Raw genomic sequence first — 111,302 nt, forward strand, 5'->3', positions numbered from 1 at the left:
AGTGCCAAAATGTCCCCATCACCTTTCTTAGTGCTGCTGTACCTGGTTTCTGTGTCCTTAACCTATTCTGTGAAAAGGCAATTGCATTGTTGCAAGCACTGCAACCTCCACAAAGGAGAACTTCTATGGTGTTCAAATCCTTGTTAGCCATCTTTATAGAACTACTGCTGTCTCAGTGTCTTCTTATGTTACTATAGCAGTTCAGCAGGAAAAATATATTTTGGAAGGAACCACAAATGTTTCTTTTGGACAGAAGGAGTCAGAGATCTGATCCTGTTTTACTGTCTTTTAGACTATATACAATATCAATTCAGGGCTATTTTTATCTCAGCTCAATTGATTCAGCTTTTCATCTGTTTTGTTTGGTTATATGCATTTAGATTTGTTTTACTTTAATGTGAACAGTTACTGCCTTAATCTTTGAGCAAATTTCAGCCTCTTCCTGAAAAAGCTCCACACTGATTTAATTAAAACACAACAGTGGTGTGTCAAGCCTGTGAATTGATATAAGGAAACTCCAGTGATAAAATCCTGAATATTTCTGGTGTAGAACTGTGGTTTTCCTAAAGAAGCAAAGGCAAATTACTCAGGTTGAGAAAAATTAAATTAATCAAACTTCAGCAATTCATTTTCATATCTCCAAGGATTCATATCTGAGCATGTCAGGGAACATCAGTCAGTGTTCTAAGGATGGGTCCATACAGCAATGTGTACTGAGCATGTTGATGAAACAAGAACAAAACATGCCAGTCAGCATGTTCATCCCTTGTTCTCTGAACAAATGTACCTTTCCTTTGCTACTACCAGTGAAGGACTGCCCCCAGAATAAGTCACTTAACAGTTTTTGGTGTTAACTGGTAGGCTAAGAACACCTTCAGTTACAAATGTTGATCATACCCAGGGTTACACTCCACAGCACATGCAGCCTGACATGTTTTTGGCCACTTCCAGGACTCTTTCATCTCTAGGACTTCATCAAAGCAGGACACTTCTTGCATTTAATCTGCTTTGAATTTCTCTAGGGCAGCAGTCAAAGGCATGGAAAATATGTTTTGGTTTTTTTGCCTTCACTGACTGTGTAAGGAGATCAGATGACAGCCTGCTCACTGATGCCTGACATTGGAGTAAAAACCTCAAAATGAGTAGAATTCTACAACTGACTTCACTACAATCATGGTCTCACCCTTTCTGTTTTCCAGTATAATTCCAGGAGTAGGATAACATATAATAAAATCTTCAGGAAAAATAGAATATTGCTATTTTTTTTCTTTCTAGTCTAAGCTATACCTTTTCTTCACCCTTTTTCAACAATTTCTCAATGCATAGGAAGATGGACAGAAAAATATTTACTTACTGTTTCTAGTCCTAATATTTATGTACTATGACAAATGTGAACTTCATGAAATAACATTTTATATCTCTCCTCTGAGAACTTACTACACTGGAATTTATTTTCCTTTTTTTTTTTTTTAATAATAAAATAATTATTTTGTACAAAATCTTTCTGTATTAACTTCTGTTTCAAAAATTCATTCTAGTTACATCCACCATGATAGATTTTGTAATATGAACTGTCTATTGATGGCACAACATTTAGTGCAACCTGAGGGAAAATTGTGCTCTTATTTTCCCTTTATCAATCCCAGTTTGTGCCTTGTACCTGTTTTATGACCAGAGTTACTGTGCTGATGTCAGTCAAGAGACTTACCATGCAACTACAACAAGAAGAGTTTAGTTGCAAATATCTAGTAAATTCTTTTAATATTAGTTTAAATCCCTGATGTTAAAATTTTTATTTCTACAAATGTGTAAAGTTAGAGCTAAGTCTGTTTCTTTATCATTAAACATGTTTAAAATCTTATGTTCTCCATGGACTGTGGAGGGAGCCCAGCAGATTGTCTGCCAGTGAGCTTGTTGGAGAATCAAACTCAGCCTCTCCACACAGGGCAACAGGTCTGAGTAGCCATTGCTGGTCAACTGACTTAATTGAATGATTTGTAGGTTAGCAAACAGGCAAAAAAAACACCCCTATTTATATCCCAAGACATAGATTTATTCTTCCTTGGACGTGCAAATGGTCACACTAAAATAATGAAGAAAAGTACCCCACTGACATAAAATTCCTCAGTGTTCATGGATATTAATTTGGTTGTTGTTATTCTCAATGTCATAAAAAAGTATTTCCCCCAAAGTTCTGTGGTAGAGTTCATACAGGGACACCTGGATCTCTGGTTTCATGTTGTCTCTCCTCTTCTGTAGCCTTTCCTACTGTCACCATGTGTTGAGACTGTTTTCCACCCTCTTCCATGTTTTTTTCCATGCTTTCTTTATCCTGTTCCTTATTATTCACTTCCACTGTGCCCTCAAGTGGTAAATCAATCATGTACATGCAATATCCCACTGCCAGAGGCCTTCCCTATGACCCATGCACCCATGCATGCTGCATCCCTTTCTCCATGAGACTTGCAGCCTTCAGGATACATGCTGTGTCTACTGAATTTGCTAGGAGCTAATTAGAGCTTTTATTTTTAAGCATGACAAATTTACTTTTTCTGCTGGTAAAAGATAAAGGATATTTAGAAGGATATAATAAATTATTTTCTTAAGAGAATAAAGTGTGTTTATTCTAATTATGTAAGAGAGATTTGTTCTCCTATGCCTCTGGGTCTGGATTAATTAAGACCTAGGCTCAGCACTTCATGTTTCTTGATTCACAGAAATTCAGAAAGAGTCTATTAGGCCAAACAGAGGCTTGAGGTTACACATACCCAGGATTGTGCTCTGATCATCAGAAGACTAAGTATGTTAGATCCTGTGGGAGGGTTGTTAGTTTGGGTTCTTTTGGCTTTTTTCGCTCTGTGTTTTTAATTAAAGAATTTCACTTTAATATTAAGTTAGGAGTTTGTGCAAAGAAGCAAATCACAGAAATCCTTGCATAGATTGAGGCAGAATTAAATTCTTTGAATGGCCTTTGTATACAAACATGATCATTGAAATGCTTGAAAGGTTGGACCCTCACCACTTTGCAAAAACTGCATTTTCAGACTGTAACACATTAGACTGCCTAGCACAGAAATAAAATGCACCTCTCTGGGGAAGAAAATCCAAACTTTAATATAATGAAAGTATTCTGCAGCAAGTATTTAGCATTCTGCAGCTTATGTTCTCACTCTGTGGGCTGTGAGTTTGCAATTGCTCATGAAACCCTGTCATTCCCATAACAGGACCATGCTACGGGCTGCCTTTGGCACAGCTGCTCTGCTTGGACGAGCCAGAATTGCAAGCAGTGTTTCACTTGCAGTCGCCAGTAAGAGCTGCTCCAGCGGCACGGCTCAATCCATGGCCAAGGGGGACACCTGGTGGCTGTGGCTCCTTGGGGCTGCTCAGGGAGGAAGAAGCTGGAATGCTGGATGCACCGGGCAGGAGGAGGCCAGCGATGTCCCCAGGGAAAACGCCATGGTTAGGGAGCCTGCAACAGCAGGGCGAGCCAGAAGCCTGTCAGGGGGGACTTTGTGATGCTTGTATATCCCCAATCGTCTGTTCTGTTGGTGCTGGATATTGAGCTGTGCAGTTTTAACGCGGGTTCCAGGAGGGAAGGGGAGAGAAGAGGTGCAGGGTTTGTTGTCAGAGACTGCACTTGCTCCCCTGGACCCTTCACACAGACCGTGCTGTCTGCAGTGGGCAGCACGAGAGAGCTCTCCTTTGCTTTTAGTTAGTTTCTGGCTAGATGAGGCAGAGAAGCTCCTTGCACTGTGTGTTTTTTTCCTTTTTCTTGGCACTGTTTGAACCTGCTCTGGACTGAAAATCCAGAGGAGCACTGGGAGCTCACACCTGTGTCCCACCAGGCCAAGCCTGGGCCATGGCATTTCCCAGTGGCAGAGGGACTGAGAACAGCCTGAGTGAGCTGAGACCCACAGAGGGGACTCTTCTGCATTTGTCATGTCTTCGGAGCGGCATCACGTTTTGCTCTTTAGTATTGTTCATTTGTATGCTGGGGAGTGCTTTGCCTGTTAAATAAACAGGTGTTTTTTCCACTTCTCTCTGAGGAAATATTTCCCGAAACCAGTTGGGAGAGGGACTGCTTGAATCTGTTTCCTGGAGGGACCCCATTCAGAGGTTTGCTCCAAAATTCACCCTAAACCAGGACAAAGCACAATTTTTAAATGCATCCAAATTTTTAAATGTATCTAAATTTTTCTTAGCATTTTGGCAGGGCCCAGCCTCCTCCAGGACCTTGTTTGTTTTGTGTGAATATACAATGCAGAAGAAAGTTTCTCGTCCCAGACTTTCCAGTTAAGTGGGAAAGGCACAAAGGATGAAGAGGAGGCTGTTTTCTCTAGTTAGCACACAAGGCACTGAGAGCTCAGAATATATGAGCAGCTTCCTCCCCACCACACACAATTTGTGGTAAACCCAGGAAATGAGCCATTTCTCTTAAGTCACCATCTACAACCTTAACCACAAAGCCTCTCCTCCTGCTCCTCCTCCTGCTCCTCTTAGCTTTACCCTTTTGGGTCCACTCTGCACTTCAGAGGATCATGTTGCAGAGGAAATGAAGCAAAATGCTTTATTTTCAGAAAAGAGGGAAGTTTCTCAGAAACCTCCTCATGGGAGGCTTCTGAGGCTCCACAAAAGAGAGGCCTGTAGAGAACAGAAGGACAATGAGCCCAGGGAAAATGAGGGTGTTGGGAATGGTGGTTATTTGTTCTACAGAGAAATTGCTCTCTGTGTATGTTGCAGATGTACTTAAGACAGTCCTACTTCATCTGATTGTTTTTGGTTACAGGGTACCTGGTGGAATATGGGTTTGCATCTCTTCCTTGGGATGCTTATGAAGGAAATAGCCATCCCTCACCTTCACTAAGCATTATTCAGGGTGGCTGCCAAAAACTCTTCCAAGCTGTAGTGAACATTTTAGTTTCCATATCAGAGTGAAAAAAAAACCACAAAGGGACCAGTATCTTCAGCCCATGCAAAATGACAGAACCCCAGCTCCATCAGGGGACAAGATCAGGAGCCCCAGGGCTTGGCTGTGAGGCACTTGGCACACACACACAAAAAAAAAAAAAAAAAAAAAAAAAAAAAGAGAAGTTTCTGCTGCAACCTTCAGGCCTGTCAGAAGTGGGAGAGGAGAGGGAAGGGCAAGGGAATTGTTTTGAGAAATAGGAAAAGCCTCAAGGCCACTGCAGCTGTTACACGAAGTTCTTTGAGGTTATCTGTGTTCTTCTATTTAAGCTTATTTGGGCTTTTGGTTCCTGGAAAGACGGATGTGTTCTTACTTTAATTAACATTTGTTCAGCATTTTAATGTCAACTAGAAAAGAAAAAAAATCTCACAAAATGCAAGTGCTGAACTTTACCCAGCTTTTTACCATTTCCATGAAAAGAGGTTTCCCAGAGGTTTTCCAGATTTACCACGAGGGGGAGGCAGCTGAAAAATTATGAGACATCTGTTCTTTGAACTCGATTTTTAAGAAAAAACACTGGGACATCCACAAAAATAGTGCAAGCAAAATTGTTTTCAGCCTTAAGGAAAATATTAACCTTTTATGTCTATTAGCAATTCATATACTTTTAAGTAAAGTTGTTTGGTTTTTTTAAATCTTATTAACTGAAGTTAGGCTAAAATTCAGTATTTCCCAGGGGAAGGATATGTACTAATGGAAATGATGCTTTTGCTTTTATGTAGAAAGTGAAATAATAGAAATTGCTTCTCCAGAACTTAAATGAACCCACAAACACATACTGCATGATTAAAAAATCTTTCTAAATTTCTCATCTTACACTTCACATTGAGTTACACAATTCATACTTGTGCTGAAAAAGCAGCTGTTTTCTCTTTCTAATATAATATTCTACACACTCCAAATCCTTCCCTTAAACTAATGAATTTCCTGTGTGTCTTAAAACAGGATTTTTAAGGACATATCTATCAAAACTTAAGAACATGAAAAGTCTTAGAGTGATAACTAAGGTCACCAAAAGCTTTCCACTGCCACAGCATGACCAGACAAGGCAGAGAAGAAAGCCAGATGAGGCAGAGAAAGGTCAGGTCTCCAGCAGATCAGTGGCAGATCCAAAATACAAGGGACTTGTAATGTGTCTTTTGGATGACTTTTCTTGCTGAAGTGATGAAAATGAAAGGAGGTTTCTCTCTCAGTTTCTCTGATGACTGTACTTCAACAGCCATGAAGAATTTGAAGTCCAAGGTCAAAGAGCTATGAAAAGCAGCTGGGGAACCCTTGGGGAGCACTAATTATGAGCCTGTGAGAAATGGGTCTTTTCCCCTGTGTGAGACATGAATCTGTCAAAGATTGGTATTCAATAGCAAGCCTTCAGAATAGGCCACCTTTGAAAGCTATAATGAATAACCTCGAAAGAAGCCCTTATAAAATCTTAAACATGCACAAGATACTAGCCAAGGGCTTAATAAAATACACAAGCCCCGATGCAAAAAAAACAGGCAAAACAAACAGAAAGCTATGGCAACTCCAAACATAACAAGATGGACCTCATAAGGAGGAATTAACAGCAAATCTCTCAATAACTTGCCTTTTGTGGCCAGAGGTCTGCTATCTCCCCAGGGTACAGAGCACAGAGAAACCAAATTAAACTGTGGTTATCTGATGTCTCTAGTGAGATTCACTTCGTCGCACGTCACTGTTCAGTGGGTAGATGAAGTCCAGGGCTGGGAGTCAGAAAGTCTGTGTTTGGTTCCCAGCTCTGCCACAGGCTTGCTGTGTAGCACTGCTCTACTTACTCAGCCTTTGTTTGCCTCAGTTTCCATGGCATAAAGAGCCAGGGATTGCAACAGTGCTGCTGCACAGGGCAGTGCTGCAAAGCCCAGAGCAGGGCTGCTGGCATACCACCACGTCAAGGGGGGTAACCACTGTCAAAATGCTAGTTTCTAGATGTGCAGCATCACATATTTTTGAGTTGCTAGGATTCCTGGCAAGGAGGGATGGCTTTCAGACCAGCTTCACTCCATGGACAGTGGATTAAGTGAGTGCTGGAAGATGTGGCATTTCCTAATTGCAGGAGGTTAGTGTGCCCAGATGTCGAGCAGCGTGGTGAGGGGAGACCACACAGCAGTGCCATGTCCCAGGAGCCTGAGGCCACATTGCACAGCACTAACAAGGCTGGAGAGGGGCTGTGGTCCCTCTGAACCCCACTGAGCTGCTGGACTCTGTTTTTCCAGATATTAGTGACCATGAGTTGCTCAAACTGTAGCTGTAGGAGCAGTCTGCTGAGTCCCAGAGAACTGGGACCATATCATACGGCAGTGATGATAGGGAACAACTGTACAACCTTTGTAAAATGTCAACACTAAAAAGGTGTCCTCATCCCCACGGTTACATGACCCCATCTGCAGCAGAGCCAACCCCAGACAATGCACATTTTTGACCTCCAGTGATCCCTGCTGTTTACAGATGGTGTGTCATGGCCTGGGGCAAACTCAGTTTCATAGAAAAGAAACCTTGGAAGGAATTCTGAGACCCTGGTGCAGATTTGTAGCTACACTTGGCAAGGTCTCATCCCATCATGTGCAGTCATTTCCCATACAAGAATTCTGCATCCTCTCTGGTTTGTGATGGAGGTGCACCTAACCACAGAGAGAGGAATTTGCAGGAAGCCTGTGGAGAAAGAGAGCCAAAGGCAATGGGAATGCAATTGGTATGTGGGAACATGGGATAGCAGTGAGACAGATCCTGGCACAACACTGGGATTTAGCTCAATGCATATGCACTACACATGGAAGAAAGTCAACAGAGCCTCTCCAATGCCAGGAGATCAGGCAAACAGTCTGCAAAAATGACTGCCACAAAAGGAAATACTTGAATTAAAACCTAAATCAATTTAGAAGAGAATAATTAACATTATTGCAAATTCAATCCTTCCCAGTCTAGAAATGTCACTAATAAAGCTGCCTGTGTGAGCTGTGATTCAAACAGGTTCCCTTATCTAACTCACTTTTTATCTGCTTTAAGAGTTGAATCATTATCATCATAAAAAGGTTTGTGTTAGAAGAGGCCTTAAAGATCATCTGGTTCCAACAACCTTCCATTAGAAGATATCTTGATGTAATGAATTATGAATTATATTATTGATTTTGCTGTTACAGTCCCCACAGAAGAAAGTAATCAGGACATCATATCTTACCTGGAATCTGTGTAACCCAAGAGCCCACCTCTGAAGAGGCTGGGTGTGCTGGTTATAGCAGCTGGAGGAGGCTCCATGATGGCAGACCACCCAAGGCAGTAGGAGCTGATTTCCCCTTGCAGACAGCCAGGGAACTAAAATGTAAGAGCCAAACGATCTGTGCTTACTCTGAAATAAGATTAAATAAGCCAGGCAGGAGTGGGATGGCTGTAGTGGAGATGTGCTTCTTGACTTCAGACCAAAAATGGAAAGGTCAGTGGATGCTACAGCCAGCTTGGAGCATCAAAGGAACACCAACCTGGTTCCTCTAGGCATTTCTCTCTGCCAAATCCATAGTTTGTACCTCCAACATATTGACTTCCTACTAACCCTTAGAGGAAAGATTAAAGGAAGTTAAAGTTCTCTTCATCATCCTCAACATAACATCCTTTTACACAGACCTTACCTGGTTGAAAGCACTTCTAGTTTCTACAGCTTTGAGACTTGTGTTCTCTCAAGGCTTGAATTTGTCCCTTTGGGAAAAAATGAATGAGTGAAGTAACTTCAGGCAGTTTTCTTGCATTTACATAGCCAAAATTACTTGCAATGATTAATAATCATTAAAATAGAAATGGTTATATGGACTGTAATCCATCACCTTGTGTCACAGGAACTGCTTTCTTTTTACTTCTAACATCAGCCACATCTTTACTTCTATGATACCTCAGATCCTCCTTTTACCTTTTTGTGTTTCTGGCATGAACTTTGCTTTCACAAAGTCATTTTTAGTTGTTTCTATATTTCAGATGAAAATGTCATTTACATTTCACTTCTAGGAATGCAACAAGTATAGGAGTACAGTAAGACAAGACAATACAATAAAACAAAAGGAATACAATAATACAAGATAAGGAGACTGGGAGGCCAGAAATGACAGAAATTTATTAATAAGTTATCTGGGTCATCACCCAGCAGAAAAGATCCCAAAGACCACGGGAATCTTCATAAATTGCTCTGTTTGCATAATGGAGCCCTGCAGAGGGGACAATTCTCATGAATGACTGCAGCTGAGATACAGGCAGTGAGGAGCAGTCCTCCAGCCTCCAGGGCTTTCTCTGCTGTGTGCCATTTGCAGGTCTCTTTTCCACTGTTTGATGTTTTTGAAGTTGTTTGAAATTTGCATCCAGAAAATAATTACAAGAGTCAATTGTATCAAGATGTGTTTTAATAGACTTTATTTTTCCAGGCAGTCCTTCTATCCACCTCCCAAGTCCCAGAATTGTACTGAATACATAAATAATGAACAGGGTTGTGAAATCACCTCCAGTGTGATGCAGCCCAGGCCAAGGCTCAAAAGACTGTGTTGTTCAGCCTGACCTACATCAGAAGGAAATGTAAAACCTGATTCCTGATGCCCTCACTGTGCTGTGGCAGTGATCCAGTCTGAGCACAGCCCTGTCACTGCATCTTACAATCTCTCTGCTGAGTGGTACTGCTTTTGATCTGATCCTGTAAGTCTTGAGAGCTCTGGATAAAAGCCAGTTTTACCAAATTTTTTTTTTTTTTTTAATGTAAAAAGCTCAGTATTTTAATTGTGGTAAATATAAAGACAACAGTATAAAAAAAAAAATCTGTGTACTCTTAAATTATACATGAAAATGCATAGCCAAAAAAAAGTTTCAGAGCATCTCACAGGCTGCAATAACATTTCCACCAGAAGAAAATTGTCCCTAACATGATCATGTTGCAGATGTCTCTGAAGTTTGAACAATTTTGGCTCTGATTTTTTCTGTTTCAGTTTTGAATTTTACTTTTTCAGATAAGCAAGAAGTATCAGATGACACACACACAAAGCAGGTGCTTACCTGAAACAGAAGTTGTAAGATTTAGAGTAAATGGTTGTGACTAAGAGAAAGGTTGAAATTTAAGCATAAACTTTCTCCAGGTATTTATAAAATACTTATATCACCACTTAAAAAGCAACCTAATTGCATGTGCCTAGCAGGATGGTGCTTGTACTTGCTCTGGTGCAATGTAGATCATGATGAAATATAAAAATAATAGATCCAATGTGGAATTAACCTCCACACAAACACATAGCTCTCACTTGTGCCTGACAAACAGCAGCTGAGATTGTCCAGCACCTGGGAGTTTGAAAGTTGCAAAGCCATTCAGATCCAGCAAGAAAACCAATGTGTTTGGGCCAACCAAAGAGCTTTCTGCTTTGGGGCAAATTAACACAAGATATTGGTCTCCATGGGGAGTCCATACAAAGTGGTTTTCACACAGCCTTGCTTTACTGTCCCAAAGTGCCAGGACATGCCCAGCACTGTGTTTCCTGCAGGAAGGTGCAGATGCTCAGTGAGCCTGGCCCTGGCTTGCTTAGCACTGGGAGAGCCTCAGACATACCAGTCCTGATCAGCCTGCAGAGAGAGCAAAGCAGTACCAAGGGAGACCTGGATTGCTGGGGCCTGGAGGAGCAGAAACAGGTATATGGTACATGATGCAAAACTATACACCTTGGGGATTAAGAGGATTTGTCAGAAACATGATACTGTGATTTGAAAACGACAGAAGAGGAGAATGGCTGACATGTATTAAGCTGTTACAGTGAGCCAGCCAGGCATGCACATGGCATACAGTAGGATAAACATTTCTGTGGGTACAAACTAAAACTGATATTCCAGGTTTTAGTCAGTAGAGGTAAAGGATTCTTGTTTGGTGGAACAGATTTTATATGCATTTTTTCTTACATATCCATTTTCACTGTGGTTGATTTTACAGCTAGAGGAGCTATGAAGGAAACAGGCAACAGGAATGCCTGCCTTACAGGACAATATTAGAAGCATCTGTCTTAGCCTGGAGCAAACACTCGTGGAGAAAAAACTGTGATTACTCTCTATAAACACAAAGTAGAAAAGCTCATTCAAGGGCACATGAGCACAGGCTGGCCATGAAGTTTAGGCCAGAGGTTTACAAAAGGGTTCCTAATGGAGAAAGCAGTATATTCCAGTAGGAAGGGGGAAAGCACCAAACCAAACTTGTTTCTAGGACAGTGCGTGTTAAAGATCTCTGAACCTTCTGTTTACTGCAGTGGCAAAGGACTTGAATTTAAAGTTGGATTACTTTACAGACCTAGGCTTGGAGAGTCTCGGCTGTGCACAGTCTTATCAAAGAAAGCAGCTGGAGATTTCACTGACACTTAAAATTAACTGGGATGCCAAAATTTGGATTTGCACCTTCTAAATTATTTCAGAGGTGCCAGTTTTGGTGGGGGGCTGCCAGACAGCAGATTCTGCCACCTCTGCACACACAGTAACAATTCTGCTTTCCTTCAGGTGACAAGGGCAGGAATGCTGCTCTCTCAGCAACAAAAACATTTCTCTGGGGAGCACAATATCAGCACCTGTTGGCACCTCACCCTGTTCCATGTCCAGTGGAGGGTAAGTAAAGCAAGAGGAGGTCAGAAGTCTCTGGGCAGACAGAACTGTCCCTGCTGTTCCTGCTCCTGTCCCTGCTCTGTAATGTTACCAGGCATTGGATAAAATAGGAGAGCAGCTCTGGGGGTAGAGATGAGAGTGAAGACCACTTCCTTCCCAGCTAGATGCTCTCTGCCCTGAACTAAAAGGTCATGTTTGTGTCCTTCCTCTCCTGCAAGGAATGCTGAATTTTTTCCTGCAGTTTTCCCAAGAATAATGCAGTTTGCACAGTCCAGAACACTCTAGAGCTGGTCCCTAAAAAGCTGCTGTTTGAGGGGAGCCATGGGTTTGAATGATGGATGCTGTTGTAATCACCATGGTGTGGGAGGAGAACCAGCTCTATACCCTACATCTGCCCAACTCCCACTTAACTGAACAAAACATGAAAAACATCCCTCTTCTCTTCCTCCCAAAATACTCCAGATTTTTGGACAAATACTTCTGATATGTGAATACAGTAGTGCATACGAAATGAAGAGCTAAATAAATCATAAACTGGGGAGACAAAAACACGAAGAAACACCTGTAAAACTTCATAACACTCTTATTTTTAAAACTGACAAGCAGAGCAGGCAACACACCTCCCAACACATGAAAGGAGGGGCCATGCTGTAACATTTAACTTCAAACAACATAACACGAATAGACTGTTGATCTGCATAATTGTTTAAGCCAGTGTTTTCAAACTTTTAGAGTAATGGGACCACCATTAATGCTAAGACCCTCTTGTGGACCACCATGTGCCCTGGATCATCAAACTCGTAATTGAAAACACAACTGAATGCTGTTCAGCTTGGTTCTGCAGCCCATCTGTGGACCACTTACCAGAAGACTGTGGACCACCAGTGGTCTGCAAACCACAATTTTGTAATTATCAGTCCAACTGACTCAAGACCAGGCATGTGCCAGAAAAAGCAATGGATGTAATGTCATTACAAAGATGTTGGGCACAACTGGGATAGAGAGCTCTTTATACCACCCACAGCTTTCCATGTGGGAACACTATTCCAGTTCCTGATTGTCTTCTGGCTAATGTCTCCCATACAGTGTACTTTTTGCTGCATATCCTGGGACTTGTTTATATGTATGAGCTTTGTGCCACAGCCAGTAGCTACAATTAAGGCATAATTATAAGTGGTAGGGAAGGGAGGAGAAGCTGGCTACCAGTAAATTTCACAATCAATGGTCCTCCTGCTGCTCATAAAAATGTTTAATTGGTCTCCTTCTTGTTTGCTACATTGTTTAACTAGTTTTGGGCCAGGCTGGTTTTAAAAGTCTCTGAGTCTTGTGAGTCTGTATTTGAAGTCCTGGTTCTCCTCCTCACTCACAGGAGGTGGAGCAGTGCAAACCAGAGATCTCTAGCCACTAATGACTACTTCTAGTCTTGCCCAAATACAGTTTTCTTATATGTTTTGGGCATCCTTGAATTCTTGGTTTATGTTTTTAGGTTCATCCAAACTCTAATTACATGCTGAATAGCAGATACTTGTTTAACCTGCTGTAATACAGGTAAACACACATACTCACATACACAGAGGGTTTATCTGCAGCACACAGTGAGGTGCTGTGCAGAAATGCCTTAACTATCTATAGATGACCTTGCAGAGGACTACACAGCACTGCACAGAGCCATGCTCAGAACCCAGTACACCTTAAAAACCAACATTTTCATTCAGCCTGTATGTGGATACCACAAGGTAGAGAAGCCCAAGTTGTCTCTAAACAAGTTTCCTCAGTTAGTACAAATAGTGTAGCCATGACCTCATGAAGCAGTGTAGGCACATTGTAAGGGACATATTCTTTAATACTAACACACTTGAGGTTTCCATGGTGCCTTTGCAAAGGAAAGCTCTCATTCTGTCCTTACTCTCTCATGGACAGGTAAATAAATGCCAGAAAAGTCCCCAAGGCAGCAACAGGCTTAGATCATGCAAAGACCAAAGAGACAAGAAAGTAGGATCCTAGCTGCCAGAAGGATAAGTGGGTCTCTTTGGGGCTTCTTGACCATCCCTAAGGTGGACCCTTGCAAATGCATTTAAAGCTCAGACGAAATTGTATGTGAAATTCATCTTTGGCACTTTCCAGTTTGGACTAGGTAAGGCTCTTTGGACAGCATTTGTAGCTGCTTGGAAGCAAACAGCACATTATCATTTGGATACAGAAAGGTTGGGCCAGTTGCTCTAAACTTTGCAGAAAAATCAGTGGCAGGGCCAAAAACCCAGGCAAGGAGTGATGATTACATGTTCTGTTCTCTTGACCCTACGCCTCCACCCCAGAGCTGCAGAAGGCAGCTCACTCTGGCAATTGCAGAGAGGGAGGGAGCAAGGAAGAGTAAGATTAAAAACTCTGGAAAAGAGATTGCAGAGGAGAAGATGTTACATACCACCCCTAAAAAACTAACACATGGAAACAGCAGCAGTACTCCCAGGCCAAGCCTGTGGAGACAAATTTATCTCTTGTGCAACATTAGTGAAGGAAAAAGACCAAGTTATTTCAAGAATGGATTTGAGCCAATAAACCAACACAAATTTGCTGTGTTGTAGCAGAAATTTTTCTTATTCTTCTTTATCTTTGACCTTTTATTGGGAAAAAAAATAGGGCTGAGCAAAGCTGTACTCTGGTAAGAAAAATGTATCAGTAGCACATAGCTTCATGAAATAGAGGAGCCATGGATGTTTTATTCATGTAGATATACTTGGTTTACACAAACACTAAGCTGATGCTAATGCTTGCCCATGGCTCCAAACAATGTGCTGTTCCTCTACTGCTGAGTCTCCGTGTCTGAGAAATGAATTTGACATCAAATTACACAATCCTAAATCCCTTCAGGGGAGAAGAAAAAAATTCTCTTCTTTTGCTTCCAGTGCTTCAAAGCCTGTGTGAAGCCAGGGATGCTCAGAGGCATCCACAGCCCCCTCCCATGCTGGGGCCAGCCTGCAGGAGGCTGCTGGTGCAGACACTGAGCTCTGTCACACACAGGGCAAGGCACAGGAGTGTCATCCCCAGCACTCCAGCCCCCAGAGCTGGGCTGGCACATCTCCTCTGGGGTGCTGAAGGCACAGCTCAGCTTCCAGGGAGGCAATGGCTCCGTGTCCTTCTGCAGCCTTGCAGCTCTCTGAGAGGAGAGAGCCAGCTCTTATGTTTTTGACAGGGCTGTGTGTGTGAACAAGCATTTTTACAGTTTGTAAAAATCTTTTTCACAGATTGTTTTTGGAATCTGGGGGCTTGTGGGTCTGAAATAGCACCAAGCCTGTTTTACTCATGATACTTCAGGTGCTGCATGGAGGAAGTACAGAAAGAAGACCAGATCTAATCTTATGTAATTTCATCTTGGAAGCTCCTTGAGGAATTCAGAAAGCCTGTGAAAACCCAAAAACAAACAGAGAAAGGAAAGAGAAAAACCTGCAAAGAAAGAAATCCATGTTTTTTGGGTTCCCCTGAACACATTTGTCAGCTGCACACCACTGCTCACTGATGATATTTCCTCAGGTATCTTATGACTCACTGAGCTGCATAAACTGTTTTCCAGTCTCTAGGACCCTAAGTGGCTCATATTTAGTGCACCTCTATCCCCTTGCATTCTTCTCCTTATTTATTCTTCCCACCTTCCTTCCATCTCTGACTATGCCCATCATGACCCCTCAGATAAACAGACTTACAAATTAGTTTTTGTGCTGTTTCAGGGCAGGTTTTGGGTGCATGTTTCTTTCTTCTAACTTGTCCCAGCAGCTGATTTGGTGTATGGTGAGATCTCCCCACACTTTCTCCTGCACAAACAGCTCTTTTGAGGCCTGCCATGAATTTTCACAGTAGAAGCAGTGGAATGGACTCCCAAGCTCCATTGAGTTTTCATTCCACCAGAGACCTTAAAAGGAACTCTTATTTTAAAGTCCCTCAGTGGGACTTACTGTCCACATCAGTGTGGACAGGATCTTCAGATACATCTCCTGTCCCTAACACTAGGAGTTTTAAACACTTTGCTGGTGTATTGCCATGCTTACACTGAGCTCCTCCTGTGCCTTAACTTGCATAAATATCCTTGAACCCATGTGTCCCAGAGGTGCTGGAGCTGAAGAACCACCTCAGGGAGCCAGCATCTCTTGGACTGAGCCCACCAAACAAAGCTGTGGGCATCAATCCACTCGTGCTTGTCCTCACCTCGAGTCTGTGCAGTCCAAGGCTGCAGGGAGGACCTTGACCCAGCACTCCATGTCATTCCCAGAAATAGCAGTGGTGGCCCCCCTCTCCATGCCAGGCAGAAAAGTTCAGCAGCCCCTGATGCTGCCAAGGTGGCTTGGTCATCAGGCAGGGACTCAAGAGTCACAATTCAACCCCTGCAGCTGCTGTGGTTAAACCATCTTCTTAATTACACAGGAAAATGTGCTTGAAATCATGAGTTTCACTGGTTCAGTTCACCCTGCCTGAAACCAGAGTGAACTGGGCAAAAGAAAATTATAGTTCAGAGCCAGTTTTGCCTATCTGCACCAGCCTTATGAGGATGTGGGCACATTTGGAGACTGGGATCCAAAGATTTTTCCTGAAACAGAGAATATCATAACTGAGACATTTCTTAAACCACACAGATATTTTTTCACACTTTGTTGTGGTTCATATTAGTTGTTGTTTTTTTACCCCACTCTCTAAGAAGCTATTGCCACTGATACCTGTGGTTAGCAGGCACTGAAGGTTTCTCTATCATATGCACAAATGATATTTTAAAAATTTGTCATAGGTAGCTACATCCAGGAATTTGGAACCAAGAACAAACTCCGAGACAATCAACTGGAAACTGTAACAATTGCTCTTGCTGGACAATGATGTTTAAACCATACAGAAAATCTTTGCAAATGTGGAATACTTTGCTTCAGCAGCTGTGCTTTTGAAGATACTGTAGACTCCTTGCTGCAAGAAGACTGAAAATTACTTTCATCATACTGTTTGGAAAAAATAGACAAACCACAGGGATTACTAATGATGTGTAAATAAGCCAAAGTGAGCATTCTGGGGAAGAAGTAAACAGCAGCAGTGCTTGGAATCCATCATGGTGACCAGGTAAAGACACTGATCAGTGCCTTCCCAGAGGAGGAGAAATTAGAGAGTGTATAACTAGAGACACCATACAGTTTAAAATTAATGCAGCCTTAAGCTAAACAGAAGGAAGAACCTCATAAGGCTGTAAAGGGACTTTTTGCTCACTCTGTACCATGCCTCCTTTCATTGTGCAAGGCTGTTATCAGCTTTCATTAGTGATTCTTTTGGCATAAAATTTTTCTCCCATGAAACATGAAGATTTTTATGGACCAAATTAAGATTATTAAATTAAAATCCTGGATGCTTGGCAATGAAATATGCTGAGGAAAGAAGTCTGAAAGCACACAATAAACAATCAAGTCACTTGACAAAAAGAATAAGCAAATAAATACTTTGTAGCTGGATAAATTTAATGTTGTGCTAGCATCAGGGGCATAAGCTCACAACAGACACAGGAGAGCAAATTTAAATTCTGACACAGAGGTAACCACATGGAGCTCTAGATTGGGGTCTCATATTTTCTTTCAAGAAATGTAAATTTATTTTACTAAAACAATCACTGCATCTGGAACCCAAGACAAGTAACCACAACTACTGAGCTGTCGGATGATAGTTGCTTCCTCTCACTGAAGGAGTCCTGCAGGATTCCTGCAGAGGGTACCAGCACCATCAGGAGCACAGGAGATATCCCAGACTGGTCTGCCCATACCATGAGAGCTGTTGTGTGTGCCTGGAGAGAGGCACAGACCTCCTCCAATGGAAGAGTGAGCTGAGTGTGGCTCTTATCACCAACAGTTGTCTCCACCACCAGTTCACAGGGACAGGCTCCCAGACTGGCCCCTTTCCTGCTCCTGTTGGGCCTGTCCTTCCAGAACACACTTCCTGTGTTCTTCTGTGTGATAGATGATCAAAAAGGGGTAGAAAGAAGATCAAACCAGGTTAAAGCATAATGCATTAAAGGAAAATTTTAATAATCACTTTGCTGAGTCTCATGGCAGGCCCTGCTCTCAAAAGGCTGTGCAAAGCTGGAACTCTCTTATGAAAAGCAGCAAGTCACAGTTTCACAATTTTTCTTCTACTTTGTCTATAATTGGGCAAGGAGAAACATTAATTTGGCTTTTAACACAGATCTTCCACTCTTCTCCCAGTACCTCTTACTAGTAATGGAAAAAAGGCCATTTGATTATGGTAGAGAGCATCAAGAAACACCTTCAGCTTGAGAAGCAAGGAAGGGAATCCCCACAGACAAGAAGGAAAATACAATATAAAGGTCTAGAGAGCACATAGTTCTTACAGGAACATATATGTAATAACACCTGCAGAAACTCTTACATAAGAAACACAGACCCAACTGGAGGCAGGACAGCACTGGGATTGTCTTGACACTTACAAAGGAAGGAATTGGAGAAGCTGGTTTTCTTTAATTGCATGCAGAGAATGAAATCCACAACAGCAGTTCTATGTGCTTAGTGCTTTCAAGAAGTCAAATTACACAAAGCTGAAAACAATTATGAACCAAATTATTGCAGAGAAAGAATTTAAACAGGAAAAATGTGAGTGATAATTGGGAACTATTTAAACACAATTTAGTAAGTACCCCAAAAGGCAAATTCTCACATTGCACCAAAGAGGTCAAGTGGAGTTAAAAACAAAAGCAAAGCAAAACAAAAGCACAAGCTGTCTTAGAGAGGAAATTAAATCAGCTTTTGCTAAAAAACTCCGCAAACAATCCCCCTTCACAATTCACCCAGCAACAAAATATTAAACAAACAAACCCCCACATATATCATCATTAATAAGGAAGGAACTGCTGATAACAGCTGAGTATCAGATATCAGCAGAGGCAGATGAAAGGAAACAATGGAATACAAAAGGGGGGGTTGGCCATTGAAATGATTGCAGGGAGGATCTTTTTTTCCCTAAGCATGTCAGACAAAAAAGCCTCCTAAGAGTTGTAATTGTTCACTGTTAGATGGTAAAAGTTAGAGAATCATAGAACCATAGTTCTAGGAATTTTTTGTTTTGATAAAAGTCATAATAGTTTCACTGTGTTCTTAAATCTCCGAAAGGAGGTTTTGATGGGGGAAAGTAGAAATGCAACAATAGAAATTCAGTTTGTTGCATGTTAAACGTGTTTAGAAATGCTGACCCAAAGGAGCAGTGCAGTGCCTCTGAGGCAGGCAGAGGGTCCAGGGGACAGTGCAGGTCAGGGAAGGGGTTAAACTGGACCTTTCCTGGTGCCCCACAGCCCTGTCCAAACCACACACCAGGCACACAGTGCTCCCAGGATCTCAGAGGATGCCTGTGGGGAGGAAAAGGCCACATTGTCAGCTGTGCCAGCTGGTGGAGATGCTCTGCAGGAGATGCCTCTCCCCTGGCACAGGTGTGCCAGCCTCTATGCACCATGCCCACGGCAGCACAGACTTAGCTACAAAGCACTTCTGGGCAACTCATGAGCCCAAAAATCAACACAAGCATGACCTAACCAAGGCCACATGTGCTGAACACTGAACCCAGGCCCCTGGACTGCCTGGAGGGCAGTGGGTCAGGCAGAGATGGACAGCATTCATGGGGCCAGCACAAAGTGGCTTTCACCCTTCATGTCTGCCTCCCCAGCTTGACAGGACCTTACACAGACACCCTTGGGTTTTGTAGGCTTTCTGCCAGTTCATTTAGCCTCTAATGCAGGCTGATATCCTACACCTGAAAGACTATTGCCATCAGTGCTGGTCCCTACAAGAGGTGTCTTTAAAGTGACTGCAAAGTCCAGACTCCTATGGTAACTTGATCCATGGCATTTATGATAATTTCCAAGAAGTCAGGCCATGAGAACAGTGGTTTTCAGTTGCTGTGACAGATGCTATGTGCTTGGCTCACAGCTGGTTGAATGTGAATATGTTACATCCTTTTCAAAGGATTTGGCTGAACAGCAGAGAGAAATGCTGCCAGTTTGCCTCATCCTGGTAAAAAAACCCAGCTGTGCTGTGGGTCAGGCAGAACCATTTGTGGGGAAGGCTGATGGCAAGGTGACATTTTCTCTGAAAATCCTGGGAAGGGGAGAAAACTGTAGGCAGGAGTATGTGATGAGCAAAGGGAATATCCTCCTTTGGCAAAGCAGGAGCCCTTCAACAGAGCAGCAGATGAAACATGCAGCAAGGTGCTTCTCCCAGCTGCCAAGAGGGGACTGGCAGGGCTGGATGCACCTGGAGAAGCTGGTACAACATGGCAGGAGTGAGCCTAGGCTTGGAGGAAAGGACCTATCCATAAGGACACAGGGAGCAGGAGTGAGATTTGTTCACAGACATTTTAAATTTAATCCCAAGTTTCCTTGAAGCTTTTCTTGTAATGATTTATCTTCCAGTAAAGTGTGGCCATGGAATTCACAAGCTCTTCTGGCATCTGGATGTACTCATTTTCAGAAAAAAGCATAGATCTTCCAAGAGCACTGCATATCACCCACCCTTCTGGCAGAAAACATCACCTCAAGACAAGGTTCAAAACCAGACCAAGGCCTTTTCACCCATTGCTGCAATTCCACCTGTTGTTGCAATTCCACCCTCTCCTGACAAGTTTTTTTGCATTGAATATTACTCATAGGTAAAGAAAAAAAGAAATTCCACCTATGAGAAGCCCTAAAAAAATTAACAACCAAAGGATATTAAGATATCTGCTGGCTAGAAAAGGAAGAAAAGCAACCATAGAAGCATTTCTGCAAAACAGAGTTTTGCTGCCTGTTTCTGCCACACTTAAAGGACAGCCCAGAGGGGAAATAGTGGGAAATGACCAATTATCTTGGACACAATGATCTTATAAGTCTTTTCCAACCTAAATTATTCTGTGATTGTATGACCCCATAAAGCAAAGCTGTGGTTGAGGCTCTATCTACTGAAGCCCTTGCCCTGGTTTTCTTCACTGTCCTTGGCCAACAGTGGGCTGGAACTGTGGATTTCATACAAGCTGGATGTGAGGTCCTTTTTTCCTTTTGTGTACAAGATGGCATTTCCAAATTTTGGTAAAGCATCTGTAGAGATAATTGACAAGCATGTACCCAAGCGTGGCTTGCTCCAGCTCCTCCCTGCCTTACTGTCCCACTGGTCTGGGATCTGCTGCTGCCACCCCAGTTCCTAGGGACCCTTGGAAGGCAGTCAGGTAAATTCTCAGAGGGGCCCTGCAAACAAGAGGATCTGGGTGTCCTTGGATACTGCTGGGAGCTAGGGAAAAAGCAATCTTGAAGCCTTGGTTGCTCTCAGGCTGCTCAAGGACAAGAATTATAACAATGATTAAACACCTCTGAAGATGTGAGAGACATGATGTTTTACAGAAAGCATATTTTCAAAGAGGTGTTGCCTCTTGGACCAATGAGTCTTTTCTACTTTATTCTGCACGCTCTATCTTATATAAATGTGATAGCTTTTCAATAAATGGCTGCTCCTTGCTGCTTTGAAGAAGTCGTGTGTATTTTTAACTTTTACCTCATTGAAAAGAGAGATTTTAATTCGACATTTAAAGACTATTTAAGAACTGTTTTAATTGTGAAGTGCTTACAAATTTTCCAAGGTTCAACATGTAAAGTTTCATTTATACCAAGAAATAAGTTGAGATGAAGCTACCACTTAAAACCATATGGTAAGACCATATTTTGTAAAGCACTTGCAAGTTAAGTGTGTGGGTTTAGAACAGAGAAAGAGGTTCCTTAACAGCTTTGAAACTTGTGAGTTAAACCAGCAAAAACCACTGCAGGGCAGTCAATGACCCATATGAAGATAGGAATTAAAATGCCAAAATCTATTTTGCCCTTTTCTCCCCTCCCTCCTGACTTTACAGAAACATTTTTCTCAACCTCTGGGACCTCAGACCTAAGCATTTTATCTAACCAAAATAAAAGTCAATTTTTATATTTTTTAATAATTTGCAATACCGAACATCCCATCAAGAGACAAAGATTGCTTGCTTTGTTAGTTTCTTGCTGAAAGCTCACTACCAAGTAGATCATGAACTACTAAGCTCTAAACATTAATCACTGCTACTCTGCAGGCACTCTTAGAGATACATCTTTGTTTTCTTGTTTCCTTCTATATGCTATTTTGGATAATCAGTGAATATAAGAATCTATTGCAGGTGAACATACTTAAAGAACAGAACAGATAAGAAACCCCCTAAACTCCTGCATTTTGAAATTAATTTAAGCTAATGAAGCAAAGAATTACTATTCCAGCAAACAGAAGTTATACAGAAATGCAATGAGCAAGTATCTTTATACATATAATTCATAGATGGCAGACATAATACTTAAACAAAGATCAAGGTTGTTTCCAACTATACATTACCATTCCTGGAAAATCAATCTACATTATTTTTAGCACATGTTGGGAACTGGAGTAATGATTAAGTGATTTGCCAAGGACATGGTTAGACAGACTTGGAAAATGGGAAACAGTGATTTCTTTCCAAAGGGAACACGTAGTTTATAGTCCCAGCTGGTATCAGCTATGTAGTAGAGTTCAGTCTTACAATCCATGGTGTAAGAGATCAAACACATTTTAATACAAAGCCTCCTATTACCAGAGTAACAGGAATAGTCCTAAACTTCAGTCAGGTCTGGGACCAACTCTGGGGCTGTGCTAGAACACAGCAGGCAACCCAAAATATATGAAAGGATTCACAGTTTGTAAATACTGCTTCCTACACCCCAATGTACTTCTCCCCCAAAGGAAATCCCAATGTTGAAAAAGACTTTGCAGCTTTAATGATCACATGATCAAGTGCCCTCAAAACTCAAAGGGATTTGAATATGGAGATGTGAGCTAAACACATATTTAAGTATTCTGTTGGATTACACAAATTTGATATGACTGATTGAACCCACATTCTGATTACTGGAATATGTTGAAACATATCTATTGTACAAGACCCCAGAATTTTGACAAGGAGTAGTTTGTGAAGGGTTATGTGTCTATAAAAGAGATTTAGGGAAGAGTAGAGATGATGAGAAGAGTTTTCTCCTTTTCTAGTGTCCAGCATTATCTAGAAAAATACTTTTAAATTCCACTATAATTTGAGCTACTTAAGGTCAAGTTTCCTCCTGATTTTCAGATGAGAAATTTATCCAGGCAGCTTCTATGCTACAGACTTGTTCCCTGCTGCCCTCAGTTCTGGCTTTCAGTGCTCTGGGGGCAGCTCAGATCCCAGCAGGTGGCAGGTGTGCTGTGCTCATCCCATGGCCTGGGATGTCCTGGGGTGCTGCAGGAATGGCTTTGGGGTGTTCAGAGCATCCAAGGGTCTCTGGGTGTGCCACAGCCAGTCTGTCTCTCACTGCACCCATCTTCTCAAATGCCAGGCTAATTCCAGGAGACTTTCCTGGAAATTAACAGTATCAGATGAATAGCATTACTAGGTTCTGCCTCTTGATTCAACCAGCCTTTGAGACTCCAGAGTTTTAAATAACTGGCCAAGCCAGAAGGAACAAACTGTTATTTAATATGATTCAATCTGCTTTTGCTGTCCCAGTCAGAGACCATCAATCCTTGCAAAAAAATTATACTGTGTGACATTAAATACTCATCTTTTCTAGAAAGGTCTGGAGCACTAAAATTCCTTTTGGTTTGAAAGGAACTTCTTGGGACTGTTTTACACTTATAAATGTACTAATTTTTACAGCTTGGGAAACCAGAACAATGCCAAGTTTAAACCACAAGTAGCACCCAGTGTAAAGATAATCCTTTCCCCTCAATAAATTTGTTCATAAATGGCTTGACAATGTTCAAATTAGATAGGAAAAACAAAAAACAATTTACTGTGGAAAGTCTTGTTCTAGAGATGATTCAGCGTAAAGCCAGCATAAAAGGCAGGAAGAGATTAAACACCTTTCAAAGGGAAATACTGTGTTTTACATTGCAAATAGAGGGCATCAAAGAAATTGAATCACAGATTAATCAGATAATAGCTGCAGCTTTTTCATTCAAATGTTAAAAACATTTTGAAGAAGATATCCTGCATACACTGACAGTTACAGTGAAGTGCTGCAAAAATGGCTTCTTCTGTTCTTTCAGTCTTGAAAATATACCCACTGAAAAGGAAAAAAAAAAGTGAACAGAAAAAATGGCATTTCCTTAAAATGGGCTTGTGAGGATTCAGGAAGAGGCTCTTCAGCTGGGAGCGAGGTGTGAAGCAGCAAAGAAAATGTTTGATGCAGAAAAAAGTTCCAAGAAGGAGGCCTTTGGGAAAGGGGAACAAACTGCCTGTGAAGTGGTTAAACCTGCTCTTGGGTCACTTCTAGTGAAGTGAGAACAGGGGACATTTGCAAAGGCAAGAATAAAGTCATCTAACCAGGGTTTTCCATTAATAGTGTCTGGTGTGATGGAAGATGCAGAAACTGCATTTCTAGCAGGCCCACATCTCCTCAAGGCTGGTTGCTTGCTATCACAAAAGTGGCACATACAGGACTTACAAAAGTTGTATAGATGTTAAAATATGCATCCACCATTTGCATCTTCTGCTTTCTCCTGACAAGCAGGTCTATTGATCCATCTGTGAAGGGCCCCTCCAAAAGAAAGCACTGGCAGACCATCACTTCTATTTATTGCACCTGTTAGGCCCAGACTTTTACTCAATGATTATATGAGTTGAAATAAGTCCATGGAGACAAAGGTTGTTGCAGGTAGGAGATCACACAAATGATGCAGTCACATCATTTGGTCAGAAATATGTGTCACTCCTGAGAAGAGTGTATTCTTCACATAGGGAGCATTCTCAGCAGCTGCATTAAACAAATACCTGGACTCAGGGAGCTGCTGAAATGCTTTGCTGGATAGAGCTGTGCAGTGTCAGAATGTTATTTTCAGGTCTATGACAAGTAGAGTCCAGAGAAACAATCAGCACCGTTAAAAGTCAAGTTGTGGCCAATTGAGTAATTAGGCATTCAGGCCACTGCCTTAAAGTGATTATTTCAACACATACAAAGTCCTCATGCTCTGGACCGAAGCTCTCTTAAGCAAGAGAGAGTTGAAAACATGGAATCATAGAATAATAAAATGCAATGAGCAGGAGCAGAGTTTGTTAGAGGAAAGCACACGAAACAGAAAGTGTCTTAGCTCTGGCCCACTGCAATGGTAACACATGTCTGTAGAGAAATCCTCTACAGACACCCTCATTTGTACTTTTCATGAGCAGGAGTAGAGGTTCACTGTGTTAACATTTGACAGCTGAGCCCCTAGTCCCTGCTTTTGGGAGCAGCCCAGGATGATGTGCCAGGGGATGGGCTGAGCTGAGAAGACACCGGTGCCTAGGTGGTAAAGATGTGCTTTGGGTGTCAATGCATTGTCTAACAGACTCAGCTGCCTCATAGCACTACAGGCAAGCCTGCACCAATAAGGGTAACTGCATTAGTTTAAAGCATTAGTAAAGGTGATCTAAAACCATCAGGCTTCTTAGTGACTTAGGCAGGTAAGGGCTGTGAAAGATCATCTCACCTAATTCCATCTGTCTCAAATGAAAATATCTAGTCCCCACTAGATCACAAGACCATATCCTTAGGCAAAAACTAACACTAAATTATGTGGGGATGGACTGAGTGGCTGCTGAAGAATTATTAACCTTGTTTAAGCTTTATTTGCTACTGTACATTTAATTATGACAGTGGAAAATACAGTCCTCTCTATGACCTCCATATTTTGAAACTAGAATTAAGCAAGGGTACCCAGGCCATAAATGTAAGCATGTGCTGTCATAAATCTAAATCTGGAAGATAAATACAAATATTAAATGAGCCTTTTCTTCAGGAAGCAGTTGCAAGATTCTTTTTTAATTCAGAAGATATGTGCTTTCAGATTAAACAACCAACCAACAACAACAACAACAAAAAAAAAAAACAAAACAAAACCACAAAACAAACAAATAAACAAAAAAAAAACTACAAAAAACCAAAACAACCTCCCTAAACAAAAAAAAACCAAAACAAAACAAAACAAAATAAAAACAAAAAAAAAAAAACCCACCAAACAAAAAAACAACCAACTAAAAAAATATTTTGGAAAGAAGTGGGTGGATTGTTTGAATACCAGTGTGGAAGGCTAGCTTGTTAGGATAAGAATGATGTTGACATAAAAGTGATAAGAAGGATAAGAAGATATAATCTAACCATGAACACATTAAGACTTGCCATTTTTTATCATTTCAGTTCTGGGTTTAGCTTTCACTTGGAGCACAGAGGCCAACAGCTTAACCCCAACTGCTTGTTGCAGTTCTTACTAGAGGTTTCCTAGACCAGCTGCCTACAGCATCCAGTTGGGATGAAGTGATCTCAAAAACTCAGTACTGAAAGTATTTGTACACTCTTTTGAGTGAAATTCAGCAATGCAACTTCTAATACTGTGGAGTTTGGGAGAGTTCTTTTTCTGACAGGTAATGCTTATGATAAAAACAAAGCTCAAAAAGCCCATCCCTTGTGAGAATTACACAGTGTACATTTGATCCTAAAATCTTGGTTGGAATTTTCCATTAACCTCAAATGTTGTAACAGTGGTGCAGCCCAGAAACTTCAAATCCTTTTCAAGCCCTTGTGGTATGTGCTGTATTAGCTTACAAATGACAAGCCTTGAAGTACTCACTTCATGAATACCCAACTGCCTTTACAAATTCAGGGGCAGAGGGAAGAGCTGAGGCTTTCAGACCTTCTCTGCCCTTCTCTGCCACTCTGTGTAGCAAATCCAGCATCTCCAATGGACCTCTCTGGGATCTTTGATGCAGCCACAAGCAGCCATGGTGAGGTAGCACAGCTGGGAGGGTGCTCTCCTCTTTAGTTATACAGCAGCAAATAAACACTCAGTGTTAGCCTCACTACAGGCAAAAGCAAAGGGGCTATTTCTCCTCTTGCCCTTCCTCATTATTACCTCACCCTTTCCTATCCCTCATAAATCTGCTCAAGATTGCTGACACTTTTGCTTCTCATGCACAATGAAACACTGTTGAAAAGGAACTAATTGCCCATGTGGAAACAGGGTTCTCCTGAGGGACTCTACAAAGGCCACAAAGTGAAGGGAATGTAAAATCTTTTCTACAGCTTCAGCACAACGTTAAAAATGAGCACACCAAAGCCTTCAGAATCACGTCTCCAGAGAGGAAGACAGTAAACTTGGAATTTGTGATGGTGACATTACTTAATGCACAGCCGGAGGGTTTCTGGGACAGACAGATGATGAGAGCCTGACTAGATCAGAGCAGAAAGGGAGAAGCCCACAAAGGACAGCAAACAGGGAGGAGGAACACGGAGGGAAGAAAGATAAAGTAATGGGCAATACTCCAGCCTTGGAAAAGAGATGTGGACAGCATCAGATAATGGCCAAGGGCAGTGAGATGTAATGAGACTGACCCATGCAAAAGCTTAGGAAACTATCTAAATTTTTTTCTTCCTTAACTGATTGAACTTTTCTCAATGAATGCTCCAAAGATAAAGTTTAAAATGGAATTTACTGCATCAGATTTTGGGTTACAACCAGAAGAATAGCTCATGATTTTGACCACAGGAGGGCTCCAAGGTTTCATGAATGCATATGGAAACTTTTGAGAAAGATTAGAATTAGATAATGAGTCACAGAAGGTGAAAGCCACTGAAGTGCTCTCTTAGTTCAATGTGGAGGTCTAAAAGCCCAGCTGAGCATGCTGCATATAATGGCTTTATTTTTTTTAAACAAAGAAGAGAAATAAAAGGAACTATTTTTCTGCAAACTTATTTTTTCTCTTCTACCTTAAAAATGATCATCATAAAATTATTGTTGTTAGATCCTCAAACAGCAGTATTTGCTCTGGTGGTGCCAGTAAGGAGAATCTTAGAATTTTATTTTTTTTATCATATGGGAAAAGACTGTCCCACATCTGCCCCAGGTGCAGCCATGCAGATTAGATACAGCCCAGGAGCAGCTAACACATCATGTGTGACCTGCTTCCTACTGTGTTTTTCTCTAGACTCTGCAGAGGTGTACAGTAAGTGTACTACAGTCCTGGGTCCAGCAAGGGGCCTGTGGCCATGGGGAAGCAGGGACAACAGTTCATGTAGCACTACAATGGAGGAAGAGGAAGATGTAGTTACTGTCAGCCCAAACACCATGTCCATGCACCCAAAACATATCCCAAACACCAACTAGAAATATGGGAAAGACTACAAGTACAAATGGCAGTGTGCATCCAGCAGAGAGCAGGTGAAACTACAGCCATCAGCAATGTCCTAGAGATGTTGTTAGGTGAAAATGGGCCAATGAGCAGAGGTGACTTGTGACAGTCAATGCTGAGATAGAACATGAACTCTGGCTCATCTGGATTGGGTCTGAACTTTCTAGTCCCCGAAAAAAAAATACTGATGTTATGAATAGCTAATTTTCTCTGTTGTTAGTAATGGTCTAGTCAGTCATGGTCTGTGTGAAGTTGTGGTTGATTCATCAGAGATTTGGCATTCTACCCTCAGTGGAATTAAATGCCTTCAGACAAAGACACATACCTGGGTAAAGGCTACCAGATTAAATACTCTGAAGAGGGGTTTTATCTGCACAACTGGCCCTGGGTTTTAACTGCACTGGAAAAGAAAATGGGGATATATCAGCATCTCCCACATCCTCTTCTCTCCAGAAGTGTCTAAGACCTGACAGAGCTGAGAGCTGGTAGGCTAACACTAAAGCTATTTGCAGATGATTAACAGATCAAAGCTGAAATAAAAAAGGAAGGTCAGCAGAAAAAAAATTGCTGTGCAAGGAGATAAGAGAAGTTTCCCACTTCAGGAGACAGAAGAGGTTGAACAGGTTGAAGGTCCAGGAGATGCTGCCAGAAGGGGACTGGGGCTGGAGATTTATTTGGCAGGTGTACAAAGTTCCTGTTCCCTCTTCATCCAGCCTCTTCTGACGTATCAGTCCTCCACACAGAAAAGAAGAAATAATTCTCTACTTGCTGCACACAACCAGAAAAAAAAAAAACAAAGGAAAAGATCCCGTGAAAATGATTTAATCCTTTTCTGTTGACTGTTTAAGATGTCAAATAATCCCACCTCTTTTCTAGTAAATTCCAGTTTGAGGGTCAATCAGTTACAGCTGTGCTAATCCACAGTTACTAACTTCTTTGCCCGCTGATGTCTCCATGGTGAAACCTGCAGATGAAACCTGGGTGACCTCCATCTGCCTTTCCCTGCCGTGTTTAGAAAACAACAGATAAGGGAACGCAGGTAAAGGCTCCACAGCAACTGTGCACATGCCGTGGATGCTGTAAGCAGGGCAGGGATTTTCCTTTGTGAGGACAGGTCTGGATAAGTTACATCCAAACCTTTTGACATGTAAAGGAAAAGAAACCTCTAGGTTTTTTTTACCACAGCTGACTGCAGCAATGCTGCTTTTTGTGTCAACATAGGTTTTTAGTAAATGTTAGTTTGTACTCTGTAGTGACAGGCTGTTTGCAGTAACCTTGGGAATACTGCTCTTATCTTGTATTTACACAACAAGTGCAAAGAAACGAGATTAGGTATTTTTCCACAATGTTTAAAAAAACCTTTTTTCTCCTCTCTTGAACAAGGCTGAACTTTAAACATTTCAAGCACATTTCCCTCATCTGGAAGATGTACTGTTCATGTGGTATTAATAATTTACTAGCAGGTCTATCCTGGTCAGGTTATACTTATATTTTCATGACTGTACCATGTCTCTTAGGTCAAGTGCAACAGTGGTCTGAGACTGCAGTAAGGGAAATTGAAGCTACTCAAAAAATGACCTGGACTAGGACCACAGACAGAATGGACAGACTGTGGCATCCCTCTGGGATACAAAAGGACTCTGGTAAGGAACCAGGCCTACCAAAAGCATTTTGATGCATGGGATTGATGGAAAACTAATTCAGCATTATTTATTGCCCCCGAAGGAAGTTTTGTTTCTCTTGCCCTGTATTTAAATTTTATATCAACTACATTATTCTGAAGCTTTTGCTTTATAAAACTTACCTTGTGCTGTCCTGTCAGTGATTAGCACTACCAAAATGTCACATATCAAGCCCCACAGGAACACTGTGACCAGCTTTAGAGGCCATACCATGTGCATGCCTTTAAACAGACTATCCAACCTTTCCATGCCACAGTTTAATCCATGCCTGTGGGTACAGCAGCCTCCCAGGTGTGTTGTGAAGTTTCATTTGCCTCTCTGTGCCAAGCCAGCAGAATAAACCTGGCTGCCCTAAGTGCCAAACTCATTGGAAGAGCACTGTACTGGAGCAGAGAGGAAGTGGCAGCTCTGCAACACCCAGACCCTCCCCTGCTCTGGGAAAGCAGTTATATCCCTCTCTCACAATGCAGAACAAGTGAATTTGCCCCTCTGTTGGTAGGGGCTTGCAGGTTGTTTTTTTTTTAATGTATAAAGGGGGAATTTTCTAATTGCACTGCAAGCGGTATCTCCTCTGTCTCCTGCAGAAAGGAGCCAAGGCAATCTGCACAGAAGTGTAATACAAATTTAAAGGTAATAAAAGATGTTTGATGTGGATGTGACACTGAAGGGAAGGATTGCTGGTGCCTGCTGCTAATTTTTTTTTTTTTTTTCTTTCAGGTCAGGTCCTGCACTCTCTCCTCACTGTCCAAGATGGGCACTGCCCAAGTTCCTGTTCTCTCCTGCAACTAGCAACACCTTCAGAGGGAACCTCCTTCAGCTTTCCTGGGAAGGTTTTTGCTTCCTGGCTGTATGCAGGAATTAGAGAGCTATTTCAACTATTGCACTTGACAGACTGATGTATAGAAGGAGCCAAATGCAAGGGAAACAGGGACTTCATAAACCTGCTGTGTGTGTATTTTAATTTGTAAAGTCTTAAAATATTCACACCTTATCTGTCCAGATGTTTGCATATGAAGCACTGAGAAGCAAGGGATCATAGAGCAGCCTCCACAGCAACACTGGCCAATTACACGTGGTTATTACTCACACTAAATCCATGTGAACTCTGGAAAAACCATCACAAGATGGCACAGACCTGACAATTAAATATTTTAATTTTCTTGTTCATCTGGAGATGAAATTGCTTTATATCACAATGGAAGCTGATCTGCTGTTACCAAAAACAGAACCAATATTCAAAAAGCACAGAAACTGTTGAATATTGTACTTAACCCCATGAAGAGGCTGAAGGCTGGACATGGAGAAGAGGGAAACAGCAAGTAGAAAGTCTCTGATTGAGCTGTTTGCTGACAGGACATGACATAATCATAAGTCATTAAGTACTCTGGTACTGTCAGAACAGGACTTTTGCTATAATTTCACCCTCACACCCATTCTGTTGGTCAGGTTACTTGATCTGCTCTCGGTGCTTATCTATTAAGGATATGTGACTGTGGAAAAGAGGTTTAAAAAAGTAAGTTTCCAGTAGCAAGGTTATTCCAGTTGCACAACTACATCCAAAGGATTTTTCCCAGAGCAAAAGGATTTTGCTAGGTGTGCAGGACACCACGATTTTTGTTGTTGTAGCAGTTGCTCAACTGAGGTGCCTCTAACCCATTGAACATGCCTCAAATTTGTATCACCAAGTGCAAACAGTAATTACCCAAATCCTCAAAAATAGTTTGCTTGACAGAAAAATTCAGGGCTTGTTCTCCTCAATGCACCTCTTGCTGAAGCCAGAGAAATATCAAGAAAAGGCAACATGCAACAGAAACAAGTGTTATTTCATCTTTTGAAAATAGTCTAACAGGACTGGAAGGCAGAAGGGTTCCTTCCCCCTGCCCTAAGCTAACATTCACCCTGAAGATTAATGAAGGCAAATTACAAGTTTCCTTTAAAATACCTGTTGTTCCTGCAGAGCTCATGCTGCTCAGAGGGATTTACAAGGCTTTAACTTTGCATTAGAGCTTTTGTGTTCATAGGGTGTCTTTCAATGGGAAAAGTACCCCATGCTATGCACAGAAGTCACCACAAATATTTCTCATCACAGTTATTTCTGCTAATACAGTAAAACAAAACACCAGTATCATGCAAGAGCATGGAACCAAAGGCTGAAGAGAAGTAGGTAGGACAGAAGTAAATTGCTAGAATTTACTGTCACAGTAAGAAACTCAGTCAAAAAATGTTTCCCTACACACTAATCACCAGTCTTTAGTGAAACCAAGAGTTAAACTGTCTCTCCCAGCCATTTCCAATCACTAATTACATTTCAGAAGCAAACTTCTCTGAACACAAGATTATTTTTCAGAGCTTAAATGTTCCTTTGGTATATATTTCATGTTATTTTGGGAGAAAATAAAAGAATTACATAATTTGTTCAATTTGATTAAAAACCCAAACAAACGGAGCAACAGATTAATGTCAAAGCAAAACAGCAGTGGTGGTCTTTAGTTTAGTTTATGAACCACCACATGAAATTATTGCTAAATTTCATGTTGAAGGAATTAGATGTTAAGAGAAAGCTCTTTTGTATCCAAAGGAAATACCCTTTGTAGTACATGTAAGAACATAAAGTTTATCATGGCAAGAAGCCCTGCTGAAAGCTTACAGGAAAATATTTCTGTGCTACCAGACAACCACAAGAGACAATTTTTAAGTTGCAAGAATAGGATGTTTCCCATAGCTTTGTGCAGTTTATTAGAATTTCCATCCTAAAATTTTAGAGATATTATAAGCTGTTCAAGTTTTGTCCTTTTCTAAATTAAACAGAATTTGGCACCTAGAATAATAAACTTTTGTCTGGTCACAAGAACTTTATTATCTATGTTAACACGATTAATTCCAGTCTCTTAGATGGATGCTACAGGGATGCAAGTTGCTGTTGTGTTACATTAATTTTACTTAGGAGATCCTGGCTACTTGTCTGTGTGCATGGCTCAGAAGCTTTCCAGCCCTTCCCTCTTTCCTTCAGCAGCTGCAATTCTTGAGGAGAAAATAGCCACAAATAACTTTTGCAGAGGGGGAAATCTGTGAGCCCAAATAAAGGCTTTACAAAAGTGTCATTAGTGTGTTCAGCCTCAAGGGCTTTCTAAACAATGATTTCTCTTTTACATTATCTAGGTATACTAACACAAATGCTCCATAACATGTCTTCTATAAAAGCTGTCCAAGTCAAATCAGGCCATTTTCCAGGTACCAGCACACAACAGTGTCTATTCTGCTGTCTCAGGACTGACTGCCCTCAGTGACAGTTGAAGGGGCTTGCCCAGATTATGAGACTGCACTGAAGTAGCAATCAGAGACTTGGCTCACTGGACCAAGTAGGTGATAGATCTAAATCACATGAACTGTATGGACTTACTGTGTCACAAGTTATATGTGTGCAATCAGATCTAGGGGTTTCCTTTGAGAATGAGGGCTGGCATTAAGCCTCAGACTTGGGGAGCATATCTCAGGCTCTGTCCATTAGTACAAGATGATAAAAATCAAATGTTCTCCTCCCAGCTAAAAGCCCACTGCTGCATGTTTAGCAATGTCACCTCCTTCAACATCTGTCTTATTTCAATTTTTCCCAAAGTAAAAGCAAAGGATCCCAGGAACCAGCCCAGAGCAGCTGTGGTAGAGAAGGGGAGTGACACAGCCCTACCAGTGGCTACAGATGTTATCACCTTGAATCCTTTCCACAGCTCTGGAGAAGGGCCAAGTGGCCTCAGGGATGGGGTACCCAAGCTAGCTCCTGAGAACAAGCATCCTTCCCTCCCAGCTCTGCCCCTCTAGCAAAACCTAACCAGTAACAGCTGCTGTGGGTGTTTATTTTTTTGTCTCATTGCTGAGTATCAGGGCAGGGCACCTGGGCCCCTGGAAGTCCTCTTACCAGCAAACCTGAGCTCTTGAGAAGGGCTCTACCCAGTAAGAGATCTGTCAGCACTCAGCTGCCTGCAAGCCCCTGTGAACATCCCTGTGAAAGGAAATCAAAACACATTAAAAAAACTGAATGTGTGGTTTATTATATTTAAGATGCTATTTGTCTATAGTGTTTAAATATGTCTGTCACACAGTTACCAGTAAATGAGTGTAATTTTACATGTTCAGTATTTTGATACACAGTACAGGACTACAAGTGTGGTAAAGGAGCATGAGAAATTAATATTTCCTTGATGCACGCATCAAACCTTGCAGCACCACTTAAAAGCTCAGAGTAAGCACTCAAAATGCAGTATTACAAGCACTACTAAATCAACCAAGAGACATACCTATATTAAACATTAGAGAAACAAAACAAATGACACAAAGGTTTAATGTTTAAGATTTGATACAGGATTAAAATACTAATATTTTTAATGTCCTGGCTTCAAATTAATAAATATAAAAACAATATAAAAATATACACCAGTTGATAAAAGGATGCACTGAGTAAGGTTAGAAAGCTAAATTTCACTTTCAAATGTATGCAGGTATGTCTTTAGGGAGAGGATTTCTGTGTAGCTGCGACTGGTCTTTCGGAAGAAATCCAAGCTAGTGAGCTGCTCGATGTCACGGACACGCGCAGTGTGCATCTTCAGAAGGTCTTCAACCCACTTTGATTCATCCTCTGAGCTCTGGGGAAAAAAAATAAAAAAAAGTTTTATGACAAGTCTTGTCAAAAGTCATCTCCAAAAGCAAATGCAACTTGGCTGCGCATTTGTTTGAGATTTGAAGAATCTCTGTGCCTTATTCAAAAATGAATAAGGTAAATGAGTTCCAAGAAAATGAATTTGACATTTAACGTGCCAGATGAATCCTACAGATTTATTTTAGTACCCATTTTATGATGAGATTGACACAAAGACCATAATCATCCAGAAAAATCTAGCATTGAGTTGCAGGTGTCTCAGAGGAAGTTTTTAGAGGATCCACTGGTCACTCCATGTTTTTTTATCCCACAGAAAGAACTCCACATTAATCAGTTTCGAATTACCAAAGCTGAAACTCTAGGCTGTCTGGCTTTAAATTCTACATCTACACATTATTCTCAATTGATCATCACATCATCTAATACAGTAATATTTTAATCTTTCCATTTTTCTTTTAGGAGACCTTTACAATTCATTACACAGTTGGGACAATGGTTCATATAGGTATCTAAAAACTCGTGATTGGAATATACAACTCTTGTGATAGAAAAAGGAATTTCACCAAGCATTTCCCAATACAAAGAAAAAAAAAATAATCAGGAAGGTTATGCTGCCAGAGTGATTTGGGTCAGGTTATATCCTCTTAGGGAGTAGCTGCTGCCTCATGCCTTGTGCCAGCACTAGCACGTTGGAGTCATCCACAAACTAAGGTAACTCGCAAACACATCAGAAAATCAGCCCTGCAAAGCACTGCAGTGAGTGGCTGTTTGTGTGCCTTAAACAGCAACATGTGCCACGAGCACAGCACCCAGGCCTGGGGATGGCATGGTGGGGAGCAGACGTGGGAAAAGGACAAAGCAAACAGGACTTTTCCCCCTTTGGCCCCTCTGGCTGGTGTCTCTACACCAATGGTAAGGAAGAAAGGAACTGTGGGCTGTATCTCGGGTATTTAGACTTCATGTGTGTGACTTGGACATTTTGCTGATAAAAATCTATTTCTGGGCCTGTTTTTGAAAATTAACCCTTTCCTGACTGTCTCAGCAACATCCTCCTACCAAATGATCCTCTCATGGATCAAGAATAAACTGCAGCCATGCCAGAGCCTATCCAGTGCAGTAGCTGAGCCACAGACCAGGCAGTGGGTCACTCAACAAAAGGCAGGAGGGCGAGCGTGATCGTTTGCACAGAGAGGACACAAAGTCCCAGACAGACCACAGCTGGCTGCTCTAAAGCAAACATCCATGACCCAGTCAGCACCTGTTTGGTTCAAAGCTCTCAGCTCCAAACCAGCTTCCCTGTCCATATCACCAACAACCTGAGGACCAAAACCAGGTCTGGAACAAGAAAAGAAAGATGCAAATTAAGAGTGAAGAGGAGGGAGTGTGTCCTGCTCACTCCCCTTGGGCTGCAGTGCCATGATCCAGGGATGCCACCTGGCAGCATGTGGCCATGGGAAACCCCTGCTCAGCCTTCAGCCTGGCAATCAGGAGTCTGCAAACATGCCTCAACAGGCTTGTTAGTTCAAATGCAGCCACACTGACATTTTTGCTTTCTTCAAGCCTTTCTTCTGAGCAGGAAATCTGCAGAGCTCAGAAGGAAGTTATGAGTGAGCTTCAAAGCTCACTTTTTTTTTCTTTTTTTTTTTCTTTTTTTTTTTTTTTTTTTTTTTGATACAAGCAGTTTGCAAAAGATCTGCAACATGAATAAATCACAGGATGAGGAGGCCTGTTTAACCTAATTTAGCAAGACAGCATTTGCATGACTCCAGAAAATCAATCAACTAATCTACAATGTTGTTTTTTTTATTTTTTTTCTAGTCCACAACTGGCCCATGAAGCCTCAGCCCAGCAGCAAGGATTTTAAATACAGAGATCAACTAACAGAGTATTATATTACCACATAACAACAAATGAAGTGTATACATTTTTTAAATGCCAATTTCCTTCAGCTTTATTGCTGAGTCTCACCTCAAATATAAGGAGAGTTTTAGAAGGTAAAAGTAACAATTGAAAACATGGAGATAAATAAGAATAGGTGATCAATTAGGAGGCTAACCCAAAATCCAGTGGAAAAAATACCAGATATTTGGCACAACAATCTCTCTGGCTATCAGTTGGAAAGCTGAACATGATGCATGTGGACAGGGGGATGAGGAACTCACTTATGATAATAAATTAAAATGTTTTGCTGAAGCAGAAAACAGTGGTCTGGAGAAATTTTCTAGTAGTTTCTAGGGTTTCTTCAACTTTGGTCTTAGAAAGGATTTTTGTAATGTTTTCACACTCACTTCTTGTGCCAAGGTCATTAGTTGCTAGCAAAAACCCCAACAGTTGGGAACTCCTGTCAATGCGGAGGAAGACTGGAATAGCACAGTGGAGGATGCAGACACAGGAGCTTCCAGGATAGCATGAAATTGGGTTATCCAAATAGACTGACAGAAGAGAAGGACCTGAGTGTACCAGTTGTGCATGGATTGAGACATCATTATAACACAGCCATGGAAGAAGCAAATTATAGGTAGTACCAGAGGAGCTGTGTCCAGTGGAAAGAAAACCATTTTCATTTTGAGATCTAAGCTATAGTACTTAATCTCATTCATGATCCAGGTGAAAAAAAAAGATTGAACTGGATGAGATGCATAGGAAGTCTACCAACGGTCCCAAGAGCAAAAAAGATCCTGGGTCTTCCATGAATACAGAGAAGTTATTTGCCGTGAGAATCATTATAAATCATCTCTGGGGTAAATCCCAGAGAAGGGCTATTTAAGACAGAAAATGTTGACACAAGAAAAAATGGCCATAACCTCACCATGAATAAACAGAGTTTAGAAAAGGAAAAAATTCAGAGGAGAGTAATGGTGCTCTTCAACAGCTGTGTGAAGAGAATGTGTGTGTAGCTAGAGTAGAGCAGAGGGAAAGCTAACATTTCTTCAAATCTTAAAAGAAAACGGAGGAGAGGTTAAGGTAAAATTCCCATATTATCCCATGCATTTCACCCATGAAGTATGGTGAGGTTTTACAATCACTTCTTTAAACAAATAACATGGAACATCAAAGTGAGGCCGATGATGGATTTCAATGGCAAAAATTTGCCTAGCTGTAATTTCATTCAAGAGCAATATTTAAATATTTTGGAGTGGTTCTTTGCTACATAAAAGGCATACACCAATAACTGCTAATGACCTTGCAGTAGCACTGAAGTTTCTCTCAAATTGTAAATACATATACTGTATGTATTTACAAGTAGCACGACCTACAGAGAAAAGAAGCCCGTTTTGAAAAATAAGAAATCAAAGCCTGAAAGAGACCATTATCGTAAAGAGCTCATAAAAAAAGATTTCGACAGTTTAAGAGAACTGTGGCACACAATATAAGGAGAAAAACTAAATTACTTTGTCATAAAATTACATATGGTCAGAGTTACAAGGGTAGAGACACTAATAACTGCCAAAATAGTAATTTCCAGATCACTAACTGGATCTTGATTCAGAGAAAAGCAGTCCAGAGAAAAGCAGTCCAGGGAAAAGCCACAATGCAATATATGTAGGTCTTTATGAGACTTCTATGTAAGACATCTCTGCCCAAAACAGTTGAGATCCGAAGAGGGGAATGCCAGACCTGCTCAAGAGAGAGGGATACTGCTCCAAAACCATGGGTTTAAAAAGCCCTGAAAGCAAGCAATGTTTGATGAATGATAAAGAAACAGTATTAAAGGTCAATTGTGCTCAGAATTGGAATGACTATTTCTGCCTGTAGCTGGAATAGGAGTCTCAACTTTTTTTGCCAATATAAAATTTATAACATTAATGTGTTCATTCAGGAAACAGTTGTTTGATGAGTGAGAAAGAAACAGTGTTCCAGGTGAATTGTGTACTGAGTTGGAATGACTATTTCTGCCTGTAGCTGGAATAGGAGTCTCAACTTTTTTGCCAATAAAAAATTCATAACATTAATGTGTTCATTCAGGAAACAGTCTCCTGGCAGCCCATAGTGAAGTGTCTGTGTGCAGGAATCCACACAGCTGTGTAATGGGAGAACAAGTTCAGCAGGAAGGACAAGTCTAAATACAGCTGCCTGGGAGCTCTGCTGTCCTCTCAAAGTGCCAGAGCCCCCAATGCCCTCCTGCCACACAATCAGCTGCCAGGTGTGCACTTTCTGCAGAGCTGACCAGACCAAAGCCTTCGCCATGATTCTTAGAGTAGAGAATCTTGCATCCTAATGGAAGGCAGAAAAGAAACCAGTAGGGTGTTTGGCCATCTCTGTAATAAGAAGCCAAACTTTCCCTTGAATCAAGGTGTTCTGGAAACTGCAAGAATTGGCATTCTTCCCTTGGCAGCTTATAGCATATACTTTTGATACTGTGTGGGTTGGATGTAATCATGCTGACAGATGAACCCAGACTGCCACAGCAGACAGATTGCATTGTACCTGCAAATGGAAATTGACCTCCATAAAAACATTAGGCTGGCTGCCAGTACAGTATGTTCATGCATACAGCCTCCCCCCAATCTCCTCTGAAGTTACACTGACAAAATGTAGAATCCTACAGGAAAAAAACAATACTGCCAACCTACTGTATGTCAGTCCTTCCACACAATTTTAGGCGCAGTAATAGTTCTATATTTTTACTGCTGTCATGGAGGACTGCTTTTGTCTAATGAGCTAATGACACTTAAAAGACTCACTACCCTGTGCTTCTCATTCAAAACATCAGTGAACACTTGCTTCTAATGGTAATGTGTTTTCACATGTCCCAGGGATATGTTTACCATGGAGCTGCAGCAGTGCAACCCAACTTACATTGCAGCTCTCGTCGTTGTCAGGCCGGTGGGGAAGGATGTATGAGAGGACAGAGAGAGGTCCATCACACTTGTCAGCTGGCTGAGTGAAATCTAAGCAGCTGGTTATGATGGCATAGTAATGCGTTGGAACAGGGATTGCACTGCCTTCCACAAACCTGGGGGAATAAAGCAAATATTTATCCACAAAGGATGAACTTGTTTGGAAGAAGGTTACACAAACAACATGGTCTTTCCTCTCCTACGTGTGAGGACACACATATGTTGTTGAGATGTGTTTGATTCCTGAGCATTATTGAAAGTGAGCATCCAATTAGCTCACATTGTGCTATAGAAATACCTCATGCAGTGCTGAAAGGCTTCTTCAGTTCAGAGACACAGAGACAATGCATTAGTGAATTAACAAAAGACTTGAGCATGTAACTCAATAGCACAGCTCTTAAGTTCTGGAGAATTTTAGAGACAATGGACTGTGCAGAACCTAATTCAACTTCATCTCAAGGATGAAAACAATTTCAAAGTCAAGGTGAACAGTTAACTGCTGAATTGTCATTTCCTTATTTTTACCACTGTTCTACCTACATGGGCATTCAGTCCCAATAACTTTAGAAAGAGCTAGAAAATTACATCTCACAAAAAATTAAATAATGTGCAGGCAATTAATTGTTCAAGATGAATTCATCATTAAAAGAAGCAACAGCAAACCACTTTAAAGACAAACTCTTACTGTTTGATTTTGTCAGGTGTGTCATGTAAACCATCGTAGTCATAGTCAAAGATTGGTCCACTTATAACATTGACTCCATTTCGTTCAGTGGCATACCTCTTCACCAAAACCCTTTGGAAATAGTTCCATACCTCTGTGGGGGAAAAAAAAGCAAACCAAACCAACCAATCAACCAAAAGTAATAAAAAACCACCAAACCAAAAACAAACAAAAAATCCAACCAAACAAAACCCCCACAACTCACCAACATTTGGATAAGTCAAAGCATGCCAAGATTATAAAATTTTTTCTTCCTGAGATAAAAATCCAGGGGATATTATTCATGTGACAGTAGGGGAAATCAAAGACTAAGCATTACAGAGTTACTGCAGCTTCATTCAGTTTTGTCAATAAAGCCTATTCAGACTTCTTTGTTGTCTGTTGATTTTTTTTCCCCAACCAGTGATAAAGGAAGTACATGGTACCACTCCCAGGCTGGCATTGCCATAGGCCTTGCACAGAGATTCTGCTGTTCCTTCACCAAGCTGGAGAAAAAGCTATTCACAGGTTTTTGATATCTCTTTAAACACTGCTTTTGTCTTTGTTATCTGCTTACAGGGAACTGTGCTGGGGTAGTGTATTTTAGGGCTTTTTAATAATCTTACAAAGGATACAGTGCTGTAATTAAAAGCTAAAACCAAATATTTTAAAAGAAAGAGAAATACAAAGGTCATATTCATTCCGTTAAATTCTCCTTAATACAAAATATTTAACTTTTTAACTAGGTGCCATCAAGCATGACCAAAGTCATGTCATTACAGCAACCTTTGGGAAGATCATAATATGCTTTCTCTCACCATGTCCTCCTCAACAAGTTAAGATTCTTGCAGAGATGGAATACTGGTACTTTTAGTGATATAATTTTTTACTTCTTTTTAATTTTTACTAACAGAAGTGTGGGTAAACAAAGCTTCTCAGACTTTTAAGAGTTTAACACTTGTCTTGCCAGCTCAGACCATTAAGTTCATGGTTCTCTGGAGCTGGTGACAAAGACAACATTAGAAAGCCCCCTTGTACACTTTGCTCTAAGACTGCTCAGTCCACATGCAGTCCCAGCTGGGGCTGATAGCCAGTGCTTCTCTACCAGTAGTGGTCTAACAAGAACCTCAGCCTAATCATTTGGCAATAGCACTCCTCCAGTGCATATGCTTTAACAATAAAACAGCCTAAATAGGAATGATTCCCTCTTGCCACATTACCTTGAGTTTTGTGTCTAAATCAGATCCCAGCTTCACTTCCCACTGCAACCACATACAGAGCAATGCCAGGGCAATGAGGGGCCAGCCCAGGGGTATCACTTTTGGAGCTCCAGCAGAGCAGGAGCTGCTTAAGCCAGTCTCACAATGGAAAAGGTGGGCACAGAATGATTGCCAGTGGGGATTTGAGGGACGGTGATTTATAAACACAAAGCAGAGGAGGAGGCCTCTGCAGGCAGCACTACCACCAAAGCCAGCACAGCATAATACTGCTACCTCCTATTTAACCTGTAATGGGAAAAGATCCATATAATGAGCTTACACCTGGCTCTCAGCACTGCAACCTGCACACATGGAGTGGTTTGAAATTCCCCAGGAATGATGCTAGTACCAGAATTATTTTGTAAGGAATCCTTCACCCACATGTGATGAAGAAGGCCACTAGACAAAATGAGCTGCTAGAGGTGGGTTGTTCTCCTGTGATTAGCACTGCAGCCAAATACTTAGATTAATATTTGCATTAAGAGCATTTTTATGAAGTGATTCAGGAGTGGGAAATTCCCAATAATTTTTCACTCTTTAATCAGTCAAGTGCTTTTGCTCAAATTTCCAGCAAACATCACCACTTGGTCCTACATAGAGGTTTTTCAGTTAAAAACACTCTTTTCTGGTTAAAAAGAAAAAGGCTCCCATAGGCTTTGATGTTTATCCAAACCTCTCTGGCCTAAAATCTGAATTGGAAATCTCACAACAGGCTCTTGAGATTCTTCCAAGGCTTGTCAATCCCTGCCAAACCAAAAATGCCACCAGAATAGCCTGACGGTTTTCCTACCTCTTGGCAAGACTAGAGAGAAAAGGGATAGGCAGACAAAAGAAATGTTAGTAATATAACCCTGCAGCACTGAAAGTTTCAGACAGGTTTAAATCATCCCTCATTTTCCATAGATTGGTTTTCTCTTCTTTTTTCTTTATAGGCAATAAATATGTTCAGTCTCCCTCCAAGGGTATGGGGAGAAAAATAAAATGTAATCCTTTGTCCCTGAACTACAAAATACCGAGGGCATACTCCAGGCTTGTGCACACTCTCAGGCTCCAGTTGTTCCTAAGTATGTTCTGCACTAGCTTGGGCCACAGACAAGAGAATCTGAATGATCTTACAGGAAGTGAATTACTATGGCATAAAGCACAACTGCAGACTTACAGCACGGATGTGCCCTTACCTTAGCCCAGCATCTAGGAAAATAAACCTTTCTTAAAACTTGAGCCTTTCTTGGGGTATTTTGCTTGCCCATATCTAGCACTATACAGGTGCCCAAAGGTATCAGCTGCTGGCTACAGGTAACTGTATTTTACATTTTAAACTTCTTCTATCAATTAATTCCATAATACAACAAAAAAAAAAAAAAAACAAACCCCAAAAAAAAACCAAACAAAAAAAAAAAAAACAAACCAAAACAAAAAAACCACAAACCAAGAACAAAACAAAACAAAAAACAAAACACAAAAAACCAAACTTGCTGGTAAAGAGAAGTGTGGTCATGAAAGCCCACTTACTTTTGAAGGCAGGATACATTGGAATGATATTTGTTATTAGAAAAGCATCATATTTTGCTTCTGCAGAGGAACTTAATTCTGAAAACAGGAAAACAGAAAAATATTAATAAGATGAAAGATAAAAACTTCAGAGAATATAAAAATGTTTTGAAAATGGCATGAGATTAACCAAAGGGGGTACCATAATCTAAACAGCAATCTGGATGCTATATTCAGAAGTGCACACTACATACACAAAATTTGTCTTTAATGTGACAGCTGAACACGGAAAGGAAGAATTTTATTTTTGCTTCAACTGTCAATCAGTTCAAAATGTTTTCATATAGTTTATCTATTTTTGATGTCTTAAAAGGCAGAGAGCTCTGCAGTCTTTTATAAAAGAGCCAACATTTTCTCAGGAGAGGAGTGTGGGATTATCTTCTAGTTCTGAGCGAGCCTCTGCACCAGTAATTCCATTTCAGAAATCTACCATAAAGTATATCAGCCACTGAGTGAGGAAGGCAGAGCAGTGATGTTCACAACAGTGAGACAGTTGTACCCCTTCAACTTCTACTAATCCCAGAAAATCATTGATCCAATACTGAAGCAAAGCAAGTGCATCAGGAGAATTGAGGATGTTTGTTTACACAGGTTTTCTACTATCACTATTTCTATAGGATGGCAGAAACTTTTACAGTATGCAAGAGTCTAATTTGGATTTATAAATTAAAAATATGGTTATCATACTGGTGTTTGAAGTAAAAAAAATTCTGTTTATATCTGATGGGGCCTGGAGTATGTTCACACCAAAGGTTTTCTTCTAACAAAACAAGAAAATTACAAAATCCCTAGGAACTAAAAAGCTATCTAAACTTACGAGGAGGGAAAAGGAATCCATAGGAGAGATGTTTGTCCCCTCTGTAGGCAGAGCAGCTCTGGCTGTTTCCTGGAGAAATGCGGAGGTCAGGCCTCACACAGCTGGCCAGGTGCTCCGGGATACCTGATACCTCTGCCTGCATTGAGGAACATGGAGACAACAAAAATTGCAATTTCAGCCTTTACAGGTAAAAGGAAACTAGGTCATACAGCTGACAGACCACACAGAAGGCCTGGTGTTTGCAGTAAATAAACCACTTGGCTGTACAACCAAATCTGCTCCTGCACTGCTGCACAGCCCCTTCTTCAGGGAGCAGAAATCTCCATGGGAGATAATTCAAATGAAATTGCTCATAACAAAACAAACACCATTGAACAAAACTTAAAATTAAAATTGGAGAAGAATTACACAACCCTTCCACCTTAAAATTCTTCTCTCATAAAGGAAATAAAATAATTTGGGCAATGTTTAAATGGTTCTTGACATAATTCCTAGTGGAAAAGGGAAATTTTAGGACTTTAAGAACATAGATATCAAAGAAATTTCCCCAAGATTTTTAAAATACATTTCAAGAGCAGAGAGAACAGTAACCTGTTTGGAAATAGTGTAGGATGTCCAGAGAGGCATCAGGAATGTTTCACTGTAGCCACTTTCAAAGTCATGGTGATGCAAGATATTGTATTTTGTGCGGTACAGTACTGCAGGGCGTCCATATAAAAGATGCTTCTCTAAAGATTAAAAGAAATTACATTTACATTTATTACTGAAAATCTTAAGGATGGAAAAAAAAAGGGGAAGTTGGCTTTCCATCAGATGTTGATTTTTCAGTGATCATTAATGGGCTACTGACCCCAAGAAACTACTAAGGAAATCTTTTGACAGAGAGAGAAAAACAACTCTTCAACTGTTCTGGCTGCAATCCCCATTCCAGGCTCACAAACACCCTTTGGGATTAAAAGTCCCTTCTACACTTGAAAGCTTGTTTGTGTCACAGATGGAGAGAGGATGTTTTTCCAAAAACTGGAGACTCTTACAATCTTTGTGTCCAGATCTCAGTCACACATGAGGTGATAAGCACGTTTTATTCATAGCTTTAAATCAGTCCCCAGTCTATCAGTCCTGCCACTCTTCAGTGGGCTTTCTCTCCTTCCTATGTTTTCTGTAAAGACTGTCCCAAAAGGGAAGCAAAAGTAGTCACTTGAAGAGTAGTTTTTTCCCACTTGGCTGACACAGATTTGTTCTGAAGACTGATGAGCTATTTTTTGTCAGTAATATCAAAGAAACAAATCAAGGGAAAAAAAATCTTTTCCTGACTTCAGCTACCATCGACGCCTCCAGCTCTGTAAAAACAGCCCTTCTGTCTTGGTGATATGGCTAAATGTCCTCAGATAACTCTGACAAGTTTGCTTATAAAAAGGCAAGAACATTAGAAGAGATAAAAGAAAAATAAATTTCCTGGATAATCTTGCATTGTCCTGTAAAGGCTATTGAATTTGATAACCTTTTGGCAAACACACTTAACTTGCTTTTGGAAATTAGAACACAGAAACAAGGAAAGTGGTCTAACACAGTTCCCAGATAGGCATTTAACCTGAAAGAAAAGGGCATGTTTTATTAGTGATTGAGTACAAAGACAGGATGTTTTTATAGGGCTCAAGAAAAAAAGTAGGAAAGGCCTAGTCTAAGGATAAAGATGATAAACTTGTTTTATTCAAGAGAAACTTAAGTAATCTTTTTCTTCTGCCCATGAATAACAACATGGTGCACCATGTGATAAAGTGCACCATGAAGTAAAACAAAACTTGCATGAAGCAGAACTGCTTGTTTTAATAAGGACATATCATGCTATTTAACAGCGGATAGACAAATGAGCAAGTGCAATTGTTTTAAATGCTTACATCTTAAAATACACCAAAAATACTATTTTTATATTACTACAGTGAAGAAGAATGAAAACAAGAAAGCAAAATAAAGATGTTGAGATTTGAACTACAACAGCGAGGGGTTTTTTTCCTGATGCCATAAATTGCCACAGTGAGGAGTAGCTCTTCATTAATTGGGAAAATCAGTTTAATAAGATGAAAGATGCAGAAAGGCAATTTAATTCACAAAGAAGAGGAATAAGGTCACCTGTAGAAACTAAAGGATAGGCTGCATTGCCCATTCACAACAGAGAAACTGAAAACACTTTCATAAGGGAATTGAAACAAATCTCCTTAATCATCTGAACAATGCAATTTGAGTTACCTCCAAAATCCATGTTTAAACTGAAAGCTTCAGAATTTGCTAATTTGGACAACTGTTATGGTAAGGGAAATGCTGTGAATTACTATGCTGTACTTGATCACCATTGTGAGAAGGAAAACTCTGCTTTGGTGAGCCTTTCAGTCAGTAGTGCTGCTCAGAAAAGCAGTTCCCATCCCCTTTCCTCTGCTCCTATTGCTCTACTTTGTCCTGGACCACGGCCCTGATGCAGCTGAAAGTGCAGCCATGCAGGAGTCAGCGCTGGCACACAGCAGGAATTAATGTCTAGGAGAGCTGGGAATGCTTTCTCCTGGGAATAACATTGACTTGAACACTGAAGAGGAACAGAATGTCACTGAGCAGTCTGAACAGGCAGGGTATTTGTTTCACTGTGTAACTTGCACCTTAAGAGGCAAGCATTAAGACTTAGGGATTGTCAAAGCAGCTTAGCATCCTTTCTAGGTGAAACCTAAGCTGGGATAACTATGGGAAAACCCAGCCTGCAAATAGAGTCTGGTTTCTTCCCCATTTACAGGCTGTAGCTGAACAGAGTACTGCTTCATGCACCCTCTCCTTTCCTCTTGTCTCTGCCTTCACATCTGAGCTTAAAACTCCTAGAGGTGATGAAATGGAAGAGTTAAAACTTGCATTGCTTTGAACTATCTTTAGTCTTGGTTCTGCAAAAGGTAATGTGCATTTTCTCAAGTGAGCAGCACTGCATCTTGCCCACAAATCTCATGTATGTCTGTGGGCTACTTTGACAGCTACTCAAAGACAGTTTACCACACGTTAACTAAACCACACCAAGAGTTCCTCTGGTATTAATGATGCAAAGTGATTTACAAAAGAAAATGGGATCAGCTTTCACTAACTGAAGCACCAGGCTCTTACCTTCTGTTCCCTTGACATGAAAGCGCTTGTTGAGTTCATCCAACTTGTTCTTCTCAAGAATAGAAAAAAAGGAATGAGATTAGGACCACTGGAGCACTCTGACATTTTGTTTTACTAGCATGTAACAAAGCAAAACTAGTGCTATAAGACAGTGAGGATTTTCTTGTCTCCTGTTCTACAAAAAAAGTAATTCTTCCAAGGGGGCACAAAGTCTTCAAAGGAGGGACCTGGGGAATTCTTACAGATCAAACACTCTCAAAAGAAATAAAATGGCTACAACTTTGCCAAAACTACTGCTAATAGTGGAGGCTTCCACAGATCCTAAACACCTACCTTATCATCACATGTACATCCTATATCAAAATCTGATGCAGATGGTAGAGCTACAGGATACAGTGGTTTAGCAACTTCATCTGGCACAGTTGGTTTATAAACATTGGCTCTCAGCAGGTGATTTAAACTTCCATGGGTGCCATTATTGGGAGCAGGCTTTAATCCAAGCAGATCTATGAAACCACCAAGGAAAAATGAATGGTGGTTAGACTCAAACATGCATTCAAGCAGCAACTCTATCCAGCCAACACATTTATTAGTAATACTGTTTACACCTACAGCAAGTTATTGAAAGCTTTTCATGTAATAAAAACACAGATTGTTTTTGTCCAAATCATACAATTGTAAATGCCACATGAATAGTATCTTTGCCTTTATGACAAAATGTTAATCTTCCTCATGACACTGGAAAATTTTTTTTCTAACTACTCCTTCAGCTTCCAGTGCAAACCTATGGTTAATGTACTGACCTCACACTAAACATCTGCAATACAGTGATTTCTAAATAAGGGCTAACTACCCCTAGGTATTACATGTTCAGGGGGAAAAAAAGTGAATTGCATCTCTGAAACACCTCAAAATTTTATTGTGAATTAAACCTTTAAATTTCACTGTTCTAGAAAGTCAGTACTAAAGAAAAGACCCTAATGAATGTCTGTATACATCATCAGATTCTTTCTCATGGCTTCAGTAGAAATTTAGGAAACAATCATACCAGGAAGTGCCATAGAAAACTAAGTGATCAACCTGAACTGCTGCATGAGACATGCAGATGCAGAAGCAGTCTCTGAACAGAAATTTCCTTCCTAGACAGCTGAGATGTGGACACCACACATTGTAGAGGTGTCCATTTGATTTCTGTCAAGCTGCAAACATCAAAACTATAGTAACCCCCTTTATTGGCTAGCTCCAGAGCAAACTGAGACCCCTGAGAAGTGCCTTCAGCCCTCCTGGCAAGTGCTTGGAAAAGGGGGACTAGGATAAAAAACACAGAGAGGAAGTCAGGGCATAAGCTTATGGCTACCTTAATGAAGCCCTGTTAAAACAAGTTGCTGCTTTTGAATTTCTCAAGGAGGCAGCTTACCACACATGACGTTGTAAAGTTCGATGTTTTCAAAAGGAGGCACTTTGGTCTTGTACTTGAAGGTAGGGCCATAACCTATAAAGACAGTCTAAAAAAAAAAAAAAACATGAAAGAATAGCATTAAAATTTAGGGGGTTTTCACTGAATATTTACAGAGACCTTCAATGACCCTCAAAGACACTGCTCTTACCTGCATGCTGTTTATCTTGTTGTCATAGCCATGGTCTCCATGAAAGAAACATTTTCCTGTTGGTTTCTTGTAAACGTCCATGGCTTTCCTAAATTAAAAAAGTATTAGAAATTTTCCTCAAAGATGACTGACCTGACAATATCCTTTGGGGCAGGAAGAATAAGTTTACAGGGCTATGCATTGTTTATCTTTCATGAGTAGCAGTAGTAGGGGCTTACAAGCTTATACATCACCCCCAGAATTTCTCCCTCTACTCCCACTCTAAGAAACAACTCTGATTATTGATAAAAATCTTAGTGTCTATTATTTTCTGATGTTTTCTCAGATCAGATAATCTCCTACAGACTGGAGGTGTTGGACCACATTCTTCCAAACCTCAAAAGGCCAGCAGAGGCTGCTCAGAAAGCACTTTTGTGATGTTACAATGCTGCAAATGTCATACAATGCTATAAAGTGCTTTCACCTGTTTGCCTTCAGCCCAATAAACAAGAACAGGTAGCAGAAAAAAAGCTGAAAAAAGAAAGATTTTCATGAAGACAAATAGCAGGAATAATAAATGCTGTACCCATAGGAATGGTAATTATCAGCTTGTTATTGTTTTTGTTTTACAAAATACGTGGAAAAATAAGTATTGTGTCATAGGAATTATAATCACCAGCTTATTTCAGAGTATTTCAATGCAGTTTTATGTGCAGGGCAGAGCACCACATTACCCTACAAATTAATTTCTTCATCTGCAATAAAAAAGTTTGATTTTGGCCTTGTAAATTACTGGAGTTACAGAAATTAGGGCTGTAATGACCATTTTCCTCTAACTATCAATTACAGCTACACTAATGAATGAATTACTGATGAATGAGACCTCCAAAATTAATAAACAAGGCAAAGAAAGACTGATGCAATTAATAAGAAATTACTAAATGTAAATCAACCTGGGCAATCCCATCCATTCCAGCAAAACTCTTAACACTAAAGCTTACATAGACATAAAATTCAGAGTGTGATTCTGTGAAATATACATAACCCCAATGGGGTAGCCTGCCAGCAGCCAGTGGAGTTATGCAAGAAAGAAAATGGAGTTTCTCATTCATTGCTTCTGCAGAGTGATCCTTGCATAATTCATGGAAAGATAAGCACAGATGTCAAAAGGAACTTACAACACACTGTGTGTTTGCCTGGCAGCTATATGGGCAAAAATCCTACCATAATCTAAAGCTCATAACAGTCTAGCATGAGCCAAAAGCTGTGTCATCTTCCAAGAAGCACTGAGTCAAATTCATGCAAAATGACCCCACCATTCTCATACTGCAATACATAACATGTGTCAAAGTATACTCAAATAGAAAGCTGTGCACCATCCATAAACAACTATTCCTCTCCCACTCACTCTATACGTGTATGTGCCAACTGGTTTTTCCTCATTCAATTTTTAGCTGACTAATAAACACTGTCCATATTCCATAACCAAAAAATTCAGAGTCATATGGCTAAGAGGAACCAAAAGCAGAGTTTTTGCCTGAGCTAAAGCATCCTGGCTTTCTGTGGATTTGTTTTGAAATACACTTGATGGCCACCCTGTTACCTCCTTCCACATATTCTCTGATATTCACCCACTCTGCCAATATCTCTGTTTTTGTTCCATTCACCTATCAAACTCTTGTTCCCAAACATCCCCTCACCATATAAGCCTGCTTCTTCCTCTCCTATTCTCTGCTCCCCTGCTGGACTAAGCTTCCACATCATTAGAAAGATTTATCAGCTTCTACATTTGAGCTAATCAGTCAAAACCACCAAGGTGCTTGAGCAAATCAGTCTGGGTTTCTACCTTTTATGCAGCAACTGATTTTCCCACTCTTGAAAATATTTTGTGTTCTCAAAACTCCACTTGCTCACAGAGTGCTAACAGACAGGGCAATCCTAAGCATCCCATTTCCTCAGAAGACTGAAAATCAGGATGGAAGCAAAGGCAAGGATTTACCTTGCCACATGCCATTTGCGATCCACCAGTAAATGGACATCCTCAATTCTTCGGTTGTTAGCATAGTGCAAGCGCTTAGGCAGGTGCTGTTTCAGGTAAGGTTTGAAGTGCTGGTCAGGCTTTCTACACTGAAAAATAAATGGTTACAAATAGCATGCTGTCAGTTAGCTTAAGATGCACATAATAACTTTGACTACTGAAATCAAGCTGTTAAGGTCATCACTGATGGTGTCTGGAAAACCAAGTGTACACTTAGAGTATGTAGTCCAGTCATTTCTGTGCAGTATTTACATGCAGCCAAGGCCCAGGGAGCCATTCAAAGATATATTTGGAAAGTTTCGTTCTCGTGATAGTCTTTATGAAGCCATCAAACAAAATATCACACATACTTAACTCACAGTTGAAGAATTTTATTCTAATTGGACCAAAACTTAAGTTCCAGCAGAAACCTGAATGCTCAAAAGTACACCTCATCTGCAGAAATATTTAAAGCCATGTGGCTACAAAACTTGGGGGGTTTGTTTTGTTTTTTTAATTTTAATTTTAAACACTTTTCTTCCATTAATGGCAAGGTTACAGTTGAAGACTACCAAATCCACTTTTTCAGAGTCTTCAAATTGCTAGTAAAATGTTTACCCTAAAAGATTACTTTCCAGTTCTGAAGCAATGAATAAATAGATTCAATTCAGAGAGAAAAGACAGTCCAGAGATTCTGTCTCTGCACTGCCCAAAAAGGTTATAAAAGCTACTAGTGCAGCAAACAGCAGAAAATTAATCTGTGCTCATGAAGGGCACCATTTAACATTCCTTATTTATAACAATGGTTGGTTGATTTTCCTGTCTGAAGAGTGAGAAAAGAAAGCTGAATAATGTCACAAATAAAGTTAACAGTGAAGCATAGACAGATACCTCCCAGTCCTAAATACTTACTGTAAGGTTGGCAACAATCACTTTAGGGTCATCTGTTAAGCAAAGGTAAAAAAATAGAAAATATTAAAAATTTGCAAAAGAAAACACAAGGTTTACTTAAGCATACTTCCTAATGCTTGCCTGACCTTTACTAAAAGTGCTTTGTATATATTATAGAATCACAGAATCATTTGGGTTGGAAAAGACCTTTAAGATCAAGTCCAATCCTTAATCCAGCACTGCCAAACCTATCACTAAACATGCCCACAAGTGCTGCATCTTTTAAATACCTCCAGGGGTGGTGACATCACTTCCCTGGGTGGCCTGTTCCAGGGTTTGACCATCCTTTTCATAAACAAAATTTTCCTAATATCCAATCTGAATGTCCCCTGGTGCAACTTGTGGACTTTTTCTGTTGTCTTGCCCCTTGTTACCAGGCAGAAGAGCCTGACCCCCACCTGGCTCCTTTCAGAGAATTGTAGGGAGTGGCAATGTCTCCCCTGAGTCTCCTTTTCTCCAGGCTAACCACCCCCAGCTCCCTCAGCTGCTCCTCGTCACACTTGTGCTCCAGACCCTTCCCCAGATCTGTTGCCCTTCTCTGGAAAAACCCCATCCCCATCATTTTTTGAGTGAGAGGCCCAAACATGAACTCAAGATTTGAGGTGCAGCCTCACCAGTGCCAAATACAGAGAGACAATCCTGCCCTGGTCCTGCTGGCCACACTGTTTCTGATCCAGGCCAGGATGCCATTGACCTTCTTGGCCACCTGGGCACAGCTGGTTCATGTTCAGTCACTGTCACCAGCACCCCCAGCTCCTTTTTCAAGGGCAGCTTTCCAGCCACTGTTCCCAGCCTGCAGGACTGCATGGGGGTGTTGTGACCCAAGTCACAGCTTGTACCCAGCTGCAGGACCCAGAATTGGCCTTATTTAACCTCACACCACTGTCCTTGGGCCACTGATCCAGCCTGTCCAGATCGCTCTGCAGAGCTCTCCTACCCTCCAGCAGATCAACCAACACTCAAGCCAAGATTGGTGTTGTGTGCATACTGATTCAGGGTGCCCTTGATCCTCTCACTCAGATCATCAATAAAGGTATTAAACAGGACTGGCCCTGATACTGAGCCCTGGGGAACACTCTGGGCCCAGCCATCCAGACAATATTTTTTTTAGAGTGTACACCTGCCCAAGCTGCAGGATTCCAGTTGCTCCAAGAGAATGATACAGGAAACAATATCAAAGACTTTACAAAAGTTCAGGTAAACGTTATTCACAGAAGCAGGTCACCTTGTCATAGGAGATCATGTTGGTCAAGCAGGACCTGACTTTCCTAAACCTATTCTGGATGGGCCTGATCCCCTGGCTGTCCTGCATATGGCCTGCAATGGCTTGGTGACATGTAATTGCTTAGATAGTGTTCTCGGTTTTATAATCTGGGCCTTAGCTTAATACTTATTTTGTTTTCTGCAAACACATACTTTCAAGACTTTTGGCTGTTTTAATTTAAAATAAAAAATTATCCCCAAATGCAATGACTTTTCTTGAAAAATTTTGAAAGCATACTTGAATGCAACAATGCATTCTTTGAGAAGGAGCTAGAGAAACATGTAGCATTTTTTGATTTCTTTTAACATTTGACTAATTTCACAGGCTACTGCTGAGTAAGAGAAAAGCCACAGTAAAATATTCAGGATCTGTCTTCAGGCTATTAAAAGAGCATGCAAGATGTAGTAAGCCCAAACCCTGTAACAGTCCGTACAACGATGCTTTTCTGGGGAGTGGGTGAAACATTTTTCAGTCATGAGAGGAAAAATAGGCTAAAAGAATATTTTGGGAAGTGAAAATCTCTTGTTCAAATACTATTGTTTTGATTGCTTGAAATAGGCTCTGTTGCATTTCAAAACACAAGCTGCAGGCTTTTGCATTGGAAAAGTGTGTTTGCAGTATGAAGACAGTGCTATGGAACAATAAAGAATAAAGAATTTGGTAATTTGCCATTTAAGGAGATCTAAAGGTAAGAAACAGCTTCTTTGTTCTATGTTCAAACTTCTGGTTTATAAGCAATTGAAAATATTCAAAGTAAGAAGCTGCAGACAGAGGACAAAAGAGGAAAATGTTATTGTGGGAAAACCAGTGGTATGATTCAGAGGTCAGACAGACAGACTGATCTTTTGAAACATATCGCCATTGATTCTCCAAGGAAAACTTATTTTTCTCAGCAATTTGGGAAAACAAGATTGAAAGACCTTAAAGAAAAAAAAAAAACCAAACAACTTCTCAGAACTGAAATTTGTTCACAGTAAACAGTAGGAATTCAGTCTCATGCTAGCCTACAAAATTTGAACAACATGCACTATTTTCAACAAATCTTTACACACTCATCATATATTCCTTGAGCATAAACACCCAGGTTAAAAAGTTTATAGTAAAATAAATGCATACACTAATCAGTATTAAGAATGCTTTACCACATTCCTATGATTTTTGTTATTATTCTGGAAATATTTAATCTTCAAAGATGGATCTTCCATGAAATTTGTCCTCACCCAGAGCATATCTGAAATGTTGTGAGGGAACACTTGGCTATCCCAGCTTTATGATCTTCCCCTCTATCAGAAGTTGTCACTCTTGGAAGCATATGGAGCAAAAACCACAGGTAGTTATGGTTTATTTATGAGTTACACAGTTTGCATAGTAGCTTAAACTGCTGGCAAAGCCTCATATGCTGAGCCAGAGCAGTCAGGGTGCTGGCACAAGCCCTGTTCTGGTACTGCTGCCCTGGAGGCAAGAGGAGGGTAACTGGTCTGAAATGCTTGAGATTAGAATTAGTTTCACCAGAGGACTCTTGCCTGAGACCTGAGAGCTATTGTCAAAGATCGATTAATCTCAAACACTAAATCAGGGTAAACTAAAAGCATGGTTCAAAATAGCAACAAGTTTTACTGACAACATTGGCCCTGAATGCATGTTCTAATCTTCCTTATATCCTTCAACATCTCCAGTCTGTTGCTGTTTAGCAGCCCACATGACTTCTCATCTATGCCAAAAGTATGATAATACTACTGAATTCAAAATTAACAAGTCACTTGTTTCCTATTAGCTCATAAAATGTACCAGATGCTTTTTATTCTTTTATATCCAAGCTGTGCAGTGTTGAGATTGCCCAAATACAGTTTTTGTTGACAGAGGAGAAAAGTGCATGAATAAACTCACAATGACATGCAAGCTGGCATGTGAAACTGGCTTGGAGTTTCTTTCTATTCCTTCTTGAGATAAAGGAGTGGTGTTTAACCCACACATTGAAGCCCTCCCCTTGACAGTTCTACCACTATGGGGTTTGTGAAGTACAGACTGCAAAGGGAGCAAGCAGCCATCTTCAGTGGCATTCCCTCTGAAATTCCTGCCAGCATCCTGCAAATTTACACTCTATGGGCAGCATAATTTCAAGGAAGGAATATAGTTTAGTTCTCAGTATATAAAGGGTACAATTAAATTAACTTACACTTTAGGTTATTGCTAGACCTAGGACGAATTCGCCCTAAAGATCCAGGAAGCAAAATTATATCATCCACATTCATCAGATAGTTGCTTAAAAATTCAGTTCTTTCACAAGTCGTGTCTTCCATCCCTACAGAAAGAAAATGTAAAATTAATCCTGAACCTTAATCCTGAAAATTAACCCTGAAAATAAACACATTTTCCAGGACAGCAAAAAAAGGAGACTCCAAACACCCTATGTATTATTTCATCTCGGATGGCTAATCTTGTTCTTCACAGCCATCGAATTCCAACATACTGCACTGGTAGGACTCAAACTAGGAGTGCCTATGTGAGAGGAATACCAGTCTCAGCATGGTAGGAACAGTCACCACATACACCATGTGTGCACTGACTCAACTCCAAATTAAACTCATGGAAAAACCAAGGTCTGTTTCTAGTTTAAAGTACTACTTTAGGGATTATTTCTTTTTAAACAAATGATTTTAAGAGAAATAGCACACAAAAGGTATTGTCTCTTGGTGGTCTGTTCTAAGGCAGCCACAGATAAACAATTTTCTCTTGCAGATATTTGTGGTGGGGAGGAATGTACTGCCAGCCACAGGAGAGTCTCAGTACAAAACTTCCACCCCTGGAAATCCTTCCTGAGCCTTACCCTTCTCTACCCACAGCCAGAAACGAGGCATATGACATTTCATTGCTAATGTAGCAGTTCATGGGAGACTGTCAGGAAAAAAAGACCTAAAAGAAGAGGGCTTTTGGTGGTATCACTAAAAAGTTATGCAAAGTCAAGTTTCCCTTTCATAAAACTTTCCTTCTCTTTTTATCTTTGCTAATATTTACTATTTCCTTTATTGCAAAGTTTATTCTGTTTGAAGGAATAAGACGAACCAAATAATATCTGTGCTTTTAGGTGACTACATCTGACCATGAAATATCTTTTTACCTTCTTCCATTATTTTGATGACTTTTCCATCTAAGTGGGACACAGTCTTATATTCCATAGATATAAGTTTTCCAGATATTCCCGTATTTCTTCTGATAGGATAACTTGACCCAGTAATTGCCTCAATCTAAAGTCCTAATCTTCTTATGTACAGGAGAACAAGGCTACTAAATTTTTCATTCCATAAAAACTGACAAGAAGATTACTCTAGGTAAATTATTGCCCTCCAATACATGCAAAAAAGTGCTACACTTGGACGTGGTATCAGAAAGACCAAGATTTGAAAAGCTCTGAGTAAAGAAGTAAATATCCAAATCACTTTTAAGAAAGTGTCCCTCCATGATAGTTAACAGGTGAGCTGAACTGCCAGTCCACACCAACTGGCTTATTTTGTGAGAGTTAACTTCCAGAAAAAAGATCGGCACAAAAATATCTTAAATGGAACTTTGCTTTAGGTTGCCTATTATATTTACAGCTACATTACTTAAGCACTTGTCTTCTGATAAATATTATGGTTTAAAATTTACCATGATCACCAACAAATATAACATTGACACATCGATGTAGTTTCAACTGTTTCAGTCCATCCATTAGTTGTCCTACTGTCTTGTCAATCTCTCTCAGGGGATTCACCATCATCTGTATAAATATTCAGAAAGAAAAAAAAAGTTAATTCTGTCATTGCAGTGCTCCTGCTTCTATACACAGGGGTCCTCTGGCAAAACTCCAATGGGAAAATCATCCAGGTCAAGAGGCAAAGCCTTGGCTGAGCTGTTAGTCCATTTCTTTTTGTATATCCACACCATGAGTTCATTGTGAGAAAGCCCTGCTGAGATGCTGACACAAGAGCAAAAGGTCTTTATGGCTGATCCTAGGCCTCCCATGAACATGTGTACAGTTGGTAAAACAACGTGTTGGTAGTAGAAAATCACATGTGACTTTGGGGTTCAGTTTGTTTCTTATAGATAGAACGCAGTGCCTTCAAAAGAAAACAGTATTTTATGTGAATGGTTTAGTCAAACAATGAGCATGAAATGAAGATTTAAACTTGGGATTCACATGCCAAGTCACTTAATGAAATTCACTTCAAAGGACATCTGATACCAGGATGACAACATGCACGTCACTTGAGTAGCACATGGGGCTCAGAGTGAGTGTTCTTCAGCTTCAGAGCCAAGAGTTTCCAACAGCTCAAATGACAGTTCTGGCAAAATTTCAGCAGGCCCCAGAGGACACAGATACTGTACTGTGATTTCTTCATTTAAGTTCCTTTCTCATTAAGAAAAACCCACCCCAGAACAAAACAAAAAATGAAACAAAACAAACCTAACCAAAAATGCCCAAAAAACCAGAAAAAAAGCAAGACACAGGACTATGTTTTCAGCATTAAAAAAAATGAAACATTTTTTATCAGATGGCACAGAGAAGGGAAAAGTAAGATTTTAGGCAGAGGACTAATTTTGTTTTGATTTTGAGAAGAAAACATTTGTTGTCACTATATGGCAACTCCTTCCTCACTTGTCTGTTTGATTTGGCTGGTTCAGGTATTGACATAAAAAGTCCTCCCAATGACAAACAGAATGATAATAAATTCTGGATGAGAAAAAACTAAATTTCAGCAGAATTTTCTAAAACAAACACCATGTTAGTGTGACCCAGAAAGAGATGGTTCAGAAATTCTCCCTCTGCCTGAGTCATTAAGGGATAGATGTTAAATGAGTCTACTAGGTTACGAGACAGAAAATGTCAGCTCCCATGTGGCACTATAAATACACAGAGAAGAGACTTATAGGAGAAGGAATCACAGTGGGGAACAGGACAAACAATTTCTGCAGCATATGGAAGTGGTTCAGACAAAGGGTGAATTTTCAAAATCTTTTAATTCAGGAAAGCCTAAGTAGTCACTTAAGTTAAAGCTTTGAAACCTTCAAGTTCAGAAAAAAGAAAATTTTCTGTTTCAGCATTCTTTCACTATCCAAGAAGAAAGAGTTTCTTCTACAAATGGAATTCCATTTTTATGGAAGTCTATACAGTCTGGAAATACAACTTTAACTCATAATTCAAAGAGTATTCAAGGAAGCTGGAAATCCAGACAGATTTTCCTTTAATGTTTACTTTTGTCAGCAAGTTTGAGTCTTTTTTTAAAAAAATAATAATGATGATAAAAAGATAGAGAAACAATAATTCAAGGATTTCAAGTGATAGTTCTGTTTAGCTACCCTCTTGAGCAACCTGACTTCCTCTTCCACCTCCTCCCAGATGTAACTTTCAAAGATTTACTGGCAAATAAATAAAGCTGTTGCATAAACCTTTCTTCACCTAATATCAAGACTTTGGAAGACTGTACAGAACCATATCTTTCAAGATAGATGGATCTCTTGGATAGTGCTACAATAAAGAGTTTTGTAGCATTGTGAAAATGCTGAGTGTGCGATCTGAAACTCAAAAACCAGCTGGATTCTCTCACAAATTCTCCCATAGAAGTCTGATTAGAAGGAATGAAGAAAAAAAGAATCTTTTAAACTTTTTAAAAATAATTGGTAGGATCCATCCTGCACAGCATTTCATTGCTGTCAAACAGCATCAAAATTGATTTGCAGATATGATGGCAACTATTATGTAATAGCAGGGGTTTTTCCTGAAACAATGGTGTCAAATTTTCACAGTAGACTTATCAGAACTTCTTTAGGGGTAAGGTTGGATGACCTTTTCATTCAGAGAAAGAAAGATAAAAAAAAGAGCAACATATGAACATATGTCGTATCACTAGAATGATTTTTCTGCTCTATTTCATGTCAGAAGGGTGTGGAATGGCAAATTAGTGAATAATAGCAATATCATCCATAGTAGTTATTAGTTCTCAGATAAATCTTAAAATGTTAAAAGTTCTCTGGAAAATTTCTAGGGTTCTAGATGTAGGCTTTTTTTGCATGTCCCTGTCTGCCATGTTTTTACACTTAAATAATGTGTCTCAAAATAACTCTTTAAAGTTGAATTGTGCAACAAGTCAAAAAATATCCCCACAAAAAAAACCTCTTGAAAAGAATGTTTATAGCCTCTTATAGGATACTGTGGAGTGTGAAGTTTTTTGTTTCTAACTTGAAGGAGAAAGACATAGATTGTTAGTGCCAGGTGGATGAAGACAGTACCCTAAGGAATACTCTTTTCATTCACTTGCCCTTTTTCCTAATAAAGCAATTTCGATTTGATGCTTTCCTTGTGAAAACAGACTTATGCACCACCTCTTGCAAATACACCATTCAGAAATCCTGCAGTAAAATTCCTTACCCTCTAATGTCACAAAACTACTTGAAAATGTGTATTTTTGAAACAAATGTTCTTTCCCTTTTAGATTTATTAGTTGCATTTTCAGGATATTTCTACAACCATGATGACTAGACACAAAACCTCAAATAATCACCATGCTCCCATGAGCTGGGAGTTACGGAGGCTACAACATATTGCAGAACTTGTAATAGTTCAGAAGGGTTAGCAGCAGTGGTAGATTTTTCTGACACTGCCTCCAGCTGATGGCTGGATTTTAAAAAATAAAGAGGTTATAAAGATAACTTTCCCTAATGCAAACAGACTGAAATAAGAAAAACACAGCTCCCAAAAGGCTTAGTCTGGGTTTGGCTGCTCTCCTTTGGTCCTTTAGTACATTAATATTTTGGCTGCAAAATCCCAAAATGAAGTATGGAATGAACTCCCAAGTTGAAAAAATAAAGACAGCGTAGTGCCTAAAAAGTGGCACTTCCATCATAAATTTTTGGAACTTACTTTCTTCCGACGAGTTTCCGTAGAATATTGATCCACTCTATGTACTTTTCTTCTTTTCTTTGGAGCTGCAACTGGTCTTTCCTGTCTCCTCTTAGGAGGAAGCTTTCTCTTAGGTCTCTTAGGCGGAGTAAGAGGGGAGCCATAACTACTCTCCTGTACTGGCAGGGAGAGATGTCTGGACTCAGAAAAAAAGCCTGTCTCAACTCACATCAGATAGTAAAGCTACCTGTGCCAGATAATCCTGAAGCATAAATGCTATGGCCTTATCAAATATTTAGGCTTTTGGACAATTTAGGATCTACCCCTTTTTAAGGAGGAATTCACCAAATTGTACTGAAAGCGGAACAGCAGTTATGAGAGCAGACAGCATAAAAGCAAATTAAATTGGGTTTTGAAAGACAGGTGGGGCTTCTGTGTGTGAAAATACATAATTATATAGGGTGTATTCAGTACAAAATAATAATCCATTAATATCAAGATTTAAGTTAATTTCAATTACAGCAAAAATTATTGCACACAAGTTAACGAGTGTCCAGGGTAAAGTACTGGTGGAAATGGAACATTTCACTTGAATGACAGTTCAGGTATGAGTATTAAAGGCTGTCCAGTCTCAATGACTTCTGCAAGTTTTCCCGCACCAATGTTTTGGCTGAATTAGTGACATTAAGTACACTCACCCATAGCAATAGAAGATACCACTACTGTGTGCCACACCCTGCACCTCACTGAAATCACCAGAACCCCATTTGCCTCTATTTGGAGTCTGCAGATCAGAGCCATGCAGGTGAGACTCGGTTAACAAAGAGCTCATATCTGTCAAATTTACTGGGTGGGACACATTGGTGGCAGTGCGTGAGAAATCCATGCTGCTACCTGCCTTATTACCAGCTCTATGGGCATTTTGAGAAATTAATTTCCTTGCAGTTTCAGTGTGGCATCTCATTGGGTAATGTCATTGTTCCTAAATGCACAGTTACCTAGGGCAGACGTATGGAAGGAAAAAGAAAAGCATAGAAGGAAAAAAAATCCCAAGATCTATCTAGAGTAAACTAGTATCCTATTAATCAACTTGGTCATAATTTTGAACTGTTCTTGATGACTGTAACACAACTTGCAGGCTCTTGGCACTGCTCAAGATGGCGTGAGAAGAGCTGACAGGTGACACCTACCAGGAGATAAACCACAATCTGCAAGGGAGCACGCTGAGTGGGCTGGGGGAGAGTTGGTGATTTATGATGCTATTTAAGTTCTATGTACTTAGGCAGCTTCTCCCAGTTGTTGAGTTACAGAGCTCCATAAACAGGGAAGGGGAAGAAGGGGATGTTACCATCTGCCATGCTGTTTCATTGCTTCCAACGCAAGCAGCTGGAAAGGAGATTCTAGTCCAGTCTCATTCGTCTTTCTCCAGAAAGGCATTTTAATAAAGCAGCACCAGTTTTCTGTTTTTAAAACGCTTCAAGCTTTGTGCAGTCCTGATGAGAGGAGCAGCAGGGAAAGGAAGGATTCTCATTTTACTGTCTCTGAATCGGCTCAGAGCTCCACAATGCCAGAAACACGTGAGCGCGGGAGACCCGGGTCTGAACACTGAAATGACTGTCTCAAGACAGCATGTTAGAGGAGCAGCAGAAATGGCTTAGCATTGTCAGATTTCAATGTGTTTTAGAGTTCATATGGTAGTATATTTCTAGAATATTTTATATAAAAAAAAAGTTAGCTAGGAAAAAAAAAAAAAAAAGCCAAGTTCTTATTAACCAGCCAATTCTTAGTCTTGCTTGAGAAGAGTCAGAACAGAGTTATGGAGGAGGGAATCAAATCCCTCCTCACTTACAGAAGGAAACTGTAACATCACAAGGGTAACTAGCCAGCCAAAGCTTTGCTTCTTGACCTGGATGGACCAACCTACCAGAGTTCAACTGCAGAAGCACAGAGGGAAAGAAAAAAAAAAAAAAAAGGCAGAAGTAAATCAAAAGCAAGCATATATTTTATAACTCCCACAACTCTCCTGGAAGCATGATAGAACCCACTGAAATACCTCCTAAAATGTTTTTAAACAAAAAAAAAAAACCAAAACAAAAAACCCAAAAAAAACCAAAACAAAAAAAACCCACCAAAAAAACCACCAATCAAACAAAACAAAAAACTCCCACAAAACACCAAAACCTAGATAACCAACTCGTTTACGCTGAAATGCATGTTAGTCGATATGCAAAGTTACACTTGTAGAGACTAGCTTTAATAGAAATTCTATTTATATGAAAAACACTGGCAATTCACCAATAAATTGTAAGTGTTTCTAAGTCCTTTTGTTTCTTGCTTTAAGACACTCTGTACACAGGCTGCCGTGCATGTCCTGGGAATATCTCAGAGGCATCTGGATGCCATTAGGCCTCTAAGATTATACATTTAAAATAAATTTAGGATAAAATAAATAATAAGCTCAAAAATTTCCTTTATTCTAATAAAGATTTGGAGGATTTCAAGGTAAAAAACTATTCCTTAAACTACTAACCGAGTAAGAAAAATCAGCATAAAATATTCACTCTTCAAAGGAAGTAAGAAGCCCCTTGTAAATATAAGAGTTGCTACAAGCCTGTTTTCAAACTTTATTGTTTGGTTGATCTGCCTTTGCATAAAGGAAAATGGTCAGTAATACTCCAAATGTCTAATTGCTGCCAGCTGTACACAAGAAAAAATTGATTTCACAGGGAAGTTATGTACTTGGTATCAAGGAATTTGCTAAAAGGGATCCTTTTGAGGACTTTCTTCCAGATGATGTAGATTTCATAGCTCCTAAAAATTATACTGAAACCAGTTTCAAGAGAAACAATATAAAATACATCCTCTAGCTTTTCTATCCCGAAACCTGGCCCCTAGCAAACCTCAGCATCTGTGTACTTACACAGCTGTATTCATTTACTTAAATTTCCATTCACAAAGTTTGGTCCACTGTTTGAACTGCAAACCCATACATGCTCTTCTGCTAAGCATCTGTTCTCAATTTGCTAAAACTCCGTTTCATGGTTTTCTTGTGTTTAATACAAATGAGATAAAACTATCTATTTGCAAAACTCTCATAAACTATTAATTCACACTTATTAAGAGCTGAAGCTTTACCTTGCAATTAGAGATCAACCTTCAGATAACCATCCACAAGAACCCCCACAGAGCAAGAGCCTTTGGGGGCTTTTTGCTTTTATAATGACTTTTCCTATTACAAACACTTTGCTACACTTTGCTTTTTAGACTCTTATAATTTGCCTGAAACTAGATTGCCACATTGGATGCTGAGCAGATTTGCTAAACACCATCATTTAAAGAACATTTTCTATGTCATCATTGTAATATTCCCCTTAAAAGTCCATGGAAAAAGCTTCACAATTCTGTTTAGAAGGAAGTGGCTTTATCCAGATACACAAAATCAGAGTTTTCAATCATAACACAAGTATAGTAATTGCAACATTTCACTAAGAGGAACTATAAAACATTATTAAGAAATACATCATTAAATCACAGAACTCTTATTACCAATACCTTGATTGACTGAATCAGACACAATTCCTGTTCTGAGCCAAATGACAACATGGACACATATCCATGTCTGTCAATTTAGCAAGTGTTGTCAGATTTTAACCCCTGCTTATCCAGAAAAAGGACTGCTTCTCTCCATCCAACAGGGTGCTTCAGTGAAGATTTGGAATAATTCCTCACAATCACTGCTCTAGGACCAGGGCTCAAACTGCACCAACAGGGCTGCTACTCACAACAACTTCATAACCACTGCAAACTGTTTAAACAGCCCAAATAACTCAACCATACTAAAAAATATTAATGCTGCTTCTCTTTGCCCTCTTCTCCCATCAAGAACAGCCACCAGATGTTAGGCAAACAAATAAGAAACTACTACTGGGTACCTGGCTGCTCAAGGAGATTGGCATTGCCTTCCAGAGGGCAGGTATCTGATACACTCCTCACTTTTTGAAGATTGCAATCATTTGTTTACCCTTTGAAAATCTTACATAAAATGTCTTGAAGCCTTGTGATGCAAATCTGCAGGCATGCATTTGCACTGAAACTAGAGGACCTTTGCAAGATGTTAGACATTGGAAATGCCAGATCCCAGCCACTCAAAGCAGGATATTTGGGTACAGCATTTACTTTACTTTTTATTCATCTGGACAGTGCTGTCAGGCAAAACAATACCCATCAGTCCCAGCCAGCTACACAATGTCAAACAAGGGGTTAAACTGCTGCAGCATGTTGCACATAATTTTGCATTAAAATACCTTATGGTGCTTTAAAACTTTTTCCAAACTCAACAGTATGGTCCTGAGGGAACCGTTTTGGAAAAGCTTTCTGAACCCCTGTAGGGCCTATATGAAACTGGAACTAGCAGCTTTTTACATTTCCTGACAGACTGGAATTATTACTTTGGCTACTGCTGGCTGTCAGCTTTAAAGAAAGCTTTTTTTCCTCCTCTATATTTTATCTCAGTATTTTCTGTATTATATTTTAATTACTTTTCAGAAGGACAAATTGTTATGGGAAAGTTACATTTTCCTGTTGCACACAAATATACTCCTGTCTTTGCCAAATAAATCTTTCCATTTGCATTATCATATCACACAGAGAAATAGCCTCCTGAAAGGCACAAGCAGTTCCTTTTCCCAGAAGGGAATTTTACATGATAAAACCTTTAGAAGACGACTGTTTTTTCTGGCAGAAGGGAAGCATACTGCAGAAACAGGTGAAAACAAAGTTGCTAAAAATGTTACTCCTGATCAGCATCAATGTTTCAGGGAAAAAAAAATGCGTTAGAGACACCTGCTTTTTCTGTAGGGAAAAAAAAAAATCTGTGCTAACCTCTGAGTTGAAAGGACCGTATCTGTGGCCAGCAGCATCTGGTTGCTCAGAGTAGAAGGCATAAACATAAGGCCTGAAAGAAAGAATGGTCTTATTCAGGTTAGCTCTCCTTTGACATCATCACAAAAACACAGGCTAGCCAGGTCAAGTCAAATTGACTCAGTTTTCCAATGAGACTAATCTCTATGGAAAAAATAACTTTCTCAGTCACAGAATCCTGCAATTATTTAGCAGTTCTTTGTTTCCATGGTATGATTAGTTGTTTAGCAGCTTTATTAAACCAAAGAACACATGCAAGGAGGCACATGGGGTACCTTCTGAGGACACATGCTCATTCTAAATCCTGTAGGAGAAATTGTAACAGCAGCCCTTCTGAGCCTTGCAGCAGCATGTGGGAACTTGTGTAGTAAAACCCACTCATAATTAAAATCTTAACATTTTCCTAGAGCTCTGTGTCCAGTTCTACAACTGCCATTGCCTGTAAGGTTTTTAAACCATATTAGGCTCAGTAGGATAAGAACAATCCAACTTAATCCATGTGATCACATGCTTTTTGATAAGAAATAAATTAAAACCATGCATTTATTTGGAAGAATCAAACTGCTGATGGTTAAAAGCTGATATGAAAAAAATCCCAAAAAAACCCAAATCAACCAACGAAAACCCCACAAATCTCAAAGAACTCACACTAAGTGCAGAACTCAAATTCTTAAATAAGTGATGGCTTGTAACAGACAAAAATAAATTTCAGAAATAAATTTTTTCTTGCTCTTCCAGCTACTTATAAAGAAAAAGACAAACAAGCACTTATCTAACAGCGGGTGACAGGTGAATTACCTTTCATTGTCTGGAAGGGTTAACCACTGAAGTATTGTTAATATTCTGCGCTCATGGGGGATGACACTGGATCACAAAACACAAAGATATATCTTGTTACCATAGAATACAAAAAGCATCAACAAATGCTTGCTATGAACTGAATTTAATATGAATATAATGTATCATAATAGCATAATTTGCTTTTAACATGCTGTATTTTCTTTGTTGCTTAATACTGGTTCTTAATTTGCAAACAGAATAACATCAGACATCTGAATGTCTACAGACTCCAAAAGAAATATGATTAAAAGTTCGCAAATGTAGTCAGAACTCAAAGCAGTGAATCTACTGCTTCTAAGCAGGAATGAATAAAAGATCCATTCTGGTGGCTTTAACACAGATGAACCCTTTTGTATGCTGCTATTGGATAGCTGGCATGGGTAAAATCCACAATATTGCTCACATCAGTACACCCTGCTCTGGTAGCATTCCTTTTTTCTGTTTCCAGATGCTGGAAAAATTTCCATTGCTTTAACAGTAGCCACTGAGGGCTAGACTGGTGTGAATCAGAACAGAGCCACCTGAAACACCAGGTCAGCAGTACGGGGACTTGAACCCTGAGAGCTTCTCACTCTGCAGAACAGACCTCTCTTGCTTTACTGTTTGTACAGTGATTGCCATTCTCACTTGGCTGCTGAGGCCAAGTTAATGCTATGAGAATGACTAACCTTAGAAACAGCTGTTATAGTTCCAAATATCTCATCTTAGGAAAGCTCTGCAGGTCAGTGACCACACAGTAATTTAAATACAATAGACCAGTGAGTCCAGAGTCCATAAGATCAGTAGCAGAATCCCAAGGCAGGAATCAGACACCACCACCAGTCATCATAATGAACTGAATTCAGCACTCTTTGAAAACCTCTGACAAAGAAACACAGATGGCAGGAGCCATTTGGAAATACCTTCGTTTTTAATGTCTTGCAGATAAATAATAGTTCGCAGTCTCCAACTACATGGAGAACTTTGGGTTGTAAAAAACCCATAAAAATGAGAATTTATAATAAAATTTGCAAATAAGGCAACATTTTAAACTGAAATAATAATTTTGGGTGCTGTCCAAATTTTTTATTTTTTTTACTTGTGCAATATGTTAAAAAGATAAAACATTTTTTCAATTAACTAATTTCTGACTAAAACCTTTTAAAAATGCTGTTTTCCCGAGTGTCTGAAAATTCTCCCAGAAGTATTCTTGGTACCAGATGAAATAATGCAATTTTAAGGCATATGTTATTTCAATCATACATATATTGGCTGCCTCACTCCCTTAGTAATGCCATTCATACAACCTGTCCTTGGTTACCTTTTCTACATTCTATATCCACGAGCATGCATTGGCCAGGATCTTTATGTAGACTATCTAGCTGTAGAACTTAGGAATCACATTCATTTCTTTGGTTTGTACAGCACCAGAATGGAATTCTCGTAGATTTAATCTTGCAAGCCTAAACCTATCATCAGCTTATGGTTTATTTTATTATTCCCTCCATGTGCTTTATGATATTTAGAACAGTAAAATGTTGTATTTCTAAAGGAACAAAAAAATAGCCAAATCCCCTTGTTACTTCAGTTTTCTTTGCTCCTGCAATCCTCTTAGAAGCTGTAATAGAAAGACTGTTCTACATGAATTCCTCAAAAATTGTCCAAATTCATTCATTTTTGGTTGCAAAAATACATTTTGCTGGGGACAAGGGAAAATAAGTTGGAATCATAAAAAAAAAGAATAAACAGCAAAGATCCTCAAGGCTATCTCTTAGAAAAGGGAAATTGGATATCTTGCTCAAAGCACAGACTGTATTGTAAAATGGATGAATTAGACCTTTAAGACAATTAGACTGGTGATGTCAATTAACATAAGAGGACAATAAGAGTCTTCCACACTCAGAAGACTAAGAAACATTGCTAGCAAAAAAACACACTTTGAAATTAAAGACACTAATTTTTCACATAGTCACACATCTTTTCTTTAGACAACTGTTAAAGTCAGTGCATTAATCTAAAGCAGCAAACTGTAGCATCAGAAACGTTCACAAATGAAACAGTAGAGGGTTACAGGTAGAGTCTCCCACCTACCGAATGCTTAGAGAAAGGAAAACAACTTGAAAAACACTTAGATTGAATTAATTCTGAACTCTTAGTTAAAAATCTCCAGAAACAGAAGGTACTTACATAGACCAGAAGAACGTGCCAGCTTTCACCCCTTGCTTGGCTGCAGTAATCCAAATCTAATGAGGAAAATATAAGAGGATTAGAATGCATTCAGATCTCTAATGACTCTCTGAAATCAAAAGAAAATGTTTTCAAGACACATTCTTCTACCCTGAGCCTAGAAGTGAAAATTGCAGTTTTCAGCCTTGGCCCTAATTTGAAAACGAGGAATGACAGACCTATGCAGACTCTGTAGCAGTGAGTCAGCTGCTGTGCTGTAGACTTTCACCCCTAAATCTCTATGTTGCTTTTAATTAAAAGCACTAAGTTTCATGGCCAGGAATTCCTCCGATATTTAATTTCATTTTCAAAACCCAGCTACTATTCATCTGACCCTTTTGGTGTTCAGGTTCTGGAGGATACTCAGTTAGAAAGGAACATACCTTGACACTAATTAGTATCTGCATAAATGCCCAGCATCCTACAATCAGTAGCCATCAACAGAAAATGTGTTAGAAGAGAGCACATGAAAAAGTCACAGAGAGTGATGAGGTGTTAAGTCTGCAGGAGGGACACATTCCTACATAGATGTTTAAGAACTTCTTGAGCTCACCAGATGGAGTGATTGACAGAAATGATGAAAAAATCTCCATGAAATTTCAAACCCTTTTTTAAATCCTTCAAGTCCCTTGTATTTTTTTTAGCTATAAATCAGTTTGCAGTAGAAAGTTCTGCAATGTAGTCACAGACCCCATGAGTATATTTTTAATTTTACTTGCTTCAAAACCTGCTGGCTTTCAGTGGGGTTAGGGTACTGTTCTCATACTTTGAAACAGATTATTAATCCTTTCTCTTCCTTCTTCTATACAATGTTAATGATATTCCTTTCTCTTTATTCCTTTTCAAACACGAGTTTGTTTGATCTTTCTCTAATGAAAGTTATACCATATTCCTGGCTATGCTCATCATCCTCTTTCTCTTTTCTATCCTATGACTCTATACAAGGCAGGGGAATGAGAATGTTAGAACATCAGAAAGGTTCACAATCAAGGAAAGCAAACAATGAGTTTGTAGCTCAACAGAACTAAATTTCTCTTGCTAGGAGTTATCTGAATTATCTCAAAACTCATTTCAAAAGTGGCAATGGCTTAAAGGCCAGCACTGTGTACAGAGCAAGATTATCTCCTCCCATTATTTATGCATACTGCAATGTATACACTTCATGAGGAGTTAAGACAAAATGTAGCTCACTTGCATAATTACAGGGGTTTTTTTACTTTAAATCAACTTTTTGAAAATACATTTAAAGTCCCTGTACCTTGCTCAAACAGGCACTTGGAAGCTGTCATCTATACACACAACATTCAAATGTCATACCTGAATTATTCATACATCAGTCCTAATTAAAATTCATTTGGCACAGTAAAGAAAAATCAGTTAGCAGTTAGATTTGGATATTGTAATGTTATCTATGGGAAAATTGGTCATATTTGCCTTTCCATTTCCCTGGACACAACCCCTACATCTCATCTTCTATTCCACCAAATCTGACAGGACTCAGTCCAATTAAATTAAAATCACAGCTATAACAGGTCAAATTTTTTTCATTTTATTTTGACCTTTTGATAATGTGTCCTCTTTTCCAGTGAAAACTGAATCCAGAGTAACACTATAGAAATTATGTTTTGCTAAATACATGCAGCAAGATCAGGAGCAGAATGGCTACGGTGACTCTTTGTTTTCAGGTTCTTCCTCAAAAAATCTGATTTTGGGCCTGGTTCACATTTACACACACTCAAGCTGCCACCAAACAGGGAATCCTTCAAACATCTCCCCCAGCCTCTGCAGCCCCAGCCTTCCACCAGCACCACAGTTTGCATGGTGACAGTGATCAGATGATCACAAGATGATGTAGCTGCACAGTAACTGCCAAAAAAATTGCTTTGAACTTATATAGAAATGTAGGAGTTGTAGTTGAATAACAGCAGTATTGTTTTCAATATCTCAGGATACAGAAATTTGAATATCACAGGGTAACCAGCTCTGATAGGATGGGACAGAAGGATGCAAGTGAACAGGAAAGAGAAGGAAACATGTCTACAACCCAGTGACCATGTCACTGATCCCACACACTGCAGTCAGAAGTACAACTGCAATGCAAGAATGCTTGCTGGTGCCACATAAGTCAGCATAGTCAGGGTATATAACCAGCCAAAATACTGTCTAATTAAGGCAGTTATTCATTACATATTCATTAGTGCATCATGGTATTCCCAGGTGAAAAAGGACCCACACATAAAGCAATTTACTTTTCCCTTGCATTGCAGATGTATTCATAGAGAAAAGCCCAGTCATGTCACAGAAAGGAGGTCAAAGTTACATTCATTATCCCCACAGTATATTTATTTTTCTTTGAAAATGTTTGTGTTCTAAGTCATTTTGCAGATATTTTTTGGGAAGGTACCAACAAACTAAGTCCAGGGAATTCTGTGTTTGGATTTTACAATCTGCAACCTCTAGTTTGACTTCCTAGTGTTTTGGCCCACACAGACCCAAACTGTCCAGTCTGCCTGGTTGTCTAAATGAGACCAGGCAATTTCTGCCCTCAGCAGCTGAAGATGCCCCACCTGCTCCTGTCTTAGCACAGCCTAATTCAGCTCTGACGTATTTTAGGCAATGATTTTAAACGTGCCAAAAGACACTCTCCCTCCAGCCAGACAAGGAAGACACTTGTCATCCTGACAGATGAATAACTGATCATTGCCAAGGTAGCCAGCACATTTGTGAGAAAGTGGTCACTACACTTTTATTCTTGTTTAGCATAGAGTGTGCTTCATGAACATCACCTGAAAACAGGATGAGCACCTTTCTGCATGGGGTAATGCACATAAGGGGAGATCACTCCCAACTGAGCAGTCCTAAGAGCAGTAAGTGCAGCCTAAAGGCACCCAGACTGTCTTCAGAGAGGGAAAAGCTGCACCTGCCAGTATTTCACCTCAGGAATGTAGCCATTTACATTGGCATTAGCTGTTTAGATGAGTCCATGTGTCTGCTGCACTTGAAATAAGATGAATAGCTAAGACAAGGATCTGTTGAAGGCAAAAATCAGCAAATCAAAAGGCCCCTATCTGTCTACAACATCTGAGTGAGTCTGAATGACTCCATCCTGACTTTGGCAGGCAGAGCCTGATTCAACTCAAGCTTACAACAAACACTACAGGATCTTAGATCTCTTTATTTTTAGGGAAAGAGAAAAAAAAAACAAAAAACAAACAAACCAAAACCAGCCAGCTCTTTGATTTATTTAAACCCAAACTAAGAAAATTCAACACTATCCAGAATGATACCTAAAAGTGGTACTCAGCAATATATGAAGCAGCCATTTCGAGGTGGAAGAATTTCTATTTGCATTGATCAAGCTCTAAATAAAATACTCTATGTTTTACAGTTGAGAAAGTGCTGATGAATCTAGCAGTAGCTGTTTCTACTAGAAATACCCTTTGTTACCCCAGGCCCTTTGGGAATAGGCAAAATTAGACAACAGACTGGAGCAACTGATGTGAGCAGACAAGTTTATTTAGTACTTTGGCTATAGAATATAGTAGAAATGTTGGGAGCAAACTTACTGCAGCCTTATCACCAGTGAATATCTCTCACTGTCATTAAGTTAAATTCTTTGTCTTTCAAGGCAGACTACATGTTGTGCAGGAGGATGGGATACAAAAAAGTTACCAGATGCCCTCAACCTTGTCCATGCAAACCAATTGGAATTAAGAAGCAAATGAGAGTATTGTTCTGCAAGGTCAGTATAATTTTGAGCTTATGCAATATTTTTGTAATACATAATTACATTGTGTTTAACTGTTAATATAGAATTTTACAGTCACCTGTTTAACCATGTCTAATGTCCACTCTTGGCTTGCATAGGGGACAAGCCTAATTGTACTGCAAACTATATAAAGGCCATATTTCTGACTTAATTTGAGAATGGAGGGGAATGAGAGAAGAGGAATGAATATTTGAAAAATAATAAGAGATCAACCAGTCTGTTTTCATGCCGTGTCACAGGAAATTAACAAATCCAGCTTTTCCAGTACAGAAAGACCTGTTAAATTATGCACTCAGAGATTCAAACCTAGTACACTGACACATGTCCTAAGAAATAGTATACATTCTTTCCTAGATACATATGAAACATATCCTAAGTTGAAACATATCCATAAGTCAAATTACTTTTATTCTTATATCTTCTGTGTTGAATGACTACAGTTCTCCTCCTTTACTTATAGATGAAAGTAGACAGGGCTAAGCAACAGATTAGGTGTCAATGTCATATGGAATATGGAAGTCCCAGGTTCCCTCTTCTTCTGACTGCTAGACATACTTGCAGGTGTGCAAGTGTTTCATCCAGAGTTATTCAAGACAGCTGTGGAATTTTCTTTGAAAATCTGCACAGAAACTGGGACACCTTCCTGGTTTTAATCTTCTATGAATAAACAAGAGCCCACAACTTCAAAAAGGCTGACACGTATTTGATGAGTCAGACAGATCAAAGGCTGACATAGCAATGGGAAATCCCTTCCACATCCAGGCAAAGGTGGGAAGGAGGAAATCACAGCATTTCCTAGTAAAGGAATGTGTACAAGACTGGTGCATGCATGTAGAATTAATACCACTCCTGAACCATTTGCAATTTGTTCTGCTAACAAGGTAAAATGTGGAGCAGCCCCTTCCACACTTCTAACATGACAAATGTTCTCCCAGAACTGACAACTAAGCATTGCCTTCTTGCCCAGACAGAAGATTTTTGATAGAAGTCTATTAAATAAATAGACTCAGAGTCCTGTTGCTTGTTCATGACTCAAGCTGGATGAAAATAAATATTTATAAAATAGAATTACAGACATCTCCCTTTCTGCTTCCCCTACCAATCAACAAAGTGATTGCAAGACCTGTTCAGTATGGAAAGGCAGATGACAGCTTTCTGGAGCTCCTTCTGTAATTATTAAACAGAGAAAATAAAAGTCCAATAATGGTTTTATTCTAAATACTGATATATAAATTTGGATGAAACAGGAATATCATGTTAAGATGCAGGGTGATAATAGCTAATGTCCACAGACATAACTTGAAGACTACAAAGACAGCTTCACAACGTGCTGTCTGTTACCTAGGAATGTCATGGCCAAGTTAAAGGATTATCATCTCAACAGTCCTTTTTTGAGAGTTGCAGTCTTTAAAATGTTGATAGTGGATTTAAAGCTATAAACAAGGCACCCTAAACATCCATCAGTACTTTTACAATTATGATATTTCTGAAGTGAAAGACATCTTTTGGACCCAAACTCAGATCCAAGACAGGTTACCTTGTGAAGGAGCCTCTCTGTCCCCATATACCACAGACCAGAACTTTTATGCCTTGCCTCTTTTGACCTTAGAGGTGCTAATGGATTATTTCTAACAATCATGAAAGATCACTTAAAAAAAACAGTGTATTGTGTGTAGTGTAAGTTTAAATGCACTACATCAAACCAAGACATGGAAAACTACTGCTTACCAGAAGCCAAAGACAGCTGGGGCCTAAATTTAGTGCCTAAAGTTACTTGGGATGAAAACAAGAATGTCAGTGTCATGAAAAATGAGCAGTAAACTTTGTTTCCCCCATGGGCCCTAGTGCTCACCATTTCTGTGAGATGCTGTTGGAGTATGAGGAGTGGTTTTATGGCTGTTTCCTATGAAACACTCTTGTTTTGAAAACAAGGTTGTTTTAAGCTTATATAATAAATCAACATTGTATACTAAATCAGGAAATCACATAACCAGCTACAGCACCCTGAAACACTTCCAAGCTACTTTCTCCCCCCTTCTCCCTTTCGTAATGCTATTAATTTCTCATAATTCCTGGAGTAAAAACATTCAGATACTCATCTGCCAAATCCCACTGATGACCATGGTAATTTGGCTGTTTTACAGCAAAAGACTAAATATTAGAACAACTTAAGAAAGAGGAAAGACCACAAAACTCCCCCACATTTTCATGGAGCCATATACAGTAGACCAGTTTCCAGGGGCAAGAAAGTATATCAAAGATTATCAACATTAAATGACATTCTCTTCTAGCAGTTTAAACCATAATGCAAAGCTGGAAGTGATGCTCAGACACTTTTTCTGCCTTGCACAGAAAAATACTAATTTCCAAACCTGTGAAAACTATTTGCCATCTTGCAGGTTTTGAGTACTTCAGTTTGAGACCCAGGACCTAAAAAGAGCCAGCTGAATATGTGATATGATAGATGTGATATGACAGGATTCTTGGGATATGCAGACCAGGCACCCCTTCTTACCCCCTTAATTGTACTGGCTTATCTTTCAATACTCAACTATTTCGGGCAGTCTGTGCTGATGTCATATTTAAAGAAAACTATAAAAAGCAGTTAGAAACTGACTATATCTAATCAATACATAGACAAAGATAACTTCCTCTCTCTTATAAAAATCTGCAGTTCTCTTATAAAATGTGCAATTCCTGCACATGCAGAGGGAGTATAATAGATCTCTTGCAGAAATATGATATCAATCTCCTCCTTAGCCAGCTATTGTGGTCACTCCATTGAGTTTGCCCAGTTTATGGGTTTCCCTCATATTATGTGTATGGGGATTAAATTACAGTCCTTCCTTTGTGCATTGGCTTCCAACTTTCCAAAGACGTGTCCAGTTTTTTACATGATTTGTGTGTTTCCTTTTTAACAATTCTTCAGAACAACTGGTTTATTTTATCGTCCCTACTTGGGTATACAACACCCACACACACTCTCCCCCCCATCCTCTGAGGATTTCACCCAGCACAAGGTCACCCACTGTTGTGTAACTTTCTTGAACTCTTCTCAGATGACATTTTTCATCCAGAAAATCTTTTATTCCTCGGAGTAGCATAGGTGTGGGAATTAACAATGCTCCCCATACAACACAGCAGGTGAAGTATCGGTAGACTTACATCTTGTTTCTAAAATATTATAGTTTAAAAGCAGAGATATTTGTACAAGCCCCAACAATTAGTTCTCCATTACCTCCTACCTAACCATAATTAGGTAAGATGCAGAAATAAATTTGTAATGCAAAATTAAATTTCAGCTGCTTAATGAGTTGTCACATAGCAGTTGTGCCACAAGATTATCTATGAGCTGCTCGACTCCAGCAGACTGGAGCAGGTTTTAACTGTGTGGCTCTGGCTCTAACTGAGATAAAGAGGCTGCACACTATTGCTCTTTCACTGCTCCTAGTTTTGATCCTGATTCTTTGCTTCCATGTGGAAAGATAATAGGTATGTTCCTCATGCTCTCTTCTCCTCACTACCCATGCCAAAACCTAACCCAGGTCATAGTTAGTCAAGGAAGAGTCTACACTCACTGACATTTTACAACAGCACAAATACCTCATTCTGGCTCAGCTACAGCCAGACACAGCTGCCTGTCACACATCTGCCTGCAGCTTTAAATTGCCTTGTCTCACATTTGTTGCAGAGTAAATGACATGCAGACAATACACACACTTGCTAAGCCTACAACTGTCTTAGTAACTCCCTTTAGCTTCCTGGGATATTTGTGTCTTAAGAGATTTGGGGGATGATATGGATCAGTTTAGCAAACTGAAATGACAGATTATGGTGTTCCCCAACCCTTTCCAATGTCCTCTTTTAATCACTGAATTAATCTCGCCCTTTTGTAAGGATAATTCACCAGAGAGCATTTAAACCATAGTTCCCTAAGCAATCAGTGCAAAGAAATGTGCATGCACCTTGGCTTCCTGCACTTAAAATTTACTGTTTTTACTTTTGTTGTCAAAACAAGTCACCATAGCATGCACTAATAGGGGAAAGTGCAGAAGAAGCACAGGGACTCTCTTAGATGTAGTAACACAGAATACTTGGAAGGACTCCATTTCCTTGCCCAGAATTAAGGTTCAGAGCTAGACAAACTAAGTCCAACATTAATCTAAGAGACTGGACATAGTTCAGCCTCTGCTGCTGTGCTCAAGGCAGAAATTAATTCTCAAGTTTCCACAGCCTCTGCAGTAAATCAGGTATTAAAACAGTGATTACTTGTGGACTTAACTAATAATTATGAAATTATGCCATGCTATGCTGACAAAATATTTATACTAAAACTGCTCAAAAACGTTACTAGGACAAAAACCTGAGAAACCCATAATGAAAAGGAAACATTATGCTGTAGTAACAAAATTACAGTGTTACACTGCTGACTCAAGTGAGGGTTTTATCCTAGCTGCGTCTAATTTATACTTATCAGTGCAAGCACCTTTCCATAGTCAATGGATTTATTATTCTGAAAAGCAAAAGCCAACTCAAAACATTACATTAAACTGATAGACAGAGGGCCAGCCAGTGGGGCAGGGGGTAGGGATTAGGTACAAATTGTTCACATATGTTTTTTTTAATTATTATTATTGGCTAAGTTCCACAGCACAGGGGGAGGGGAGAAGAGGGAGGAAGAAAGAAGTAGGAGGGAATTTGAAACTTACTGGTTGACCTCCCCACCATCTGTGATTGAATTTCTCTCGCCCTCGAAGACTGAAGCTGGCATCAAACACTGGGTCATACATCGAATTGCCAACAATCCCATGTGATTCAGGATAGAGTCCCTTTGTGCAGAAGTAGATTAATTAGTAAAACCCTAATGCACACAAATGCAGTGCTTCATAGCTATCTGCAAATATTACTAAATTATTTTAAAATAAGTATCTTTGTAACTACATAACAGAAAAGATTTTTACTTTCAGATAAGTACATTTAAATCTGGCTGTAGTAATGAAAGCAGTAAGAGGTGATTGAATTGTGCTAAAAATCATAAAAACTCCTGTTACTCAATACTTTTAAGTTTTTCACAATTTAAAAATTAGTTTGAGGTCATCAAAGAAAAAGCATAAATGTATGAAAAGAAGATCGATTTGTACTTTCAGTTCCTCTTCATGAATGCCCTTTCTGGACACAGTAATTCATTTCTGGTTGCAAGAGCAACACTTAGTATTTCTATTTTGAATTCATGAGTGCTTGCTTCTGTTAGATAAGTTATTTCCAAGAAAAAAATAGAGGCAGGTCACCCAAAGCCATAGCTTTATATCACAATTTCTCCTGCATTAAAAGTAATTCAGGGAAAAGAGCAGAAAATTCCTTTCTCTGGGCCCTCTCCCCTCCCAACCTATTCTTTCTCCATATGCTCCCGTCTGATCCATTTAAACATTTGTGCAGTGGCTGCACCCAAATAAATAAATAAATAAATAAGAGGGGAATAAATTGCAGTTGCAGGTGGAGAGTTGCTCATGGCAGCTCTGGAAGCAGTATCAGTGTCACACAGGTGGGGACAGCCTGGCTGCCAGCCCTGCCACCGCAGCACAGCGATAGCTCCTCTCACTGCAGGGCCAACGCAGCCTCCAGACACCCCCAGAGCTGCACACTGCCCCTCTGACTCGGGCTGCTCCAGCACAGAAACAACTGCTGCTTGTATTCAGGGCAGCATTTCAGGGGTGGTTTTTCCCCCCCTTTGGAAAACTTTGACCTGTAATTATGCAGCAGTACAAATAACTGAAAAAGCAGGCATGAAAAAAGCATAGGAAAGCTGTGGCAGCGTATAATGGTGAGATACAATCCATTTCACCACTTCAAAATAAAAGAAAATACTTAAATACTTTTCTTCAAAATGAAGAAAATACTGAACATAAATAAATACCAAAAAGGATGGATAATGAAGCAGTTATATATATAACACATATATATATTATTTTTTTTTAAATCTTGCTTCCCATAACACACATTCCTACTCCAGTGCAACATTTTATCATGAAAAAATCCTTCCCAGGGACTTACAGTAGCAAGAGTGTACAAGTTGGGGAATGTTTTTGTAGGGTAAACAGGTCGCATGTAAGGAGAATGTGTTCCACAAGATCCTGAAAAAATCAAATGCAAACATGAGGAAGCAAAGCTCTTTGACATGGAAAACAAAAACCAGAGAAAGTAATTTCTGTGACTCAAAATTATGCAGAAACTAGTTAAATTTTAACTAATTTAAGTGAACTTTCTGCAGCTTAACAGGAGTCAGCAGTAAGGGCAGTAGTAAATCTACTCATGCACACTTTGTACTTTACAACTAACAACTGAAATAATGCATCCAGATGATACAGAACCAGCTATATTCCCATAGACTGTTTTTTTTTCCTGAGCTAGTCTCCATCCAAAGCCATTGGAAGTCTCTTGTTAAGTAAAACAACATGAAAAAACACAGGTTTATTTTAAATAATAAATACACCAAAGCTGCAGTTTCACACTGGGCTTTGTGGCCTCAGCTCCCCCATCATAGAATCACTTAGGCTAGAAAAGACTTTCAAGATCATTGAACCCAGCCATAGTTGGCTACAGAAATATGAGGGCCAGCACACACACAGGGGAAAAAAACCCAGCACCTTTCAAGGGTATAGGCACACACAAACACCATGCAATACAGAGAGGCTCAAATATGCAGTGCACCCAGTCCTCCATAAACCCAATGGATGCCCATTCCCAGGAAGGTGAGTGCAGGGCATGTTTTCAGCCAGTTACCAGGCATCCAAGTACAGCTTCTGCAGCCACTTATCCACATCTCTGACTTTTCTGAATCAAGTGGGAAATTTCCTGGGCACCTCCCAACTAGCCTGTAAGCATGCACGATATGTATCATGTACTAAAGATGAATTTCTTTGCTGACAAAACTATATGAAGGTTGCTGATTCTGAGCAGCATTTCCCAAAGCAGCGTCTGTGTGCTGCATTATTCAGGGTGCTTTCAAGTCACCAGTTGATAGCACCTAATTTAAAGGTGAGTTCTGCCATTTCATCTCCATGCTGACCCTTCTGTTACTCAATGAAACAATGAAAGCAGTTCAGCTGCAAGAAACTGTCTTTCTTTATTGACAGAAAATAGATTTACTCACTCAGTTTTTCAATATTGGGCATGACCTTGCTCCCTTTCTTCATATATGATGCACGGAAACCATCAACAGAAAAGATGATCAAAGGAGGACGAACAAATCTAAAGGCAAAAGCAGCAGGAATATAAAGCAGCATTTCAAATTTTTTTCCAGGAAATCCAGAAGTTCAGTTACTGTATAAACTATATACCTATAGTCTTTTACATACTTAACAGACCTAGAGAAACTGATAATCCTTACATTTAGCAACAGCCAGTGTTCACTCAGTCAGTGAAAGGGCTGATATCCAATATAAAAAAGACATCTTCCCCTAGCAGCTAAAAACATATAACCCATAAAGGCAAGTGCTCATAGGAGATGGAGAAGGAAATTTACCATGCACAAGTATCCAGCTCAGCACACAATCTCTAGTCAAAAGCCACATGTCTCATGACAGTCTTTTTTTTCTCCAACAGAAGTCCGTGGGGCATTTGGAGCATGCTCTGTGAGGCACAGTTCATTCTAGCATACTAAAGATGACAGTGTTTCATGTCACTTTATTACTTTTTGAATTTACTACTCCTACTGAAAGTCAAGTCCAAGCAGGCAGATACATGCCATGGATGGACAAACCTGGGTTTTTAATGTCACCTGCTGCAGGGGTTAGCAGCTGTCACTGTCACTGGGAGAAACATCTCCAAATTATCCTCCTAACAGCACAGGCTGAGCTGCAGCCTAACACAGCACCCAAGCAGATCTTACCTTTAGGGATAATAGTTAGACAAATGGTTTCAGAAGTTACTTACTTCCTCCATGTTACTCATGTGCTCAAATTCCTCACTAAGTCAAGCCTGTACCCCATTGCAGTTTAGAAATCCTTTCATTTAAGAATGTAATGCTAAAAGGACAAAATTCCATCTAAAAAACAAAATTGCTGAACTGTATTCACATATGGCTTAACCTGAATTTTACTGAAAGCAGAACAACCTAGGCCTTTCCACTGACTTCAGAGGAGTCTGGCTGCCTTCCCTATGCATGTAAGAGAAGCAGACAAACCCAGAAGCAGGTCATTGAAGACCAAGAGTTCAAACCCAAATATCATCCACCACTACTCACCCAGCAGCTCAAAGGCTAATGCATGACAATATTATGAGCCTAACTGTACAAATGGTGAAGCCCAGGAAAGCATCCAACCCACAGTCATTCAGCCTGCATGACAGAGCCAGTGCAGAAATGTGGTAGGCAGAGGTCCAAGGCCTGCCGACCAGTGGCTTTGCTGCATTTGCCTTTCCAGGTGCAAGCAAAACACTTACCCTGCTGGACATTCAGGAGCCTTTATCTCTTCACAGTCATCATCCACCCAGTGAGTTTCTCCTACCAGAAAAGTCACATTGGAGTTTCAAAAAACAAAAAATACAAAATCTGTGGATACAGCTACACGTTTTACAGAAAATATATATTAAAAAATAAAGTCTAGCTCCAGTTAATGGACTGACTTTTCAGGCTTCTCATGAATAATGAGAATGTCTTTTCACAAAGCTGAACAAGTGATCTGGTTATATTCTATTCTACAAAAATATCCAAACTAGCACTTCTACAAGCAGCTCTTAGAGCTGGAGTTAAAAGTGTCCTTTTGACCGCAGGAGACAGTGGTAATGCTTGAGACAGAGTGGTCATGGTCATCTATTTTAATTTTTTTTATTTTTGATCTGTCATAAACAGGTAGTGCTGCTTCTGGCTGTGAATTCCCACCCTCCTCCCATCAGTTCTGATGCCTAGAAGAGCTGATTCAGCTGGCTAAAGGCCCAAAACAAAATTCATTCTGGGGAAGAAAAACATCTCTAAATAGTTTCCAGCTGTTTTAGAGAGGTGATCAGCTCATGGATCAGGTGAGACTCCTGCTAAAAAAAGCATTGAATACTCTTTCAGAGCTAGATTAGTTAAAATTACTTTATGTAATCAACTATTTTCTTAATGTTTTCACTGCTGAATGCTGTCTATAGAGTGGCTCATGACTTGCACTTTTACAGGTCAATTAAAAAACCCCAATTTATTAGCTAACAGCCTACTTCCTGAATCTGGGACTATTAAAGGAAATTAAATTCAATTAAAAGAACAAAGCAAGAAACATCATTGAAAAAAACCTGCGGGAAACATGTGCTGCAGCAATTCCTACTGACCATGACAGGAGGTGGAGGGACAATTTCCAAGGGGGAAAAAAGACCCAAACAACATACTATCCCCAGACAGGCAAAGGAAGGAATAAAGAGGAAGCACTGTTTTCACATAAAGCTTAGTCCTGTCAGATTTCCAGGGTCATTGAGATAGTTTGCTATTACCCAATTAAACAAAAATTATGTACATAAAACTTGAAGACATACAAATTCCTCTGTCTTGATTCTTGTGAGAGGAAGCTCCCAAAAAAGGCAGGAACTAGAAACCATACTAGTATTTAAGTGGTCTCAGCTTCTGGTTTCCTTGGGAAGGGGAAGGACAATCTACAGGGATTTGTTGGAAAATACATATTTCATTTGGATTCCCAACAGCAAAACCCAAGTAAACAAAAAGGCCAATTTTCAGTGTATGGATAGATCTGGACTATTATAATTTTGTCAATGTATGCATTTATCCAAAATGGCGAAACAATTTCAAACTGTTACCTTTGCCCCAGTAAATTTAACAAATGAAAAAATCTAAGAACCAGGTGAGATACAAAAGCAAAAACCTGTTGAGCGTATTACCAAGGATCAGAAGACCTGCTGTGAATGGTAGACACACTAGACAGTATCCTAGGCAGGATACACTCTAAATGAGCAGAGCAGTGGATGAAAATCAAGTGTTCGAAGCTCATCCACCCGCCAAGCAGCGCGGGCTGTTCTGCAGCCGGGGTGTGTCATGGTCATCTGAAACCCACACCTCCCACCTGTGAGTAATAGCCCTTGGATTCCTGCAACTCCTTTTCCACAAGAAACAAAGCCTACAGGTATTCTGCCAAGCAGTTTGAGCAGGAGCTTTTGTGGTGGGGGTGGAAAGAGTTCTTTGGGACAGAGATAACGTATCTAGGAATGCTCCGTTCCTTCTGAGATCATTAGATATCCCTGCACTCCCTGTGATGCAGACAAATGTGTCTGAACTCTTTAGAGCCTTGCTTTAAACTCTTCTTCATCCACCCCTACTTCTTGTCCTTCTACCATTATCTCTACAGGCAAAGATAACATCCTTCAACATACTATTTAGCTCTGCTAGTGCCCAGAAAATTGCAAATGCGATCCCCCACTTTCCCCACCTTCTAAAAAAAAAAAAAAATCTAAGCAAAACAAGGAGAATTCCTCTTTCAGATGAAAACTCTTTACCTTGCCTTCTATTGGGTTTGGTGAGATAAGAAGTAGAAAGACCAAAGACGTACCTTTGCAAATGACTTGGTAATTAGTACAACAATCTCCCCTACTTAAGCAGTCTTCAGAGCAGTGACAAGCATTGTCATCATTCCTGGTTTCTCCACAGCGATCTTTGGTACACTCCCAGCCCCGAGCTAAAATATTCACAATATAAGCAAGAATGAGAGACTGTAATGAAAACAAAAACTATTCATTCATCTACAATGAAAACACTCTAGTCAAAGTATGTATGTCAACCAGAACGAAAGGAAAAGGACCATTGTCACTTGCAAGTGAGGGAGGGCTCCTCCACAAACAGGTGTATTTTTGCTACCTTCAGGTTCTGTATTCCAGGCTTTGTACAATCTGAGTGCCAGAAAAAGCGTGCAAAGGAAAAGACATAAAAGGATCTTCATAAATAAATGGTGGAACCTAAAGCACAAACTAAGAATTCTGGTGTTTCTTGGGTAATCTTTGCTTTTCCTCACAACTACTATAGTCCCCTGTGAAATCCTTAGAAATTAAGAAAGCAGAAAAAAGACTGTATCGATGCAAAGTGATGCCTTACTCCATCATCTCCTCACTCATAGTGCAGATGCAGTAGAAACCTCAAAGATACAAAAAACCGAGCTGTTCTTCAAGGAAAAGCATGGCATGACTGCTGAAAGCTCCATCTTTTCTTATCTTGCAAATGACTTTGAGATCTGGCCTAAGTTAGGTGCTCTCTCAAGGTTAATACGTTGCTTTGGAGCAGGGCCTATGGTTCTGAACATGTGCTTTTCCACAATAAGGTCCACCTAATAAACTATTAAAGTCACTTTAGACCACATGCACTCAGTAAAAAACCACACATCAGAGCAACGTCTTGTCCCATTTTCTGCTTTATTTGGGGCTTATTTCCATGTTATATTTACAAATCACACATGTGATAATTGCCTGAATAAACGACTGTGGGAGTATATGACCCTTAGCACAACAGCCCCAGGGGCTATACAGATATCCACATGCATATGTCAACCTATGTGTCTGCTGTGGACAGGAGGGTGAGGAACTGAAATTCTGCCCTTCAGTAGCAGACATCATTCTGAAAGTCTTCAAAAAGAGCCTCTCATTCTGCAGCCATTTACAGCAGGGGTGGAATAGCATCAGCCTAAAATTCAGAAATTTTTGGCTGGCCTGGAACCAAACTTGTTTTTCATACTAGATTAGCTCACTCTTTTTTTTTTTATCAATCTATAAAAATTATATAATCACAAACAGAACTGAAGAAGTCAGAACTTCCAAGCACGGCACATCCATGGGCAATGATATTTTTAATCACTGCACCTTTCTTCTGGCTGCTTAGTAAGTGTAATACTTCAATAAAGCAAGAAATATTTCAATGGCAAAAATAAAGGGCACCTGTGTCAACTCTGACCACTGTGCAAACACTGAATGAGATGGGTACAACTAATAATTTAAATGCACTATGCTAAGAAGTAAAATATAATTCATGTCTCTCTTTGAAGTTCTCCTTACCTATGACTCATGGAAAAAAAAAAAAAGCCTAAAAAAGAAAGTGAACCTAATGCTATATTTCCGTCCCCCAGGGTCCAATGAATTGAAGTCAAGTGTTTCTACCAGTGCAGTAATATGCATCCTAACACCTGGAAATCAGGGTCTGGAGCATGGGTAACAAGCCCTGGCTGTCCCCTGCTCCAAAAAGACCCACACCCCCTCAATGACCCCAGCTTCCAAGGCACCCTATCATGTGGGACTGAATTGCTCCAATATTAAGTTATCAATTGGGATGAAAATGCATGGCTGACAAGAAGTGGCTAATGCCCAGTTTTTACTATGGCTTTTGATTGCAAACTAGAGGCCAGACTGGTGCCTGAACACTGATTATTGCTTTTAACTTAGTGTCAGAAGATCTGCTTTTCTATGTGGTATGAAGAGTGCCCTGCTTTTTCTGCCCCTGCAGTCAGGAGCGATAAGTGCACAGTTCTACTGCTCCTTGCAAGGAAACATGGGCTGCATTTTGGGCTGGGCTGAGCCTGCCTGGCCAGGGCAAGGTGAGGAGGAGATGCTGGTTATGCCAAGGAGAGCACTGGTTTATCAAGCAGGTCCTAACCAGTGGTAGAACTCAGGTGTCAGCAGCACCTGGCAGTGCAGGACAGGAGACCCACCATACCTGTCTTTAAGCACAGCTCATCAAAGTCGAAGCAGCAGCTGTTGTAGCTCTTGCACAGGTTGTCACAGCGGCAGCCAGGAGGCTCTGCCTCTTGAAGCTCAAAGCATCTGTTTTTGCAGGAGCCAGAGGTATTGATCCAGGGGGAATCTGACAGGACTGTGTGGAACAAGAAATGGCAACATCCATCAGGCTGGCAGCGATGGGACAGGCAGCTCAGCCCTGAGCCACTCGAATGAGCAAGACCTTGGACTCTTGCTCTGGGAAAGGGAAGGGAGCAGGGAGAGCAGGAGACTTGCTTGAAGAAACAAAACAAAAAAAGAACAAATTTTAAAAAGGTTGTTCTTTTTGGGGGGGAAAAAAAAAGGAAGCAGCATGCTGTGATAACATCCTGCAAAGAAACAGCCCTGGCTTTACCTCTGTAACAATCAAGAGATCATTAGCAGAAATATATTGAAGTCTCCAAGGCCCCATTCCAGGAGCTGCAGCTATTCCACAGAAGCAGGCCTTTGTTTTCAGAAACCAAGTGACATTTTCATGGCTGGCTGGGCAGTTTACATAGGAAAGGACTCCAATTAATCTAAGTGCAGACAGCAGGACTTGGTTTGCTACACTGGAAGGTGTCAAATCAATGTGAAGCATGAAAGAAAATGTTAAAATGTTCTATAAATTAATGGAGAAATAAAGCAAGGCTTTTTGATGGGCTTCTGCAGGGCACCAAATTATAAAAAAACTTTAAAAATACAGAAGTATTTAAGAAATCAGTAATTATTATCTGTACAAGTAAATGGAGGACTGCCAGTCTGCAAACCATGAATAATGTATCAGACTTCAATAATCTATTTATTAGTAAGGGCCCTTAATGTCAAAGCGGATATATGTGTGCTCTTTTCTCAAAACTTACTATTTTATACACTTTACATACTTTACAAGTATTTATTGTAGGAGAATCCTACATAGCAGCTTATATGAAGCAGGAAAACTGAGTGCTGTTCTCTAGGGTTAATTGCATTTTATGAAATAAAGGAATGTATGTTATCCTTTAAATACAAAGGTGTTCCAAGGAAAATTTCACAATGCCTTTTGTTCCTTGAGAGACCTATTAAAATTAAGTATTTTTAATTGTCTTGTGTTCTGTTTTCTTTCAGGCCATGGTTTGGTTCTGGGTTTGGCAAACCTCACCACGATTATCAGTATGATTTTTAGAGGACTGACGCAATGGCACTTTTGGGAAATAGTTGCTCTGATATTTTCTTATGTATTTTTCCCCCTACACTTTCACGTAGCTGAGAATTTAGTTTACACATAAACTGAAGGAAAATCTCTTCCCATATAAAATGACATTAATTCAACACTGTGAGAATGGATGGAAAAAATGATGCCGGGCGAGTTTGGAGTGACATTGTAGCAGCTGATGTCTCACCAGCTCTCATCCCAAGCACCACTGCTCCACCACCTCCCTTGGAGTGGCACTGACTGGACACCAGCACAAACCATTCCAGTGAGTAAACCTGTCAGAAAATCAGTGCTACAGCAAGATCATAGTTAAGAACCCCAAATGTACAATGGTTGCAGTTGTGGCTCATGGCAGTGTCAAGGCACACTCATATAACTGCTGGAAAGGGTAGCAGCAGACAACTCCATCTTTCTGTTTTTGTGGGGTTTTATTTCAATCAGGTCAGCGGTGCTCAGGGTGAGTAACATCATACACACTGTGAAGTTTCACTCTATAGTACATACCCTGCAAGCATGCTCTTAGTGAGCCATTAGTATTTTGGCCATCTGAAACTCTAAGGAGATAAAGATTGTGCATCTATGCTGGCAATACACAGATCAGTGTTTTCTTTGCTTACATAAATAGGTCACAAAGCTACACTAGAAATTAATCACATGAAAAGTGTTTCAAATCATCTTAACACTCAAAATTTCAGAGTTACGAAGCTGAGGTCCTTATTTTTGATGACAGCTGCTTATTATCAAATGCATCTGAAAATCTATTACCAAAAACTATTTTCATGTTATTTAACCTCTTCCACTTCTTCCTCTTTTGGAAACTAGGTAATATGTAATCAGATCCAGTAAGCTGCAAATTAAAGGTATTAGAAACTTGAAGGTATTACATACCAGCATATAAACCTTACCCTGAGCATTACCCTTTTCATTTCAAAGGGCTGAGTGGGAAATGTTTCCAGAAGGCCAAAAAAACCCAACCCAACACATCAACATGTGTTTAGGAAAGAGAAGGTGTAAATCTGACTGCAGATTACGTAAGAAACAGCTAACTTCACCTCAAGGAATGTCTACCTGCTGTAAAGAAAAGCTCACTTATACCAGGAAACTACCTGAACAAACTGCCCATATAAGATGTGCAATCTCAGAGCTTGAAGATTTTGAAGAAGGGCTAGGCAAAGATCTGTCAGAAGCACTTCTGCAACAACTGACCAGGTCTTGGGATATGGAGGTCAACATGGCTGATCAACATCCCTGCTAGCTCCATCTTCCATAACTGCAAGTAGGATTTCCACTTCAAGTAAGAAAGATTTAGCCCACCTACCTTGTCCAATTTTTCACATCTCTTGACAACTACTTCATTAGTGATGCAGTGAATTATTCCAAATCACTTAGTAAATTCAAGTCACATGTCCTGAGTCAATGTAGGACACTTTCATATCACAGCACAAAAAAGAACCTGCTAAATTTCTCCAAGTACATTAAGATCATTTCTTTGTTTCTCATGCTTGACCTCGCCTTTGCAGCCAGCCCATGATTTTCAGGTCGTGCACAATGCCAAGCACAGGTACTAGCACTTGCAAAATAGTTTGAAAATATATCAACAGGAGCTCTCTCCCTAGTGAGCACTTTAAAATTAACAGAAAACTCTGTACAGAACAAACTTAGACAGTTTAAAATCATTTTCAAATTTACTGCATCCCTCCAGAGCTCCTGCAGTCAGATGGTGCAGCAAGTAATGGGACCTTAGCCTGAAGGTCCTTCTCTCTTTATTTCATAGAAAAAACTTTTCACATTGTTTTCCATACCTTCCTTTTATTGACACTAAGTTCAAAACACATCTAATTATCTTCTGTGTCATAGATTAGAGAGCAAAGCTAAATAGGGCAATAGTGCCTTTGTGATTCAGTTCAAGGAAGTTGTTATATTTCCATTTTGGAGGTGTCATATTTATCTTAGAAAGTGACATATTGAACTATTTATTTTGATGCTGTCTGATAACAAGGTTTAAAAATAATAAAATCCATTTATTTGTAATAGTGTTTAAAACAGGGCTACACAATACAGACATGCTTAAAGTGTCATTTTAGTAAAAAAATTGCTATTTTGGATACCATATGGAACCTACATGAAACAACAGAATACTTAAACAAAACATCTGGAGTTCTAGTTCTGCTAGATGACACTCCTATTATGAAGTTGCTTTTCATTTTTGCAATGAGTTAAATCTAAATGCAAAGTTAGATAAGGGAAAAAATATAAGTATTCCAACAGAAGAAAAGCATGACTCCATTTTTAATGGTATGCTTAAAACTACTGTGAGAAGAGATAGAAAATCTACAGTGTTTCTTCACCCAAAGCATTAAGGCATCCTACTGTGATCAAGAACCATGCTTCAAGAGATTATTAAGGCCATTTTCCCTGAAAGTGCTTAAAAAAGATGGCTAGGAAATTCATAAAGCAAGTAACTTACAAAGGCAAAGCTATGGAAAGATATGAGCTTTGGTTCTCTACTGTCTCTTATAATTTTGAGTAAAAAATTTACTTCAATTAAATAATTTGTTGGGTACAAATATTCAACATCTCAAGTGTATAAAGACATACACCTGTATGTCTGCACACCAGAAAAAGAGAACAAGAAGGAGTGTTTTAGCTGTGGTGACACTTTGCCATGCATTTGCAAGGCACTAGGGAAAAAAATTATGTTTTTTGCTCACAAAAGAGTTCTATGCTAGATGAAAACAGAAATTTTCTTACAATCATGGCCTTCCTCTGGAGAAATAACAAATTGATTTCTACAATAATGATTGGTAAAGAAACTGTTTTGAAAATATAAAATAATTAATTCTCAACATCAGGACACTTGGGGGCAGATAAGCTAAAGAATAGTGAAGTTGAAAAAGAATTTATACCAATTTTTTTTTCTGGATATTTCGTTGGACTGTTCTTCTAATAAAGTATAATTAGAAATCATACAATTAAGAGTGACTAAGGTTCTTTGATCACAGTGTTTTCAGTTTGCTAAAAACCCCACACATCTCCAGAGTAATTTTTTACTGTCTATACTTTACTGTAGCTATACTCCCTTATGCTTTGCTATCATTTTTTTTCCTCCTGCAACCAAACTAACCAAGGTACATAAATACAGAATGGACAAAATCCTCCATTACTTTTGTCTCATTGTTGCACCCTTGACTGGACTACTTCAATGCCAGGTGCTGAGTCAATACCACATGCAAGCCAATTTTCAATAGATTGACAAAAGTACCCCATCTCCTGCCCTTTTCAAGAGATCCTGTGTTTCTTCCTACTTTTCTGGAATGCTGAGCTAATCCTCCTGCTATTGGAAGGAGCCCACAGTTACTTTTCCCAGCCCTGGAGGTGTTGAACAGTGCTGGCTGGCTCAGCAGAGCTGGCACTGATCAGCTGAAATGGGACCCCAATATCAGACCTCTGGATCTTTGGTAAAAACCAGCTGAGCCCTGCCCTGACAGTCACCAGCGAAAGCAAAGCAACTGGCACTCTGGCACTGAACACTTGAAATGCAAATTCTTCCCATCCCTATTACACACATTACACATCTGTTCTACAGCTAACATCCCAGAAGACTTCATAAAAATGATTTTTCAAGTAATTTTTATTTTACTGCTATAAAGATCAATAACAACAGCCACTACCTTCTCAATTACCTAAAATGTCTCTACTCAGTGACCAGCAGCCCTGATAGTGGCTGTGCTTAGACACCAATTCCTCAAAGAGGGAGGACAGGAGGACACAGATACATTACCAGGAGCACATCAAACTCTGTCCACAGCAAACAATTTTATAATTAAAATTCACAGGCTATCATTACAGATGGGCATTGCAAATGAAACCCTTTCACTTCAGTTACGTTAACCAGCTCTAAGTCAATGACCACAAGTTTCCTTTCTCCTGCCAAAGGAACAGACACACAACTCAAGCCTGCCTTTTCTTGAATAAAAAAAGACGAGTTGTCTGGTTTATACATTTTTCCATTTGGACTATGCTTGAGCTCACAGAACCCTATACTGCCCCACAACATAAATAACAGTTCCTCCTGTGGTATGTTCTTGCTGTCTTCCAAAGAAAAAATGTAGAAGGCATAAGAAAAGCAGAGGATTCGGTGACAGCACATCTGCACGAACACCTGCTCTCCTCTCCCAACCCTCTCCGCCGTCAGATGTCTGCCGTCTACTGTTCACAAACCAGCATGACCTCAGGAGCCACAGAAATCCCAAAAGCTTTTCTCACCAGTGCCTCTTGAAAGCATTAATCAAGTTTCTAGAAACCGCTTCAATAGCTACCAAAATAAACCCACCACCCTTAAAGCCATCAGGGAGTTTCTCTTAGCACTAGGAGGAAGCCATGCAGGGTACAAAACACTGCAAACACTTCAGGAGCTGATGAGACCAGTCTCTGTGAAACTGACAGTGCTCAGTCCTAGAATAAGCTACATTTTCCATAGTCACATGCACACAGAGCAAAAGTTTAAGTAAATAGGAGACCTATAGGTGAGTCCCAAAGGTCAACTGACTCAGGCTCAGTGAGTTATTTATTCTTCTCTATATCCTAGAGGGAAAAGGAACAAGCAAACTACTGTTACAGAGTAGGAACGGTTTCTAACCACAATCTATAACATAAGGGTATATGGTGATGCACAATTTATGTCTGTTACTGTACCTGAAACAGGGCCCTCATCCCATTCTTCAGATCTCCTAAACCGATTTGTTGTAAATCCCATGCAGACATTTACTCCAAAGGCAAAAGCAAATAAGGATATAACCTGCAAAAGTAAAACAGCAAAGTAAGTAAACTGTGCAAGAAGCAGGACTTTTGCACTAAGAGCATTATGCATAAAGGACAGAGATGGTCCTCAGTACATTGGAGCTCCCCAGCACTGCAGTTCCCATCACTGGAGCAGTAGCTGACAGCGTCACCGGTGGAGAGTAACACAAACCAGAAGGGGTTTATGAATAAAACATCTCTTTCTGAAGCTGAAACGCTCCTTTTTGTAGGAACTTATTCAGGAGAGACGGGCTACTCCTCCTCTAAAAGCAAACACGCTCCTCTCCTCCCCTACCTGGTGCGAGTGGACGCAGCCCTGCTTAGCCATACCAGGGAATTCTTGAAAAGCCTGCGCCGCACCGTCGCCTTTTTTTATAGTGAGCGCAGAGCTCTGTTTGCTCGGGGAGTTGAGGCTATTAGCTACGAGTAATCCCACCTGGTGAGGTTGACAGGCTCGTGTGATTTGTCCAGGGGGTGATTTCATCATGTTTCACTCACAAATCGCAGCTCCGAGTGCAAGAAGCTCCAGGCATCATCGCTCGCTGCGCCCTCCCCCCAGACGCACACCCGCGCGCTTTTATGTGGTTTCCTCTGGCAGAGCAGGGCTGGCTTGTGCCGCTGCGGCCAAGAGCTGTTCCTGCTCTTTTTATTCTCTTCACAAAAGTAACATGCTTAAAAGAGAAACCAAATGCGTCTCCATCTGGCTCAGAGAAGAAGCGGGGGAAGCTCGCTGCGGGCTGCGAGATGCAGATCTCCCGCTGGCAGCCCCGAAAGAGCCGGGCCGGAGTCAGGTGTGGGAGCCGGGGCGCTGCCCTGGCTCGGCCGGCGGCTCCGGCAGCGCCCGGCTCCTCTCCGAGGGCTCCCCGCGTTCCGCGCTGGGCTGCGGAGGCCTCTGGAGACACCTTGGGAGCGGGGGCACGGCGGCATTTTTCAACTGCGTTCTCCCGGCAAGGCAGGGCAAGGCTCGTATCGATGGAAACACGAACAGTTTCATCTGAATAGCTGGAAACCTCCGACTTCCAGAAAGGAAGGGAAGTGACACGTTCCCTCTGCTCCACATTTCCCCATTTTCATCAAGAACAGAAAGCTTGGCTGTTTGGATAAGCACTTTTATTTACAAAGCAAATGATAATGCTGAACAGAATTACGGTTCAAATCAGTGGCTTAAATATTATTTGCCAAGGCAAATTATTTACCACTGTAGTTTGCCACTTTTTTTTTTTTTCCTCTGATGAAAGCTTCTTTCATGAAAGTGTTTACTAACAATTACATTTAAAGGGACAGAGTCAAGGTTTGTAAGCCCTCAGATGGACTGAGCTTCCCTTGGGACCTGTCCCAAATTCTATACTGGCATTGAAAGACACAGTGCAGTTTTCTTTAAAATATTTTGCAATATTAAACACATACAATTTTGAACTTTGTTTAGAGGTAACTTTTACCTGCAGAAATAACTCCTCCACCGTGTAGCTTTACGGGACAGAGTCTAAAATTCCCTTCTCTTTGCTGCCCAAGTGTCAGCCTGCCAGCCTTTGCTAGGACCTGATCCTTTTTTATGCAGTTTCTTAACCGAAAGTGGCTCCATTGTGCAGCTGCAACTTTGCATTGCAAAGCTCAAGGCAATGTAATTAGCTTGAAAATTCCTACACAAGGACATTGTATTCCTTTTCCTTGCACAAACTGAGACTATGAATTCAAGACCCATCTTCCAATGTTCGCTTTATCACTAGCTGAGCTGGAAAAAAAAATAGGTGGCAATATAGGCAATATTTTTCTAGCAAAAATCTGTGCATAGAGGTCTAAAGAAAAGTAATCATCAAAGGTTTTACTAGCTGTTCCTATAAAATTCTTCATCCTTAGCCTCTAGTATATCTTGTGGCTAAACAATCTTATCCTCAGATACTCATAAGTACAGCAGTGTTTGACCACAGCAGAAGGGAAACCTAAAGTGTCAACAATAAAATTGCTCAACAGTGTTGCCTATGTATCTTAACTAATGAAGTTCATTATTTCAGAGGCAAAATACAGGAATCAACAGCCCCAAGCTCTCCCCCAGGCTAGGACCTTGGGATTACCAAGGGACTCAGGCCAAACACAATGGACTTTTCAAACTGGGTGGCCAATTTTGTGTGCCCAAACCAATACATGAAATCTCAGAGATGCTCTCTATTTCAGAGCCTTTGCTGTTCCTGCATATCTTCCTAACACACAATTGGTGCTCAATTTCTTTTTTTTTTTTTTTTTTTTTTTGGAAGCTCCTACCTGTGTTAAGAATGGCCATTCAGGAAAAAAAAACCCTTAACAAATAAAACCAAAAAATGCAGCATTATGAATGACTTCTACCTATTTAAACATACATATTTCATTCTTCCATTCATATAAAACCTCTGGAGCTTGTAAATATCACAATTTTACATAAATGGAAGAGCTTATTTTATGTTTCCTAGTCCATGTTACAAGTGTATTAAATTAATTAACCTTCTTTGTAATGTCTTTTAGAACTAGAGATGATGACTCTGAAACTGCTAATCTTTTTCATCTGTCTTATGTAAGACACATTTTCCAGTAGCTCTGAACTGAACACAGATGCACAATGTTCTTTTTGTGACTAGGATTGTGCCTGAAGCTATCCCACAGATTCAAAAGGAACTTATTAGCATGAACAAGGTCTAATGATTTTGTTCAGGAAAAATTTCACTGTTGGGATCAGTGGCAACTAATTTTTTCAGCAACTAATTGCCATGTTAGTAATCCAAAGAGACAAAACTAAAGCTGCAATAATGTATTTCTGGCCCAATAATTCAACAATTCAGTGGAAGTTTTAAGGCTTAAATGAAACACATTAAAAAGGAATTTTAAGAAGATCATCAGAATATGAAATGTCTCTTCCTCAGGTTTTGTGCATAAAAATTGGCCTTTGGCTTTTCAGGCTTGTATGATTTTACTGATTATTTAACTCGGGATGCAAAGCTTACAATGAGACACCAGATGGCGCCTCACAGGAGACGTTCGTGCTGTGACATTTCCAGTTACAAACATTCACAGAGTCACAGAATCCCAGAATCGTTTAGGTTGGAAAAAAACATTAAAATCACTGAATCCAACCCCGTGTCCACCACTAAACCACGTCCCTAAGTGCCACACCTAAATGTCTTTTAAATACCTCCAGGGATAGTGACTCCACCAGTTTCTCTGGGCATTTTGACAGCATTTTCTGTGAAGAAATTTTTCCTAATTTCCAGTCTAAGCCTCCCTTGGTACAACCTGAGGCCATGTTGTCTCATCCTGTAACACATTACTTGGAAGAAGAGAACAAACTCCACCTGGCTCCAGCCTCCTTTCAGGCGGTTGTAAGGAGTGGTAAGGCTTTCCCTGAGACTCCTTTCCTCCAGGCTAAACAGCCCCAGCTCCCTCTGTTTGTCCTCATCAGACTTGTGCTCCAGACCCTTCTCCAGCTCTGTTTCCCTCCTCTGGACATGCTCCAGATCCTCAATGTCCTTTTTGAAGTGAGGGGCCCAGAACTGAACCCAGGATTCAAGGTGCAGCCTTCCCAGTGCCAGGTCACTGTCCTGTTGGCCACACTGCTTCTGATCCAGGCCAGGATACCATTGACCACCTTGACCTCCTGAGCACATTCTGGCTCATGTTCAGCCACTGCTCATCAGCACTCTCAAGTGCTTTTCTACTGGGCAACAAACTGACTGAGGGTGCCCTCAATCCCCTTATCCAGCTCATCATTAAAGATATTAAACAGAACTGACCCCAGTACGGAGCCTAGTAGACTGGACACCAACTGGATTTAATGTTGTCACCACTCTCTGGGCCCAGCCATCCAGCCAGTTTTTTAATCCAGTGAGGAGGGAGCCCATGCAGCTAATGAATAACCAATTTTTCCAGAAGTATGCTGCTGAAAATGGTATCAAAGGCATAAACTTAATCTAAGCAAGATACTTACAGTCTTATATAAAACTCATTTTTCTTGAGGAGTTTTACTAATGAGAAAAGGAATACAGAGAAATCAAGTACTGGCTGAGTCAGAGGGTGGGGATGGAATGGACTCTAATAAAATAAGCCTTTTTAGCTACTCTTGTCAACTTTGCACTGGATGCTAGATGCAGTTGGTGACTGGGGGACCAAGGTGAAAACCACTAGTAGGATTGACAGGAACATGAAAGACAGAAAGGTAAAGGAATTCCCAATAGTGTCTCAGAGTTCTCATCCTCCTAAAACACAGATAATTGTGGCCAAGAAAAACAGTCACATTGAGCATTGCACAAAATAGCAATTTCAAGGAACAAAACCTTTTGACAAACTCTGGAAATTCAAATAGTACACATCAAGTGTACTCAGGTATGAGCACCGGGAAACCAAATGAACTTCCAGCAGCCAGAGTGACTACTGGAAGAGTTGAGTACTTGACAACACCCTGAGTCTTAACAAAACCAAAGAGGCACAACATATCAAGTAGAGCTGATTCCTGTGTATAAAGGAATTTAAACCATGTTTTTTTTACAGACTCAGAGAATGGTTAAAGTTGGAATGGACGACTGGAGATCATTTAGTCCAACCTCCCTGATCAAACAGGATTCCCTGGAGTACATTTCTAAGGATGGTGAATATATCCAGAGAAGGAGACTATAGCCTCACTGGGCAGGTTATTCCTGTGCTCAATCACTTTCACAGTAAATAAGTTCTTCCTCACATTCAGGTGGAACTTCAGAAGGCCTGACTGCCAAGGAGCTGCACCACTATGCCCTCTGCTACCCCATGAGCCTGGGGAGAGCCACAAACCAGGCTGTGCTCACATGAAAGCACACCCTCCTCACCGCAGCTTCTCAAAACACTGCCAGTCTTCTAATTATCTGTCTGCTCATCACTGCCCCAAGGGGAATGGTATGCAAATCATAGTGCCTGGTGCCCTGGAGGGCTGTGCTGAGGATGCCTTTCTTGGCCAGAAAGATCCATAAAGCAGTGCCAGACCCTCAGGGACAATCATGGACAAATTAAAGTCTTCAAAATTGCAGTTTGCTGCAGCCCAACCCCTGTAGCACCAAATGCCTTAGGAACATATAGGCCCATCAGCATTTCTGAGCATCCTATATAATGCCTGCAGGGTTCACAGGACTGGGGGGAGAGCACCCAGATCCAGCCCAAACTCAATGAGTACCACGCAGCAAAGCACGTCGGCCAGCAAGGCATGTTGCACCTGACCTCACCTCACCCTCATGTACGTGTTCTGCCCAAAATACAGGGACAGTGGGTTCATCCCTGTCTGAAACTGAGTTCTGCCTACCCAGAGACAGAAGAGGTCAGGGAGGATGTGAGTCCCTGTCTCTGCTTCACTTATGTGGAACATTTGTATACTCACTGGGATAATGACTGAAATACTGGTGAGCAGGGTGGTGAGAAAAAGGAAGACATAATGCAGTAGAGAAATAAATTTTCTCACACCTCACATCAGGTACAACAGCCTCAGTGGTTCAGTGAGGACTGTGGATTTGGTGAAGCTGCCTATGATGCCTGTGGAGGGGTCTTAGCCCACGAGCACCCTCCACACAGTCACCATTTGTGGTGGCATACAAATGGAACAAGGTTTATATGGGAGGTTATGCCTTAGCAGGACAGCTAGGTCAGCTGGAAAGAGGAGGAGGAGTTTTCAGTGACCTGGAGAAAGCTTTGGGTACCTGGCTTCTTTGTCTCTCTCAGCAGTACCACAGCTAATACACATCCACTTCAACACAGGGAGTTCACCTCTCACTGTGAACCACACGCAACAGCAGCAGCATTAACACCAGTCCCATATCTATGCCTTCCTCATCTTCTTAATATATACCCAATTCAGTTTCTGGATAACATTACTATCATGAAGCAGCCCAAGTACTTCACTAAAATGCATTGAGAATTATATTTCTTAAGATAGTCATATATAAAAATTCTAGCAACTGCAGAAAAAAAACCTGCTCTGTGATGAAAAATCTTCAGAGAGAACATGAAGAAGTGAAACATGGAGCCACAGGGCCCATATATGTTTTTAGCACAGCCCATAAAAGGCTGTGTATTCAGGTCCTCACTTTTGTTTTCTACTCCCTGACATGGGTGTTGCAGGTGCCCATTATCAGCTTAACACTGGTCTTTTCAAAAAGCTGCAGATTTTCAGTGGTGTGAATCCACCACCTACCCCCCAGACAGCAGTCTGGAGGTTTCAAGGGCCTTGCATGGTACCTTGCATATGCCACACACCATCACTGTTAATTTATTTGAACTTTACAAGTGATACAACCTATTGCATGCCACAAAAAAACATAACCCCTTTAAAATAATTAATTAAAGCCAAATGAGAAAAAAAACAAACAACTAAAACAAAAACTAACAAACAAACAGCAGCAAAAACCAAAACCAAACAAACAAAAAGCACACTAGGATGGGAAAACTACTTAAGGATGTAAAAAGCAGGTTTTCTAGAACTTCAGATCTTATTTCTAGTTTCTTTTTGTAATTTCTATGTAGATCGTTTACCATGTTCAAACCTTTCTCAGTAGAATATTAGCTTTGAATCTCCTGTGTATATAAAACTTCTTGTGGGGACTTCTACAATAACCCTGTAACATATCTCTGACTTGATTGCATTTACTCTCAGCTCAAACTCTATTTTGGCACATTTTCAAGGTCAAGGCTTGGATATGATTAAAAAATTTCCAAGTGCTAGTCTCTCCCCTACAAGTAAAATGTGGATTTAATTAATACTGTTTACTTTGTTTTCTTTGCAAACAAAAGTTTCTGTTTGTTTGAAATATTTCTTTTCATGTTTTCAGCACTTGGATCAAAAAAGAAATATTTTAATTAATATCTTTCTCCTAGTTAATCTAAAAAAACCCCACTGATATTTTCAAAACAGCAAAATCCTATTTGATTTCAGTTTAAAGAGATATGTCACCAGGAATATTTTACTCAACTGCAGCTGAGGCTTTGGATGTGAGGTCAGGCTGGAAACAGAGGATTCCCACAAGTAGGCACATGCCTTCAGGTGGGCACATTGTCCTCCTGGTTCTACATAGGAAGAAGAGCCACCTAAGGATGAAGTATTTGCTGCTGTTATGTGTGTTTCCACCTATGAAAGCTTTTTTTTTTTTTTTTTTTTTTTTCATGATAAATGAATGCATTAGCATAGAACAGACCTTGGTGGTGTTGCATTTAAGACAGCCCTCTGGGGCTTGAACCTAGTGTACATGAGCATGGGCCTTACTCAAGCAGATCTATTTTATTTGCATAAGGACTGCAGGTTTACACTACTAAATGCAATCAGTCTAGCACAAAGAGAAGGAAATCCTGAAGAAATTAGGACTGCTGAAGAAGAGATGTCCTCTTAAAGAAAAAACCTACAATTACTAAACACTGCCTAAACTGCCTGATCTGATTTGAAGGCCACAGGAACACTTATGTGGCAGAGGGTACAACAGGAACTGTCCAGGCTTTTGTTCATAGACAAATGCATATAATGGGGACACAGCTAACATGTTGACAAACTTAATTCCATCTGAAGCCCTTTTTTGGGTGTTCTGATTTATCTCATAGTTGAAAGAGACATCTTTTTAAGCTATTCCTAGATGTTGAGAGGGGTGAGGTATTCCAATACCTTGGCAATAGCTGGGTTTTTTGCCCTTTTCCTTCAGAACAGAAATAAACTCAGAAAGTAGAATCCAGATACCTAATGTCTACCACCAGTACTGGCAGATTGGCAGGTCCCTGCTATTTCTTCCATCCTCTCACCCCAGCCATTTCTAGAGATACACTGCAAATCAAAACAGGTTAAAAACTTCCCTTCCTTTGACAGGGTCGACAGTTGGATGAGTTTTCTGCCCTGGTCCTCAGCCCTGGCAGCAAACTGAGCTGCAAACTGCTGCTGCTTCCAAGCTCCAAGCCGGGCACTGTAAGTGAGGAGCATCCGTGGGCAGGGGAGTGGGGAGGGGGCAGGGACAAGCTCTGCTCTCCCCCCACTCACTCTGCTCCCAGGGTAGGGGTGTCACCACAGCTTTCACTGAACACCCTGCACTTCTCAATAGGCATCTGCTGCTGCCTGCTGCAAAGGCACAGCACAAAAGGCTAGAACAATCACATCTTGCTTTTTGGGTCATTTCGGACAGATGGGCCACTTTCCAAGCATCACAAATTTTCCTAAGCTGAAACATGTCACCGCAAGTTCAGTTGAAGGTCACTTTCTTTTTTTCTGATTTCAGCTGAGTGCAAAGATGACAAATGTAAGTACAAAGGAAAAAACATCCTGTTGGAACAGTACTCCCTGTTTTCTATGAGTGAGAAAAGTATATGCAACATTTCAACAAGAAAACAATGTGATCCATTGCCGAATGACTATTTTTAAAACCCATGTCATAATGTATAACTGAATATATTTCAAGGTCTGCAGGAATTCAATATAAAAATAATGAAGAAAAATGCTAGTAATCAAAAATATGCAACTCTGCATGAGTTTGCATAAGGATTATCAGGGGGTTTTAGGCAAATACTTTTTTCACTTTCTCAGCATAAAACTTTGGAAAGGAATAAAGTGTTTTTTCTGATGGATCAAACAAGTAAACTGAGGGGAAACTCAGGTCACTTAAATATTAATAAATTTCTTCATTATTTTAAAGAAAATAATCTTACTGAGTTAAGTTTTGTTTAACTCATATTTTGTTTTTTTATTCAGCAAAACCAGACTTGGAGAAAGAAACAGTTCATTGGTTTAGTGATTGCTGACTGCTATAGACCAACAGCAGCTCTGCTTTGCTCAGCCTTCAGAGAAGGCTCCCCACCCTGGTAAATGCCCTTTTCACAGCAGGCAAGACTGAAACCAGCTTAAAATTATACTTGTTGAAGATTTCCATGGCAGAGACAGATGTTTCTGGGCATCCACAGAGAGCCTGCAAAAATATTTAATTTATTATCTTTTCACTGTCTGTGGCTAACCCTTCTCCACGACACTGAAACCAAACAACTTTGATGGTAACATCTGATCCAACCCATGTAAAAAAGACTTGAGTAAACTGATGCTCTGGTGAAGAGAGCAGGGATATCTCCTTTGCCAGCTGCAGGGACAGCCTCCAGCACCTGCTGTCCTTGCTCAGGTGTGCGAGCTCAACATTTTGGTCTTTTGGGAGAGGAGGAACACTATGATTAAATCATCCTTGAAACATAACAAAAGCAAACAAAACCAAACAAAATAACCAAAAAAATACCACACTCTGGGCAAAGGAGCCAGGATGGATGATGGAAAGAGGTAAGGAGCAGCAGTATGTTCAGGTGACAGCTAAGTAATTTGAGGAGGAGAACCCCTACCACTGTGCACACTGAGTTCCATTTGCACCAGGACAGAGCAGGAGCACCAACTTCCTCTGTGGTAGCTTAAGCTGTGAACACTGGTTTGAAAATGGGTGTGGGACTACAACCTCATGTTCATACCCCTGCTTGCTGAGGGCTAAGTCTGCTGAAGCATCTGCTTGATTCAGCAGATAATTCCAGCATGGTTTTGGAAGGTACTGAATTTAAAAAAAAAAAAACAACACTAGAAAACTTCTGTAACTTCCTACTCTGATGCATTATGAATAAAATAAATAAGCCAAACTCCATTGTATAAGGACAGGTGGAAGTACAGTCCAACTGCAGGACAGAGGGCACAGGAAACTTTTGGAGAAGTGGCAGATTCAACACACAGACCAGGCTCAATGCTGCCAGCAGCAGCTGCCAGGGCAGCACTGTAGATGAAGGGTACCCAACATCCCATGAGTGTCACAGCCATCTCCTGCATCTGTGGGGAATTCTGGGCTGGCTGGGCAGAGCAATGGGAGGATGGAAAAAGACATCTTAGTGTTGAGGGTGAAAAGAGAAAATATATCAGGAGAACAGTGCTTTAGAGACTCCAAAAGGGAATCTCCTTCTTGTTCCTGCTGTTGTGGGGTTTGGAAGGAGGAAAACATCCTTGTGATCTTTGCCCTATTGATCATGCTCTTTCTCTTGTACTCTACTGCACAAGTCCATTATATGTAAGGGAATGTGAAAAATGTAGAGCATCTTTAGGTGCATTGAATGTATGCAATCAAGCACAAATGACTTGAGTCAGTGCTTTTGGACTTGGCAGCCAGCTGAGACTGGGACCCTTCAGGTTGTTCCCTGTAAGCAAGGACTTAGATTCTCTGGTAAAATCCTGTCATTTACAGGGAATATACAAAGAAATACTGTTCCCCTGAGCAGGGAAAGGTATCCTATTATCCTGGATATCCAAAAGGCACTTAAGGGTTTCTTACATTTCTCCCAGATGAAGGGTCATCAGCTTCAAGGGAATTTCACCCCATCTTACAGCACTCCCTCAAACTGGAGGGGTGACCTTTTCTGGGATTTGCCTATTGTCTTCACTGTCACTTTAGCTGCTCAGTTTCAGCATGGAAAGAAATAAAAACAGGCATTTACAGGTGATGTTGTTTCATCAAGACATTTTCTCTTACCCTCATAATGACCACATTTTCATCCACTGGATGTTTATGATTTCCCAGCCAAAATTCATTTTGGGTGTGCAAAGAGGCTTTGAAGAATGCCTGAAATGACTGAGGAAGCCTTCTAGTGTCACCATTTCTTCTAGACCATCTTTTCTAGTGTCACCTGGTGTAGGTACCAGGCTGCAGCCATAAACTCATACTCCTCTTTCTCCCCCAAGCCATATTTTCTCCTTATACAGCTTGTGAAGTCTTTCCTTCACTGGTCCTGATACAGATGAGTGCCAGTTCCCACCATCCCACTCACACCTGAGGCCAATGCTGACATACCAAACCAGGAGCTGGTGCAGCTGGAGGGACACGGATTTGTTACAGTCCTTGCAGTTGCAATCAGAGTTTCTCTGTCCCCTTTGGTAGCTCCAACACTGAATTTGTTGCAGGGCTGCTCCCCCTTTGCTGCTACCACAACACAGGCTCCTCACCACCATCCTGCCCCAGCTCCAGTAACCTTTGTTCCATTTCCCCATTCTCCTGTCAGTGGCCAGAAAAGGTTTTCAAGCTGTCACATTCATCAACAGCACCAGGGACATACAGCTAACACTACTTATTTTTCATCAAATATACAGCAATAGGTTCAGATCCACAAATGTCCTGTGGGTAGTAACTCCTACCTTGGAATTCACTTCAGCATCTTTGCCCTTTTCACTGCTATTTGTCTTGAGTGCTGGTGCATCCTTCTCCACCAAAATCTCCTGCCTCAAGGATTAGCACTTAAATTAGGCAGTCCAGGGCAATTCTGCAGAGCCCAGTTGCTGTAGTCAAGTAATTGAAAATTCAGGGTGTGGGATGAGGTGTCCCTGGGTTGTATTCTCCCCTCTGCTTTGTTATGCTGTTTGCAAAACAGCTGAGGGAAGTGTTCCAATCCTGTCCCAGCTTTGCACTGGGCTCTCTGTAAAACTTGAAGTCCTGCCTTTGCTGCCTCTGAGAGCTTTTGCTATTGCAGAAACAGAGCAGTACAATCATCCTTTCTTCAGGTTAACACGTTTTCCCCTTGCAAATTATCCACTTTTGGCAAAAGAATGACAGGGGATGGTTTGTGTGTAAACACAAGGGTAGGGATGAGTCTGGGAACTAGTGGGCTAGTGCTGGCACGTGTGGCCTGGCAGCTCATCCTGCCATGTCCCAGCAGCCACCTCCACTGCCACACGTGCCAATACAGAGCCAGAACTTTGACATTTAGCATGGATCAAGAAGCCTGCCTGAACAAAGCATTATTACCCAGGACAATCCATATATCCCAAGTTCTTTGAGCACATGAGAGGCAGGATCTCAGCTGAACATGCCATTAACAGCAAGCAGCAGGGAACAGAAATCTGTGAAGGGAATAAAATGTGACAATTCAGTGAGGGGGACATGCTGAAGGAGGGAGGGCTTCAGGAGAGGAATGGCAGGAACAACTCTGGCCATGTCCCAGTAGTGGTATTTCTGCAGGTTTCTACATCAGATGACATGGGAGATAAAAATTAGGTTGTGGACAAGGATGAATTTCCAAGAACGTCTTCGAAATAAAAAAGGAAGATAAAACTTCTGAAGAGCTCAGTGACAGAAAAGCCAGAGAGCTCTTCAAAACTAGAAGGCTTTTAGGTTTAAATTTGTAACTAGCCAGAAAAATACCTGGAAACAGAAGATCAGAGGGTGGGAATTCAGAAGCATGAGCAGTAGTGCATAATTTGGAGAGGCTGGGGCTGCCATGGACAGGCACGGCCCGTCCCTCACGAGGCCAAAATGGCGGCGCCCTGGTAGAACACACCAGAAAGGGAGAAAAGGCTCTGTGCAGGCAGTGCTGAGTGAGGGCAAAGCAAGAGAACGGCTCTGTGGGCACCAAGGTCACTGAGGAGGGAGGGGAGGAGGTGCTGCAGGCACCAGAGCAGGGATTCCCCTGCAACCACCAGAAAATACCTCAGTGAGGCAGGTTTGTCCTGAATGAGCCTGGCCCGTGGAAAGGCCCCAGAGCCGGGCAGGGGCGGGGAGCAGGAGGGAGCAGCACAGAGGGGCTGAGCATCCCCCCAGTGCTGCCTGGGGTGCTGGGGACAGGGAGGAACCAGGAATGGAGAACTGGGAAAAGGGCAAAGAAAGGTGCTGCTTTAATTTTTTAATTTGCTTCTCATTATCTAAGTCTATTTTAAATGTCAACAAATTGAATTCATTCTTACTAGGTTGAGTCTGTTTTGCCCATAACCTGATTTCCTTGTCTTGATCTCAATCCACGAGCTTTTCCATCTTATTTTCTCACCCTGCCCTGTTGAGGAGAGGGAATGAGGGAGTGGGTGTCTGGCAGCCAGACAAGGCCAACCCCAACACAGCTTCCTAGTAAAAATCTCTACAAGAAATGATGAAGTTAGATAAACAAAGGAGCAAGCTTTTGGACAAGACTTCTGAGTTACTTCACAAGAAAAACAGTATGGAAGGAGGGTATGAAGCCCCACAAAGAAATGAAAAGAAAACAGCTGGCTGGAACTGTGTTAGAAGAGCAGGTATCTGAGAACACAATCTATTATATTATTATATAATTATAATAATAGATTATATCCAGCCATGGATATAATCTATCTGCAATAGGAGAAAAGTTCCATCTGGCTTAGGGCAAGAGGACAGGAGATGAGCATACCTGCTATTATCTTGTATTTTTAATCTCTTTTTATCCAATTTTTCACATACAGCACTATCAACTAGAACTTCTAAGCTATTAGGCACTTCAGTGTTTTGAAACATGAAGCCTTCTAGGACAAAAGACCATTTACCATTAATCTGTCTCATGGAATTTAGACAACTGCACACAATAGGAAAATAGTACTCTAATAGTGATAGAGCCAATATTTCTACATTTATGTATTTTTTGTGTACCAAAGTGACAGTGACCCTGTTCTCTTTTATTCTAATTGTGTGGAGCACACACAGTTTCACGGGTTTTGAGACAAAGAAAGCCTGTGAGATCATTTGGTCCGGCTGCCTACAAACACAGTTGTCATCTCACCCGGTGATGAGCGCAGGGGAGGGAGGGTGCACCCCAGCTGGGCTGGTGTGGGTGGCATGGGGACATGGGTGAGGCTCAAAACCCCTCATCCAACCACGTGTGGCGTAGGTCAAGGATGCTGTCAGATTTGTAAGCACCTGAAAACCAGTTTGTGATACTGATTTGTCAGCAACATCAGGTTTTGATGTGTTTCCATAAATTAATCCATTAATGGTCCATTAATCTGGGGAAGTGCCATAAATGAGCACTTCCAATAGCACACGGGAATTCCTGCTGGGACAGTCTCGTGCACCACCCTTCATTCAGCTCTCACAAATATTCACTATCTCCACTTCCAGTTCAGCTATCTCAGAGGATTCATCTGGCATCCTTTGGTAAAGGCTGCAGTGCTTTCAAGAATGCTCCAGCTTTCAGGAACCATGCTAACATATTTTAGCTGTCTGGCATTCAAACTCAGCTGATATCCTCGATAAATAATTGGAAAACTCCTTGCTGCAGTGACTTTAAACTCATAGTTTTACCTTCATATTAAAACCTCTGAAATAAGCTAAAATTTTGTAGAATAAATATTACTACACAAATGCAGCACGATTTCATTTTTTTAATATCTTACACAGACCAGCCTCCTAGGAGGCTTCCTTCCTAGGAGGGAACATTTCTCCAGCCTTGCACTTCATGAGAAGCTCTTAATCTAAAAATGTCTCTATCTGTCCCTGAACAGGTACAGCAGGTTCTTTATGGGCAGCCAATCTTAGGGTCACAGTCCCCTTTGCTTTCTTTTAGGTACAGGCAACCTCCCAGTATCTGTGCCTACCCACCAGGCACAGCCAGTGTTCTCTGCCAGCCCCCAGCCCACCTCCCCAACACCCCAACACATGTCCAATGGGGAGGGCTGGAGCACTCTTGTAAACTTTAGGCAGAAACTTGACACTCCTGAAATCCCATTTCCCTTCTTTGTTTTTCATCGGACAAGTCATTGTCCCAAGCCCAGTTGCAGAGCTCAGTTTCCATCACAGACGTGGTGGCACATGCTGACAGGAAGTTTACAAAGATCAGCAGAAATTAGAAGTAAATCACAGTCAAAATCTAAGCAAATCAGAAGCAAAAGAAACTTGAAAGAAGGACCGAAGACTAATACTTCAAAATCGGAATAATTGAAATCATTATGAGTTCATTATGAGTAAGGGAATTACAAGGCATGCAGCATTTCATTGCTCCTTGCCTTTCTAATCAGCACTTTATAGTTGTGGCATAGGGAGTTATGGAAAAAATACAGGTACTTGAAGTGTTACTACCCTGACTAAAGAAATCCCTGTATTTTCCCTGGAGAAAAAGGCTTAGGGAGAGGTACCTGGAACAGGAACCTTATTGAGATAAGTTACCTTTAAGCCCAGGGCTTTATCAGTGAAGCTCCAGACTCTAGAAATTTTCATATAAATCAAAAGCCAAGTGATGTAGGAATTATAAACTCATATTTATATTAGTACTGTAGGAGGTAAATATAAACAAAACACAAGATACTCTGCTCATGTCTATGCTGGATGCCAATTTTGATATTGCTATAAGGTAAGAATATGTATGAAAAGCAGTTTATATTAAAAATGTTAAAAGAGGAGATCTCTTCAGGAGGCAAAACAAGCTATACAAGAACTATTATGGTTTCTAGAATACATTTTCTTCTCTCTGCATTAAATAATATTTTCTCTTTCATTATGAATCAGGGGGCTTTCAACATCACCCCCTAATGCATTTCGGAAGGACTTCCTACTTGCCAAATCACAATCCGAGTTGCATTTTGCAAAACCACATTCATGCTGACTTTGCTTGTAATGATATTTATTTAAGGCTATTTTGGCAAGCCAAGAAAACACGCAGGGCAGAAGGGGAGTGCAGATGCTCCTACCGTACCAGCGAGTCTTTTTTCTCCATGTTTGAAGCTCGGTGTGGAAACTGAGCTTGGCCCTGGCAGGAGCAGTTCGGGCAGATGTGCCGGGCCGGGAGAGTCCCGGGAGATCGGGGCTGTCCAGGGAGATCAGGGCTGTCCCGGGAGATCGGGGCTGTCCAGGGAGATCGGGGCTGTCCCGGGAGATCGGGGCTGTGCCAGGAGATCAGGGCTGTGCCAGGAGATCGGGGCTGTGCCAGGAGATCGGGGCTGTCCCAAGAGATCGGGGCTGTCCCGGGAGATCGGGGCTGTGCCAGGAGATGGGGGCTGTCCCGGGAGATCGGGGCTGTCCCGAGAGATCGGGGCTGTGCCAGGATATCAGGGCTGTCCCGGGAGATCGGGGCTGTCCCGGGCTGGCTCGGGGCTGTCCAGGGAGATCAGGGCTGTCCCGGGAGATCGGGGCTGTCCCGGGCTGGCTCGGGGCTGTCCAGGGAGATCAGGGCTGTGCCAGGAGATCGGGGCTGTCCCAAGAGACCGGGGTTGTCTCGGGAGATAGGGGTTGTCTCGGGAGATAGGGGCTATGCCAGGAGATCGGGGCTGTCCCTAGAGATCGGGGTTGTCTCGGGAGATCGGGGCTGTGCCAGGAGATCGGGGCTGTGCCAGGAGGTCGGGGCTGTCCAGGGAGATCGGGGGTGTCCAAGGAGAGCGGGGCTGTCCCAAGAGATCGGGGCTGTCCAGGGAGATCGGGGGTGTCCAGGGAGAGCGGGGCTGTCTCGGGAGGTCGAGGCTGTCCCGGGAGATCGGGGCTGTCCAAGGAGAGCGGGGCTGTCCCAAGAGATCGGGGCTGTCCCGGGAGATCGGGGGTGTCCAGGGAGAGCGGGGCTGTCCCGGGAGGTCGGGGCTGCCCCGGGCCCGGCCCCGTGCAGCGCGGCTGGAGTCAGGGTGCCAGCTGCGCCGGCAGGACAATGGCTCCATTGGGAGATGGCTGGGGGACAAAGGCGCTGCTTTCAGGAATGATTTTATATGCATACATGTGACCTTTGCCTGAAATGGCTCTTTGGAAAGTGTCCCTGTCCTGAAGCTCTGCTTTCAAATGCAGAACTCTCGGGCACTTGCTTAATCTGTCCTTCCCCCCAACTTTTTACTTTGTGCCGCAGATGCCTCAGGAGAGGTCATGTGCAGATAACATATGAGCTGGTGCTCAACTTTTCCTCATCATTTAGTATAGCTATTCAGTAATGGATAAGATTACTTTCTTCACTTTGCAAAGTCCTTCACCAGGATCTGCTATCTGGAGTGCTTTTTCTGCTTTTAGGAGTTTAACTACAACACCAGAGCACCCCAATTTCCAACCCCGTGCCTTGAGCCAGCCTTCACTGGCTGGTGCTTCCAGACACGTCCAAGCTCAGGTCACTTTTGCTAGAGTGCGTATAATTTCAAATTTATGCATCCAGATTACAACAGCAGGGCCCTTGGTTTTTAATGTATTGGAGTGACTTGTATATTATAAATAAATGTATTATGAACTAGTTCATTTTCATTGTGATTTTTAAGTATTTTGAAGGCTTCTTGCTTGAATGGGTATAAAATAGTGGGTGGCAATACACAGCATGCATGAAATCCAAATATCATGCTAGCTGGGCTGGAGGTGAAGGGGTGAAGACATAGTTTATCACTTTTGCCTTGAGATATGGCAGTGTGAATGCTGAATGCTGCAGGTGAAGTGATGGCTCTCAGTGATTATATATTGGGTTACAGGGAAAGTAAGTAGCCGTGTGACTCTCAGGTTTGCCAAATTTTCCTTTATAAGACTTTGAATTTTGCTGTTTATTGCTCTGCAAAATTATATTTGCACTGATATTTTTGTGCTGAGAAGAGTTGGGAGTTTTTAATCTATTTTTAGTTTGCAGCAAAATACACTGAACATTTTTGAGATTAAAACAATTAATGTGTTATTTTCTATACAAATGTTAACCAAAATTATCTGTACTTTCCATAAACAGGTCTCAGGCTTACACACCCTGGAGCAACAGACCAGATTTTGGGCAACAGGTAAGAATGGCCTTTGTCAAATGAACACATTCATTGCTACCAAATTCCATACAAATTTTGTCAAGTTATAAATCTTCAAGAGATCTCTGTGTATGCTGAGCACTGTGGCAACTTGCCCACACTTAATGGCTGAGCTCTCTGGAGATCATCTTCTCTGGGTGTCTTTGAGGCCCTTACTGACCATGGGCCACACTGCAGGCTTATGTCAAAGGAAAGGAGTTTTAAAAAGCACTCACAGTCTCAGCCACATCCAGGAGTGTGGTCATGGCTGTCTGTCATACACCACTCCCTCAGCACAGCTGCACACACAGCCTGAGTCTCTTTTCATAAAAAAATGTCGTGTTGAGCATGCTGGGAAAGCAAATTTCTTGTGCTGAAATAAATCCCAGCTCACCCCTCAAAAAGCCCCAAACCCCACTGTGAAATCTGCCCAATCATCCTCCCTGTTCCCTACAGACTCTTCCTTCAACATCAGTCTTTCAAGAGAGGTAGCATTGAAAAGGGAGATAAAATCAAAGCTTTGAGGAGCTATTGCATAGGTAGCAGGTCCTGTGTCATAAATGAAACAGGGCTGGCTGTTGGAAAGACAGCACAGAACACCTGATAATGCAGAGAACATAGAAACAGACAGATTTCAAGTCTTTGAGGAATATTAAAATTTCAAAGAATTTTAGATACAAATCCAGTTAGAGTACTACAAGTAATGATTGCAAGCAAATTAAAATATACATATATTCTGCAATATCTAAACACAAAATATCTGAGCCAAGGGAGCAAAAAAAATTACCAGGGAAGAAGAAACAAACTAGCACACGCACAGATCTCCAACTCATAGTGGCTGTTCCCAACACTGTGCTCCCTAGTATTTGTTTGAATTCCATGTAAAAAGCAATGTATCTCACTTGCCTCAGAAGTTAATGTGCAACCTGCCATGCCATCAACAACCTTTTAGTCCTATCTCACTTAAATATAATTGTCCTTGTTTTTTCTTTGATTTTAGCGTATTACTTTTAATTATTTGTTACAGCATGAAAAAGAATCTATACTACAACAGAGGGGCTTAAACTTATTGTTACAAATGGTCTGCTGAATAAAGACATGTCTATGTTATAAACTAAATGATTTTTCCACATTTACAGAGTTAATATATACTGTATTTGGAGACAAGCACAAGCTTCCCTACTTAGCTTCCCTTCCTTCAGCATGGTTTGCAAGAACTGGCAAGATTTATCATTTCCCAATATATTCATTGCAGTCTAAAAATATTTTGGTCAATCTTGACATCAGTTTAATACCACAGCATTCTCAGTCATACAGCTACTCACTTTTGAGTCATACTCAATTAAATAAATCTTAGGCAACTCTCACTCTGTATAAACACATTCAGGCTATTTAGCAAAATAGATGCTGCTGTCCCTAGGTGCCATGGAGAGCAGTGGCTATGGCTTTAGCTAATGCTCCCTCAGAATTAACTACCACAGTTCAAGCAGTGGCAGTGACCTGGGGCAGAGGCGTACACAGTGATAGAAGTGGAACTGGTGTCTGTCCTGAAGGGCTTTGGGAATGGATTTCTACCCAAAGCCACACAATTTAAAATGTGTATGTATAAAGAGTTATTTAAGATCCCTAAAAGGCAATCTGTGCAGTGCACCACCACTCTTTTACAGGCTGTGGCATCCCTGTATTTCCACAGACTCACAGAGCGGTTTAGGTGAGAAGAGACTTTAAAACTCGAAATTCCTTCCTAATACCCAATCTGCACCTGCCCTTTTTCAGTCTGAAGCCACTTCTCCTTGCCCTATCATTACATGCCCTTGTTAAAACATTGAACAGCCTCTCCCTGCAGCATACCCTCAGTGAGCTGTGATCACAGATGTTGGATCTGCTTTCTGGACTTGGCTTTAGCCAGCAGCAAGGCACAAGTTGCTCAGATCAGGGCAGGGCTGCACTTGCACAGGTATAGCATATAAGAAATTTCAGACACCAAGGTCCTATTCAGAACACGTAGGAGACAAGGTTGTACAAGCTCAGCTTTAAAGCATCTGTTCTCCTCATCAGAACCAGAAATCTGAACATCTCTTGATCTCGTGTAATCAGAGGGAGTACCTATACAATTAAATCAGGCCACACATTGAGCAACTATATATGGACTTCTGGAGCTAAGATAAAACTCTATTTTTATAAGCTGTGTTTACAGATATCCCAGACTTCTAGAAATAAAGACCTTTTAAATATAACTCCTTTTAATCCCTGCACTTACTGCACTAATTTTAAAAAGTATTGATGCAAATAAATTCATCAGAAAATTATACTGGCAGCTTGATATGCCATGGAATTACAGCACTAAAATCAACCATAAAAAACAGTGCTTCACAAAAATGCACTGCAGATAGTCATGAGTAAAGGAAAATTGTGACTTACGAGAAATGTACAACCCCTTCTCCTGTTAATCTGTTCCATGTTTGATCACTGAGCTTGCATTTCAGTTGAAAAATATCCTGGGGGACTACTTAGTGTACAGCCTAATCCAGCCATCACCCCCTGCAAAGTACAACCTCATGTGGTTTTGTTTCATTAGGAGTCCTCTGCAGCTCCAATGACCCAGCTCAGTTTCACCTCCAGCAAACAGGTCTGAGCATGAAGAAATAGCTTCTGTGGCCAGAACTGTGCAGAAATATGTAATTCTGTACCAGCATAATTGTGCGAGCTGAGCTAATGGAAAAAACATACTTTGTCCAGTTACCTTCTAGGCATGGCTGGGGTTACTGCATCTGCAATCTGAATGGATTATGTGGTCTTGTATCTCTGACTTTGCCTTGGCATATATTCTTATTCTTAACCCTTCATTGACAGTATTACAGCTACACAACAGATTTGTTCAAACTCCAAAAGCTTACATCTTCTGTTAAACAATGTTTTTCCTGCCGTGAAATGTTTTTTTATTTCTGCCACTTTGCCCACCAGAGGGATGATACAGTATCCTTTATCTTCAGTTAAAGCAAAAAAATATTCTCCCCCTGAAAAGTCATCAGACCCAGAGTTTCTAAAAATCATCTGCCAAAATACTAATCCTCTTTTCCTGGGCTCTGTTTACCACAATATACCAGGCTGTGAGCAGTTATAAAATATCACATCTTTACAAAACTGCACCAGCAGGATCCACCTCTGTGAGGATGTCTTGTTTGGGATGAAAAAGAAATGGCCATAAACTGTAACCAGGGGTACATGTGTGTGGAGAGATGAAGTCTGGATATGTGAAGAATAATAAAGATCATAAAGTAAAGCTTAGTTCTCCCTGATCAGCATGAAAAGACTCTGCATGGGCTGCAATTTTCCTCTGAGAGTGCTAGAACTAGCTGAGATAGCTCACAGCTTTATCTTTTTATATATATATATATATATTTTTTTTTTTTGGCCACCTTACAGGGCACTCCAAGCCCTGGATAAGACCAGCCAAGAGGCACAGGAAAGAACAGAGCATTACCAGCATCAGCAAAGACCCACAGCAGAGAGCCACAGCATCAGCCAAGATCCTGCTCCATGGGTTGAGGGCTGACACCATGGCTCCTTATCTACCTGCCTTATCACTGAGACATTGCTCTCTACACCTTCAATCCTTTTCTACTGCTTTTCTTGTTCCAAGGCAAATCTCTTATGCCCTCTCCCAAACAACACCTCTTTAACACAATTACAGCTCCACCTAATTTTGAATTTCCTAGTCTTGTACAATATGTACAAGTGAAGTCAAATTCTACATCCTGAAAAAGATGCACAAATTTCTTAAATTAAAAAGTAACTCACAAATTGTGACTAGGGACCAAGTTAATAAAATTCCTAAAGAAGGGAACACAATAAATGTCAAGGCTGCTTTTGCCTGCTACAGAAAACCCAGTGTTGAAACCTGACTGTAGAGGCCTGACAAGAGATGCTGCACTAGGAATGAGGGTTGTGAAGGTTAAATTGAAAAAAAAAAAATGATGATTGCACACTCCCAGATGCTAACACTAATCCATAGGTGACAGTAGCCAACAAAAATAGCCACAAATACAGCCCACATACCCTAGAGAACAGAGAAGTAAAGCAAATCCAGACCAGGCTGACAGAGGAAGGACTGGTGACTTCCAAGGGTCCCACTACAGGACAGGGTTGGAAGTACACAGGGATTTGCAGGTGATACACCAAGACCAGCCTCTGGAGAACAGTCAGGAATTCTGACCAACTACTGTGCCAGCAAGAAGCTGTTGGTCCAAGCTGTGACAAGACCT

The 111,302-nt window shown here is 40.6% G+C and overlaps 1 protein-coding gene across 7 annotated transcripts; it reads right to left on the minus strand.

The window, feature by feature from the left end:
* Positions 1-33,513: 33,513 nt before the first annotated feature.
* On the minus strand, positions 33,514-105,120 carry ENPP2 (ectonucleotide pyrophosphatase/phosphodiesterase 2). 7 transcript variants are annotated; one of them, XM_079301801.1, is made up of 26 exons: positions 105,012-105,047; positions 89,484-89,586; positions 83,556-83,711; positions 81,412-81,537; positions 79,319-79,379; positions 78,030-78,127; positions 76,931-77,010; positions 75,589-75,708; positions 67,072-67,127; positions 64,864-64,929; positions 64,027-64,099; positions 59,167-59,319; positions 55,914-56,025; positions 54,445-54,570; positions 50,966-50,997; positions 50,036-50,163; positions 48,058-48,145; positions 47,868-47,955; positions 46,784-46,956; positions 46,451-46,499; positions 43,907-44,043; positions 43,316-43,451; positions 42,460-42,537; positions 39,671-39,803; positions 38,945-39,101; positions 33,514-34,130 (listed from the first exon to the last, which is right to left on the minus strand). In XM_079301801.1, exons 1-26 carry the CDS (start codon positions 105,030-105,032, stop codon positions 33,960-33,962), a joined length of 2,721 nt encoding a protein of 906 aa, XP_079157927.1. In that variant the 5' UTR covers positions 105,033-105,047; the 3' UTR covers positions 33,514-33,959. The 7 variants fall into 7 exon arrangements, with proteins under 7 accessions (XP_079157927.1, XP_079157924.1, XP_079157926.1 ...); XM_079301798.1 differs by lacking the exon at positions 105,012-105,047 and adding an exon at positions 90,025-90,197; XM_079301800.1 differs by lacking the exon at positions 105,012-105,047 and adding an exon at positions 89,684-89,816.
* Positions 105,121-111,302: the final 6,182 nt, after the last annotated feature.

Source organism: Erithacus rubecula, assembly GCF_903797595.1.
Source record: "Erithacus rubecula genome assembly, chromosome: 3".
NCBI lineage: Eukaryota > Metazoa > Chordata > Aves > Passeriformes > Muscicapidae > Erithacus > Erithacus rubecula.

Coding starts and splice junctions, on each gene's coding strand:
- ENPP2 (XM_079301798.1), bottom strand. CDS start 90,075: ATGATGAAATCACCCCCTGGACAAATCACACGAGCCTGTCAACCTCAC. Junction 64,100..64,863: donor ACCCTTCCAGACAATGAAAG/GTAATTCACCTG, acceptor TCTTTCTTTCAG/GCCTTATGTTTATGCCTTCT. Junction 39,102..39,670: donor ACACCTGACAAAATCAAACA/GTAAGAGTTTGT, acceptor TTATTCCCCCAG/GTTTGTGGAAGGCAGTGCAA.